Here is a 137,219-nt window from a genome sequence, read left to right as displayed (position 1 = left end):
TTTTTTTTTTTTTTTTTTTCCCTAGGATTTTGCTAGGCCAACTATGTGTGTTCCTTACAGTGGCCCAAACAAAAACTCTAGAGTGATCAAGAATGGTGGCACATGCCTATAATTCCAACACTCTGGAGATGGAGAAAGGACAACCAGGAGGACCATGAGTTCAAGGCTAACTGGGCTTAATAGTAGGAGAGAGAGAGAGAGAGAGAGAGGAGGCTGGAGAGAACAGGTTCTGGCTTGGGTGTATCTGAGGGAGACAGGCTCTAGCGTTATGGTGAGGGTGAGGTGAGTTTCCTCCTTACGTCCTGGTGACGGTTCTGCCAGTTTTCCGACCCCTTCCTTCCCTTTTCTGGTTGCCGACTGTGCTTCTTTGGTGTGGGTATTTTTGGGGACTCTTTGGATTCCAACATGGCAGACACCTGAAATGCAGGTAGACTGATGTCCCTGAGCTAGGAGTGCGCAGGTAGGCCTGCTCTGGAAGCGGATGGAGTAGGTAGGATCCAAGGGATGGTCAAGAGTGGTTGGTATTTCCAGGGACTGGGCCCAAGCCTGCTGCATCTATGTTGCCAGAAAGATTGGCTCTGTTCTGAGCAGCTGAGTCCATCCTATGTATACGCTGCCCTCTGGTGGCATTCGGGAGAATTCTAAGCCTAGGCACATAGGCAAACAGTCCCCCCAACCCACTACCACCACCACCACTCTCCCCCCACCCCACCCCCCTTCTTTCTCTCTCGCACCGGACTTGCTCACAGGAACCATGTCCCAGAAGGCAGAACGGACGCACGGACTTGTTAAGCTTTTAGTCCTGTGCCACTGTGTCCAGGGACGGTGAAGGACCGGCTTGCTTCTCTTTCAGTCCTTGGCATTTTTACAGCCCTGTGCCCAGTTCAGCTCTGTGGCTCCGGGAAGCCAGAGGCATAGGTAATGGTGTAGACTTCCTCGTGCCCCTCACTCTGGTGACCCTCACACCTTGTGGTCCAGAGGTAGAAGTAAATGAGAGTTCCCAATAGTGCCTGATGAAGGCCCTCCCATTCACCAGGGTCCTCAGTCTGCATTCTCCGAGGGCCCATCACCACCCGCCTTCTTGTCTCAGACACATCCCAAACAATTGCCTTTTCTGCTTTCTCCCTTACCCTACTCTTGTCTGCTTCTCGCAGATCTTGGTGCCTTTTGTCTTATCACCCTGTGATGAGCAATCTGATAAGCTAATTAGTCTTTCTGTGTCGCTGGGCAGCCTGTGTTTACTACCCTTCCTAAGTATGACATGTATCTAAACTGCTGAGACTAAGGCCTTTAACCAGAAAACCGTAATGGCCGCCTGGGAACGTAGCTCAGTAGCAGAGCATTAGCCGGGTGTACACAGAGCCCAGGGTCAATCCCCAGCACCACTCAAATGGCTACGTATATATTCGGGGATAAGGAGAACAGCACGGTTATCATGAAATCACATTGTGTAGGTTACTTCCCAGGCTTGAGGTTCACCTTCCCCCCTCTAACATCACCCCTTGAGGCCCCTCCCCTTATTATCTAAAAAAATACCCTCTGTCTGCAAGCAGGTAAATGCAGCATCTACCTGACGCAGGCGGGCACGCTAACTTGCCACAGAGCACCTTCCAAGTGCCGCAACTCTTTCCAACACGGGAACCGCGCAAACATTGTCCATTCTTTGCATTTTTTTTTCTGTCTACACTCCCCTAAATGCAAGATTTAGGGGTTGAATTTTGTTTTGATTTTCAAGCTGGGCACGGTAGCTGGTGCCCATAATCCCAGCACTGAAGGCTAAGACAGGAGGATTGTCTTGAGTTCAAGGGCAGCCTGGGTTACCTAATGAGAGCCTGCTACAAACTTTTTTTTTTTTAAATCAGATGCAACATGACACATTTGGATTTATTTGTTTATTTACTCGGAGACTTAGTCTTCCCTTGAGCTCATAATATTCCTGCCTCAGCTCCCAGAATGTTGGGACTGGGTGTGTTTTAGAATGAAAGTATAATGATACAGGTAGTGGCACATGCCTTTAGTCCCAGCACTCAGGAGGCAGTGGCAAGCAGATCTCCAAATTCGAGGCCAGCCTGATCTACTGAGTGAGTACAAGGATGGCTATGGCTACACAGAGAAACACTGTTTCAAAAAACCATGGGGGGCGCAGCGGGGGGGGGGGGGGCCCGGATGGACAGAAAGAAAAGAAAAAAGGAAGTATAATTACAAGTAATTGTGGCTGTACTGTGGCCTGTTAGTGCACACCTTTAATTCCCACACTTGGGAGGCAAAGGCAGCTGGCTCTCCATGAATCTGAGGCCAGCCTGATCTATTGAAAGAACTCCAGACTAGCCAGGGCTAAACAGAGAGACTCTGTCTCAGAAACAATAACAAACCTTCCAAAACAAAGATATAAAAATTTTGGGTAGAGAGATAGCTCAGAAGTTAAGAACAAAAAAAAACCCTAACCCTCTTTTGAGAATTTCAGACCATTCTGTGATAACCCTGGTAAGAGCTCTGCATACAGGGTCATCTGAGTTAGAACCTGCTACCCAAAGGTTCAGCTGACTTTAAGTCCATTCTTTTTTCAAGCAAGAATTGCTGAACACTTACAGTTGAACACTGTATTAGGCTTTGAAAACCACACAAAAGATCAAGAAACCACATTCTAGAGAAATAACCATTAATGTGTAAATGCATAGGATTAATAAAGCAATGTTATTATCTAGGATGAATCCAACTGGCAGTGTATGCCATGTTGGTGCAGAGAAGGCCTTGTGGGTAGAGGAGGGTTGAAACAGGGTTGTTGACGGGTGAGTAGGTGGGCAAGGCTGGAAAGGATGTCTCAGGCAGGAACTTGGCATCTGGGAGGATGTGTGGCCTTTGACAGTCGAGACACTGGGACTGTGTAGCTTCTGTTGCTGAGGACTCAGTACTCATTGGGCCCAGCTCAAGCATGGTATGTGTATTCTCATTCAATCCTCACAGCGGTACAGTAAATCCACAGGTGAGAAACTCAGGAAAACACGTTTCTCTCCCCCCCACCCCCACCCGCTTCTAAGACACGGGGTTATTCTGTAGCCCAGGCTTAGAGCTCACTGTGTTGCTCAGACCGGCCTCAAACCCCAGGCAGTCCTCCTGCTTAGGCTCCAGCATGCTGGGAGTCCAGGTGTGAGCCAGCCGCCACATCCGGTTCACAGCAGAGCTGTAAGTCGTTATCCTGGGGTGCTCCAGCCAGTGCATGATAGAATGGGAAAGGAGAGTGTTCTGATGGATGGCTGGGATTTGTGGTCTTAAGTTGCTATTCATTTTGCTGGGCCCTCTCATTACAAAGTCCACGTAGCTCCCCTCCCCCACTTCAAAGCAGCGGAGTCATCTTATTTAAAGCAAAGAAGTAGAATACACTGCATGAGAGCATAGGACGCATGACTGAGGAAACTCAAGGGACCATTACAGCTTGAAGAAAAAAAAAAAAAAAACATTTAGGCTGGGCAGTGGTGGAGCACTCTGGAGGCAGAGCCCAGGTGGATCTCTGTGAGTTTGAGGTCAGCCTGGTCTACAGAGTGAGATCCAGGACAGGCACCAAAACTGCATGGAGAAATCCTGTCTCCAAAAACAAAAACAAAAACCCAAAACAAAACAAAAAACAAACAAACAAACAACAACAACAAAAACCAAAACAACAACAACAAAACCCAAAAAGATTTAGTGACTTATTATTTTCTGTGTCTGAGTGTTTGCTGCTTGTGTGTATGTGCACCACATGCATGCCTGGTGCTAATGGAGGCCAGAAGAGGGCATCAGGTCCCCTGGACCTGGAGTTATAGTTATGAGTTACCATGTGTGGGTGCTGGGAACCAAATGAGGGTCCTCTGCAAGAGCAGCGAGTACTCATAACTACTGGGCCATCTCTCCAGCACCCTCTGATAGGTATTTGACAATTATTTCTCATTTTCCTTTTTGAAATCTTCCTGTTTAATTAATTTATTTTTTGAGTGTGTATATGTGTGTGTGTGTGTGTGTGTGTGCATGTGTGGATGTGAGGGGGATGTGTGTGTGTGTATGTGGGTGTGGGTGTAAATATGTGTGTGTGTGTGTATGTGTGTGCATATGCATATGCCAAGGTGAACATGTAGAGGTCAGAGGACAGTCTTTCAGTGCTGGATCTCTCGTTTCACCAAGTGGGTTCTGGGAATCAAGCTCAGACTGTCAGACTTGGTAGCAAGCACCTTTACCCACTGAACCATCCTACCCATTTTTACTTCTTCTTCTACATTAAATGGCTGTCCTCATTAATTAAAACTATATAGCCATCCAGTTAAGAAAATATATATTGTTCAAGTTTCTGGCGAGCTAGTAAACCAGTAAAGACAAGGGTAAGAGGACGGCTTTCAGTGGTAGAAGACTTGCCTAGCATGTGCAAAGCCCTGGGTTTGAGTCCCAGAAGCCACGCCGTTCTTTTGGGACCAAAGAGAAGAGTGAAGTGTAGCCCTGCAATGCACTGATCGTGTGGGACTTCAAGGGACATAATCAAGGTTAAGTGAGATGATGCCGAGGCCCCCGTCGGCAATCAGTGCTCAGGCGGTTGAGGAGAGGAGATTGCCCACTGTCAAGAGCAGTCTGAGTACACAGTGAGCTCCAGGCCACCCTGTTTCAAACAAAAAAAGGTGGCCGGGAGGCAGAGGCAGACAGATCACTGTGAGTTCAAGGTCAGCCTGGTCTACACAGTGAGTTCAAGGCTGACCAGGGCAACATAGTAAGACATGACACCCTGTTTAAAGAAAAAAAGTGTGGTGGCTCATTCATGTAATCTCAGCACTTGGGAGGCAGAGGCAGGAACCCAGGGTCCTCCTTGGAGGCCGTCTGGCCTACATGGCTCCCTGTCTGAAGAAACAAGCATCAAAGCCAAGGGTTAAATGAAGGTATAAGTGTGGGCAGTGTCCTGGTGCTATGGGGCTGGTGCACTTGTGGGAGGAAATGTCAAAACCCCATAGACCCTTGGGTTTGGGTTTGGTTTTTCAAGACGGGGTTTCTCTCTGTAGCTTTGGAGTCTGTCCTGGAACTCGCTCTGTAGCCCAGGCTGTCCTTGAACTCACAGAGATACGCCTGCCTCTGCCTCCCGAGTGCTGGGATTAAAGGCATGTGCCACCGCCACCCAGCTACCCCATATATCTTTTTAAATTATTTTTTTTCATTTATTTCTATTGTATGTGTGTTTCTACTTCACCTGTGTAGCATTTGAGTGTAGTTCTGCTGCAGGCCAGAAGAGGGCATTATTCCCTTTAAACTGAAGTTACAGCAGTTGAGAGCTCCCATTGTGGGTGCTGAGAACCAAAGCCAGGTCCTCTCTGTAAAAGCAGCAAATGCCCTTAGCCACTGACCCATCTCTCCAGCTCCTCCCCACCTCCAGAGGAGGGACCACCGGTGAGAACTTGGGGGAAGGCTTTGTCTCGAACCCTTACTAGAAACTGAATCTGGAAGAACATTGGTGTTGGGCTTCCAAACTCCAGAATTATGACAAATTAATGATTGATTTATTGTTATGACAAGGGAGGGTCTCATTCTGCAGCCCATGCTGGCCTGTTGCTCACTTTGCAAACCAGGCTGGCCTCAGTCTCATGGCAATTGTGCCTCAGTCTCCCGAGTGTTAGGAATACAGATGTGAGCCAGCATGTCCTGCTAACATCTGTGACATTTTATCGTGATAGCCAAAGAATGCAGGCTTCCGGTCTTTAGGAAGAGACCAGTGTCAAAGCAAAGACTTTACTTAATGAAAAGAATCTTCTCTTTTGCTGGTCGTAGCAGCTTACATTATCACCCTGCTCTCCGGAGCAGAAGCAGGAAGATCAGAGCTCTGGGCCAGCTTTGGCTAGTGGAGAGTTTTAAAGCAGCCTGAGATTCTGTCACAAAAAACAAAAGGATCTGGGGAAGCAGCTCAGCCATGAAGAGCACTCACTGTTCTTCCAGAGGACTAGAGTTCAGTTTCCAGGAATCATGTAGGGCCACTCACAACTACTTGTAACTCTAGCTCCCAGGGGTCCACTGCCCTCTTCTGGTCTCTGCAGGGGCTGCACCCATATGCACACACATAATTAAATGCTAAAAGTAAAACCTTTAAACAAAACAAAAAGAGTTGTTGAAAATCATCATCTATCCTTTTTTTATACATAACTTATTTGTATTTTATGTGCACTGGTGTTTGGCCTGCATGCGTGTCTGTGTGACGGTGTCAGATCCCCTGGAACTGCAGTTACAGTTGTGAGCTGTCATGTAGGTGCTGGGAATTGAACTTAGGTCCTCTGAAAGAAAAGCCAGTGCTCTCAACCACTGAGCCAAATCTCCAGCTCCCAAAACTATCATCTCTTAAAAAATAAGACAACAAAAGAGCAACAACAATAAACCAAAAAGGACAAAAGGAGGAAAGAGAAAACGAGCGTTTCTGATTAAGAAGCTTGTGTGGCTCCCTAACTGATTTTGTGGACTGCTTTACTTCTCTAGTAAAACTTCCCTCTCAGGTGGGGAAACTGAGGCAGCTGTCTGTTGAAAAAAGGCCATGAGCCAGCTATGGTGGAAAATTCCTTTAATCCCGACACTAGGGAGGCAGAGGCAGGCAGAGCTCTGAGTTTGAAGTCAGCCTGGTCTACAGAGTGAGTACCAGAACAGCCAGGGATACACAGAGAAACCCTGTCTGGAAAAACCAAAAAGAAAAGAAAAGAAAGGGCCATGAATAGCTTATTTTTTACAGACGATTTTGGGGCCAATTAGCATTTTTGAACCTTTCTCCCCATTTTGTTTTTGTACATGACTTGACATATACATTCTAATAAAGATGAGAGATTATCTTTTATTAAGTTTTGTTTTTTCTGTTTTTCATTTTGTTTTTGCAACAAGCTCTCACATTGTTCAGGCTGGCCTCAAACTCACTATACAGCTAAGCGAGTGTGGGCCATCATGCCAGTTAAACAAAAAATTATGTATTTTCTGTGTGTGTTGCCTGCTTGCATGTCTGTATACAACGTATGTATGGCCCTGGGATCAAGGAGGCCAGAAGAGGAAGTCGGAGTCCCTGGAACTGGAGTTACTGATGGTTGTGAGCTGCCATGTGGGTGCTGGGAATTGAACCTGGGTCCTCTGAAAGAGCAGCCAGTGCTCTTAATGGCTGAGCCTTCTCTCCACCCTACTTCCTTTTTTCTTTTTCCATGACAGGGTTTCTCTGTATAGCCCTGGCTGTCCTGGAACTCGCTGTGGAGACCAGGCTGGCCTCAAACTCAAAGATCTACCTGTCTCTGCCTCCCTAGTGCTGGGATTAAAGTCATGCACCACCATACCCTGCTACCCTCCTTTTTAAATTTAATTTGAAAATATTGTTAGGTGCTGGACGGATGGTTGAGTCGTTAGGAACATTGACTGTTCTTATAGGGCAGCAGAGGACCCACGTGTTGAGGAGGACAAGGGAGCTGGGCCACTTCAGTGGTTCAGTAGAGCTACAGAGAGAAAGCCTTCTGGCCTTAAGGCTTTGAATCTTCCCAGCGCTTGGGAGACTGAGGCAGAAGTACTGCCACAATTTGAGACCAGTCTGGGGTACACATAGAGTCTGAGGTCAGCCTTGGCTATAGTCATGGCTTTCAGAAACAAAAACAAGCCGGGCAGTGGTGGCTCACGCCTTTAATCCCAGCACTCGGGAGGCAGAGCCAGGCGGATCTCGGTGAGTTCAAGGCCAACCTGGTCTACAAAGTGAGTTCCAGGAAAGGCTCCAAAGCTACACAGAGAAACCCTGTTTCGAGAAAAAAAAAAAAAAAGGAAAAAAACAACAACAAACAAACAAAAAACCAAAAAAAAAAAAAAAAAAATTAGAAGCAAAGGATTATCCTGCTGAGGGGAGCGATTAAACTTATATATTTTTCTTTTTCCTTTTATTTTGACGCCAGCTGGTTTTGTTTATTTGCTTGGTTTTTTTTTTTTTTTTTTTTTTTTCCTGAGACAGGGTCTCTCTACGTAGTCCATCCAGACTGTCCTGGAACTCACAAGATCCACCCGCCATCAGCCTCCTAAGTGCTGGAATTAAAGATGTGTGCCACCACACCTGCCTAAATTTGTATTTTAAAAGGGAAATCGAGGGCCGGAGAGATGGCTCAGTGGCTAACACAATCCGTCGCTTTGGTAGAGGACCCAGCTGGGTGCCTCACCGTTGCCTGTTAAGTCCAGTTCCAGGGGATCTGACGTCTTCTGGCCCCCACTTCCACCAGGCATGCAAGTGGCACACAGCAGACATACGGGTGTTTGGCCCAACCCCCGTACAGATACAAGACATAAAATAAAACAGAAACATAAAATAAAACTGGCACTGGGAAGGGCTTTCGGTTAGTCTTGTCTCTAGACGGAGTCTGAGTTTCCTTGCTGCGGCTCCAGCCGAGAGCAGGAAATGCTGGAAATGCTGGCACCCTCACTGTGTGCCATGAGGAGGGACGGTGGGACAGACAGTGCAGGGACCTGAGAGCTGGGTGGGCGAGGAGGACACCGCAGGAGGACACTGCAGGACTCTGTTACCCTCTAGTCTCGGATTTGCGTCTTTGGAAACCCAAGTCCAGACTGTCTCTAAACGTATCTCTGTATCTCCATCGGGCCCTAGAACCCAAGTTCGGCGTCCAAACAGAACTCTTTCTCCGTTGTTCTCTGTTGCTTTCAAGTGGTCCCATGAGGAGAGCCTTGGCTTAGCTTGGAGCTGCTGTCCACAGGCTGAGACAGAGCCGCCCCTCTAACAGCCAGGCCTGGGCTGGACACTGCAGCTGCCCAGGGAACAACTGCTTAAGCCCCAGCAGCTGCAGCAGCTGCCAGTCCTCTCATTCCCACCACGCATGTCCCTTCGTTACCGGAGTCCTTGGCTAGTCTACGTGATCTCACAGACTTTTTCTTTTTAAAGACAGGATCTCACTATGTGGCCCTGGCTGTCCTAGAACTTGCTATATAGACCAGCCAGCCTGGCCTTGAACTCAAAGATATCCTCCTGCCTCTGCTGGAATTAAAAGGGTGCATCACCATGCCCAACTTAAGATTGCCTAAAATCTTTGAGAGTGGGTATTATGAATCTTTTCTTTTTCTTTTAAAAGATTTATTTATTATGTATATAGTGTCCTGCCTGCAAGCCAGAAGAGGGCACCAGATCCCATTATAGATGGTTATGAGCCATCATGTGGTTGCTGGGAATTGAACTCAGGACCTCTGGAAGAGGAGTCAGTGCTCTTAACCTCTGAGCCATCTCTCCAGCCCTCACCCTTTTTTTTCCTTATAAACTAAATGAACCAAGTCTCCTACCTACTTTTCCCTGGCACTGGTGGCCCCAAACCCCTTGGACCTCTCTAGGAAGCATAGTGAGAGTCTAAATCTCACACATAGCCTCCCTTTTCGCTCTCTTTTTATAAACTGATGAGGATGGAGTTTTTGAGTATGTGGAGGAAGAATGGAGTTTGGTTTTGAATGACAAAGTTGTCTAGGGGTGACGGCACATGTCTGGTAGGATGAGAAGGTAGGTAGATTTCTGTTTCTTTCAAAGACTCTATGCTAAGTCCTAGAAATTCTTGCAAGCGTCTTGGAGAGAATGAGTATCATGCCAGAAGCAGCCACTTTTCTTTTCTTTTGTTTTATGAGCACATCTGTCTGTGTGAGGCTGTCAGATCCTCTGGAACTGGAGTTACAGGCAGCTGTGAGCTGCCATGTGGGTCCCGGGAATTGAACTCAGGTCCTTTGGAAGAGCGGCCAGTGCTCTGAACCACTGAGCCGTCTCCTCGGTAGTCACTTTTAAACTGACTGCTTCTCACGGGACAGTGATTCTACACCTAGAAACCAAAGGAGCTTTCTATGTCCTTTCAGGTTTTTATTCATCACTTGTATTCTCAAGGAAATCACTTTGGGGTGTCAGGGACCATGGCGAGGGGCTGGACCGGAGGCTGGAAAACCCGAGGTGCTGTAAGATTTAAACAAGGTGAACTCACACGCGAGAAGAGGTCAGATACGGCGACTGTCGCTGCCGTGACTATTTATCAGGCCCTGCAAATACTGGTAGGCTTTGGACTGTACTAAGGACATCTTTTTTTTTCTGTGTAGCTTTGCCCCTTTCCTGGAGCTCACTTGGTAGCCCAGGCTGGCCCCGAACTCACAGAGATCCTCCTGGCTCTGCCTCCCGAGTGCTGAGATTAAAGGCGTGTGCCACCACCGCCCGGCAGGACATTTTACACCACCTCTCCTTCTGGTAGATGTTGAACTCGAAAGTCTTGCTGCCTTGCCTCGCCAGCCTCGAGCACCTGGCTCCACTTGAGCACCAATGAGACACTCCTGCCTCAACTAACCCAAAGGATGAGGTTATAGGCATCTACCTGTGCACAGGAGACTTTGAAGATGGAGTCATTTGAGCAGAGGAAATGGATCAGACTTGAGCTTTTTTTTTTTTTTAGTGGCTGGAGAGACAGCAGTGGGTGCTGGGAACCGAACTCTTATATTTTTGGTTGTGAGCCTAGCCTTTAACAGCTGAGCCATCTCTCCAGCCCCAGACTTGAGCTTTAAAAGGACTGTTTGTGTCCCAGCGTGATAGCAGGTCTGCTGTCTCTGCTGGTCACACAAAACCTGGTGTAGTCGTTAGTGACCCTGTCCAGGAGGCTGAAGCAGGAGACTTGTGAGTCAGGCCGACTTGGGCCTGTAAGTTCAATGCCAGCCCCAAAATATAAATTTAAAGATTTATTATTTTTATGTTATGTGCATGAGTGCTTTGCCTGCCTGCATGTCTGTGCACCATGTGGGTGCCTGGTGTGAGCAGGGCCTCGAAGAGGGCATCAGATCCCCTGGAACTGGAGTTACAGATGGTTGTGAGCTGCCATGTGGGTGCTGGGAACTGAACCAGAATCCTCAGGAAGACCAGCAAGTTTATTTAACTGCTGGGCCATGTCAGCAGGCCTTTCAAAATATAAATTGAAAAACTAGATAGGGAGGTGGCTCAGCCTCAGCTTGCCTAGAATATATGGGCCCTACGCACAATTCCCAGGACTACCACTACTAATATGTATATAAATATATATGTATATGTTTATGTGTAAGTAAATGAGACCCAAGTACACACTTGTAATCCTAGCTTTTGGGAGGTGGAGGCAACAGGACCCAGAGTTTAAAGCCAGTTCTCAGTTTTACAGCACAGGTCAAGTAACAAGAGACCTGTCTCAAAAAACAAACACACACGGGCTGGAGAGGTGGCTCAGAGGTTAAGAGCACTGACTGCTCTTCCAGAGGTCCTGAGTTCAATTCCCAGCACCCACATGGTGGCTCACAACCATGTGTAATGAGATCTTCTGACCTGTAGTCTTACATGCTGTATACAAAATAAATAAGCAAATAAATCTTTAAAAAAGAAAACACACAAACGAACTAAAACTACAATAAAAAGCCAGGCGGGCGGCGGCGGCGGCGGCGGCGGCGGCGGCACACCTTTAATCTCAGCACTCAGGAGTCGGAGGCAGGTGGATCTCTGTGAGTTCAAGGCCAGCCCAGCCTGGTCTACAAAGAAAGTTCCAGGACAGCCAGGGCTACACAGAGAAACTGTCTTGAAAACAACAAAACAAAAAATTATAGTCTCATTTAAACTTTAGAATATGAAAATGTTGCTTTTAGATATCAATATAAAATATTAGAATTTAGATGTGATGCCTGAAGGTGACCTGATTGTGTGGCCATGATTGTGATGACATCAGAAAAAAGTCAAGAACTGTGCCGGCCCATGTCAATGCCACTTCCCTCAGCTTTGTTATGTGAGGTTTGTTTTAGTGTTGGAACTGTGTTTTCTGTAATTTTTTTTTAATTAAATTATACTAGCAATTAAACCCAGGCTTGTGTTTGCTCGAAGGTACTTTCCCACTGAGCTATGTCCTCAGTCTCAAGTAGGTTCTTACCACTCAAGTAGCTACAATAAACTAGATGACAGCAAGTTCAGGTTGCTGTAGGTTAGATACTCAACTTGGAGGTTTGTTTCCACAGTTGACATAGATGGCCTCGGTGTCTGCTGTGAAGCAGGGTGTCAAGAGTGGGTGGAAGTTGCCGGGCGGTAGTGGCGCACGCCTTTAATCCCAGCACTCAGGAGGCAGAGCCAGGTGGATCTCTGTGAGTTCGAGGCCAGCCTGGTCTACAGAGCGAGTTCCAGGAAAGGCACAAAGCTAAACAGAGAAATCCTGTCTTGAAAAAAAAAAAAAAGAGTGGGTGGAAGGTGATGGACAGACATGGGAAACTGCACACCTGGCTAGGTGGAGAACTTGTTGTAACCAACATAATCTGCTGTAAACTGAAAAACTGCCACAGGGAGTAAGGAGATGGTTCAGGGATTAAGACGCCTGCTGGGAACTGGGTTCACGGCCCAGCACCCACCTAGAGGTTCCTAACTGTCTGTAAACCCGGTTCCAGGGACTGCAATCCCCTCATCTGACCTCCATGGGCATCACACGAGCGTGCACGCACATCCATGCAGGAAAACACACACACACATAAAGTAAGTAGGAAGAAAGGATTACCACAATAGTCCTCCATTCGTATCAAGAAACAGTCTAGCTCACGACTTGAATGGGGGCGGAGGATCTGTACCTTTTTCAAAGTAATAACGCGTGGAAGAAGTCATGTTATGGGATGGACTCCAGGTCGCAAAGCCCAAGAGTCCCTTACCTTCTTATGTACTTCTGCCTCCATGCAGAGAAGTTCAGTTCGGGCTGGATCACTCACTGATGAAAGACACACCGGGGTGGGGGGATGTGGGGGCAGAGACAGAATCTGACTCAGCCAATAGTCAACACCCAGGCCCAGGTACTAAGATCCTTCTGGACTTTCTACTTCCATTGAGACTTCAGCCCCCTTAACAAATACAGGACAAGAAACAAGAGAACGGCTAATTCAACCTGCAGATGATCCCTGAGAAAGAATACCTTGTTTTTCTAGGCCAGCACTTGGAAGGCAGAGGCAAGTAAATCTCTTGGTGTTCAAGGCTAGGGTCTCTGACAAAGAATGTTCTAGGCCAGCCAGGGCTACATAATGAGATGTGAGATGTTGCCTCAAAAAAAAAAAAAAAAAAAAAAGAGCCGGGGGTGATGGTGTACATTTTTATCCCAGCACCTGGGAGGCATAGGCCAGTGGATCTCTGAGTTCAAGGCCAGCCTGGGCTACACAGTGAGTCCCAGGAAAGTCAGAGCTAGGTAGAGAGACCCTGTCTCAAAAACACCAAACTCAATCCAAACAAAAAAATATATATATATATAAAATACAAAAACAAATAAAAATCTCCCCAAACCCCAAATAGTGGTTAAAAAAAAAAAGCCACAGCTACCAAGTATTAATGTTTATTATTATTATTGTTTTTTTGAGACAGGGTTTCTCTGTGTAGCCCTGGCTATCCTGGATCTTACTCTGTAGGCCAGGCGGACCTCAAACTCAGAGCTCCGCCTGCCTGAGTGCTGGCATTAAAGGCCTGCGCCACCACCGCCCAGTGTTGTTTATGATGATAATGATTTGTATTATACATCAGCTAGGCAGTGATCTAGAGTTTTAGAAAACAAAGAAGTCCTATGAAGTACGGCATTAGCCAGAATTTTGTGTCTCTGTGACCAAATACCCAAGAAACACTACTTCAAAGAGGGAGAGGTCTATTTTGGCTCAGAATTCCATAGGGTTGGTCCATAGTCACAAAAAGAGGCATACAGGAAGGGACCAGAGTGAACTAGAGCCTCAGGACCACCCTCCACCAATGGCCTTCTTCCTCTGTTCTCTCTCACCAAGGGATGAATCCATTTATTAATTTGGAGCTCTCATGACATAATTGTCTCTTTTAGTTTATTTATTTATTTTTTTTTTTTTTTTTTTTTTTTTTTTTTTTTTTTTGGTTTTTCGAGACAGGGTTTCTCTGTGTAGCTTTGCGCCTTTCCTGGAGCTCACTTGGTAGCCCAGGCTGGCCTCGAACTCACAGAGATCCGCCTGGCTCTGCCTCCCGAGTGCTGGGATTAAAGGCGTGCGCCACCAACGCCCGGCTATTTATTTATTTTTTAAATTATTATTTCATGTGCACGGATCCCCTGGAACTGGAGTTACAGTTGTGAGCTGCTATGTGGGTCCTGGGAATTGAATCTGGGTCCTCTGGAAGAGCAGTCAGTGCTCTTTAACTGCTGAGCCATCTCTCCAGGTCCCCTCACCCCCACGTGTGTGTGTGTGTGTGTGTGTGTGTGTGTGTGTGTGTGTGTGTGTGTATATGTGTGGGGTGTGTGTGTGTGTTCTGGGGGTTGAACACAAGGCAGGCCTCATATATGCCATGGAGTCACAATTCCAACCTCTGTGAATAAATTTAAATGCCAGGAAAACCAGACTTGGCCCGTCATGTCGATCTCTTCCAGCAAACCTCAGGCAGTGTCTGGTCCAGAGCGCATAGAACATGCTCAACAGACTTTGTTGTTGTTTTGAGACTGGGTTTCTCTGTGTAACAGTCCTGGCTGTCCTGGAACTCACTCTGGAGACTAAACTGGCCTTGAACTCAAGTGCTGGGATTAAAGGTGTGTGCTACCACCACCCAGCTCTCTCTCTCTCTCTTTTTTAAGACAGGGTCTCTTGGGCTCAAACTCACTCTGTGGCTCAAGGCCATAATGAGTTTGAACTCCTGGCCTTCCTGCCTTCACCTCTTAAATCCTATGGGCCTAGGCCACCAAGTCTGTTTTTTTTTTTTTTGACAAGGTCTTACATATGAGTCTTGGGTGGCTTGATAACTGTTTAGCCCAGGCTGGTCTTGAACTCACAGTGTCCTCCTGCCTCAATTCTCGAATTTGAGTTCGGAGATCAAAAAATATTTGTTGAGCCAGGCTGTGGTGGCACACATTAATCCCAGCACTCAGGAGGCAGAGGCAGTTGGATCTCTGTGAGTTTGAAGCCAGCCTGGTCTACGGAAGGAGTTCCAGGATGGCCAGGGCTACACAGTGAAACCTTGTTTCGAAAAACAAACAACAACAACAAAAGTTAACTAAATGAATGCCCTGATTAAGATAAGGAAACATCAGACTGCACAGTCATACACTGAAGCAATTTCCCCCAGACTAAGAACTCCAGTTCTAAGGTTATATCTTAGAAGACTAAAAACTACCAACAAAAGGTCCAGGCTGAATGCTGGGGAAAGCAGGTGATAGACTGGAACTCCTTTCCTAGCCCAGAGACCATGGAAAAACAGAAGCCTAGAATCCGCCCAAAAGACAGGGTTTCTTCATGTAGCTCTGGCTGTTCTGGAACTCACTCTGTAGCCCAGGCTGGCCTCGAACTCACCGAGAGAGCCACCTGTCCCTGCCTCCTGAGTGCTGGGGTTAAAGGCGTGTGTGCGCCCACCACTGCCGCCTTCAGAGGCCCAGAATCTTTTCAACAAAACCTCCATCCTAAAGCTATTTGTAGTGGAAGCCCATTTTAATCTAGCACTGGGGAAGGAGAGGCATGCCAGCATGGTGTACATGGGGAGTTAAAAGGCCAGCCAGGGTTACAAGATCAGACCCTGTCTCAAAAAACATAAAAACCAAAACCCAACACTCCAGCCAACCGCAGCAGGTATTTTCCTTTTCACTTCGTATTTTCACAACGGGTGTTTTTCCATCTACGATTCGAATCGCAGCCTCTTCGGCTAGGCTGCAAGTGGGCAAGTACCTCTAGGACCCCGGGTTCCTTTCTCTTTCTTTATGAATGAACAGGCTCGGGTCTACGCATGTGCAGCTCCCAAAGCTCCCGCTCCACGTGAGGCCCACCCGTTCCTCCTTGTGGGAGACTCCGCCCTCCTTCATTCTAATGGACCAATGGGGAGCAGCCTAGGGGGCGGAGCCGGGAGCCGCCCGGCCGGGTATTCCGCCCCTCCCCCGGCCCCGGCGCCCGGCTCCCTTGCGTAGAGCTGCTGTGTTGTGATCACGTGGCCTGCCTGGGGCGCGCGGCTTGTTTTGGTTTTCCTTCCGCTTGCCCGGCGTAGCTTCGGTGAGCTGCTGCCCTTCCCGGGCTCCACCGCCTCCTGCATCCCGGCTGGTCTTCGGGCTCTCTCGGCCCGCGCTCTTAGGAGCCCCTCGGGGCGGCGTCTTGTCATGCCGCTGGTGCGCTACAGGAAGGTGGCCATCCTCGGGTACCGCTCCGTAGGTGAGTCTCCGCCCTCCCGAGAGCACCAGCGCACCGATGCTTTGTGGCCAGAAGAGGCGCGCTGCCGCGGGAACGTGATGCGCGGAGCCAATGTGGCCTGGGAAGAAGTCGGGTTTACTGCCAGGCGATGGAAGGGTGGAGGGATGCTGGAAGAGGAGCGCTCAAGGGTTAAAGTGGACCGGGCTGTGGTTGCATCAGTGGTCCCCGCGTTACTCTGGGAGCAGGGGAGCGGTCAGCATTTGAAGGGGAGCGGTCAGCATTTGAAGGCACAGTGGAGGTCTACGCGGGGCAGACACTTGCAAGTGTCCTTGGGCTGGTGCACTATATCCTGGGGAGTCCTGGATCTTCCGAAGGGTGAGGTGAGGTGGGGTGGGGCAGGAAGAGGCTTCCTGCGACGCTACTGAATGCATCCCAGTAGCCAAAATGCTGCTGCGGAATCAATGCGTAAGGATGTTGGTAATAATAGGCCAAGGGGAAACATTGCTTGGGGTCTCTCACTGACTGGGAAGCTGATTTGGGGTGCGTTTTGGTACTGGCCACAGTCCGAAAGGACACAAGGAGTGACTATGGATGGATGATTGCATTACAACAATCTCTGGTCCTTAAAGGGAAGACATCTTTGGCACATCAATTTGTGGAAGGCGAGTTCCTGGAAGGCTACGATCCTACAGTGGAGAACAGTGAGTAGTGTTCTTTAGTGTGAAGGGGATGGAACCTAGATAGACTGGCTGCCCTCTCCAACTCCTTAATTTGGGATTTCTTTGTTACCAAGGGGCTGATTTATTTATGTGTTCATCTAATCATTTCTGGGAATCCTGTGAGTGTCTAGAGCAGTGATTCTCAACCTTCCTAATGCTTGTGACCCTTTAATACAGTTCTTCCCCAGGAGATGGTGGCGTACACCTTTAATCCTATCACTTGGGAGGCAGAGCCAGGCGGATCTCTGTGAGTTCGAGGCCAGCCTAGTCTACAGAGTGAGATCCAGGACAGGCATCAGGCATTAAAGCTACACAGAGAAACCCTGTCCAAAAAAAAAACAAAAAACAAAAAAAAAAACAAAAAAACAATTCCTTATGTTGTGGTGACCCCAACCATAAAATTATTTTATGGCTACTTCATAACTGTAATTTTACTACTGCTGTGAATTGTAATGTAAATATCTGATATGCAGGATATATGATATTTGGCCCTCCAAAAAGTTGACTCACAGGTTGAGAATCAATGGTCTAGAGAGTGGAATTTGCAAGGTTCTAGCCCAGGATAGTATAGAATCTATACTACACTCTACTGTAGATAAGGATAGCAAGAACCCTAGCATGTCTCTCCTGGAGAGTTCCCTGTGTCACTCCCAGGGTCAGGGACACGCATCACTGGCCCTTCAAAGTGCCTCACCGGCAGGAAGTTTTCCTCTTTGTTTTTCCAGCTTTCAGCAAGACAGTGACTCTTGGCCAAGATGAGTTTCACCTACATCTAGTGGACACAGCGGGCCAGGTACCGGTTGGGGTAGAGTGTCCAAATGTTGCAATTCAACCCTACATAACGTCTTGTGGTCGGTGTGGTTCGTGTGTGACGCAGCATGAAAAGAAAAGCATTTGATCTGTTAACAGTGTGCAAAGGCTCATTGGAGCTACTTCATAAATACTTTGTTTAATGGGAGCCAGGAATGTCCCAGGGAGGGTCACTTGTATGCGGTCCCACCCGGTCTTTGTGATCTGAATGGCTTGGCTCTAAATACTCTCGTTTCTGTTTCTTGTCAGGATGAGTACAGCATTCTGCCCTATTCCTTTATCATTGGGGTCCATGGTTACGTCCTGGTGTATTCTGTCACCTCTCTGCATAGGTACGTGACTAAGATTTTAAGTGGGGCTTGGAAGGACTCAACAATTACCCTAGAACTAAGATTATAGCTCTATTTCTTATGTTTGAAGCTTCCAAATCGTTAAGAGCCTGTACCAAAAGCTCCATGAAGGCCACGGTAAAACTCGGTAAGTGGCCCTAGGAAGTAGAGTGTGGGCATGAGGGTGTGGAAGAGAGCAAAATTGTGACTTCTTCAAGGAGGCTGGACGTAGATGGTTGTTGGCTTGTTTGGGGAATCACCTAACCTTGCTGTAGTTGGAGGAGTTGGGGTCCATCGAAAATGGGGAAGGGGCTCTTGCAATCACACCGTAGTGACCACTGTTTCCTCACAGGCTGCCGGTGGTGCTTGTGGGGAACAAGGCAGATCTCTCTCCAGACAGGTGTGTACAGTCTCTGCTGCTCTGCGGCAAAGGAAAGTGAGTTGTACTGAGGCTCAGTCAAGCTGTAGTCCTTCCTGGCTCTGTTTGAGACAGGATCTTCACCATGTAGCCCAGGCTATCCTCCTTTAACTCCTTTCTGATTGTGCGAGCTGAGCTTGTAGGGGTGGGTCACCATGCCTAGCCATCGCCCCTTTATCCATCATTACCTTGGGGGTTATTTACGGACAGCCTTATCATACACCCATAATTCATATTTCACGCTTCAGTCTTACATCTGCCCATCCTGCTTTTGTTGACATGTGTTTTCTCTCTCCTCACCTTGCCCTCATCAAACCTTGGGGGAGGGGTGTGAAGCGCCAGAGGAAATCTGAATCTTGAAAGCACTTTCAGAGAGCTTGCAGACGTTATTATCTGCCTTCCATCTTTATGTTCCAAATGTGCTTCCAGAGAGGTGCAGGCAATTGAAGGGAAGAAGCTAGCAGAGTCTTGGGGTGCGACGTTTATGGAGTCATCTGCTCGAGAGAATCAGGTGCGGAGCCCACTTGGTGACAGGTTAACAGTGTCTTTCTTCCTTCGGCACTGCTTGGTGGTGGGGATGGTTAGAGAGTGGTGTGTTTGCCTCAGGGCTGGGTGGTGTTGCCACCGACTTGCCTCTGAATCTGAATCTGCTTATTTCTTGTAGCTAACTCAAGAGATCTTCATCAAAGTCATCCAGGAAATTGCCCGTGTGGAGAATTCTTACGGGCCAGATCGCCGATGCTATCTCATGTGAGCTCTTGACATGGACTAGCTGCCTGGTTTCTGCTGCAGGCATTTTCCAGCCTGCAGTGGGGGGCAGACCCTCGGGACTCAGCTGGCATGGATGCCAACTATGTCCCTGGCCCTCTGGGCACACACAGTGTGGTACCCTCATTTTTGCACACTCATCCCAGGTTCTGGTAACCTGGTGTTAATGTTTACAAAGGGGCAAGATGTCTCATGGACACTGGCTTCTAACTCCTTGTTTTTCTAAATGAACTTTTACAATCTGCACAGTTGGAATATGAGTCTTGGGCTTTGATTATCCAGGACCCACCCTCCTGGGTAGGTTTTGGGTGTGGGTTGGGTGAGGGTGTTGGTTGCTTGGCACCTCCTGGGGTGACAATGTATATTTGCAAATAAACTGAGAAATCTTTTGTTGTTGACTTCTCTGTGTCTGGAGAGAGCTGAGGAGTGATGGTTTCATTATTTAGTATGGAATCTTATCTTACTCCTCACTAAGGACCATTGCCCTAAGATTTAACTACTTATCTTTTTCATCTGTTTTGCTGTGTCTTTCTTTTTTTTTTTCTATACTTCAAGTTCTGTTGGGCTGCCCCACCCATCTGAGTTTGTGGGTTCTGAAGAGCCCCCTTAACTACAGATACAGCGCCCTCTAGTGGCCAGCTGCCCTATGCTGAGTAACTGTTGTCCTGGGACCTTGACCCGGAGGAAGGAAGCCCCTCATTTCTAATGATGTCAAGGAGAGTAGAGGCAGAGACTAGAAGTGTGTGATAACCAAGAAAACTGAGAAAAGCAAGACGTGATGTGCTTGATAGACATTAGTTCTGCCAACCCTCATGTCCCTTGCCCCTTTCAATATAATGTTTTGTTGTTTTTTCTTTTATCCATTTGACTATCTTTTTGTGCCTTGCACACCTTTGGAATTGTGCTATGTATTTTAGGTGTTTCTGCCCCATGTGATTCACTGTTGCAGTAGGGTGGGTATTCAGCTAGTAAGGGGTGGGTCTTTTTATTCTACTTTTAAAATTACAAGTGTGTGGGGGTATACACCTGAGTGCAGGTACCTGCGGCATCGGATTCCTTGGAGCTGTGGTGGGGTGGCGGGGTGGTGTAGCAGGGTAGTGGGATGGTGAGTCACTGAACATGGGTACTGGATACTGTGCATGGGTCCTCTGCATAAGCTGAGCTGTGTCTCCAGCCCCTCCCTCTAGCTTCCTTGACTACTCACCCACCCTCACAAAATCGTCCTCAAAGGGAGTTGTGAGGGGCACCTAAGAGGCACTATAGCATAACAGGACAAAGACCTTCTCTGCTAAGTACCGGAAGCTGAAGTACCCAGGCAGCCTGAGTTTCCCATTTGTGAAGTGTGGTTAAGCTGGCTTCAGGTGTGGTGGTACGCTGTGGATATCGCCTCTGTAATCCTAGCATTTTTGAAGGCTGAGGAAAGGGACCATCTTGGCCTATATATTAAGATTTCACATATAAGCCAAATACTCTGCCAGCCAGCTATAGTTCCAGTCCTTTTTTCTGATTGAAACAGGGTTTCTCTGTGTAGCCCCAGCTGTTTTGGAACTCACTCCGTACACCAGGCTGGCCTTGAACTCAGAGATCTGCCTGTCTCTGTCTCCCAAGTGCTGGGATTAAAGGTGTGCGCCACCGCTGCCCAGCTACTCCTTTTTTTTTTTTTTTTTTTTTAATTGTATTTTAGAAGTATTATGTGTGTGGACGTACCATAACTTTTAAGTGGAAGATAGAAGGCTACTTTCTTTTTTTTTTTTTTTTGGTTTTTCGAGACAGGGTTTCTCTGTGTAGCTTTGCGCCTCTCCTGGGACTCACTTGGTAGCCCAGGCTGGCCTCGAACTCACAGAGATCCGCCTGGCTCTGCCTCCCGAGTGCTGGGATTAAAGGCGTGCGCCACCACCGCCCGGCGAAGGCTACTTTCTAGAGTTGATTCTCTTTTACAATGTGAGTTCTGGGGATTGAACAACTCAGATCTTCAGGTATGGCAGGAAGTGTCTTATTCATTGAGCCATCTAGTCGGCCCTCAAGAGAGTTTTGATTTGCTTTTTTTTTTTTTTTTTTTTTGAGACAGAGTTTCTCTGTGTAGTTTTGGTGCCTATCCTGGATCTCACTCTAGACCAGGCTGGCCTCAAACTCAGAGATCTGCCTGGCTCTGCCTCCCAAGTGCTGGGATTAAAGGCGTGAGCCACCACCACCCGGCTTGATTTTCTTTTTTGTAAGATTTTTAGCTGGGTGGTAGTGGTGCACACCTTTAATCTCAGCACTTGGGAGGCAAAATCAGGCAGATCTCTGAGTTTGAGGCCAGCCTGGTCTACAGAGTAAATTCCAGGACAGCCAGGGCTTCACAGAGAAACCCTGTCTCAAAAAAACAAAACAAAACAAAACAAAAAAACCCAAACAAATAAAAACAATCATCCAAACAATAACAAAAGATTTATTTTTACTGTATGTTTTTGCCTACATGTACATCTGTACACCACTCCTGTATTGTGTCCTCTGAGGCCAGAAGGCATCAGATCTCTTGGAAATGGAGTTACGGATGGTTGTGAGCCACTAAGAAGGTGCTGGGAACCAAACCCAGGTCAGCTGGAAGATGAACCAGTGAGTGCTCTTAACCACTGGACAATCACTCCAGCCTCTGACTAGATTGAAATAGGGTCTTGCTAAGTTGCCTAGGCTTGGCTTGCCTTGGCTCTGCCAATGCTGCTTAATCCTCTCAGTAGCTGGAATTCGATGGGTGCCACCAAGCCTGGTATAAATTTTTTTGGTTCTTTTGATAAGAGAGAGTGCGAGAGCAAGTGTGGAGGTCAGAGGACAACTCTCAGGAATTGATTCCATCCACTTGTCCTGGGGATCAACAGGTGTTGTTAGTTGTTTTTTCCTCTTGTTGAGGGGCCTGCCACCCAGCTCCCAAATAAATCAATCATACACAGAGGCTTATTCTTAATTATAAATGCCTGGCCTTAGCTTGGCTTGTTTCTTGCTAGCTTTTCTTAACCTAAATTATTCTGTCTACCTTTTGCCTCTGGGCTTTTTCTTTTTCTTGCTTCTATATATCTTACTTTCATTCTTACTCCATGGATGGCTGGGTGGCTGGCCCTTTGAGTCCTTCTCTGACTACTTATCTCCCTTCTTTTCCCTTTCTCTCTTTTCCCACTTCTATTTATTCTCTCTGTCTGCCCCACCTATCCTTTCTCCTGCCTTGCTATTGGCTGTTCAGCTCTGTATTAGACCAATCAGGTGTCTTAGGAAGGCACAGTAACACAGCTTCATAGAGTTAAACAAATGCAACATAAAGGAATGCAACACATCGTTGCATCATTCAGGCAAATGTTCCACAGCATAAACAAATACAACACACCTTAAAATAATATTCTACAACAAACAGGCTTGGTAGCAAACTACTTTACCTCCTGAGCCATCTCAGCTCAGAGGATGACTTTGAAGTCCTCATCTTCCTCCTGCCTTCACATTACCACATTACAGGATTGCAGTGCCAAACTCAGGTTAAGACCTTGTATTACAAAACAAGCCTTGGGGCTGGAGAGATGGCTCAGTGGTTAAGACTATGTACTGCTCTTACAGAGGACCTGAGTTCAATTCCCAAGATCAGGCAGCTTACACCTGCTGGTAACTCCAGCTCCACAGAATAGCCCTAACCCTGATATTGCATTCACATATACAGACATACACACATGTACATGCACATATTCAGACGTACACATAAAAAAAAAAAAAAAGGCTTGGAGCTCAGTGGCTAAGAGTGCTTAATGCTTTTGCAGAGGACCTAGGTGTGGTTCCCAGCCCACTTAGTGGATCACAACCACCTGTAACTCCAGTTCTAGGGGCTCTGATGCCCTCCTCTGGCCTTTGGAGGTTCCTGCATCTATGTAGTGCACATAAACTCACAAAGATAGATACAAATACACATATAAATAACATTCTTAAGTTTGTTTCAGAGGACTAAAGTGGGAAATGAGGGGCCAGGTGTGGCACATGCCTTTAATTCCAGCTCCTAGGAGTCAGAAATAAGAGATCTGAGTTAGAGAGTAGCCTTGTCTAGATGGCAGATTCCAGGTGGGTCAGGAATACGTAATAAGACCTTGGGTGATAAAAAGGAAAGCAAGAATTGAGGTAATAGACACAACGTTCAGGGTACCCATCATAGATGAATCAGTCAGCACTAGTGTCTTCTAGTGAGGGTCTGCGTTTCCTTTTTGGGTACAGGCAGCAGGGAGGTGCCTTCCTCTTTTCAACTCCTAGTTAAACTTCTTTAAGAATTTTGCTGGAATAGGTTCCAGTGACCAGACTAGAAAACATGATGCCGATGTATGGCTAGCAGGATGTGTCTATCTCTACTGATCCCTCCTGCGACCATGGCCTGATCGGCACTGTCCGGGGCACTGTCTGACATGGAAGGTCACACATGACTAAGTTTAACACAGTTATAATTAAGTTACTGAGTTGCACCACCTACCAACATTTCAAAGTATTCAGTAGCTACATGTATCTAACGGCTATATTCCTGTGGATACAGCACCTTTCCATCAGAATGAACCCTGCTGTACTTTTCCCACAAAGGTAGCCTCAGATCTACTTTGCCAACTTTCCACTTAAAGTAAAAAAATAAAAAATTACATTTACTTATTTATCATGTGTGTTTGGGTGTGGGCACAATGGGTATGTGGAGGTCAAAGGACAACATGTTAGCAGTTCTCTTTCTACTAGGTGAGCCACAGGGATTGAACCCAGTTCTTCAAGTGCCTTTTACCCTCCAGGCCATCTCATGGCCCTTAAATCTTTTTTTTTTTTTTTTTTTTTTTTAATTTAAATCTAAGGGGAAAATGTTGCCTTTGTTTTGAATTACGGGTTAACTTCTCAGGGTGACTCCTAGGACATTTCCTCTAGTTTAGCCTCGGTCTTTTCGTCTGTAATATGGAGATAATTCCCCAATGCTGGTGAGGAAAAACTAAGACGATATAAAGTATCAAGTACACAGTTAATTTGTCTCAACCTGCTTACTCCATGTATAGTCTGTGCAGAAAAGGTAATTTTTTTTCCCCTCATTCAGACTTGGGGTGAGAGCGCTTAACGAAGTCTTATCCAGATTAACAATATTCCAGCCAACTATTTGGGGGGGGGGAGGGGAGGTTCAGAAGATTTTCGGGAAAAATTAAATACGGGGTGGGATACTCGAGATAGATTAGATAGATGTTTTGGTAGGGAAGTGGCGTTTGGGGATGGCGAGGACACCGACAGTCCTTCCGCACGAAGGGGGTCTTGGAGTGAGAAGACCTGAGACTCGTCCAGCTCTCTTTCGGCCCCCCGAACGTGACGAGAAACCCACCCTTTGCAGCGCCAGGCGCCGTGCCTCACTTTCTCCATTTGCGGACTCCAGTTCCCAGGATGCAGAGCAGCGGCCAATCTCCAGGCTCTTTTTCCATTCCTCCCCCCCCCCCCCAATGGCAAAGATTGTCCCCAGCCAAAGCATGGAGTTTCAAGGGTCAACGACGTTAGGGGACAGAATTAGGAAGTGGCCAGGATCCTAGTTTCACCACCCAGAAGGCAAAGGAAGCAGTGCCTGGGCCGCGGCGAAGAAGAAGGGGGGCTTTATTCCCACGTGTCTGCTTGGCGGCCAGCCTGGCGCAGTAGGGGTTAACCTGCGGCGGAGGGATCCCGGAGCGTGTGCGTAGAACTGCAGAGTCACAGCCTTTCCTCCGAGAGGCTGTGCCCCTCCGCCGCCCCGCTCCAACACAAAATAGGGCCTCCTCTTCTCCTTTCTCCCCTTCGTGAGTGGGGTTCCCCAGGCAAAAGGCCCCCCCTGGATCCCGCGCCGGACGCTCCTCGAGTCTCTGCGGCCGCTGCCCGGCTCTCTGGCGAGGAAAGCGCCTCTTCGCAGGAACCACCCTACCGGCCGAGCAGGAGGCGGAGGGGGGGAGGCGGAGCGGCGCCGCGCTGCACTACTTTCCTCTCCGGTTGCAAATGGCTGCCTCGTTCCCCACTTTCCGCTCAGTTTCCTGACCCCCCGGCGCCGGGAGCCGGGGTTGGACCATGCACCTCTAGACCCCCCGCGATCACAGCCTGCCGGGGGTCTAGGGGGTGCTGCGGACCACAGCCGGCCAGGCCGGGGGCGGGGCAGCTCCCGAGGCCAGAGGGGAAGGGAGGCGAGCGCTGGGCCTGGAGCGGCCGGAGGGGAGCGGGCAGAGGGCTCGCACCGCCCGCCCCTTCCTCTTCCTCGCCCACCAACCCTCCTCCCTTCCCCGGGGGGGAGCAGAAGGTGGGGGGCTCGAAGCCGCCGAGGGGGGGGGACGCTCGGGGTCGCGGAGCCCGGCGCTGGGTGTGTGTCAGGTTCGGCCCCGCCGGCTCCGCGTCGCCGTAGCTCGCGCGGCCCCGGGGCGCCGGCCGGGCGGGGAGAGGGGCTCGGCGCGGCTGCGAGGGGTTCACGTTCCATCCGGGCCCGGCGCGCGGCGCGGCGCGGCGCGGCATTCCTTCCGGGCTGCTGGGGAGGCGCCTCGACGTTCCATCTGGAGAGCCTCGACGTTCCGCCCGAGCCCGGCGCGGGCGGCCGGGGCGCTGGCCGGGCCCTAGGACTGGAAGGCCGCCCGGCGACGCGGATGCGGAGCCTGCTCGCCCAAGATCAAAGCCACCGGTGCTCTCTTTGTGTCCGCTCGGGATTCGCCGCCCTGGGGCTGTCCATGGAAACCTAAACTGCTGGAACCCGAGGCAGCAGAGAACCCTTCTTGGCTTCTTGCTTGCTTGTTTTTTTTTTTTTTTTTTTTTTTTTCTTCTTCTTCGGGGGAAAGGGTGGCCACTCCGACCTGGATTTACCGTTCTTGGCCCCCCTAGGCCCCCCCGAGTGGGGGGCGGCTGTGATCGCTCTGGCGGTTGGAGGTCGGGGAGCGGCCCGGGCTCTGGCCATGTTCTCGGATGAAGATTTCTGGATCGCCCTGTGAAGAGGTGAGTGAAGTCCGCCCGGCCTGGGCCCAGAAAGGGTTGGACTGGGGGCACAGCCAGATGGACTATCTTGGCCGGTGCTGGCCTTTAGGTTGGAGAAGGGGGTGCCAGAGCTGGGGAGGGTTCCTTTGGCAGGGTCTGTCAAGGGAACCTGAGCCAGCCGCCAAGGCAGAACTGAGGCCTGGTTTCTTGGGGTGTGCCTCGTTTAAGATTGGGGGTTCGGGGGAACTACAGGAGTTTGGGAACATGTCCAGATAGCCTCTCTGCCTGTTTATTTTTGTGTTGAGGGAGTTCGACCAAACTAGTACCCAGGCCCCGATGCCAGCACCAATCCCAGGCTGCTGTCCCCCACCCCCCACCCCCCCAGGGTTCCTTGGGACAGAGCAACCTGGGGCGGGGGTGCCACTGCCAGGTCGGGACTTACTGCCCGATTGGACGTTAATGTTGTTCCTACCTAGCCGGGCACCCAAAACAGTCTGGGAAACTCAAGGAGCTCTGGGTCCTTCACTCGGGGAAGGAAGGGTGGGTGGAAACTGGTGTGATGAAGTGGGTGGCTGGGGCAAGGAGGAGGTGAGGTTGGGGCAGCGCTGGCCTTGCTGTCCAACTTTAAACTACCCCTGCCTGGCAAAGTGACCCCAGCCAAGGCCTAGTGGTGTCTTAACCTGCTTGGCCTCCCCTCCCTCCCGGGATGGACATAATCTCCCGGGGATTATAGAGGAGGCCGTTGAGATTTGTTCTCTACGAATGTGGGCTGCAAAAAAAAAAAAAAAAAAAAAAAAAAAAAAAAGGCTTTTGTCTCCTGCTTTCTCTGGGCCTAGTGTAGAGAGTTAGCTGCCCATGAGTCCCCGGCCAATCCTGAAAGCCCCTGCCAGACCTCTACAATGCTTTTCTGGCCCCTGAGTGGTAAATAGTTCTCTGACGCTGTCTCAGCCCTGCAGAATAGGGTGGCTTGCCCCTCTTTGGTGGAGAAATGACTTTATTTGTGCGCTTTTCTGCTGCAAGCCAGTGTTTCCACCCCTGGTAGGAGGTGCAGGGGAGAAGGGGTGTGTATGTGCAGCAGGAAGGGTGCATCATGAACCTCCAGCCTCAGCCTCTGGGCCCTGGGCTGGGACAGCCTCTCACACCTGTCACGTTGCCCAGCAGGGATCTGGCTAGTGCATTTTGCTCCCTCGTTTCACCCCCCTCCAAAATACATTTGCTAGATCTCTTTGCGTCCTGTCTCAGAAAGGGGAGAGTAGGGGTCCTGTCCTTGCAGGATTTCTGGGAGGTGGCACAGGGGTGGTGGAGTAAGAGGAGCCGTCACCTGTGGTCTCTGATTCGGTTGTCTGCTCTCCAGTGACTTCCTCAGGTGGCACTGTACCTTGTTAGCTCTGGCTACCCCCTAGGCTGACCTGTCCCAGGGACAATGTGTTACCATTTGGCTCCTTCCTAGAGGGCTGCCCGAAAATGGGGGTGGGGAGAGGTGTGGTTTGATTCTCTAGCTGGGAACCAGGAAGTCCTGAGTCCCACTGAAGAGCTGTTCACTCAAGGGCCTGCTCCAGCCTTTCACCCCTCCAAGCCTCCATTTCCTCCCTCGCAGAGAAAATGGAGTGAAATCTATTGGTCTAGGGTGAACACAGGAAGGCGAGTGGCGGAGTAAATCTCTGCCTTCTTTCTTGCTGCTTTGGGCCTGTTAGCTGTAAGGCTCAGAGGTGTCAACTCCTAGAACTGAGGAAGCCTGGCCCAGGTACTAGCCTAGTTTCGATCCAGGGAAACCCCCCTTGGGATATATGTGTGTGTCTGTGTTTACTGGCTGTGAATGATGGGCCGGGGGAACCTTTTGCCTTTATTTGTTTAAATGCCTCGAGGGAATTGATTGCTGTGGCATTTGGTATTTCAGTAAAGATGCTGGGCTGCAAGGCTTGAGGAGTCAGGGGCTAAGGTTTCCGGCTTCTTGGAGATGCTCCTGGGTTCTTATGGTGCAGAGAAAGGACAGTTGGCTCTTGGCTGTTCAGTCTTCCATAGCTCCATGAGTGGGACTCTTACTTTGGAGGGCATTGCTACTCTGTTCCTCAAGGCTAGATGAAGAAGGTAGTTTCTGTACCTTCTTGGGCAGCGCTAGCTTTACCAGCCTGAGAAGGCTGTGCTTGGGGGAGGGCAGAGGAATTTGTCCCTCTGGCCTTGTGTGGGGCGGGCCTCCTCCTACCCACTCTATTATCACTGTCGCTTCCCATTTGTCGCTGTTGGTGGCTCCCTCGGCCTCAACTCTGAGAACAAAGTTGGTGGAGGATCCGTAAGGAAAAAAATGGCGAGATGGAAACATGTAGAGAACTTTGAAGTCCTCTTGGACCTTTGGTGTGACCGTGGAGTAGGAAAAGGGGCCTGGCTTGAGTCTTGACCTTCAGTTCCCACTTCCCACAGGTGGCTTGCACGGGCCTCTTGAAGTTCAGAGCACTTTTCTGTGAGCTGGCCAGATAAGCATCTTGCTTTCTTTTAAACGGACTGTTGTGTGTAAGGTTTGGGAAAGAGGTGATTTGGGAATGGAGATCAGGGGTGTCAGGTGAGCCCTTGAGTCCCCTACCCGGGAGGGGCTGAGTGTTAGGAGGAAGGAGAGTAACCCCCTTTACTTTGACACGGCATTCGGAAATGAAATTGTGAACTTAGGAATATCGATAGCGCGTTACCGGGGAATTGATTTCTGATCTGGGGCACTGAGTGTTTCCCTTGTTATTCAGCCCCAAGTGCTTGACTGGGATGTTTGCTGTCCGGTTTTAGAGGACAGGATTATCTGTACCCAGGTTGGTGTCATCACTGGCTGGATGGAGGAGAGGAAAAGATGGGAGATGAACTTCTCAGACTTTCATTATTTTGCAGTTCTTTTTCTGGGATTCTCCACACCTCACCAGCATCTTCTTTAGATGCACTAGACTCTGATTAAGAAAAGGGCCACCCTCTTCCCTAACAGCTGTAGGCACTTAGCCTTTCAACTTTCTTATGCAGGGTTCCTTTCCGAGTCATAATCTTGGTGATTCTTGTCTGTTTAAACATTTTAACTGTGTAGCTCTGACTAGCCTAGAGCTCTCTGTGTAGACCAGGCTGGCCTCTAGCTTGCAATGATCCCTCTGCTTCTGTCTCCCAAGAAATGGCATTGTTGTATATGCCACCAGGCCTGGCACCTCTGTAATTCTTACTCCTGACTCCTTTCAGTCTTTGTATACTACTTACTATACTGTCTTGGAGGGCAAGGAAAATTCACCCATGTTCTGTGGGTCTTAACCTTTTCACATGTAGACTTGTGTATTTCATTGGGTTCTGATATATGCTGGACTCTACGAGAGGGGAGAGAGGGACCGTTAACTCTGTGAGTATTTGGAAACCCTGATTGACTTAAGAGGAAGGAAACTATTCTGCTCTGTTATGTCCTGCCCCATTTAGCCCTCCTCCAAGTGGCAATGTGCTTCCTGAGACTACAACTCCCAGCATGCTTAGCCCCAGGCCTGCTTACACATGCTCAGTAACTCTTAAGGCCCACTTCTGTTAACTACTAGGAGCATCTAAGGAAGAAGGGCAGTTGGCGTTGCTAAGGGCAACAACCTGAGGCCTTCATGCTAGGTGAGACCCAGGGCTCATTTAGGCCTGGGGCCAGTGGTGGTCCTGAGTTTTCATGCCTGGCAATTGAGGGCTCCGTCTGTTGTGTTTGGGATGTCCTTGTTGAAAGCAGTGGAGATCTGTTCATAGCTAGCCTTTAGTTTAGTACTGTGTTGAATCTCTTGCAAGACCCTAGGACTCTGCCTTTTGAGAGAGGGATTTTGGCATGACTGAGACTTCTGGGTCATGATTAACCAGTGGGTTGCTACTTTCAGGACTATAGGGTGGTAGCTGACCAGAGACCCAAGGATAAAGGCCAGGGAGTAGGGCCCAGGAGTTAAGATGAGACAATGGAGTGTACTAAATGTAACTGGATGTATTTTGAGTTTGATTTGATTGCCCTAGGGATTGTTACAGAGGAGGGTGGAAGTGGGGGAGTGGAATAGATACCTTGAGAATCCAGGATGAGAGAAGGAGGTATGTAAACATGAGGTATGGAAAGAACTGGAATAAGACTTAGAATGATTTTATTTGTCATTGCTATAGAGGTTTGTAGACAAGGTTTGTCTCTGATGTCTAAAGGGTTTGATTACCATTAGCTGACTTCTTATAATGGGAAAAAGGCTCATTGGAGAAGTTTTCTGGATATACAAGTGTCTTTTGGCATCAACAGGTCTCCCCGAGAGGGCCCTGCCCAGTCGGAGAGAGGGATGGACAGCCAGAAGCCGCCTGGTGAAGATAAAGATTCAGAACCGGCAGGTGAGTAGGATAAATTCTGAGTTTGCTGACAGTGTTTGGCTCCCCATGGTAGCCCTTTATTTCTGGTCCTGGCACAAGTCCTGGCTAAGTCTATAATAGACAGGTAATTGAAGAACTTTGTTCTTTGAGACAAAAGTGTAAATGCCATCTCTGTGAGATGCTGAGGTTTTAGATAATTTCATGTATCTGATGAGTGAACTTAGTAATCTAAGTCAGGCTGACACATAATCTTCTGTCTGTTTATTCAGCTGATGGACCTGCAGCCTCTGAGGAGCCAGGTGCCACTGAGCCAGACCTTCCTAACCTGTGTGTTGGGGAGGTCTCTGTCCCCAGTTCTGGAAGTCCCAGGCTTCAGAAGCCTCCTCATGACTGCAGGTAACTTGTTTGTGGAAAACAGGACTTTCTGAACACGTAAAGATTTGGTTGGAGTGTCTAGGGCTTTGCAGAAGAGGATGTAGGGGAACGAAACGAGTAGGATGCATGAGTGTGCCAGTCCTGGGGCTCTCAGAGGCTGGCACAGTGCTGATGTTTGTGTGTCCACAGTGGGGGTCCAGCACGGCGTTGCGCTCTCTGTAACTGCGGGGAGCCCAGCCTGCACGGGCAGAGGGAGCTACAGCGCTTTGAATTGCCATTTGACTGGCCCCGGTCCCCAGTGGTGCCCTCTGGGGGGAACCCGGGGCCCTGTGAAGCAGTGCCGCCCAGTGAGGACCTATCACAGATTGGTTTCCCCGAGGGCCTTACACCTGCCCACCTAGGAGAACCTGGAGGTAAGTGAGAGAGGTGGGTTAGGGAGCGGGGTGGAGACGGGGCAGCCTTGAGCTACTGGTCACTGTGTTCATTTGTTCCTGTCTGTTGACCTCTTCCCACCTGTGAAGGGCACTGCTGGGCACATCACTGGTGTGCTGTGTGGTCAGCAGGTGTATGGGGGCAGGATGGCCCGGAACTACGTGGTGTGGACAAGGCCATCTTCTCAGGGATCTCACAGGTAGGGCTGAGGTCAGGATCGCGGAGGTGAAGGCAGGGCTGGTGGGCTTGTGAGAGTCAGGGCAGAGTGGGCCACACTGAGGATGGACGGATGGACGGACGGACGGACGGGCTGGTTCGTGGCTCAGCTTCCTCCCGAGAGAGGCGGCTGGCTCTGAGGCTTCTCTTCACCCCACAGCGCTGCTCGCACTGCACCAGGTTCGGTGCCTCCGTTCCGTGCCGCTCGCCGGGATGTCCACGGCTTTACCACTTTCCCTGTGCGACTGCCAGTGGCTCCTTCTTATCCATGACCACACTGCAGCTGCTCTGCCCGGACCACAGAGAGAGGGCTGCACACTTGGGTGAGAAGTCCTAGGCTGGATAGAGAGCAGACGGAGGGCCAGCGTGCCGTGCATCTGGTTACTCTACCAGGCATTCTTCAAAGTCTGAAATGGCAGAGTCCTGTCCCGGTCAGATAGATGGAGACTTTGTGTGTACAGGGGCTTTGCCTGTAGTTATTAACTCTGCTGTCTGCAGTGCCTAGAACAGTACCTGCGTGTATTCGATCGGCACTTGGTAGCCTCTTTCTCCTGTGTCCATGAAGTGCCTGGTAGCTCTCCACGACTGAGCTCCATCGTGTGAGCATCCCACAGCTGACCTGCACTCTCCCTTCCTCCCTGCTGCAGAGGAGGCTCGCTGTGCAGTGTGTGAGGGGCCGGGGGAGCTGTGCGACCTCTTCTTCTGTACCAGCTGTGGGCATCACTATCATGGAGCCTGTCTGGACACTGCTCTGACTGCCCGCAAGCGTGCCGGCTGGCAGTGCCCTGAATGCAAAGAGTGCCAAGCCTGCAGGTAAGGGTGTGAGGGCTGAAGTGTGGCCACATGCAAAGTGTGAGCAGAAGGCGATGTGAGAAAGGATCCCATAATGTGTCCTGTACCCCTCAGGAAACCTGGGAATGATTCTAAGATGTTGGTCTGTGAGACCTGTGACAAGGGACATCATACTTTCTGCTTAAAGCCACCCATAGAGGAACTGCCTGCTCACTCCTGGAAATGTACGGTGAGTGTCCTCTCTGATGCCACCTCCCTCGGGAGCTCCAGAGTTGCCCGCACCCGGCAGCCGTGTGTACGGTCTCCGCCCTGCACCCTCCGCCCCGCACCGTGCTGTGACTCGTGCCCGTCTCCCCCGCTTGCTTCCCCTAGACATGCCGAGTATGCCGGGGCTGTGGGGCAGGCTCCGCGGAACTGAGTCCGAACTCGGAGTGGTTTGAGAACTATTCGCTCTGTCACCGCTGTCACAAAGCCCAGGGAAGTCCGCCCGTCGTCCCTGTGGCTGAGCAGCGCCCACCTGTCTGCAGCAGGTGAGTGGCCTAGACTGAGGGTGGGGCGGGCTGTCAGAAGGGGCCGTGTGAAAAGGGGACAGTCAGCAGTGCGGTCCCCAGGCTTGTGCCTCGCCCCAGGACGCTCTCTAGGAGTTGTTAGCTGGTGAGAGCCACAGTGCCTGCTCCCTGTACCCTCTGCAGATTTTCACCCCCAGAGCCTGGCGATGCCCCCGCCGATGAGCCCGATGCTCTGTACGTTGCATGCCAAGGGCAGCCAAAGGGTGGGCACGTGACCTCTATGCAACCCAAGGAACTGGGGCCCCTGCAGCGTGAAGCCAAACCACCAGGTGAGTAGGGTTTAAAGGTCCCTGAAATTAATCTTTTGTTCTGTGGCAAGAGACAGTTTCTGCTTTGCCTCAGACCCTGCACTTTTTGTGGAGTCAGATCTGAGCTAGGTAGGAATCGAGTATGTCGTGTCTACAGGGAGAGCAGGGACCCAACTTGAAGCCCAGCTGGAGGCTCCCCTAAAGGAGGAGATGCCACTGCCGCCCCTGCCTGAGGAGTCGCCCCTGTCCCCGCCACCCGAGGAGTCACCTACATCTCCACCGCCCGAGGCCTCACGCCTGTCCCCGCCACCTGAGGAGTCACCTGAATCTATGCTACCTGAGGCATCACGCCTGTCCCCACCGACTGAGGAGTCGCCCCTGTCTCCGCCACCTGAGGAGTCTCCTTTGTCTCCCCCACCTGAGGCCTCACCTTTTTCTCCACTGGAGGAGTCACCCCCATCTCCTGCACTAGAGACGCCCCTGTCCCCACCGCCTGAAGCCTCGCCCCGGTCTCCACCATTTGAGGAATCTCCTCTGTCCCCTCCACCTGAGGAATTGCCCACTTCCCCGCCACCTGAAGCTTCTCGCCTCTCGCCGCCACCTGAAGAGTCACCCATGTCCCCTCCACCCGAAGAGTCACCCATGTCCCCTCCACCTGAGGCATCTCGTCTGTTCCCGCCATTTGAAGAGTCTCCTCTGTCCCCTCCGCCTGAAGAGTCGCCTCTGTCCCCACCTCCGGAGGCATCACGCCTGTCCCCACCCCCTGAGGACTCACCCATGTCTCCCCCACCTGAAGACTCACCGATGTCCCCTCCACCTGAAGTATCACGCTTCTCCCCCCTGCCCGTCTTGTCACACTTATCCCCCCTGCCTGAGGTGTCACGGCTGTCCCCACCACCTGAGGAATCTCCCCTGTCCCCTCCCCCTGAGGACTCGCCCACCTCACCTCCACCTGAGGCTTCACGGCTGTCCCCTCCCCCTGAGGACTCTCCGGCTTCACCACCACCAGAGGACTCCCTCATGTCCCTGCCGCTGGAGGAGTCGCCCATGTCGCCACGGCCTGAGGAACCGCGACTCTGCCCTCAGCCCGAAGAACCATACTTGTCTCCTCAGCCCGAGGAGCCCCAACTCTGTCCCCAGCCCGAGGAGCTGCCCCTGTCTCCACAGTCTGAGGAGCCATGCCTGTCCCCTGTGCTTCAGGAACCACATCTGTCCCCTGTGCTTCAGGAAGCACATCTGTCCCCTCAGCCTGAGGAACCGCACCTGTCCCCCCAGCCTGAGGAACCGCACCTGTCCCCCCAGCCTGAGGAACCGCACCTGTCCCCCCAGCCTGAGGAACCACATCTGTCCCCCCAGCCTGAGGAACCACATCTGTCCCCCCAGCCTGAGGAACCACATCTGTCCCCCCAGCCTGAGGAACCACATCTGTCCCCCCAGCCTGAGGAACCACATCTGTCCCCCCAGCCTGAGGAACCACACCTGTCCCCTCAGCCTGAGGAACCGCACCTGTCTCCTCAGCCTGAGGAACCACACCTGTCCCCTCAGCCTGAGGAGCCTTGCCTGTCTCCCCAATCTGAGGAGCCATGCCTGTCCCCCAAGCCTGAGGAACTGTACCGATCTCCTCGGCCTGAGGAACCTCCTGAGGAGCCAAGCCAGTGCCCTGCTCCTGAGGAGCTGCCCTTGCTTCCCCCAGCTGGGGAGCCATCTTTATCCCCCATGCTTGGAGAGCCAGCCCTGACTGAGCCTGGGGACCAACCTCTGTCCCCACTTCCTGAGGAGCTGCCCTTGTCCCTCTCGGGGGAGCCAGCCTTGTCACCCCAGCTGATGCCACCAGGTAAGGAGCTGTTAATGTCCCCTCTCGGGCCAGTCTTGACCCTTTGTGGCACATCTAATCTAAGAGCCTCTCTTTTTCTCTTGTCCCTCAGATCCTCTTCCTCCTCCGCTCTCACCCATTCTCCCAGCTGCGGCTCCTCCAGCCTTGTCTCCTTTGGGGGAGTTAGAGTACCCCTTTGGTGCCAAAGGGGACAGTGGCCCTGAGTCACCATTGGCTGCCCCCATTCTAGAGACGCCTATCAGCCCTCCACCAGAAGCTAACTGCACTGACCCTGAGCCCGTACCCCCAATGATCCTCCCGCCATCTCCAGGCTCCCCAATGGGACCTGCTTCTCCTCTCCTCATGGAACCCCTCCCTCCACCTTGTTCTCCGATCCTCCAGCCTTCCTTGCCTCCTCCAGCCTCTCCTCCCCGATGTTCACCTCCCGCTCTGCCACTGTCCGTCCCCTCCCCACTGAGTCCTGTGCAGAAGGCAGTGGATGTCTCAGATGACGCTGAGCTGCATGAGATGGAGACTGAGAAAGGTCCAGAACCTGAGTGCCCAGCCCTGGAACCCAGGGCCACCAGCCCTCTGCCATCCCCTATGGGGGACCTTTCTTGCCCTGCCCCCAGCCCCGCCCCTGCCCTGGATGACTTCTCTGGCTTGGAAGAAGACACAGCCCCTCTAGATGGGACCGACGCTAACACTTCACAGTCACAGGCTGGACAGACCCCTGGCAGTTTGGCTAGTGAACTTAAAGGTTCCCCTGTGCTCCTGGACCCTGAGGAGCTGACCGCTGTGACCCCTATGGAGGTCTATGGCCCGGACTGCAAGCAGGCAGGACAGGGCTCACCCTGTGAGGAGCAGGAGGAGCCCGGTGCACCAGTGGCCGCCACGCCACCCGCTCTCATCAAATCGGACATTGTCAATGAGATCTCTAATCTGAGCCAGGGCGATGCCAGTTTCCCCGGTTCAGAGCCCCTGCTGGGCTCTCCTGACCCCGAGGGGGGCGGCTCCTTGTCCATGGAGCTGGGTGTGTCCACAGATGTCAGTCCCGCCCGGGATGAGGGTTCCCTGCGCCTCTGTACGGACTCACTGCCAGAGACTGATGACTCACTGCTGTGTGACGCGGGGACGACCGTCAGTGGGGGCAAAGCGGAGGGCGACAAAGGACGGCGGCGCAGCTCCCCAGCCCGGTCCCGGATCAAGCAGGTAAGAGGCTCCGCAGCCGCTGGACGCCAGTCACAGCCCGAGCTGCCTTTGCACCTGACTTTCTGCAGCCTGGATTCACATGGAGACCTTTTAGTCCAGCTTTGCCTGGCGGACTCCTGTGCGTAGAGGAGGAAATGATTTACCCAGGCCCGCGGTCTCTCAGAGATAAAATTGGGACCCAAAGCTTGGTCCTCTCAAGTTGTCTTGGTTAATGTTTTTGTCCTTATCCCACATTCTCCATTCTTGGAAGCGGGGATTGACTGGTCACTACTTGCTGCTGTTTGGAAACCTGGCTTTTTCCCTGTCCTCTAAGTGGGACCTCTAGCTCTTTTTTTCCCCCTCCTTAAACCTGTTACGCTCTCCTGGTCGTCTTTCTTCCTCCAAGCCTGTGGGCCCAACATGCTTGGCCCTGCGACGTCCTCTTCCCTCACTTAGGGTCGCAGCAGTAGTTTCCCAGGAAGACGCCGGCCTCGTGGAGGAGCACATGGCGGACGAGGGCGAGGACGGGCTCGACTGAAGTCCACCACTTCTTCCGTCGAGACCCTGGTAGTAAGAACAGGCTTTGCAGACTCCCCCCCCCCCCCCCCCCATGGTTCACATGCCGCTTCAGAGTTAAGCACGCTTAAAATCCTGTCTGCCCTTTGCCTACTAGTCCAGGGCTTGACGACTTGGCCCTGAGGGTTCTTGAACTTGCTGTTGGGCCCCAGCTGGGAAATTGGAGTGTCGCTGGTTACTTGACAAGACCTTCATGTTAGCCAGGAGTTCACACCTCTTTCCTGGGTCTGGGGGAGAGGATGGCTGAGCTGGGGGCAGGCCTCTCTTCTTCACTTTCTGCGACTTTCTCCTTATGAAGGTGGCTGATATTGATAGTTCTCCTAGCAAGGAGGAGGAGGAGGAAGATGACGACACCATGCAGAATACGGTGGTTCTCTTCTCCAACACGGACAAGTTTGTTCTGATGCAGGTACCGCCCTGAACCGGGATGGCCCAGCTTTAGTGGGGAGAGTGGGCATGCAGAGCTCACTCTGTGTGTGTGTGGACTTACTTTGCTGAGAGGGTGGATGGGAAAAACCAGGGATCCACTTGGCTTCCTGGGATACCGAGCTAATGAGGACGTGGATGGCGAATGCCCGAATAGTGAAAAGGGCAGGGATGTGGTCCAGGTAGCCATGTCTATGTTGTCTCTTAAATAAATCATCTGGAAACTGCTGTGTCTTTTGTCACATGCAACTCTTACCAGACAGATCTTGACCCTGGCTTGTCTTCCTGTGACTTCTTATATTTACTGATGCTGGACTGTATTTCTGGCTACTTGACCAGGCCAGGAGGGGCATCCTAGGGAGGTGCATCTTTTGTGAGTTGAGTGGGAGATGCAAGGGTCCCCTGGTGACCTAATAAGTGTCTTAATACTGTGACATGGGCTTCTGATTACTTTCCTAGTCTTTGGCTGGGACCTGGGATAGCAAAGAGACTTACTTGCAGGGCTAGAAAGATGACTTAGTAATGCTTGCTCTGCGTTCCAGAGGACCTGAGTTCAAGCCCCAGTATTTATTAAAAGCTGGACATGGCCATACATGCCTGTAACCTCAAGCGTTAATGGGGAGGAGACAGGTGGGTCCCAGGAGCTTGTTGGCCAGCCAGCTTAGTGGGATTGTGAGCTTCAAGTTTGTTGAGAGACCATTTAAAAAAAAAGGCTGTAAAGTAATAGAAGAAACCCTTGACTTCATCCACATTACCCTCACGCCCATACAGAGAGAGACAGAGACGGAGGCAGGGGCAGAGGCATGCTTGGATGTTGGGGTTTCTGTGTTTCCACAGGACATGTGTGTGGTGTGCGGCAGCTTTGGCCGGGGCGCCGAGGGCCACCTCCTGGCCTGTTCCCAGTGTTCCCAGTGCTACCACCCTTACTGTGTCAACAGCAAGGTGAGTTCAGGGCCCAGGATGTACCGGCTGCAGTCAGGGTCAGTCCTGTTACCTGGTCCCCATTCTTGCCACACTGTTTTTACTATTTTATGATATTTATCTGGGGGCGGGCGGGTGAGCGGGCGGGCGGGGAGGGCATGTGTCAGGGTGTAATTGTTGAGGTCAGAGGACAACTTGTGGCATCATCTCTTTCTTCCCACCACGTTGATCCCAGAGATCAAACTGCGGTCATCAGACTTGGTGGCAAGGGCCTGTATCTGCTGAACCACCCCATCAGCCTGACACACCATGTCTTAAGTGGCTGTGGGTCTTGGAAGTCCCTGATTACTTGTCAGTGCTGTCAAACTTGGAGAAAAGTGCCTGGGAATTCAGGGTGAACTTTGTAATTTCTTTGCATAGACAAAGCTTGCTGGTGGAATTCAGCCCATTGTGTAAACGCTGACAACTTTACTGGTAGCATGGTATATGGTGAGGAGCGGTGGCATATGCCTTTAGTCCCAGCCAGAGGCAGGCTGATCTTTTGTGAGTTTCAGATCAGCTTGGTCTATATAGTGAGCTCCAGGACAGCCAGAGCTCTATAGTTGAGACCCTGTTTCAACAAAACCATAGTATAGTCTGGAAGTAGATCATAGAATCAAAAGCGTAACTGCACATCCACAGATAGATAGCAATTCTTTAACCTGAGGCATAATTGATCCTTTGGAGTTTTTCCAAAACTATTACTTTATTAATTAATCCACTGCTAACGTTTACTAGTTTATATTAGTAATAGGTTCTAAAAGGTCAAGAAAAGCTGAGGGAAATGAACCTTGATCTGTCATCGCTTTGGGGGCACTGCTTAGTAAAGGATGTATAATTCATTCTCGGACTGGGGCTGTGACTAGGTGAGGTGGTTCTCTGTTCGGCAGAGATCCTGGGAGCCTCTGGAGACTCACCTTTGGGGGCAAAGAGTGCTCTGTACAAATCTCTCTGCTTAGAGGTCTGGCCTTCAGCCATATAAACCCTGTGCCTCCCCCCGCCCCCAACACACCTGAGGCATCTCTCTCTCTGTACCAGATCACCAAGGTGATGCTGCTCAAAGGCTGGCGTTGTGTGGAGTGTATTGTGTGCGAGGTTTGCGGCCAGGCCTCTGACCCTTCGCGCCTGCTGCTCTGTGATGACTGTGACATTAGCTACCATACCTACTGCCTGGACCCTCCACTGCTCACTGTGCCCAAGGGTGGCTGGAAATGCAAGTGGTAAGGAGCCTGGGTGTCTTTCAAGGGTCTGACAGGAGGTGGTGAATGGGCCTGAGATACAGTTAGAATAGATACAGTGTTGAATGCGTGATAACCCGTGTTCAGGAAACCAGCTTGCTGATTTGGCTCTCAATGGGAGGACCTCCGGGGACCCGGGTGAGGTGCTGAAGGTCCTTCTGCCTCTCGTAGGTGTGTGTCCTGTATGCAGTGTGGGGCCGCCTCCCCTGGCTTCCACTGTGAGTGGCAGAATAGTTACACGCATTGCGGGCCCTGTGCCAGCCTGGTGACTTGTCCTATCTGCCATGCCCCCTATGTGGAGGAAGACCTGCTAATCCAGTGTCGCCACTGTGAACGGTGAGAGCGTCCCTTCCTCCTCAGTCTGCTCCATGTGCTGGTGTCGGCGGGCTTTGCCTGTGCTCATCCCCGTCTCCCTCCTCCCAGGTGGATGCATGCTGGCTGTGAGAGCCTCTTCACGGAGGATGAAGTGGAGCAAGCTGCCGATGAAGGCTTTGACTGTGTTTCCTGTCAGCCCTATGTGGTGAAGCCCGTGGGTGAGTGTCGGCGGGCGTGGAAGAAGCCAAGAGGACGCGTGTCTCTTGCTTTGGGACAGTGTCCTAAGCTGCCTGTGGTTTGTCCTTCTCACAGCGCCAGTTGCCCCACCGGAGTTGGTACCCGTGAAGGTAAAAGAGCCAGGTAAGTCCCAGAGATTCTGAATACCCAAACCAGCTAAGACATCTCCTCTGCTCCATCCTCAGGGTAAATGGCCCACGCCTAAGGCCACTTACCAAGTTAGCGGCCAAGTTATGGTTAGAACCAAAGCTTCCCTATATCTCCAGATGTGGTCATTTTGCCAGGCAAGTCAGCTTCTCTACTGAGAGAATTTCATTCAAGAGAGCACACCTTTCTTCTTACAGGAGGACAGGGTCATCTCTTCTGCCACAATGTGGGCGCCACCCTTGCAGTCTAGGGTGCTGTGTGCTGGCGTTCAGCAAGTAGTCCTTCCTGTCCCCGACAGCTTGAGATTTCATTTGGTGAAGCCGTGGTTAATAGGTTCTGGACACAGCTAGGCTTCTGCACTAACGGACTCATGTCAGGACCCCTCAGTCGCTGTTCCCCAGCCCTTGGAGTCTGACAGGGCCTCTCTGCCACTGCTTATGTCTCAGCTGGGGACAGGGGTTGAAACTTGGCGTTTTGGTTTCCCTGGGCCTCCGTCCAGGGGTCATATGTTCTTCCCTGTTGTCCAGAGCCCCAGTTCTTTCGCTTCGAGGGTGTGTGGCTGACAGAAACGGGCATGGCGGTGCTGCGTAACCTGACCATGTCACCACTACACAAGCGGCGTCAGCGGCGAGGACGGCCAGGCCTCCCAGGCGAGGCAGGGCCGGAGGGCTCTGAGCCCTCAGATGCCCTTGGCCCTGAGGACAAGAAGGATGGGGACCTGGACACTGACGAGCTGCTCAAGGGTGAAGGTTGGGCTGGGGAATCTCAGAGAAGGCAGCTAGTGGGAGACGCCCAGGCCATTGGAGTTGGGATGCTGGGTAGAGGGCTCCACCGCCACCGCTGGCCTCCAGCACTGTTGGTCTGGCCCAGGTGGCACCGTGGCAGGTTGCTGGGTTCCCTCATACAGGATGACAAGGATTCAAGGGCCCTCTCCTCTGACCTGCCCCTGCCTCTTGTGTTCCATGCAGGTGGGGTGGAGCACATGGAGTGTGAGGTTAAACTGGAAGGTCCTGCCAGCCCTGACGTAGAACCTGGCAGAGAGGAGACAGAGGAGAGCAAAAAACGCAAGCGCAAACCCTATCGGCCGGGTAAGGCCCGGGAGTGGGGTTGTGGGCAGCAAGAGGCCGCTCACCAGTCTCCAGTGGCTCCTCCTTCCTAATTGCGCTTTCTCCCAGGCATTGGCGGGTTCATGGTACGACAGCGGAAAACTCACGCACGTGTGAAAAGGGGACCTGCCGCACAGGCGGAGGTGTTGAGTGGGGATGGGCAGCCCGACGAGGGTGAGACGGGTGAGGGCACCGATGGGTCCGGGACGAAGGTGGGCTCACAGCACATGGGGCAGTGCCAGCGAGGCAGGGTGTGGGTTTTCTTCAAGGGAAGAGGGGGTGGAGGGTCTGACTGGCTGGGGAAGGAGTAGGGCGGGAGGCTCTCCCTCCAGAGGTGACTGGCGTGCCTGGTATCCACAGAAAGTCTGAGCCCCTCTCCTTCGTCCGCAGTGATGCCCCCTGAGCTGCCCACCGAGGGCTCTGCGGAGCCCAGCCTTGCCGAGGGGGACGAGAAGAAGAAGCAGCAGCGGAGAGGGCGCCGGAAGAGCAAGCTGGAGGACATGTTCCCTGCTTATTTGCAGGCAGGTTCCAGACTCCCCACGGCAGGCGAGGGGAGGGTCTGCGCCCACAGGGCATCGAGAAACCATTTCTCTCGACTCCTCCCGCCTGCAGGAAGCCTTCTTTGGGAAGGAACTGCTGGACCTGAGCCGGAAGACCCTTTTTGCAGTTGGGGTGGGCCGGCCAAGCTTCGGATTGGGAACTCAGAAGCCCCGGGGGGATGGAGGTCCAGAGAGGAAGGACCTCACTGCCTTGCACAAAGGTCAGTTGATGGAGAGGACACGTTCTGGGGTGTCTGGCCTACCTTTCTGCCGCTTTGTCATTGGCAGAGGTGTCTGGGGCAGGGCTGGTCAACCAAGGGTGGGTCAAGGGCCCATTGTGGGCGTCAGGTGTCACTCCCCTCTGATTGGAGTGGAACTGTTGCTCATAGGAGACGATGGTCCTGATGTTGCAGATGAAGAGTCCCGTGGTCCTGAGGGCATGGCTGATATACCAGGTGAGCCCCTGAACACTGCCCGAGCTGGAGCCTGGGCACTGTTCCATGCCTCTGTGGTTCGTATTGGCCTGTGTGGTACCTCCATACCTCTGTGACTGGTGGTTTTCCTCTGGAAGTTGCAGGGCTTGAGGATGGGGGTGTAAAGGCATCGCCAGTGCCCAGTGACCCTGAGAAGCCGGGTACCCCAGGTGAAGGAATGCTTAGCTCCGACTTAGACAAGATTCCCACAGAAGGTAAGGCTTGTGTACAAGAGTCCTCCGTGGGAAAAGAAGGTCCTGTCTGTGGAACTAACTGCCCTAGACCGCTCTGGTGGCAGAGTCCTGCTTGCCCTCCTTGGCCGTGACCATCTGTAGCTCTGTGGTGTCATATGAACCTCATACTCAGCACTGTGTCCTTTTCCCACAGAACTGCCCAAGATGGAGTCCAAGGACCTGCAGCAGCTCTTTAAGGATGTGCTGGGTTCAGAAAGAGAGCAGCATCTGGGTTGTGGAACTCCTGGCCTCGAAGGCAGCCGCACACCACTGCAGAGGCCCTTTCTCCAAGGTGCTTAGGACAGGGGGCTGGTGCCAAGTCGCCAAGCCAGCCTTGTGCCTGAGTGGGCTGATGCTCGCTCCTTTCCCTCCCTGATCCTGGTGTTGTTGCAGGTGGCCTCCCTTTGGGCAGCCTCCCTTCCAGCAGCCCAATGGACTCCTACCCAGGCCTCTGCCAGTCTCCCTTCTTGGATTCTAGGTTGGTATCTTCGCTGACTGTCACGGGTGGTCCCTATTGGCCTTTCCCGCTGCATGGTCCCTGCCTCGCCTCCTTCTGACTTTGGGCCACTAGAGAGTCACCTCCCTTGCTCTTCCTACTCCTGCTTAGTGGCCTTCCTCAAGAGCAGGGACTTGGGCTCTGGGCGGTTTGTCTGGGGTGGGTCTTGAAATCCTTACCCTCTGTGACTCTCTGCCCCTGCGCCCCAGGGAGCGCGGGGGCTTCTTTAGCCCAGAACCCGGTGAGCCAGACAGCCCTTGGACAGGCTCGGGGGGCACCACCCCCTCCACTCCCACCACCCCTACCACAGAGGGTGAGGGCGACGGACTGTCCTATAACCAGCGGAGTCTCCAGCGTTGGGAAAAAGATGAGGAACTGGGCCAGCTCTCCACCATTTCACCTGTACTCTATGCCAACATTAACTTTCCTAATCTCAAGCAAGATTACCCAGGTACCTCTGGGCGAGGGCCAGAGAAACAGCCTGGCAGGTGGAGGGGTCACCTGCCAAGGCTCCTCTGACTTAGCGTTCTGCTCTCCAGACTGGTCTAGCCGATGTAAACAAATCATGAAGCTCTGGAGAAAGGTTCCAGCCGCTGACAAAGCCCCCTACCTGGTAAGACAGCGTGGGCCAGCCTGAGACCTGACGTGGAAGCATCTGGAGGGTTCCATCTCAGTTCCGTCTCTCCTTCTGTCCCTCTTCTCTTGTCTCCTGTCATCCTAAAAGCAGCTGGGTTAGGAAGGACTGAGTTCTGAGGAGGCAATGTGGCAAGGTTGGGGGCTGGGCTTGAGGCTAAGCACAAAGCGCTCTGTTGTGTCCTTGTCCCTCAGCAAAAGGCCAAAGATAACCGGGCTGCTCACCGCATCAACAAGGTGCAAAAGGTGAGTGGGTGGCTGTCGTCGGGCCGGCGGGCGGGGGCCGCGGTCATTCCTCAGGAAGCAGTCTGACTGCTGGACTTGGTCTCCCTCTGTAGCAGGCTGAGAGCCAGATCAACAAGCAGGCCAAGGTGGGCGACCTAGCCCGTAAGACTGATCGACCGGCCCTCCATCTCCGCATTCCCTCCCAGCCAGGGGCACTGGGCAGCCCGCCCCCTGCCGCGGCCCCCACCATTTTCATCGGCAGTCCCACCACGCCTGCTGGCTTGTCTACCTCTGCGGACGGGTTCCTGAAGCCACCAGCGGGCACAGTGCCCGGCCCTGACTCCCCTGGTGAGCTCTTCCTCAAGCTCCCGCCCCAGGTGCCCGCCCAAGTGCCTTCGCAGGACCCCTTTGGACTGGCCCCTGCCTACGCCCCGGAGCCCCGCTTCTCTGCGGCACCACCCACCTATCCTCCTTACCCAAGCCCCTCTGGAGCCCCCGCCCAGCCCCCGATACTGGGCACCACAACTCGACCTGGGACTGGCCAGCCAGGGGACTTCCACACTACCCCGCCGGGCACCCCCAGACACCAGCCTTCCACGCCTGACCCCTTCCTCAAACCCCGTTGCCCCTCATTGGACAACCTGGCTGTGCCTGAGAGCCCAGGGGTAGCAGGAGGCAAGACGTCCGAGCCTCTTCTCTCACCCCCACCTTTTGGGGAGTCCCGGAAGACCCTAGAGGTGAAGAAGGAAGAGCTTGGGGCATCCTCTCCTGGCTATGGTCCCCCAAACCTGGGCTGTGTTGACTCGCCCTCCTCAGGCCCCCAGCTGGGTGGCCTGGAGTTAAAGGCACCTGATGTCTTCAAAGCCCCCCTCACCCCTCGGGCATCTCAGGTAGAGCCCCAGAGCCCGGGCCTGGGCTTGCGGGCCCAGGAGCCACCCCCCGCCCAGGCTCTGGCCCCTTCTCCTCCCAGCCACCCAGACGTCTTTCGTTCTGGCCCCTACACTGACCCCTATGCCCAGCCCCCATTGACCCCTCGGCCCCAGCCACCACCCCCTGAGAGCTGCTGTGCCCTGCCTCCTCGGTCGCTGCCCTCTGACCCTTTCTCTCGAGTGCCCGCCAGTCCTCAGTCCCAGTCCAGTTCCCAGTCCCCCTTGACTCCACGCCCCCTGTCTGCTGAGGCTTTCTGCCCATCCCCCGTTACCCCTCGCTTCCAGTCCCCTGACCCTTATTCTCGTCCACCCTCACGCCCTCAGTCCCGTGACCCCTTTGCCCCATTGCATAAGCCACCCCGGCCCCAGCCCCCTGAAGTTGCCTTTAAGGCTGGGCCCCTAGCCCACACTCCGCTGGGAGCTGGGGGCTTCCCAGCAGCCCTGCCCTCCGGCCCAGCAGGTGAGCTCCATGCCAAGGTCCCAAGTGGACAGCCTCCCAATTTTGCCCGTTCTCCTGGGACAGGCGCATTTGTGGGCACCCCGTCTCCCATGCGGTTCACTTTCCCACAGGGGGTAGGGGAGCCTTCCCTAAAGCCCCCTGTCCCTCAACCTGGTCTCCCTCCACCCCATGGGATCAACAGCCATTTTGGGCCTGGCCCCCCCACCTTGGGGAAGCCTCAAAGCACAAACTACGCAGGAGCCACGGGGAACTTCCACCCATCAGGCAGCCCCCTGGGACCCTCCGGTGGGCCCACGGCGGAGGGCTATGGGCTGTCCCCACTGCGCCCCGCGTCGGTTCTCCCGCCTCCCACACCCGACGGACCCCTCCCCTACTTGTCCCATGGAGCCTCACAAAGGGCGGGCCTCACCTCGCCAGTGGAAAAGCGTGAAGACCCAGGAGCTGCAGTGGGCGGGGGCTCTTTGGCAGCCCCCGAACTCTCAAGTACCCAGGATGCAGGCATGTCCAGCCTCAGCCAGACGGAGCTGGAGAAGCAGCGGCAGGTGAGTGGAGGTCCAGAACCGTCCCACCGTGCTTCCAGCCCCTCCGCCAGCCCTGTGATGAGAACGGAGCGGACTGACTTTTGTGTGTTCTGGACAGCGCCAGAGACTACGGGAACTGCTGATTCGGCAGCAGATCCAGCGGAACAACCTGCGGCAGGAGAAGGAAACGGCTGCGGCGGCCGCGGCCGCGGCGGGGCCTCCAGGCACCTGGGGTGCTGAACCCGGCAGCCCCGCCTTCGAGCAGCTGAGTCGAGGCCAGACCCCGTTCACCGGGTCCCAGGTAGGTGGATTGGCAAGGGGCGGCGGAGCCAGCCTACCGAGGGTGGCCGCGCCTTCACCTCCTTGTGTCATTCAGGAGAAGAGCAGTATGGTGGGGTTACCCTCAAGCAAGCTAGGCGGTCCCATCCTGGGACCAGGAGCCTTCTCCAGTGATGACCGACTCTCCCGGCCGCTTCCACCAGCCACACCTTCCGCCATGGATATGAACAGCAGGTGAGGTTCAGGGTGTGTGTGTGTGTGGGGGGGGAGAGAATGGGACAGATGTTACCGTCACTGTATTTATTCTCCTCTGATCTTTCTTTGTCCTCTGTTGTTACGCATTCTTCCTCCTTTCCCTCATCATTTCTTTTGTCCTCTGTCACTGTCCTAAGCCTCTGTTCTGGCCGTCCATGCTCATTGCTTCACACTGACTACTGAGTATTTTTCCAGGCAACTTGTCGGAGGCTCCCAGGCCTTCTATCAGCGCACACCATATCCCGGGTCCCTGCCTCTACAGCAGCAGCAGCAGCAACTATGGCAGCAGCAGCAGCAGCAGCAGCAGGCAACAGCAGCATCCTCCATGCGACTTGCTATGTCTGCTCGATTTCCATCAACTCCTGCACCAGAACTTGGCCGTCAAGCACTAGGTTCCCCCTTGGCAGGGCTCCCCACCCGCCTTCCAGGCCCTGCCGAGCCCGTGCCTGGTCCAGCTGGTCCTGCTCAGTTCATTGAGTTACGACACAATGTACAGAAAGGACTTGGACCTGGGGGATCTCCGTTTCCTGGTCAGGGTCCCCCTCCGAGGCCCCGTTTTTATCCGGTAAGTGAGGAACCCCACCGACTGGTTCCTGAAGGTCTTCGGAGCGTGGCTGCTTCAGGCCTTCCCCCACAAAAACCCTCAGCTCCACCAGCGCCTGATTTGAACAACAGCCTCCACCAGACGCCCCATACCAAGGGTCCTGCCCTACCAACTGGCTTGGAGCTGGTCACCCGCCCACCATCCAGCACTGAACTTGGTCGCCCCCCTCTGGCCTTGGAAGCTGGGAAGTTGCCTTGTGAGGATCCTGAGCTAGATGATGACTTTGATGCCCACAAGGCCCTAGAGGATGATGAAGAGCTTGCTCACTTGGGTCTGGGTGTGGATGTGGCCAAGGGTGATGATGAACTGAGCACCCTGGAAAACCTGGAGACTAATGATCCCCACCTGGATGACCTCCTCAATGGAGACGAATTTGACCTGCTGGCGTACACTGACCCAGAGCTGGACACCGGGGACAAGAAGGACATCTTCAATGAGCACCTTAGGCTGGTGGAGTCAGCGAATGAGAAGGCCGAGCGAGAAGCCCTGCTGCGGGGGGTGGAGCCAGTGTCTCTGGGCCCTGAGGAACGCCCTCCCCCTGCCACAGATAACGCTGAGCCTCGGCTAACATCTGTGCACCCTGAGGTGAAGCCCAAAGTGGAGGAGGGAGGGCGCCACCCTTCTCCTTGCCAGTTCACCATTAACACCCCCAAGATGGAGCCAGCACCTTCGGCCGCTCCCCTCAGCCTGGGACTCAAGCCAGGTCAGACTGTGCTGGGCAGCCGGGACCCGCGAGTGGGTACAGGACCATTCCCCAGCAGTGGGCACACAGCTGAGAAGGGCCCCTTTGGGACCACAGGAGGAACACCAGCTCACTTGCTGAACCCCGGCTCACTGAGTGGCCCAGCTGGATCCTCCCTCCTGGAGAAATTTGAGCTAGAGAGTGGGGCTCTGGCCTTGCCCAGCGGACACGCGGCACCTGGAGATGAGCTGGACAAGATGGAGAGCTCCCTCGTCGCCAGCGAGTTGCCCCTGCTCATCGAGGACCTGTTAGAGCACGAGAAGAAGGAGCTGCAGAAGAAGCAGCAGCTTTCAGCCCAGCTGCAGCCTGCCCAGCAGCAGCCGCAGCAGCAGCCGCAGCCACAGCATTCCCTCCTTCCTGCGCCAGGCCCTGCACAGACCCTGCCTTTGCCACATGAAGCTGGGCCCCCACAGCAGCTTGCTCTGGGGCTTGGAAGTACTCGGCAGCCAGGTTTGGGCCAGTCACTGATGCCCACCCAGTCCCCGGCTCACGCCCTCCAGCAGCGCCTGGCTCCGGCTGTGCCTATGGTGGCTAACCAAGGGCATATGCTAAGTGGGCAGCAGGCGGGGCAGACAGGCTTGGTGCCCCAGCAGAGCTCCCAGCCAGTGTTAGCCCAGAAACCCATGAACGCCATGCCAGCTCCCATGTGCATGAAGCCCCAACAGCTGGCAATGCAGCAGCAACAGCTGGCTAACAGCTTCTTCCCTGACACAGGTAACTTCACCGCGGCGTGGTTAAGGGAGATAGGATACCACAAAGTACTGTAGGCAGACGCAGTGGGACTTGGGAGAGGAAAGCTGAGTGAGTGAAGCCTGATGAGCAAAGGCTCTCTGTCTGTGGTGAAGGTTAAATTTAGTCCTCAGAGAAAAGACTGTAAGGATAAGCAAACCAGGTAAGGGAAAGATCAAACGAAGCTATAGGGCAGGACAGCCTGTGGGGAGCAAGGAAAGATATGGCGCAGGGGAGCGGGCACCGGTGTCAGCTATGGCGCAGGGGAGCGGGCACCGGTGTCAGCTATGGCGCAGGGGAGTGGGCACCGCTGTTAGATATGGCGCAGGGGAGCGGGCACCGGTGTCAGCTACGGCGCAGGGGAGCGGGCACCGGTGTCAGCTACGGCGCAGGGGAGCGGGCACCGGTGTCAGCTACGGCGCAGGGGAGCGGGCACCGCTGTCAGCTACGGCGCAGGGGAGCGGGCACCGCTGTCAGCTACGGCGCAGGGGAGCGGGCACCGCTGTCAGCTACGGCGCAGGGGAGCGGGCACCGCTGTCAGCTACGGCGCAGGGGAGCGGGCACCGCTGTCAGCTACGGCGCAGGGGAGCGGGCACCGCTGTCAGCTACGGCGCAGGGGAGCGGGCACCGCTGTCAGCTATGGCGCAGGGGAGCGGGCACCGACCGCTGTTATTTTGGAGAGGGAGGAAGGGGCCACGTTGAGGAACATTTATTGAATAGTTAGTCTTTATTGGACATTGGTTGGTGGATTTCATCATAACAGAGTCGTTAAATGGCTACTGTGGTTGTCTTTGATTCCCAAAGAGTAAGCAGGCACAGAAGCTAAATAACGTGTCTAAGATTGTGCAGCTAGCAGAGCCGGCCCTGAGTTAACAGCCTTGGAATTCGTCTTTATAAAGCTGAGAGTCAGTGTTCTGAGCCCTAGTACTCGAGAGGCAGAGGCAGGAGGATCTCTGAGAGTTGAAGGCTAGCCTGCTCTATATAACTAAGTTCCAGGGTGGCCAGGGCTACTTAGGCCATCTCTCAAATAAATAAACCAATTAATTAATTAATTAATTAAAGCAAATAAATAAAAGCACCCCTAAACAAAATAGAGGATTTTAGGAAGGTTTGAGATTTTTTTTTTGTGTGTGTGTGTGTGTGGTTATTTCTTTATGGTTTATTTATTTAATTTTGAGTAGGGGGATAAAAGTAGAATGGGAGGTGAGTTAGGGTCTCATGTATCCCAGGCTATCCTCAAACTTGCTATGTAACTGAGGATGAAGATGACTTTAAATTTAGGATTCTCCTGTCTCCTCCTTATTAAGTGCTGGAATTACAAGCATATGCCACCATACCTGGTTTATTCTGGATTGTTTTGTTTTTTGAGGGAGGGTCTTAGTACATAGCACAGGCTGGCCTTAAATTCAAAATCTTTGTGTCACAGCCTCTCCCGAGTGCTGGGATTACAGTTGTATACCACTGTGCCTAGTTATTTTTTGTTACTCGACTAGATGGCAGGACAGTGGGTTATTAGGTGATTTTTGTTGTTGTTGTTTTGTTTGTTTGTTTGTTTTTCGAGACAGAGTTTCTCATGTAGTTTTGGTGCCTGTCCTGGATCTCGCTCTGTAGACCAGGCTGGCCTCAAACTCTCAGAGATCCACCTGGCTCTGCCTCCTGAGTGCTGGGATTAAAGGCGTGCGCCACCACCGCCCGGCTTAGGCGATGTTTTTCCATCACAAACAGCTCTGTTGTCTAGGGCTTTGCCACAGAGCCTATACCTTGGGTTCTTGAGCTGGGTTGGTTGTAGACTACCACTTTGAAGAGTACTATCTGGCTCACATAGCATGCCTTTATTCTTGTCATGTGATCCTCTATAGCATCACGAAGTAGGCAGAGTAGCAATCATGGTTTCTCTTCAAATGAGGGAAACTGAGGCTTAAAAAGGTAAAGTGCCACTGCCTGACTCAGTCAGTGTTTTCCTACTCCCTTAAACGAGGGACAAACAGAAGGACTGTGTGTTCTGTGAACATGAGTGCTACAACACTCCTGCTTAGCTGAGTGGACTTGCCACATTGTTCTACAGGTAGAGGTCAGAGTGTTGGGAAAAAACAGCCATCTTGCCATAGAGCCTTGACCCCCAAACCCAGCTTATTAATCTCTTCCCTCTTCAGATCTGGACAAATTTGCTGCCGAGGACATCATTGATCCTATTGCAAAGGCCAAGATGGTAGCTTTGAAAGGCATCAAGAAAGTGATGGCTCAGGGCAGCATTGGGGTGGCCCCCGGGGTGAACAGGTGAGACCCGGGCTGCCGTGAGCTGACTTCCTATCGCACCGCTCTCCGGGCTTCCCTCCCCACTTGTCTCATTGCTTTGTGTTTGAACTGTGCCTTCACTGACGCCGTAACCCCTGTGCTTTATGGACTGTAGGCAGCAAGTCTCCCTGCTGGCGCAGAGGCTCTCGGGGGGCTCTGGCTCTGATCTGCAGAACCATGTGGCACCTGGGAGTGGCCAGGTAAGGAGGAAGTAGGAACCTTTGTACTATTTCACTGGGCTACCTTTCTTAGGGCCTGGCATGGAACAGTGACCTTCTAGAAATCTCTCTTACCACAGGAGCGGAATGCTGGTGACCCTTCTCAGCCTCGTCCCAATCCACCCACTTTTGCCCAGGGAGTGATCAGTGAGTATGGGCAAAGACGTGGTTAGGAGTCTGGAAGGGGGTCATGGTTTTGCAGATCCTAACATGCAGGTTCTATTCCCAGATGACACTGACCAGCGACAGTATGAAGAGTGGCTGTTCCACACCCAGCAGCTCCTCCAGATGCAGCTGAAGGTGCTGGAGGAGCAGATCGGTGTGCACCGCAAGTCTCGGAAGGCTCTGTGTGCCAAGCAGCGCACTGCCAAAAAGGCAGGCCGTGAGTTCCCGGAAGCTGACGCTGAGAAGCTCAAGCTGGTTACAGAGCAGCAAAGCAAGATCCAGAAACAACTGGATCAGGTAGGAAGAGCAAAGTTCAGCCAAGTGCCCAGAAACCAGGGATGAGACACGGCAGGGGTGGGCGGCCTCCGTCTGACCTCTCCAACCCTCCAATGTTAGGTCCGGAAACAGCAGAAGGAGCACACGAATCTCATGGCAGAATATCGCAACAAGCAACAGCAGCAACAGCAGCAGCAGCAGCAGCAACAGCAACAGCAGCACTCAGCTGTACTGGCTCTCAGCCCTTCTCAGAGTTCTCGGGTACTCACCAAGCTGCCTGGCCAGCTGCTCCCTGGCCATGGATTACAGCCACCACAGGCACCTCCAGGTGGCCAAGCTGGAGGTCTTCGCCTGCCTCCAGGAGGTATGGTACTCCCTGGACAGCCCGGTGGTCCGTTCCTCAATACTGCCTTGGCCCAGCAGCAGCAACAGCAGCAGCAGCAGCAGCAGCATCCTGGTGTGGCTGGATCCTTGACTGGCCCCTCAGGAAGCTTCTTCCCTGGCAATCTTGCTCTCCGAAGCCTTGGGCCTGACTCAAGGCTTTTTCAGGAAAGGCAACTACAGCTGCAGCAGCAACGAATGCAGCTGGCCCAGAAATTGCAGCAGCAGCAGCAGCAACAGCAGCAGCAACAGCAGCAGCAGCAGCAACACCTCTTAGGGCAGGTGGCAGTCCAACAGCAGCAGGGTCCCCCCGGAGTACAGAACCAGACTCTGGGTCCCAAGCCTCAGGGCCTTCTGCCTCCCAGCAACCACCAGGGCCTCCTGGTGCAGCAGTTGTCCCCCCAGCAATCACAGGGCTCCCAGGGCATGCTGGGTCCTGGCCAGGTTGCAGTGCTGCAGCAGCAGCAGCAGCAGCAGCAGCAGCACTCTGGAGCTTTGGGTCCTCAGGGCCCTCACAGACAGGTGCTTATGACTCAGTCCAGGGTGCTGAGTTCCCCTCAGCTGTCGCAGCAGGGTCACAGCCTGATGGGACACCGGCTGCTCACAGCCCAGCAGCAACAGCAGCAGCACCAACAACAGGGCTCTATGGCAGGCCTCTCCCATCTTCAGCAAGGAATGATGTCACAGGCTGGACAGCCCAAAATGAGTGCTCAGACGTTGGGCTCCTTGCAGCAACAGCAACAGCAGCAGCAGCAGCTGCAGCAGCAGCAGCAACAACAGCAGCAGCTGCAGCAGCAACAGCTGCACCTTCAGCAGCTGCACCAGCAACAACAGCTCCAGCAACAACAGCAACATCTTCAGCAGCAGCAACAACTCCAGCAGCAGCAGCAACAGCAGCAACATCTGCAGCAGCAACAGCTCCAGCAGCAGCAGCAACAACAGCAACATCTTCAGCAGCAGCAGCAGCAACAGATGGGCCTCTTGAATCAGAATCGAACTTTACTATCTCCTCAACAACAGCAACAGCAGCAGCAGCAGCAGCAGCAGCAGCAGCAGCAGCAGCAGCAGCAGCAGGTGACACTTGGCCCTGGCATGCCAGCCAAACCTCTTCAACACTTTTCTAGCCCTGGAGCCCTAGGCCCAACCCTCCTCCTGACAGGCAAGGAACAAAACATTGCCGAGACGTCACTCCCTTCGGAGGTCACTGAGGGGCCCGCCACACATCCAGGAGGGCCCCTAGCAGTGAGGACTACACCTGAGTCAGTGTCTGCTGAACCAGGGGAGGGAAAGCCTGCCATTGCCGGAGACTCACAACTCCTACTTGTCCAATCCCAGGCCCAGTCTCAGGCCGCCTCAATGCAGCTGCAGCCACCACTAAGGCTCCCAGGACAACCCCAACAGCAAGTTAACTTGCTCCACACAGCGGGTGGAGGAAGCCACGGGCAGCAGCTAGGGAGTGGGTCCTCTTCCGAGGCCCCGTCTGTACCCCACCTGCTGACCCAGCCCTCTGTTTCCTTAGGGGAGCAGCCTGGGCCTATGGCCCAGAACCTTCTGGGCTCCCAGCAGTCCCTTGGGCTAGAGCGGCCCATTCAGAACACTACAGGGCCACAGCCTCCCAAATCGGGCCCTGTCCCTCAGTCTGCACAGGGCCTTCCTGGGGTTGGAGTCATGCCTACGGTGGGTCAACTTCGAGCACAGCTCCAAGGAGTCCTGGCCAAAAACCCACAGCTGCGGCACTTGAGCCCGCAGCAGCAGCAGCAGCTGCAGGCCCTCCTCATGCAGCGGCAGTTGCAGCAGCAGCAGCAGCAACAGCAGCAGAGCCAGGCAGTACGCCAGACTCCACCCATCCAGGAGCCTGGGACCCAGCCCTCTCCTCTCCAGGGCCTCTTGGGCTGCCAACCTCAACCTGGGAGTTTTTCTGGATCTCAGACTGGACCCCTCCAGGAGCTAGGGGCAGGGCCTAGACCTCAGGGCCCACCCCGGCTCCCTGTCCCACAAGGAGCCTTATCTACAGGACCAGTGCTTGGCCCTGTCCATCCCACACCTCCACCATCCAGTCCCCAAGAGCCAAAGAGACCTTCACAATTACCTTCCCCCAGTGCCCAGCCAACCCCTACCCATCCAGGGACTCCAAAGCCCCCAGGGCCAACCTTGGAGCTGCCTCCTGGGAGGGTCTCCCCTGCTGCTGCCCAGCTTGCAGATACATTCTTTGGCAAGGGGCTGGGACCTTGGGACCCCTCAGACAACCTAACCGAAGCCCAGAAGCCAGAGCAGAGCAGCCTGGTATCTGGGCATCTGGAGCAGGTGAACGGACAGGTGGTACACGAGCCACCCCAACTCAGCATCAAGCAGGAGCCTCGGGAAGAGCCATGTGCCCTGGGTGCCCAGGCAGTGAAAAGGGAGGCCAATGGGGAGCCAGTAGGGACACCGGGCACCAGCAACCACCTTCTGCTAGCAGGCCCCCGCTCAGAGGCCGGGCATCTGCTCTTGCAGAAGCTTCTACGGGCAAAGAATGTGCAACTTGGTACTGGGCGGGGGCCTGAGGGACCTCGGTCTGAGATCAACGGACACATCGACAGCAAGCTGTCGGGGCTGGAGCAGAAACTCCAGGGTCCTCCCAGCAACAGAGAGGTGAGTGCTGTGGTAGCGTGCTGTGACAGTGAGATGTGGTGTAGTTGTGGAGGTCAGACGGGCAGGGCAGCACCCTTCACAGGGCGTCTCTGGTTTAGGACGCAGCCACGAGAAAGCCTTTGCCAGTGAAGCCCAAGCGGGCACAGAAGGCAAGCGACAGGTTGGTGAGCTCCCGAAAGAAGCTGCGGAAAGAAGACGGGGTCCGGGCCAACGAGGCCTTACTGAAACAGCTGAAACAGGTGACCCCCGAGGAGCCGGTCCAGTGGCCCCTGGCCGCCTGGGGGATGGGGAGCCTGCGGTGGGAAGGGATGGCTGTGACTGCCGCAGCTTCCCAGCTTCGTCCTCTTGTCCCTCCTAGGAACTGTCCCAGCTGCCCCTGACGGAGCCTACCATCACCGCCAATTTTAGCCTCTTTGCTCCCTTTGGCAGCGGCTGCCTAGTCAGTGGGCAGAGCCAGCTCAGGGGGGCCTTTGGAAGTGGGGCTCTACACACCGGCCCCGACTACTGTTCCCAGCTGCTCACCAAGGTCAGAAAAATGGCAATACTTTTTGGGAATAATAACAATCTTGGGGTTGGAGGTAGGGATGAAAGACTGGAGGAGAAGGCTGATGTAATGTGGGGCCAGGAGATTGTACCAGTCTCCCTATGCCATCTTGCACACAACACCCACCCCACCCCCCAGAATAACCTGAGTAACCCGCCGACACCACCCTCGTCGCTGCCCCCCACCCCACCCCCATCGGTGCAGCAGAAGATGGTGAACGGTGTCACTCCCTCTGACGAGCTGGGGGAGCACCCCAGGGATGCGGCCTCTGCCCAGGACACGGAAGGAACGTTGAGGGGTGAGTGAGGGAGTCGGTGGATGAGTGGCAGGCATGAGTGGTCTCCTGGTAGCCACTCGGTATCAGCAATGAACGGCTGGCATGCACCGCCCTGTGCCCTTACACAGTAGACGTTGGGTGGGCAGGGCCCAGTGGTGGTGATTTGGTTCGGGACAAAGGATGGGCTTCAAGAGTGTTGCAAAGGCAACAGGGGAGGTAGGTACGAGGTGAATCTGAGTGAAGGTCTGTGAGAGGAAACAGTCCAGCATTCGTGGATGGGCAGCCACAGTCTAACCCACACTTGAACTCCAGCACATGAGTGTATTTAGCTGTGTTACTTAGACCAAGTAGCTTGACTTGTGTGAACCTTGATTTCCTCTCTATAAACTGGATACTGTAAAGTTCACCTTCATAGTTGTTAAAAAGACTTAGTGTTACGATGACTTACGATCCCAGCCCAAACTGGAGAAGAACAACCACAGGGCTTAAGAGTTTGAAGTCAGCTAGCCTGTGCTACGTAAATGAGACCCTGTCTTTAAATCAGTGTGGTGCACAAGAAGGCCCAATGTCTATATAGAGTGTTCCTGCCCCAGGCTGTTAGTGAGTGGATAGTTGATTGCAGTCGCTAGCTGGACCTGGAATGCTGGGGACAGACAGCATCACTGACTCGCCACTCACCTTGACCTCTACCCCTCCGCCCTCAGATGCTGCAGAGGTGAAGAGTTTAGACCTGCTGGCCGCTCTGCCCACACCCCCTCACAATCAGACCGAAGACGTCAGGTGGGGCATAGGGCGGGGGCAGGTGGGGCAGGTTTCAGCTACTCCGCCCGCCCGCCCCATCTCTGCTGTTGAGAGGGAGGATCCGTGTGGCTGTACCAACGTCTGCTTGCGTTTGGCCTTCAGGATGGAGAGTGACGAGGACAGTGACTCTCCTGACAGCATCGTGCCCGCCTCGTCCCCTGAGAGCATCCTTGGGGAAGAGGCCCCACGTTTTCCACAGCTGGGCTCTGGCCGGTGGGAGCGGGACAGCAGGTCTCTCTCTCCCGTCATCCCTATCATCCCCCGTGCCAGCATCCCCGGTAAGCGCTGCGCGTGGCCTGGGTCGTCAGAAGTGAGGGGCTAGGGTTGTGGCAGAGAGTGACGTTCACTTTCTCTCTCTCGTCCAGTCTTCCCAGATACAAAACCTTATGGGGCCCTTGACCTGGAGGTCCCTGGAAAGCTGCCTGCTGCAGCTTGGGAAAAAGGCAAAGGAAGTGAGGTGTCAGTCATGCTGACAGTCTCTGCCGCCGCCGCCAAGGTATGTCCTAGGGGTGCCTTGAGGCCAAGGGGGACTTGGGTCAGAGGACAGTCCTCAGAGCTTGTCTGGATTTAAGAAGAAAAAAAATTCACCTGTCCAAATACTTGTCCCGAGCACCTGCTCTGTTTGAAAGGCTGGCCAGGGACTGTGGGCTGAGCAAGGAAAGCCCGTGCTAGGGCTCGTCATCCGTGGATAGAGACAGACAGACAGCACACTGACAAACGCTACCAGACCTCTCTCCTCCAGTTGCACTTGGGGGACCCCCGCTGCAGGGTTCTCTGGTCAAAGAAAGTTGGGAAGCAGTTCAAACGGCAGACATCTGCGGTGCCGGGCCCTCTGGAACTCCCGTGTCCCTGTCACAGTCCAGGCACGGCGGTGTGCGGAGGGCGGGAGTGAATGGGGAGCACTGAGCGGCCCGTGCAGTAGGGCAGGCTCACCGAAGATGCTGCTGTTCCTCCACCCTTTCTTCTGCCCCAGCAGAATCTGAATGGTGTGATGGTAGCCGTGGCCGAGTTACTAAGCATGAAGATACCCAACTCCTACGAGGTGCTGTTCCCAGACAGCCCTGCCCGAGCTGGCCTTGAGCCTAAGAAGGTGGAAGCGGAGGGGCCTGGTGAGTAGAGCACGAGACCATTTTCCGATCCGAGAAGAGTTCTGGTGGGAGACTGACCCTTTCCTTTCTGTAGGTGGGAAAGAAAAAGGGTTGAGTGGCAGGGGCCCGGACGCTGGACCTGATTGGCTGAGGCAGTTTGATGCCGTGTTGCCTGGCTACACCCTCAAGAGCCAGTTAGACATCTTGAGCCTCCTGAAACAGGTGGGTCTGGGGGAGAAGGGTCAGTGTTAGGAAGAAGGCGCTCCCAGAGCGAAGAAGATGATGGCTTTCGAGGGAGTGGAGTCTGGTCAGGAGGAGGGAGGGCGAGCGGGCTGAAGAACTGGCACTGACACCAGGGTGCCCTCTCGTAGGAGAGTTGTGCCCCAGAGCCATCCACCCAGCACAGCTACACCTACAATGTCTCCAACCTGGACGTGAGGCAGCTCTCCGCCCCGCCTCCCGAGGAACCGTCCCCACCTCCATCCCCTTTGGCGCCTTCTCCTGCCAGCCCCCCTGCCGAGCCCCTGGTTGAACTTCAGGCTGAACCCCCCGCTGAGGCACCAACCCCTTCGCCTCTACCCCTGGCGTCCTCCCCTGAATCTGCCCGGCCCAAACCCCGAGCCCGGCCCCCTGAAGACAGCGAAGATTCCCGTCCCCCGCGCCTCAAAAAGTGGAAAGGGGTACGCTGGAAGCGGCTGCGCCTGCTGCTTACCATCCAGAAGGGCAGCGGGCGGCAAGAGGACGAACGGGAAGTGGCAGAGTTTATGGAGCAGCTCGGGACAGCCTTGAGACCAAACAAGGTGCCTCGAGACATGCGACGGTGCTGCTTCTGTCATGAAGAGGGAGATGGTGCCACTGATGGGCCTGCCCGCCTCCTCAACCTTGACCTGGACCTCTGGGTACACCTCAACTGTGCCCTGTGGTCCACGGAGGTGTATGAAACCCAGGGTGGGGCGCTGATGAACGTGGAGGTGGCCCTGCACCGAGGGCTGCTGACCAAGTGCTCCCTGTGCCAGCGAACTGGCGCCACGAGCAGCTGCAACCGCATGCGCTGCCCCAGTGTCTACCACTTTGCCTGTGCCATCCGTGCTAAGTGCATGTTCTTCAAGGACAAGACCATGCTGTGTCCCATGCACAAGATCAAGGGGCCTTGTGAGCAGGAACTGAGCTCCTTTGCTGTCTTCCGGAGGGTCTACATCGAACGGGACGAGGTGAAGCAGATCGCCAGCATCATCCAGCGGGGTGAGCGGCTACACATGTTCCGAGTAGGAGGTCTTGTGTTCCATGCCATCGGACAGCTGCTCCCACACCAGATGGCTGACTTCCACAGTGCCACGGCCCTCTACCCTGTGGGCTACGAGGCTACTCGGATCTACTGGAGTCTTCGGACCAACAATCGCCGCTGCTGCTACCGCTGCTCCATCAGCGAGAATAACGGCCGGCCGGAGTTTGTGGTCAAAGTCATTGAGCAGGGTTTAGAAGACCTGGTCTTCACTGATGCCTCTCCCCAAGGTGAGCACTAGAATGGGATTGGGCAGGTTTTTCTCAGGAGTCCGTTTACAGTGTCAAGAAGCTGCACAGCTTTTATGTAGCCCCTACCTCAAGTGGCATGGTGTTTTGAAAACCTGAAAATACTGGGATTCAGCCTTACTCAGACACTTTAAGTACCTTGCAATTGAAAATATTTTCTTAGCCAAGCGTGGTCCTCACCACTGTAATACCAGTACTTGGAAGATTAAGGCAGGAAGATCCTGAGTTCAAGGTCACATCCTTAGCTGTGTAGCAAACTGGAAGCCAGCCTGGGCTGCAGGAGACCTTTTCTCAAAAGAAAAGGTTTTGTGGTTGGCTTTTTCCCCTAACCTCGGTAGATTAAATGATGGAGTTTTCATGTGTATGTTTTTTGCTTGTTTGTTTTTTGAGACTGTGTGTGTAGCCCTGGCTGTCCTGAAACTTGTTCTGTAGACCAGGCTGGCCTCAAACTCAGAGGGTTGACTGTCTCTGCCTTCCAAGTGCTGGCATTAAAGTCATGTGCCACCACCGCCCAGTTAAACAGTGATGTTTTGAAATCCTGTTGTCTGTTACACAGTTCCAAATTCCCTCTTTTTGCCACATGTAAAATCCCTTTTAGAGTTTTGTTTTTGTGGTACTGGGGATAAAACCCAGGACTCGGGATGTGCTGGGCAAACTTACATCATTGAGCTGCAGCTCTACCCTACCCCCTTAAAGTGTTCTTTAAATTTTAATTTTTGTGAGTATGGGTGTTCTGCCTGCATGTATGCCTGTGGATCTCATGCATGCAGTGACCGTGGAGGCCAGACGAGGGCCTCTTGGGTTCCCTGAGACTAGAGTTGAAAATGGTTGTGAGTAGGCTTGAACCTGGGTGCCGGGGACTGAACCTGGGTGCCGGGGACGGAACCTGGGTGCTGGGAACTGAACCTGGGTGCTGGGGACTGAACCTGGGTGCTGGGGACTGAACCTGGGTGCTGGGGACTGAACCTGGGTCCTTTGGAAGAGCAGCCATTGATCTTAATTGCTGAGGCCATTCCTTTTTATCTTTGTTTCTATGTTGATGATAAATAAAGCCGCAGGAAGTATATTTTGTTGAGCATGTCCTACGAGTCACAATTCCGTTAGTAGGGTGATCATTCAGGGGGTTTTGTCCAGGTGGCCCTAGAAGGTGAGCACTGTCATTATTATGCAGTGTAGACATACAGTGACCAAGTCTTGTGAGGAGACTTGGGTATTTGGCTTAAGTCCCGTAGCCAGTACTCAGACTTGAACGTAATCTTCTCAACTCCAAAGCATGTATATTCATTCAGTAGGAATGTGGCTCCTGCTGGGTCTCTGGGACCTGTGCTTGTCTTCCCCTCCAAAATTGAAGCTTTGGGGACTAGGAAACCGGGAGTGGATCCTGAAGGGTCACAGGGAGGGGACAGTCAGACGGCGGAAAGTCGAGCTCAGGAATGGGGTTCTGGGCTGGCGGTCAGTAAGCAGTGTTATTCCCGAGTGCGGTCTGTCTCCCTCACCTCTAGCTGTATGGAACCGCATCATCGAACCTGTGGCGGCCATGAGAAAAGAAGCAGACATGCTGAGGCTCTTCCCCGAGTACCTGAAAGGCGAGGAGCTCTTTGGGCTGACAGTGCACGCTGTGCTTCGCATAGCGGAGTCGGTAAGAAGGCAGCGTGGGGCTGCGGCGGCGGCGAGGTGGGCACTGGGAGCCTTGGTCCTGCTGCAGAGCAGCTAAGGCAAGCTCCCTGTGCCCACAGCTACCTGGGGTGGAGAGCTGTCAGAACTATTTATTCCGCTATGGGCGCCACCCCCTGATGGAACTGCCACTCATGATCAACCCCACCGGCTGTGCCAGATCAGAACCTAAGATCCTCACACACTACAAACGGTGAGCTTGTGCGGCCGGGCCACGGGCTGTGGCTGTGGCTGTGGGCAGGACCGTCGGGCCACACTGGGGGTTTGAGGTGCAGTTCAGAGTCTTCTCCAAGGAGCTGGGCAATCACCCATAGACCTGGTTAGAGGCACACAAACATCACTGGGGTATCCCTTTCCTCTTCCCTAGTCAGCTCAGGTGTGCTGGGTTGACCAGGGATCCAGGACAGAGCCCTCTTGGGTACCCTGGGAATGGCTGCTGGGGAGGGTCTTGGTAGACAATGAGGAGAGATGTACGGGAGCTGGTCACTTCTTTCTTCTTTGGTCTTGCTTCCAGAGGGGCCAGTGATACTCCCAAACCTCAGACACCCCATGAATGCTAGGGTCACCATCCCTTTCCAAAGCTGAGTTGATTTAGAAATAATTAGTATTATAGAAAAATAATACAACCTTACGTTTGTATAGCACTTTATACTTTTTTTTTCAAAGCGTTTTCACATCCATTATCTCATTTGATCCTCACAACAACCTTATGAGGTAGGTAGGGCAGGTGGTATGACCCCATTTTATAGCTGAGAAAACTGAGGCCCAGAAAGACTGCGTGACTAGATAAAGGTCACACAGCTGGGACTAGACCCTCCTCTCATTGTGGGTTGCTGGTCTTTCTGTGTGCCACAGGAGCCTAACCTTGGTCCTTGGGTAGAGGGAGGCAGAATCCATCGGTAGCCGGGCTCTCCACGCAGGCCGTTGGTGGCTCGAAGGCTGTCATAGAACGTTGAACACTCGACCTTTAGTTAGCCTAGTTCTTGCTGCTCTACAACAGTGGTTTTCAAACTCTTAAGCCCATGTGTCCCCAGAGCCCCAGACCACAGAAACCAGTGAGCAGACTTGCCCTGCTCTGTCTGACTTCACCTTCCTCAGATTGGATTTAGCCAGAGGAATTCCAATTTTACCTATGGATTGGCGTTGCAATCAACGTTTTGCTGAAGAGAAGAAATTGTACTACATAAAACAGAAAAGCACCTCAAAGCGTTTGAAAACCACTGCTCTGAGCGAGACTTTGGCTGGTGCCCCAGGGTGGTGAAGGCCGCCGCTCAGGCAGCAGCCCTTGCCCTGCAGCGAGCCGTCTGCCCAGCCCAGTGCTGTGCTGCAGAGCAGGACGGTCTGAAGCAAGGCCAGGATACCATCAGGCTATGAATTCACAGCCACCTAAACTCAGATCCAGCCCCTGTAGTACAGGTGGCCCCCTTTGTCAGGGTCCACAGCCTGTGCAGGAGGTAGGACTCAGATGACGGAACAAACCATCAGCTTAAATTCTGGGGAAGACCACCAAGGTCTTGTGTGGCCTTGAGCATGGTTGCGGGGGCGGGAGGGGGGGTGCTAGCCAGTATGAGACGGGACAGCAGACTCGGTGTAGGGGAGCTGGTACTTCTTCCCTCTCTACCTACTCCTTATCCTGGGAGGTCTCTGCTACCCAGGGTGTCCAGAAGGGTCCCAGTGGCTAGTTACTTCCTCCTCCAAGCTAATGGGGCTTGCACTCCATTCTCAAGGCAGCAAGCCCTTGTAGTCCGTGCCCCAGGGAGGAGGCAGGCGATGAATGCTTGGTCTGTCTTGTCATGGACTCTGTCACCTCCCAGGCCCCATACCTTGAACAGCACCAGCATGTCTAAGGCGTACCAGAGCACCTTCACAGGCGAGACCAACACCCCCTACAGCAAGCAGTTTGTGCACTCCAAGTCATCTCAGTATCGGCGCCTGCGCACCGAGTGGAAGAACAATGTTTACCTGGCTCGCTCCCGTATCCAGGGCCTAGGGCTCTATGCAGCCAAGGACCTAGAAAAGCACACGATGGTCATCGAGTACATTGGCACCATCATCCGCAACGAGGTGGCCAATCGGCGGGAGAAAATCTACGAGGAGCAGGTACTTTGGGGTGGCTGGGGAGTGGTGTGGCCGAGTCCACCCTCTGCCAGGGGGCATGGGGCAGGTTTGGGCCCAGGAGACAGCTGGAGAGAGGGAGAAGGCAGGAGGAATTGGGTCATGTCAGATATGCCGATTCTTGTTCCTACAACAACTTCTGCCTGTCTAGAACCGAGGCATCTACATGTTCCGGATAAACAATGAACACGTGATTGACGCTACGTTGACTGGAGGCCCTGCCAGGTGAGCAAGGAAGGCCTGAGTGTCTCCAGTGGCCACCTGCTGGGTGCGGCCAAGCACCACTGACGCTGACTCTCCTGCCATCCAGGTACATTAACCACTCCTGTGCCCCTAACTGTGTAGCAGAGGTCGTAACATTTGACAAGGAGGACAAAATCATCATCATCTCCAGCCGGCGGATCCCCAAAGGAGAGGAGGTGAGAGGAGCTTCCTGGACTGGTGACAGAGCAATCCTCTTCTCCTCTGCCATCGCCTAGGAGTTGGATTCCAAGGCTCCTGCCCTCAGCATCTTGGCCCCTCCCCTTTTCCCCACCTTGATTCTGTCCTCTTTTCTTTCCAGCTGACCTATGACTATCAGTTTGATTTCGAGGACGATCAGCACAAGATCCCCTGTCACTGTGGAGCCTGGAACTGTCGGAAATGGATGAACTAAGAAGCTTTGAGGCTACCAGGCAGGGGAACGCCCCACCCCCCGCCTCTTCCCTGAAAGGGATGACGGGGAAGAGCGGTAGCAGCCAGAGCTAGGACCCAGGGCTGGGGCTGCCGGCCGACCAGAGCCCCTGGAGCAGGAGGCTGGGGCGGAGGGCCCTAGGCCAAGCCCACCCTGGGCACCAGGGACAACCATCTACCCTGCCACCGGCCCTCAGGCTGGCATCTCTGCCCCCAGCTCCAGGAGGGGACAGACAGAAGCAGCCACTGGGCATCTCAGGTTTGAGGGGGATATGGGCCGGGAACTACCCAGAAGTGTCTGGGAGGCAGCAGGGAGGGAGGAGGAGGATGTGTGGCCGGGCCTCACAGCCCTGCTGCCTCCACCGGCCTCTCTGGCCCAACTCAAGGCTGCAAAGAGACTTGACTAAAAGCTTGACAATCCCAAAGGCCGGGTCCCACACCTGGCCCTGCCTGCCGGGTCCTGCCCCTGCCCTCACCCCCATCCCTTCCTCTCTTCTGTCTCTGTCTCCCTCTTTCCTCTGTGTTTCTGTCTCTCTATGGGTTGTGTTTCCTTGTTTTCCACTCTGACAAATGCAACATGATGGGAAAGAGGCATCCAGATGCCCAGGAGGGCAAGCTGGGCAAGCCGGGCAAGGAGACCCCGCACCCACACCTACCTCATTTAAGTGTTGGATTTTTTGCTGTTTTGAAATGTGAGACCCTCTCCAAGCCCCTACTGCCCCAGCCCTCTCCCCCACCTCACTGCCCTCTTCTAGTGGGTGGAAGGGGGGGTAGGAGGAGGAAGCAACAACAATAACAACAACAAAAATCCATCTTTGTTTTTAATGATGGGCGTGGGATGGTGGCTGAGGCAAATGGTGATGAAGATTGGGGGTGACTGGTCCCTAGTTGCTCTAGAACTTCCTTCTCCATCTGGACATGGAGGCAGGAGGGGGTGTGCTAAACCTAGGACCAGGATCTCTCTCTCCTGTTTTCCCAGCCTCATCCTTAGCCCATTTGCCCTCCAGCCCCTGGATGGGGTGTGGGGGGTAGGGTGAGGGCTATCCCTGTGTGGCATGCCCATACCCAGTGAGGCAGGGTGTGGCCCAGAGCTCTCACTTTCCCTCAGTCACCAAACTGCTGCTGGTCTGGTGGGAATGGGTGGTGATGTGGGGGTGGGGAGCTTAGTGTCAGCGCGGGGAGGGTGGGGGGTATTTATCTATTTATACATGGGGTTGTATATAGTCTTGTGGGGCATGGGGGAGCCGGCTGGAGGTGAGAACCCTCCCCTCTCCCCCAACCCCCGGGGAGAGCAAATGTAAAACTACTAATTTTTGTGCTTTATATATTCTATATAAATATATCTATTTTCTTTTTACAAAACCAGTTTATAAATGGTAGGGGGGTGTGGGGCGGACACATGGAGCTCCCCTTGTGGGGGGGCCCCCTCCACTACCCAACCTACCGCCCTTTCCTCACCCCCCCTTCACCACCCCCTGGCTGTGACTGCTGTAAGGTGGGGGTATAGAGAGAAGCTGGGTGAAGCTCACCCCAGTTGTATAGTTGGACTACGATATAACGCACAAAAGTAAGCTGGCCCCAGGGGGAGCCAGAGGGTGATGGGTTCCCTGATCTTCCTTTCCTTCCTCTTCTGCCCAAGCTTGTGCTGCAGTTAAACCTCTTCCTGGGGGGGTGTAGGGTGAGGGTGTGCGAGGCCTCAGACTGCTCTCGGTCGGGAGCCGTGGGGATGAAGATGAAGCTTATGTGCAGTTCTCTCCTGGGGGCTGTGGGCAAAGGGCATTTTGTAATTAATATTTCCAAGAATCAGATATCTGGACTGTAGAGATGGGCTTGATGGTGGCACATGAGCAGGCCTGCTGAGGGGTAGCACGATTGCTGTTGTGATTTTAGGTTTTTGTTTTGTTTTAAATTGGGGGGATTGTGGATTGATGGGGGGTAGGGAGATTTTTTTTTTTTCCTGGCCTTTTTTTTTTCTTTTCTTTTTTCTTTTTTTTTGAAGCTGCTTCCTCAACTGTTTCAAGCTGCAAATGTTTAAGAGAATGACAGCTCCCCCACCCGCTCCCACAGAAACCATTGTAATTAGATCAGACAGTGGAAGACTGGGCCGCTGGCCCCAACGCCACGGAGCTGAAAGGTCTAGGCACTAGGTGGGGGAGATTTGTCTCCTGTGGGTCAGGCGCTGGTTGGGGCTTGGGCCCCAGACCCGGGAACGGAGAAGGGGCAGACTTTGTAAGCATATGCTAGGTATCCGATAGTCCTGTAGAATTTAGTGAAGAAACCTTATACAGTTTTTAATTTTTATATAAACTATAACTCAGACCCACGCTACAAGGTTGGAATTTTGGTTGTTGGTTTTTGTTTTGTTCTGTTTTTTTAAGTACCCCGCCTGTATAATCGCATCAAAATCCCACCCCCGTGTTTGTATTTTGGGTTGGTTTACACTTGCACATACTCAATTTTCAGTTTCCCCCTTTGACCGTCTACCCTCACCTCCAGGACCCTCCCCCTTTTTAAAAAATAAATCGCTGACAAGTGTGAATCCCGTGAAGAACTTTATTTTGTGTTGTGTGTATCCTGTACAGCAAGGTTGGTCCTTCGTAACAACGGATGAAATGGTTCCCTTTTTTAAAGCGCTCTCTCTTCCTCCACCCCAGCGCCCCCCGTCCTTGGCATGTTTTGTATCAGCGATCATTCTGAACTGTACATAATTTATGTTGCGAGAGGCAAAGGGCAAGTTTTGGATTTTGCTTCTTCAAAGTTTGTTTTTAAACGACAAATAAAAAAAGGACATTTTAAATACAAGCGCCTCCGTCCCATGACCCTCGTCGTTAGCCAGATCTTAAGGTCCTAGAGGACCTGGGGGAGGGAGGGAGGTTTTCCACACCAGGCTCAGCCACTGCCGGAAGGGTGGGTTCCCCGCCTTCCGCCCTGGGGCTGAGATGGTCTGACGTAGGCGGAAGTGACGCGGACACCGGAAGTGGGGCGGGGTCTGCTGAAAGGGAGCTTTCTAAGCTCAGGAACTGGCGGGCGATTGCGATGGAGTCGGTGAGTGGCGCAGGAGGGCGGCGGGGGGCGCTGTGGAGCCGGAGACCCCCCGCTAGGAGCCGGGAAGGGCCGGGCTTGGTGATGGAGTCCCGGACTCCCTCCTCCGTTTCGGGGGTCGCCTCGACGGGGCCGCACCCGTCCCTGCCTGGCGTCCGCGGTACCCTGGGAGACCGGGCTGTGAGTCTGGAGCCCACGAACGCCGCCGTGATCTTGGCCTCCTGGCCGTGAGTGCCTCGAGCCCTTTCAGAAGTTTGCATGAGAGCGGGGTTGTGAGCCCCGCTTGCAGGGAGCTCCGGGACCCCGTTTGTGCAGCTGTTTACTGCACTTCTTGGCACGGACGTCTGAAAGACTATACTGCATCCAGCCAGGCTACATTCCTTTATAAGTTCTAGAATTGCGGTTTCCGAAAGGAAGGAATCCAAGAGGCCACTGTGTCCCTTGAACAAGTTCAGGTCGTGTCCTGATCAGTGACGCTATGCATGCGTGTTGACACAGCTCGTTCTTGGCGAGCAGCGTTGACCAATGGTGGGAAGTCCCTGTCACCTCTTACAGATGCTGCAGGTTATCTGCTACTTGCTTGACCTCCCTCCTTCTCGGGAGCCTTTCTTTAGCACTCTGAAAACCCTCCCATCGACTTCCTGCTCCAGAGTTTTAACTGTGTATCCTCTGCAGGCAGCTTTGGGTTATCTCTCCTCTCTCTCTCTCTCTCTCTTTCTCTCTCTCTCTCTCTCTCTCTCTCTCTCTCTCTCTCTCTCTCTCTCTCTCCTCTCTCTCTCTCTCTCTCTCTCTCTCTCTCTCTCTCTCACACACACACACACACACACACACACACACACACACAACCGCTGTGTAGCCGAGTAACACCTGCAGGTTCGCTCTTCCTATTTTTTTCTCCTCTTGAGTCAGATACTTGCCCAGAGTAATTTTTGCGCCACGCCTTTGCCTGCAGAGTAGTAATAAATAACTTACAAAGAAGAAAACAGATACAATAGGAAAGTGGTATGCAATTGGTCATACATGCAAGGATTCCGTTTTCTACAGACAGAGCATTTTAAGTAAAAGTAGTCTAATTACATTAAAATTAAAACAGTGCTGTTATTTTTTACTTGTAAATGTATTATGCTATAATGTTTTTAAACTATATTATTATAGTTTTTATGTATATTTCCGAATTTAGCCCTTATGCTTTCTATATACACCGGTTGCAGAGAGAGTGAGACAGAGAGGCAGAAGGAGAGAGATGTTAGTTAAGGTAGACAGACTGTATACTAAGTACTATCAAGATACAAAAAGCTGCCGGCAGTGGTGGCATACCCCTTTAATCTCTCAGCACTAGGGGAGGTAAAAGCAGGTGGATCTCTGTGAGTTTGAGGCTAGCCTGGTCTACAGAGCAAGATCCAGGACAGGCACCAAAACTACACACAGAAACCCTGTCTTGAAAAACCGCGGGGGGGGGGGGGGGGGGGGGGGGGGAAGAAAAGTCAGCCAAGACCAAGTTGGATGTATTGTATGTTGTGCGAAGTTACACACTGTGGGAGCCCATTCTCGGGTTCCTCGTAGCTTTACCCAGCAGGTCCGAATAGAGGGCCTGAGTGCAGGTGTCTGAGATGGTCTGCACTTGGCTGTGCTGGGGGAGGAGGTCTTTTGCTCCACCCCTTGCGTCTCTATAAAAACCCTGGGGCAGAGACAGTCAGGGCCCGTTGGAATAGGTTCCAGGCCCTCTCGAGGCTATCCTTTATTTTCTATCTGTTTATCTCTGCAAGATTCTCTGCAATAAATCCTTCTATCTAATATTTCCTGCTGATCACACTCAAGAAAACTCTGGGGAACTGTGGGGGTGGTGGGTAAACGCCCCACAACACACACATAATTTTTTTTTTGAGACAGGCTCTCAGTAGGTAGCTCAAATCTTCTGCCTCAGTATAAATACCATTCCCAGCTCTGACTTTTGAAATAAGAGGGCCTGTGGAAGATTAATGAGCAAGGCAGTGAGTGTACTTTTGAGAATATTCTTAACAGCTTTCTGTGAATAGACTGAGCCACTTAGAAAGTAAGTTTTTAAGTTTTGAATTTGTGTGTGTGTGTGTGTGTGTGTGTGTGTGTAAGAGAAAAGAAAGATGGGGGTGCACAGGTGGCATGGAATAAATGTGGAGGCCGAGGACAGCTTTCTGGAATTAGTTTTCTCCTTCTGCCATGACAGTGAGTTTGGGGACCAAACTCAGGTCATCCGGCTTATCAGGTTAGCTCTTTTACTCTTCCAGCCGTCTTGCAAGCCTTGGAAAGTATTTTTACGTGGCTAAAGATGGAAATATCTTTAGATCTTTAGATCTTTAGAGCGACTTTGGTTAGGGAACTGAGGAGGCAGTAGATGTGGGGCAAGGAGACGAGAATGCTGTGCAGCTCGGGGGGTGGGGTGGGGGTGGCTTAGTGCCCCCTACAACTGTGGGTTCCGTGCTCCAGCACCATCCAGTGAAGGTTTATGAAAGCTTGGAGGCAGTGCAGGGGTGAGAAGCGGAAGCCTAAGTGAGGGCTGTGAAAATGAACCGAGAGGGATTTGAGGCATTTCAACACCAGTTTAACATCGCGAGCCCTTACATGCTAAGGAGAACGGAAGGACTACAGTCCCAGACACTAGGAAGATAGCAGAATTGCACTGAAAAGGAAAAACTGTCACAGGCTAGCAACAGGAGTGAAGGACAATATTCTGTATTAAAGTAAGTATTATGAACAGTCTCTGGACCATGTGATGGGCACACAACAGGAAACGTAGATGGGGAGTTTGGAAAGCAATTCTGTCTTAGTATCAGACCTAGCCTCTCTGTAGTAATACGTTATACCTGTGTATAAATATAAGTGATATAGTCTTGGTTCCCTAAAACGTTTTGTTTTGGGTGTTTTTGTTGTTATTGTTTTGAGCCGGAGTCTAATGTAGCACAGGCTAACCTTGAATTCACTCTGTAGCGGAGGCTGGTCATGAACTCCTTATCCTTCCAACTCCACCTCCTGAACACTGGGAATGGAGTTGTAACGGGGCCCTCTGTCCCCCGTCTTAGTGAAGGAAGAGGTGAGTGGACATAATTTGCCCACTTGTGGAGAAACAGGATAAAAAGCATGTTTGACTGTGTCTGTGACGACTAGCTTTGTCAACTTGATACAACCTGGAATTGCCTGGGAAGAGAGTCTCAGTGAGGGTTTGCCTGTCACATTGGGTTGGCCTGTGGGCGTGTCTGCGGAGTTTTGTCTCAGTTAATCGATGTGGGAAGACCTAGCCCACCGTGGGCAGTGCCATTCTCTAGGAGGAAGGTCCTAACCCGTGTAAGAGCGGACAGATGAGAACACAGCAGGCGAAGGGGCGTGTATCCACTCCTTCCTCTCTGCCCTTGACTGGATGCCGTGCAGTCTGCTGTCTGAAGTTCCTGCTGCTGTGGCCTCCCCACAAGGATGGGCTGTAGCCTGGAGTTGTCAGCCCAAAATAAGCCCCTTCTCCCCTAAATTGCAAAGTGCTATCAGGTTGTTTTACCACACAACAGAAGAGAAACTACAACATCTCTAACTTTTTTTGATATCCATATCTCTACCTGTATATCTTGTGCATCTCTCGGTCTTAGGTTTACATCATTATTTATAAAATTTCTTTAAACTATAAATTCTGTAAAGTGCCCCTGCTGGGGCAGTCAAACACAAGGTATAAGGTAGTTGAGGCTTCTGGGAATTTATAATCTGTTTCTGTAGATAACGCCCTACATGACTGTAGCACAGTGTGATGTGGGTTGAGAGGAGGGTGCCGTCACTTTCGGAGTAGCTGCTTCTGCCTGTGCCTTTGTGTAGATCATGAGACGGATGCATGCATCTTTACTGGGGAAGCACCCGCTCCGGTTTTAAGCAATGAGACTGTTGTTTGGCAATGAGTCTTGCCAGAAAAGCCGGACCAGGCTGCTGGTTTTATCAAGCTCAGAGAAGAGAGGAGGATTAGTTGTTCACCTCAGTGCACTTGCTCGTCTCAGTGTCCTGGAGGGAGATTTGGGGTCGTCCTGCCCACTTCACCCAAGGCCTTTCACTTCGTACCACTGCGTAAGCTATGAAAGGGAAATGATTCTGTGTGTAGGGGACATCACCAGAGCAGATGGAGCCAAAGTATGGATGACAGGAGATACACATTTTCATGATCCCTCCTGGGTTCCTAGATAGCAATACAATTTCCAATGTTCCAGTGAGAGCTCTGTGAATGATCTTCTGTGTAAGATCTCTCTCTCTCTCTCTCTCTCTCTCTCTCTCTCTCTCTCTCTCTCTCTCTCTCTCTCTCTCACTCACTCACTGGGGTTTCTCTGTGAAGCTCTGGTCATCCTGGAACTTGCTCTATAGACCAGGCTGGCCTTGAACTCCGAGATCCACCTGCCTCTGCCTCCAGTGCTGGAATTAAAGGCATGCACCACCACACCCAGCCCAGGATTTTTAGTGTTAACTCCTGTTTTGTTTGGAGATTTTGGGGACAGATTCTTACTGTGTAGCCCTGGCTAGTCTGGAGTTCACTATGAAAACCGGGCTGGTCTCACACTCGCTATGATCCCACTGTCTCTGCCTCCTAAGTGCTGATATTACAAACATGCTCTACCACAGCTGTTTTTAGACTTAATGTTTTTTTCTTTTTAAGGTTTATTTATTTATTATGTATGCAGTGTTCTGTCTGCATGTATGCCCACAGGCCAGGAGAGGGCACCAGCTCTCATTGTAGATGGTTGTGAGCCACCATGTGGTTGCTGGGAATTGAACCCGGGTCCTCTGGAAGAACAGCCAGGGCTCTTAACCTCTGAGCCATCTCTCCAGCCCTTGTTTTGTTTTGTTTTGTTTTTTCTTGTTTTTTTTTGAGACAGGGTTCCCAGTTTGGAGCCTGTCCTGGATCTCACTCTGTAGACCAAGCTGGCCTTGAACTCACAGAGATCCGCATGGCTCTGCCTCCCGAGTGCTGGGATTAAAGGTGTGTGCCACCACCGCCCCAGCTTAGACTTAATGTTTTGTTTTGCATTGTAATATATACTTGTAATCCTGACACTAGGAAGGCTAAGGCAGGAGGATTTCAAGTTTAATCTCAGCTTTGTTAGTCTACACATTGAAATATTACCTTAAATAACCAGCCAACCAACCAACAAATAAAGACCTAATATTTCATCAGAAGTGTGTTCTATAAGAATGTAAGCTCTGCTGGGTGGTGGTGACGCCCTCCCTTAGTCCCAGGAGGCAGAGGCAGGTGGATCTCTGTGAGGTCCAGGACAGCCAGGGATATACAAAGAAAGTCTGTCTTGAAAAACCAAAACCAAAGAAAGACACATGAGCTTTGGAGTTCCTGCTCGACCCTTTAGCGGCCCTGTGAGCTTGGGCAGGAGGTTCCGTACGGACTCTTGACTCTCTTTTCTGCTGTTAATAAGGGTTTGCCTCAGGGTTGTTAGAAAGACTAGCTGAGGTATTATTTCTTTCTGTCTTTTGAGGGGACGTTGAGACCGAGTCTCGTGTAGCCCAGGCTAACCTCAAATCTGTTGTGTAGCCAAGGCTCCTCTGGAGCTCCTGATTCTCCCTTCTTCACCTCCCACGTGGTAGGCGCCACCACACTCAACTGAAGTGATATTTCTTGAAGAGCCTTGCCCTGCTGTACTTTTTTTTTTTTAAACAATGCTGGGAATTGAACTTAGGGCCTCACACATATTCTACCACTGATCTGTATCCCTAGCCATACCAGCTTTTTTTGTGTGTGTCTTTTTGAGACAGAGTTTTGCTTATATAGTAGCCCAGGCTGGCCTGGCTTCAAGTTCATGATGCTGTTCCCACATTAGCCTTCCGAGTAGCCTTTTTCTAATGTGAGGCCAAGAGAGTGTGGAGTCTCAGTTAAGGTAACTGTGCTTTTCTTGTCTTCCAGGTCGCTTTAGAGAGCTCCCCAGCTCCGGAGAATGAGCACTCTCAAGGTACGTGTATCACGAAGTCAGCTGAGGAAAGGAGTCCACATGTGAGAGCCGTAGCCTGACCTTGTCTTCGGCGATCCTTTTGAATGTCTAGGGAAAGAGGCAGGATGTCTGGGGATGTGGCTCAGTGGCAGAGCACTTGCCTAGCATGTGGGCAGCCATAGGTTCAAGCCCCAGCCACACAAATGAATGAAAGAATCAATTTGCCACTTCTCTGGGAAAGGATTTGCCTGGAAGCACTCTTATTTTTCCTAAGAATTTTACCTTTATTGCGTTAGACACACATTTTCCCAAAAGATTAAAATACAGACTGAGTATAAATTTCAAGAGATCATGTAGTGGGGCTGGAGAAATGACTCGGTTCCGTGTTTTAAGAGCATGTCCTATGCAATCCTGAGGACTGGAGTTCAGATCCCATAGCCTTAGGTGTTCCACGTAGCCTGTAGCCCAAACTCCAGGGGAGTTCGAGACAGAAGGATCATGGGGACTTGCTGGTTGTACCTTGACAGTGAAAACGAGTTCCAGCTTCAGGGAGAAACCCTGCCTCCGAGGAATAGGTGGAGGATGATAGAGAATGACACCCGATACCTTCTTCTAGACCCCACAAAGGAACAGCACTTGATTATACTCTCTATGTCAACAATTTTCGGTTTCTGTGAGTCTTACTATTTAGATCTTGGCCCTCCTACACAGAACCTTTCAGATACTTAGGATATACACACACACACACACACACACACACACACACACACACACACACACACACACACGTATATATCTATTTTAGATAACAGGGTCTTGTGTAGCCCAGGCTGAGCTTAAATTTGATTTGTAGCTGTGCTGGACAGTTTTATGTCAACCTGACTCAAGCTAGAGTCATCTCAGAGGAGGGAACCTCAACTGAGAAAATGACTCCGTAAGATCGGGCTGCAGGCAAGCCTGTAGGGCATTTAATTAGTGATTCATGTGGGAGGGACCAGCCCATGGTGGGTGGTGCCATCCCTGGGGTCCTGAGTGATCTAAGAAAGCCATGTTGAGCAGGCCAGTAAGCAGCTCCCCTCCATGGCCTCTGCATCAGCTCTTGGCTCTAAGTTCCCTCCTGGTTTGAGTTCCTGCCTTGGTTTCCCCCAGTGGGCTGTCGGTCACAGTGTGTCACCACAGTGACAGAAACCCTAAGACAGTAGTTGAAGATGGCTTTGAACCTCTGATCATCTTGTCTTCCACCCCCTAAGCACAACGATGCCAATTTTCAGGGCTGGAATTGAACCCAGGGCTTTGTGCACACTAGGCAGGTGTTCTGACAACTGAGGTACACCCCAGCCTGGAATCCCTTTATAGATTTTAAAAGATGTTTTGTTTGTTTATGTCTATGTGAGGTTTTTTGTCTGCATGTATGTCTGTGTACCACATGTGTGCCTAGTCCCTGTAGAGGCCAGAAGAGGGTGTTGGATCCTGAGACAGAGTTAACAGGCAGTTGTGAGCTACCATGTAGGTGCAGAGAAATGGCCCTGAGTCCTCTGGAAGAGCAGCCAGTGTCTTCTGAGTCATCTCTGCAGCCCCCCCCCCAAGCCCTCCCTTTTTAAAAATGTCTTTTACCTGTTTGCTGATGAAATGTTCTTTTACCTGAGTATATTATATTGTTATCGAGGTTTTGTTCTGTGTACAGGTTCCCTGTACTTTTACCTGAGTATATTATATTGTTATCGAGGTTTTGTTTTGTGTACAGGTTCCCTGTACCTTCCTCCAGTCATCCATTTGTTTGTTTCCTTGTACTATGTTTGGTGTGGGGGACAATGTGGGTCACTATTTTACACTAAAAAATTATTTTACGTGTATGAGTGTTTTTTGCCTGCCTGCATTGTCTGTGTATCGTGTATGTGCTGATGCCTGTGGAGGTCAGGAGAGGGTGTTGGATCCTCTAGAACTGGAGTTACAGATGCTTATGAGCCACCATGTGTGGATGCTGAGAACTGAACTCCGGTCCTCTGTGAGAACAAGAAGCCATCTCTCCACCCCTACACCTTTTTAGATGCTTGTGAATCCTTGGTTTAAACAAAATTCAGTGGGAAAGCTCTTGCTTTTGAAGTGTGAGGACTGGAGTTTGGATTTCCAGAACTCAGGTAAACGCTGAGCAGGTATGGCCTGTAATCCCAGCACTCAGGAGTCAAAGATGGCTCCCCAGAGCAAACTGTTGTCCAGACTCGTAAAGACTACGGAGACTGCTCAGTAAATGAAGTAGAAGGAGAGTGATTGATCAAGGAACACACCTAACATCAAGCTTGAGTTTCCACACACACATGCATATGCACAGACATTCACATGCATACGTGGGAAAAACAGGGTTCCAGCAACACACTCAGATGTACAGAAACACAACATTTTAAAAAAGAGGTCGTCAGCTGGGCAGTAGTGGTGCATGCCTTGAAGGGAGGCAGAGGCAGGTAGATCTCTGTGAGTTGGAGGCCAGCCTGGTCTACAGATGAATTCCAGGACAAACAAGGCTACACAGAGAAACCCTGTTTCAAACAGCAAAAAAAAAAAAAAAAAAAAAAAAGCCCAGTATCCAAGAAAATCCAAGGACATATTAATAAGACTTCTGTGAGTTTTTGACAAGAATTTTAAGTTGTTCTGTTTTATTGGATTAAAAAAAATCAGCTGGGTAGTGGTCTTGCATGCCTTTAATCTTAGCACTCAGGAGGCAGAGGCAAACTCTGAGTTTGAGACCGGTCTGGTCTACAGAGTGAGTTCTAGGAGAGCCAGGGTGACAGAGAAACCCTTTGTCTTAGTTAGGATGTCTATTGCTGTGGAAAGACACCATGACCACGGCAACTCTTTTTTTTTTTTTTTTTGGTAATTAATTAATTAATTTATTTTTATATTATCAGCTTGATACAGTACAAATTCTTATCCTAATAGTGAAATGTTTCATCGAGGCTTGCCCAGTGATTGAGTAAAACCAAAACTTATTATAAGCCACAGTCATCCTAGGGTCCCCCCTGCTATGTAGCCTCCCTGGTTCTGTGGGTTGCAGTCTGATTGTTCTTTGCTTTATATCTAGAATCCACTTATGAGTGAGTACATACCATATTTGTCCTTCTGGGTTTGGGTTACCTCACTCACGATGATATTTTCTAGTTCCATCCATTTGCCTGCAAATTTCATGCTGTCATTGTTTTTCTCTGCTGAGTAGTACTCCATTGTATATATGTACCACATTTTCTTAATCCACGGGCATCTAGGTTGTTTCCAGGTTCTGGCTATTACGAATAATGCTGCTATGAACATAGTTGAGCATGTGTCCTTGTGGTGTGATTGAGCATTCCTTGGGTATATGCCCAAGAGTGGTATGGCTGGGTCTTGAGGTAGATCGATTCCCAATTTTCGACCACAGCAACTCTTATAAAGGAAAACATTTAATTGGGCCTGGTTTACAAGTCAGAAGTGTAGTCCATTGTCATCATGGCAGGAAGCATGGTGGCATGCAGGCAGACGTGGTGCTGGAGAAGGAGCTGACAGTTCTACATCCTGATCCAAAGGCAGCAGAAAGAAAGAGAGCCACTGGGCCTGGCTTGGAGTTTTGAAACCGCAAAGCCTACCCGCAGAGAGACACGTCCTCCAACAAGGCTACCCCTGCTCCAACAAGGCCACATCTTCTAATGCCACTCCTTAAGCATTCAGCTTGATTCTATGGGGGCCATTCTTATTCAAACCACCACACCCTCCCTGTCTTGAAAAACAAAAAACAAATCAGTGTCATTGTAGGCTACATCATCTAGATGACTTTTCATCATTGAATACTGCACATGATATCAATGCCTGTTGTGTGTTTCTGAGTACATCTGTGGTAGCTCCAAGGCAGGCAGCAGAAACTCAGTTTATGTGGATGAAGCAGATGAGGTGGACTAAATATGACAAGCAACAACTTATAAATCTTGTGTCCCACTTAAAAGGAGACAGCAACTATCTATATCTGCTCAATTAAGACCTATTTTTGCCAGATCTCATTTTTGTAAAGAAACTGAGAATTTGGATTTTTATGTAAATTTGTAGAGTTTTTAAATTTGGAAAGTGATTTAAATTATTTTTAAAACTGGGAAATCCAAATTCAATACGCGTGTGGGCTTCTGACTTATAATGATAGCATCTAACTCTGTGTAGTATATCTTCGGCTGGTGTCTAAGGCTGTCTTGGTATCTGTGAGTTGGGTTTTCATGTTTGAGAAACAATGGAAGTCTTCCAGTTACCATGGTAGGTTGAGTGCCTACATCCACCTTCAGTCCTCCTTTGAGAAACAGAGCAAAGGGCTCAGAGATAGCTCAGCCATTAAGAACGCACTCTCCTAGAGGACCTGGTTTCCTACCTCCAATGGCAGCTCACAAGGTCTTGTCTGTAATTCCGGTTCCCGGGGATCTGATGCCCTCTTCTGGCCGCCACAGGGACTGCATGAACATAAAATCAAAATCAAAATCCTGGGCTGATGAGGCTCAGCAGGTAAAGCTGCTTGCCGTTCGGGCCTGGCAACCCGAGTTTGATACCCAAACCCTCAAAAGGTGGGAGGGGAGAACCAGCTGCACAAGGCGGTCCTCACACGCCTTGGCATGTGCACATGTATGCATGCACACACAACTACCCTAGAGGACTTTTTCTTTTTTAGTACAAACCTACAAAAATAAGAACAGGGGAGAGAACTGTAGAAATGGGTTGTGGAGCCGGGCGGTGGTGGCGCACGCCTTTAATCCCAGCACTCGGGAGGCAGAGGCAGGCGGATCTCTGTGAGTTCGAGGCCAGCCTGGTCTACCAAGTGAGTTCCAGGAAAGGCTCAAAGCTACACAAGAGAAACCCTGTCTCAAAAAACCAAAAAAAAAAAAAAAAAAAAAAAAAAAGAAAAGAAAAGAAAAAAAAAAAGAAAAAAGAAGAAGAAAGGAAAGAAAAGAAAGAAAGAAAAGAAATGGGTTGTGGAAGCTGGAAAGTGTGTGGGAGATAATTAAATGACTTAGCTGACCCGAGGATGGTGCATTGTAGTTAACAGTAAAGAAAGTTTGAAAGTATAAGGAACAGACATCCCAAGACCGACTGTCTCGTGGCGTACTGCTGCGCTGCGGGTCCTCCCACCCAGGTTCCTCCCACCCAGGCCGAGACTCCGGGTGTGGAGAGCAGCTCACACACTGTACTGAAAACCAGAACCTGAAGTAAACTATGCTGGATGCTGAGCCTCCCCCATTCAGCCTCCAGAAGACTAACCAGAAAAGACTTCAGTCTTCCAGGCTCAGGGTTAAAGGATCATCTGTAGACTCTCTTTGACAGGAAATCCTACAAACACAAGTACTGGATGTTCTCTAAATGGCTCACAATCAACAGCCTCGTTTATGCATTTAGAGCCTCCAGTTGGCATTCAAGTGTTCCCACTTAAGATACGATTTAGATAAAATGTGCGGAAATAGAATTGGAAGCCTGTTTCTGGTGTGCCACGGGCACATGTGGAGGCTTGTGCTTGATATCAGGTGACTTCTGTCAGTCACTCTTCCCCACTCTTGACTGAGGTGGGGTCTCCCTAAACCACAACTCGACAGTCGTGACTGTCTGCCGTCAGTTTACCCTGGGTTCCTCTGTCTGTGCTTCCCAGGCTTTCACACAGGTTCTGACACTTGGGGTAAGCCCCTTTTCACTGAACCATGGCCCAGCTCCTGATCCTGTTTTAAACCAAGATTAGCAGACATCTAAAGAGAGTACTTAAAAGGTGGTCCAACTGTTTCCTGTTCCACAAAGAAACAGACAGAAAAGGTCAACTGGAGGGAAAACCAGTGTACAGGGAGCAGAACTTTGATAATAATGTAATATGTTCAAGTAAAAAACCATATTTTGCCCAGCGTGGTGGTATGTGTCTTTAATCCCAGCACTTGGGAGGCAGAGGCAGGTGAATCTCTGTGAGTTTGAGGTCAGTCTGGTCATTATAGCAAGTTCCAGGACAGCCAGGGAGAGACCCTGTCTCAAAAAGAAAAAAAGGAATTACAACAGATTTGAGAGGATCCGTGTAGAAAGTCTAGTGTCTAAATCACAAGAGTCACAGAAAGAGAAAAGGGCACAGTCAAGATAAACACTTGACAGTCCCAGAACTGAAAAACACTGCCACTCCTACCGAAAGAAAACCCACTGAATATTCAGTACAACAGATGAGCCCGATCCACCCAAAGAGAGCAGGAGATTTCAAAGAGAAGAGCCCATGAGTTTGCAGAGAGGAAAAAATAACTCATGGAAGGTTCAGGAACGACTAGGAAAGCAGTGTTAGCGGATAACAGGCGATGGTGTGATGCCTTCCACATGCTGTGGGAAATGAGTTCTAACCCAGCACTCCAGCCAAGCACGTGATAAATCCGAGAAGGATGAGGGTAGAATAGCGACATCTGCAGGCTCCCAGGTCTCAAATGTCCTCCATACCCGTTCCTTCCTCAGAAAGCTGCTGGAAGATAGGCCCTGTGAAAACAAGGGGCAACAATAAAGTGTGTAAACAAGGGATACAAGAAACAAGAGTCCAGACAGAGGAAGGTATGGAAGTGGCCTCCTGGACAGTGGGAAGGAAAGACCAAGGTGGCAGGGCAGAAGTCTTCAAGGAGACATCTTTTGATATTCCAAAGTGATAGAATAATGCTTCTGAATTTCCCGAGATTCGACTAATTGGTAGGCTTGGGTTTGAATCAGTTGTGAGTACTGCATATATAGAAAATTTGAACACACAAAAGAATAAGGCCAGTGTTAACTCCAGGGGTGATAGAAAGTACCAAAGAAAGAAAATGGCTTTTATTTACTTATTATTGTTTTCAGTTGTGTGTGTGTGTGTGTGTGTGTGTGTGTGTGTGTGTGTGTGTGTGCGCGCGCGCACATCCGAGTGCAGGTGACTGACCACACAGAGGCCACAGGTGTCTGATGTCCCTGGAGCTGGAGTTACAGGTGTTGTGGGCCGTCTGATGTGGCACTGGGAAGAAGAGCAATGTCGCCTTAGCCACTGAGCCATCTCCCCAGCTCCAAGAAAAAGGTTCTTATTTAACTTAGCTCTGACAAAGACTATTTGGTCAAAATGGTTTAAATACTGATGTCACCAGCATTAGGATTTAACTCCCGGAAGGATGGGGGCTGCAAAATGAAGGCACTTGATGTCAGTTTGGAAAGAGAGCTCACAGTTCTTGTCTTTTTAGGAAGGTAATGATGGAAAGTGAAATGAAGTCAGAGAGCGAGCGGCAGTGTGAGCATGCACAGGAACAAGAGCAGTCTGGGTGCGGGGGTGCACACTTGGGACCCCAGTACTCAGGCCAGGCAAGGTGTGAGACCGGCTTTGTAGTGTGTTTGCTCCACCCATGACCTTGGGCTATAGGGCGGGAAGGAGGTGGTGCTTCCCGCCTTCCCAGTGACCTGTCAAAAGACAGGCAAGGTGGCTCAGCTGGTAAGAGCACCGACTTCCATTCCAAAGGACCCAGGTTCAATTCTCAGCACCCACACGAATGCATCTAGCCTCAGTGTGCTATCACGCCCAGGAGCCACATGGCCCTTCTCTCCTCTCCTTTAAAGAGGTCACGACATAGCTTGAGCTATATAGTAAGACCCTGGCTTTAAAAAAAAAAGCACTGGCTGGAGAGATTGTTCAGTGGCAAAGAGCACTGGCTGCTCTTTCAGAGGACCTGGGTTCAATTCCCAGCACCCATATGGTGGTTCACAACTATCTGTTGGCCTCCAAGGATACCAGGCATGCAGGCAAAACACCCGTACACATAAATAAAAATGAAAAGCTAAAAAAAAAAAGCACTGTCAAGGCCCCTCAAGAGATATTCCCTCAGTGGGTGTATTATTTCATACCTGTAAGAGCTAGAGGCAGGAAGATCAGCTCAAGGTCATTCTTGGCTACATAGGGAGTTTGAATCTTGCTGTGTTACTTGAGAACCTGCCTCAAAAATAAAAATGAAACTGATAGGAGCCACGTGTGGTAGTGTTTGTCTATAATCCCATCACTGGAGAGACACACGGGGATCTGGGCTTCATTCTGCTTTCAGAACTAGCCCGTCCCAAAGCCTGTCCCGAGATATTGAGGGCTGGGAATGCAGTGTAGTGGTGTGATGCTTGCCCGACGTTACCTAGGTTTGCTCCCTAGCACTGGGAGAAAAAAACTACTAGATTTCTTTCTTTCTTTCTTTCTTTCTTTTTTTTTTTTTTTGAGGCAGCATTGCTATAGCACTGGCTGTAGACCAGGCTGGTCTCCAATTCAGACATCCCCCTGCCTCTGCCTCCTAGGTGCTGGGATTAAAGGCGTGCAAGACCACCACCACCTGGTTTTTTGCTTTTTTGAGACAGGGTTGCTCTGTGTAGCTTTGGTGCCTGTCCTGGAACTCACTCTGTAGACCAGGCTGGCCTGGAACTCACAGAGATCCGCCTGCCTCTGCCTCACTAGTGATGGGATTAAAGGCGTGTGCCACCACTGCCCGGCTTAGAAATAATTTTTTAAAAACCAGCTGGGGTGCTGGGAGTCTAGTACAGAATTAGGCAGGGCTCAGCGTATTTCTTGCCACTCACTCAGTGATATGACCTTGAACAGTTCATTTAACTGGTCTGCATGTGTTTTCTCACCTAAAACCCAAGGATAATACTTAATAGAACAATAAGCATTCAGAGATGCAGGTTGTTGTTGTTGTTGGTGGTGGTGGTGGTGGTAGCACTCAACTTTAATCCCAGCACTCAGGAGGCAGAGGTAGGAAGATCTGAGTTTGAGGCCAGCCTGGGCTACAGTGAGTTCCAGGACAGCCAGGGCTACACAGAGACACCCTGTCTTGAAAAAAGGGGGGAAAGGGGTGGGATGTTAAATGATGCAGCACTTTTAAGTATATATTATAGTACATAGAACATCCAGAGTATTGTTTTACAGGGTTGCCTTTCCAGTTTAGAGCAAGCAGTTAAAAAACATGGGCTGCCAGGCATGGCGTTGCATGCCTGAAATCCCAGCACTTGGAGAACTAAGGCAGGAAGATTACTACAGGCTTGAGGCGAGCCAGGACTACATAGCAAGACTCTATCTCAAGAAAATGAAGGGGCTGCAGAGTTGGGTCAGCAGAAGAACACTGGCTTTTCTTCCAGAGGACTCAAGTTCAATTCCCAGCACCCACATGACAGCTCACAACCGTCAGTACCTCTCAGGGGCTCCAACTCCCTCTTGGCCTCATCAGGCACCAGGCACACATGGCGCACAGATATACAAGTAAACACCATACACACAAGAAAAAAATTATTTAAAAATCAAAACCAAAGACCTTACAGTTATTTAAGAAGCAAGAAAAGAAATGTGTAAACCAGAAGAATGGAGGTGAATGTAGCCAGGCCCTCCCTGAGGGTTTCTGACTCACACCGTGGTGCTGAGCGTTCTGGCCAAGGAGAGTGAGCACTTGGCATTGTTAGAGATGTCCTTGCCGAACCAGGAGTTTCCCACCTGCAGGTCGTCAACAAATGTAAAGAAGTTTGCTTGATATCTCATCTTCGTTAAGAAAAGATAAATGAAAAATGTTAAGTAGGAAGAAAAACTCTAATGAAAAGATGAGAAACAATACAAACCAAAACTCCCTTCCTTCGGAGTTGAGAAACTGGAACTCTTTTTTTTTTTTATTTCTATCTCTTGTGATTGTGAGTTCTTGCATAAAAGAAAGACACCACCTTTCCGCCTTTTCCCCTGTGCAGAGACCCTGGAATCGAACAACGGCGTGTACACTTCCTTCATGAAGTCTCACCGCTGCTACGACCTGATCCCCACAAGTTCCAAGTTGGTTGTGTTCGATACTTCCCTGCAGGTGGGTCAGGTCCCTTTTCCCCGTTCCCCAGAGCCGCTGGTTCCATGCCCCGTCGTCACACTTGGTGCTTCCACGCGCCAGCCCTGCTTTCTTACCACACGCCAGCCCTGCTTTCTTACCACACGCCGACCCTGCTTTCTTACCACGCGCCAGCCCTGCTTTCTTAGCGCCTTAGGATCTTACTCTCTTGGCTATAGGTGAAGAAGGCCTTCTTTGCCCTGGTGACTAACGGTGTTCGAGCTGCCCCCCTGTGGGATAGTAAGAAGCAGAGTTTTGTGGGTAAGCAGAAGTTTCTGGAACACGCCCGTTGGCATCTTTTGCCGGTCAAGAAGATGCCTTGAGCTGTGCTGAGAGCTCTTGTCTTGGCTTCTAGGAATGCTGACCATCACTGACTTCATCAATATCCTGCACCGATACTATAAGTCAGCCTTGGTAAGGCAGTGAGCCTCCAGAGCAAACCACACCCTACCTCTGGTCCTCACCTGGTGCCCATCATGCCTGGTTTTCCCTCCAAGCAAAGCCCCTGGGTTAATGAAAAGGGAGAGCAAGTCTCTGATCTGCTGCTTCTGCTTCTAGGTACAGATCTATGAGCTGGAAGAACACAAGATAGAAACTTGGAGAGGTACGTAAGGAATAGAGGTGGTGAGGGATGGAGGGCTTCCTGGGAGCCACTTTACGGGGCAGTGTTTTATGAACCACCCCTTTCCCTCCAGAGGTGTACCTCCAGGACTCCTTCAAGCCACTCGTCTGCATTTCTCCAAATGCCAGGTCAGTTCCGGCTGTGTGTCCATCCCTCAACCCCTGGAGGCCGGAGCAGGGAGAGGGAGGACTTCTTCCAGTGTGCACAGCCGTGCCTCATCTTCCCCATAGCCAAGCCTGGCCTTGATCGTAATCTTACTGCAGAGCTCAGGCTGGCCCGAGTTACGATTCTCCCGCTTGTCCCTCACGCTGGCGGGACACACACCACACACCCAGCCACATCACTCCACGTTAAGTCTGGTCGAGCACTGCCCTTTCCTCGGACCACGAGTTTCCCTGTCCGTAAACACACTGTAAGGAGCGGTACAGTTTAACGCCGTGGAACCTAACCTTGACCTTCTACCTTTTCGTAGCTTGTTTGACGCTGTGTCTTCATTAATTCGAAATAAGATCCACAGACTTCCGGTTATTGACCCAGAGTCAGGCAACACCCTGTACATCCTTACTCACAAGCGCATCCTCAAGTTCCTCAAGTTGTTTGTAAGTGCACTTAACGCAGCTCACATGTCTTATATGCTGGATTGGAGGCACACACTCAGCAAATTGGGGGGCCTTAAAAGTCAAGCCGAGTCAGTGTTTGGGTTCTGAGGATTGAACCCAGCACTTCGTGCTCTACCACAGAGCCCCCTGAAAGCCGATGATTCTTCCCTCAGATCACTGAGTTCCCCAAGCCCGAGTTCATGTCTAAGTCTCTGGAAGAGCTACAGATCGGCACCTATGCCAACATCGCTATGGTGCGCACGACCACGCCCGTCTACGTGGCGCTGGGCATCTTCGTTCAACACCGAGTCTCCGCCTTGCCTGTGGTGGATGAGAAAGGTGAGTGACTGGGAAAGAAGGGGGGGGGGGGTTCCCAGCTCTGGGAAAACCTGCTTCCTCTCAGCTCGGCTGGAGGGCGAGCCTGTGGGTGGAAAGAGCTTTGGCTACCAGATATTTTTCTTTTCTTTTTTTTTTTCTGAGCTGCCTCTGTTTCCCTAGGGCGTGTTGTGGACATCTACTCCAAGTTTGATGTGATTGTGAGTGACAGTGGAGGGGCGGGGAGGGAGGGGCGGGGAGCAGCAGGGGGTCTTCCTCTACGTCAGCCGTCAGCCGCTTCTGTGCTCCGAATCCTGTCTGGACAGTAGCTGAACAGACTGGTTCTGGCTTGTGGGCAGAGCTGAGGCGTGCCTCAGTCTCTCTAGTGAGACTGGGTTGGTCCAGGGTTCGGGAACGGGCCCCGTTTCAAGTGCACCCCCACCTCCAGAATCTGGCAGCAGAAAAGACCTACAACAACCTAGACGTGTCCGTGACAAAAGCCCTCCAACATCGGTCCCACTACTTTGAGGGTGTTCTCAAGTGCTACCTACACGAGACCCTGGAAACCATCATTAACAGGCTGGTGGAAGCGGAGGTAGGAGGCCAGCCCCCCTCAAGCAGCTAGTGGGGAGCGGCCTGGAGAATGGTGTTTTCAAAGAGGGCCGGGACTGAGGCGCTCACCCTAACTGAAGTTGGCACTAACACTGCTTCTCGTGGCTCTGTGCCAGGTTCACCGTCTGGTGGTGGTGGATGAGAATGATGTGGTCAAGGGCATTGTGTCGCTGTCGGACATCCTGCAGGCTCTGGTGCTCACAGGGGGAGAGAAGAAACCCTGAGCACGACCCCTCGCTGCCTCCCGGGAGCTCTGGGAATCAGATGAAATCCTGGGAGAACCGAGTCTGTTCCCTCGGGAGCTCCATGCCCACTGTCTGGAACTAGAGGAGACGGGGATGAGGAGAAAGGACTTTTAGCTTCCCTTACCATCATGTGTACATTTGAGACAACGCTGAGCCCAGCCAATCCTAGTCCTGTGCCCTTAGACATAGCCCTTCTCGGGGAACCATGGGCTTGGTGCTCCTCAGGCAGATTCTGATCTCTACGAGATCCCTACACCTCACCGTGCCCCAGCTCCGCCTCCGCCCTTACTCCACCAAAGATAATGGCTCCACAAAATCTTCTTAAAAATATTTTTATTCATCCTGCTTCATTTGTGTGGAGGAGGCTGAGTCCATTTAATGTCACTTCTTCCCATAAATCTTGGGAGGTGCGTGTCTGGGTTCCTGTGCTCTGTGCATGTGGAGGCAGATGGCTGTGTGGAGGAGGGCAATGGGTAGGTAGCCAAGATTAATGCTTTTTGTAGCAAATCTAATTAAATGACAAGGTTTTCATCATGGTATTGCAGTGTTTGATTTCTGCATTTGATAGACACTGTTTCAACAACCTTCCTACCTTATAAAGCTACTTCACCTCATCAATAACAACAGTAATGATACTACACACAAAAGCACATGTTCTCAATGGTTTAACTGTACAGGTTGTATGGGACTCTTAAGTGTTTAGGACTTGGGAGAATTTATTTATTTATTTATTTATTTTGGTTTTTCGAGACAGGGTTTCTTCATGTAGTTTTGGTGCCAGTCCTGGATCTCGCTCTGTAGATAAGGCTGGCCTCGAACTCAGAGAGATCTGCCTGGCTCTGCCTCCCAAGTGCTGAGATCAGAGGCGTGCGCCGCCTGGCAATTTTTTTTTTTTTTTTTTTTTGAGACAGGATTTTGTACTATAGGTAGATCAGGCTGGCCTCAGATTTGTAGCAATCCTCCTGCCTCCAACTCTTAAGTACTGGGATTATAGGCACATGCTGCTGCATTCAGGGTCTGACTTTAAAAAAAAAAATCTTTGTGAGCCAGGCATGGTAGCACAAGCCTTTAATCCCAGCACTCAGGAGGCAGAGGCAGGTGGATCTCGAGTTCCAGGCCAGTCTGGTCTACAGAGTGAGTTCCAGGACAGCCAGGGCTACACAGAGAAACCCTATCTAGAAAAAAACAAAAACAAGAACAAAAAACCTTTGTGTGTGCCTGTGTGTAGGCAAGTGGTAGCTGAAGGACAGCCTTGGGTGACAGTCCTCACCTTCTACCTTAGGTGACAGTCTTTGTTTTTGAGACACTGTCTTTCATTGGCTTGGGATTTCATGATGTAGGCAAGAGTAGGTGGCCGGCAGACTCCAGGACCCATGGGATTAAAAGCACATGCCACCACATGTGGCTTTTTATGTAGGTTCTGGGGATCTGAACTCGGTGCCTCAGCCTTTTGAGATGAAGATTCTACAGATTGAGCCGTCTCAGCACCTTCTCCAGTTCTATTTGGTTGGTTGGTTGTTTATTTGGTTGGTTTGGTTTTTCAAGACAGGGTTTCTCTGTGTAGTCCTGGCTGTCCTGGAACTCACTGTGCAGATCTGCCTGCCTCTGCTCCTCAGATACTGTGATTAAAGTCCTCCGCTGCCTCTGCCGCCGCCGCTGCCACTCAGCAACCTTTTCCAGTTTTAAGAGAATTTAAAACTGAGGCACATACTTAAAAGTTGGCCCAGAGCCACACACCTGGTAAAAAGCAAAGCTAACAGGTAAAGGTACTCGCCATGCAAGCTTAGCCTCTGAGTTTAGTTGCCAGAACCCATTTAAAGGTAGAAAGGGAACAGGCTCCACAAAATTGTCCCGACCTCCACATCACAACATGCCATGTGCACCCACACACAACATTGTGCATATACATAAATACATTTTTTAAAAGCAAAGCTGGTAGGCATATGTCTTTAGTTCCAGCACTAGTGAGGCAGAGGCAGACAAATCTCTTTGAGTTTGAGGCTAGCCTGATCTACATAACAAGTTCCAGGTGCTTACATAGTGAGATCATGTCTCAAAAAAAAAAAAAAAAAAAAAAAAAAAAAAAAAAAAAAAGCTAATATTTAAACTGTCTGGTTCCAGGTTTTATGTTTTCTTATCTCTACACTAATTTTCCTCTCTAATTCCCTCAGGACTGTTCCCGGCTTATTTCCTGTAGTTTCTCTTATCTTACTTTCTCCTCTGCCTGGACCATAGTAGGGCCCAGGGTAAATTTACTAATGTTAAGTCTCCAGAAACTGGAGAACTGATTAGGGTCTTTGGACAGAGAGGTCTGCAAACTTCATCAGGGTTTCTGGAGGAAGGTTGAGTGGTTTGGATTTGGCTGGACTGATATTCTGAACCCACAGATCTTTTTTTCTTTTTCTTTTTCTCTCATTTTCCAAGACAGGGTTTCTCTGTGTAGATTTGGTGCCTGTCCTGGATCTTACTCTATAGATCAGGCTGGCCTCGAACTCACAGAGATCCGCCTGGCTCTGCCTCCCGAGTGCTGGGATTAAAGGCGTGTGCCGCCACTGCCGGCCCTTGCCTTTCTTCTAAGGTAGAGTAAATCATGGAGGAAAAGAGAGCTGCGGTCAGCCCACCAGACCCACTGTGCTGAAACTACCCAGACTGAACGTGGCCGCCAACACCGTGAGGACTGCCAGACTGCGCTCCTCTCCACCACTGCTTTGCTGATAGGACAGTTTGCATCCAAGCCAGGAGTAGGTTCTGAATAATTCCTTGGCTCTCCCTCCTCTGCCTATGCCTTCCGAGGAACCTCTGCCATACTATCCTTGTTCTTCCAAAGCAGGCTTCCCGATGGCACACGGGGAAAACATCCACACTTGTCAGAGGTCAGCTCTCAAGGATGCACCCATGCACCCCAGTGGAGCCCTGCATCTGCTGCATTCACCGCTCTCAGCACATTCCCGAGCTTGGGGGAGGGAGGCTTCTAAATTATTAGAATTAGAACATGTTTATGTGTGTGTGTGTGTGTGTGTGTGTGTAGGGGGTGCGTGGTGGGAAGGACAAATGTCTCCTTGTGTCGCATTCCTTCATCACGGATTGTCTAGGGAGGAGGCAGGGCTTTAAAAGCCGAGGACCGCTGGTAGGACCTAGTGGAAAGGAGCACCTGGAAGCATCTTCAGTGCGGCGGGTAGGTGCAAGGAATCACCGGGGGGAGTGGATGGGACAGCAGAGCCGGCGGGTCTGCCTCTTCCTCAGTGAGTCCTGTCTCTGCCCTGTAACAACCCTTTCGGTCCCCGTCCCCTTAAAAAGAAGTCTCTGTACCCAAATGTTCCCTGTACTTTTCTGAAACACAAACGGGGGATCTCTTGTTTCTCCCATTTACCCCCTAACACCCCCACCAAGTCTCCAGCTGAGGACGGCGGCGCTGAAGACACACGGGAGACAATGTGGAAGCTCACAGGCTTCTGTCCTTAAAAGTCAGGAGGGGCAAAGGGTCCCTTCTTCCTCAGGAGCCGTTGCCACCCTCTTCCCCCCTCCCTGCCCCCCTCCCCTCCACCGAGCTGCTGCCATGGTTGCCAGGCATGGTTGCTAAGTCTCTGCATGGAAGGGTTGGCGTGGGCTGTGCTGCCACTAACATTACCATGGTGAATCAGGGGACACCTGGTACAGGCCTGGGGGGAGGAATCCTGAGGATGCAACAACTCCCCCCCCCCAGAACAGAGTGAGTCCAAAAGGTGAGCCGCACTGGGCCAAGTGAACTGGGCGACGAGTCAGTCGTGAGTGGGAGCCCCATTCTAGGAAAGAGAGGCCACTTTTATCCTTTCTGTTGCTAGGGGATTTGTCTGTACCACAGAAGCACACCATTCTTCCTCCGCCCCCCTCTGTTAGGGCACAAGTGTATATAAGCACTCTATCTGCACCCCACATAAGGCTTGGTGGAGCTGTGTGGGCACAGAACTGTGTAATCCCAGAATCCTGGCTTCTGGGTTAGGGGAGCTAGTATGCCCAAGGAAGGGCACCCATATCTACAGTAAGAGTTGTCCTGTTGCTTAGGTGGCCAGGACAGACTGAGCTCTGCCTTACACACCAGAAAAGGAGGCGAGGAGTAAAGGATGCAGGTGCCACCTTTGGGGGGGGGGCAGGGGAGCGGCTGTCCCCCAGAGTCGCACAAAAGCTTCCTGAAAGCGACCGCCTCTTCTCTCCACTGCTTGAACTGGTTACTCATCTCATCCTTACCCGAATGCCACGGACGCTAAAAATAGCCCGCCCCCCCCAGCTGTGGGCCAGCCTCTCCTGCACCCCAACCCCATGGAAACCAGCAGAGAGTGGCAGGCAGAGACCTTGAGTTCTATTCTCACCACTCCCTGTCGGAGAAAGGAGTCCAGGCAGGCAGACAGGCAGGCATAGACCACGGGTGGTCAGGCAACCTGACAAGCAGGAAAGCAAAGGGTTAAAACTTCGGGAAGGGTGCAGAAATAGGGACTGGAGGAGGGGGCACTGTAAGCTTGGTAAGAATCAGCTGTCTCTTCCCCCCCCCGCCCCCCCGCCGCGCGCGCCCATTCGCGGGTCCCATTAGGTTTGGGGGACCTGAGTAGTGGGAAGGGGCGTCCAATCCCAGGCCCCAGGGGGCGGCCGTGTACATGGGGGAGGTAGCAGCGCGGAGCGGTCCACGGCGGCGTGTCACATGCGCGCGCGCCCGCGCGCGAGCACACACACACACACACACACAGGCAGGCACACACGTGTGCCCGGGTATATATAGTTGCCAGTCCCTGGGCCTGCCGCTCTGCAGTGGGCGCCGGCTCCCTGGGTTGGGAGGGGGCTCACGGGGCGGGTGGGAGGGTGGGGGGCCGGGGTGGGGTGGGGCAGGATGCTGGATGGCCCGTTATTCTCCGAGGGGCCCGACAGCCCCCGGGATCTCCAGGATGAGGAGTCGGGCAGCTGCCTCTGGGTGCAGAAGTCCAAGCTGTTGGTGATTGAAGTCAAGACTATTTCCTGTCATTATAGCCGTCGCGCTCCTTCTCGACAGTCCATGGACATCCAGGCCAGCTACTGGGCCCGTGGGCCCCAGAGCCGCACGTGAGTGAAGGAGGGGGTGAGGGGCAGCAAGTGGTGGGGCGGGAAGTGGGGTCCAGACCTCCTTGCTGGCACCAGCGGTCCCTGCTGGCCCCTTCTCCTTCCCGCGCCTCCCTCCCCCCACTCGTCGAGGACAGGGGCCTGCCTCGTTCCGCGCTGCCTAGGGGGCCAGAAGAGGTAGTGAGGAAGGGCAGGAGGTGACATGGGGCAGTCGCTGTTAAAGTGTGCATGGAGAGATGGCGAGGAGTCTCGTTTCGACTTCAGCCCTAACATGTACGCACGTGCACTCGCACACGCGCTCGCGCGTACCCTCCCACATGGCTGCCCCAAGTGGTCTCCAGTACTCCCAGCTCCCCGGACCTCGGCTCCCTTTCCCCACAAACTGCTCACCTGGGTTCCTGCTCATTGTCCCAGGTGTAGGCTGCGCCCGGGATCCCCGGAGCCGCCACCCCGCCGACCCTGGGCCACCAGGGTGCTGCAGGAGGCGACCAACTGGCGGGCGGGGCCCCTCGCCGAGGTCCGAGCCCGGGAACAAGAGAAAAGGAAGGCGGCGTCGCAGGAGCGGGAGGCCAAGGAGACCGAGAGAAAAAGGCGCAAGGCTGGCGGGGCCCGACGGAGTCCCCTAGGTCAGCCCCGCCCAGAGCCCCGGAACGCCCTTCGGGCGGCCCAACCAACCGGGTTCCCAGTTTTCTCCAGACCTGAGCGCTTCGGGCCGGTGGGGCGAGCGCCCCGTCCATCCGCGCTCCCGCAGAGTGACCCAGGGGTGGCGTGGGCGGGGCCATGGGGAGGTAGGAGACCAGGGCCCCCTAGCTACGAGGCTCACCTGCTGCTGAGAGGCGCTGCAGGCACAACCCCAAGACGCCGCTGGGACCGGCCGCCACCCTATGTGGCTCCACCTTCTTACGAAGGCCCCCATAGGACCCTGGGGACTAAGCGAGGCCCGGAGCTCTCCCGGGCGCCCACTTCGTCAGCCCCAGTTCCAGCCACCACCAGGACAGAGGCAGGGCGCACGAAGAAGAGGCTGGATCCTCGAATCTACCGGGATGTTCTAGGGGCTTGGGGTCTCAGACAGGGACGGGGACTCTTAGGAGGAGCTCCAGGCTGTGCAGCGGCCAGAGCCAGGCCAGAGTCCTGCTCAGGGCCGATAGAGAAAAGCTCGGGCCTAGCTGCTGCTGGCCTGAACAGTGGTGGCAACGACGGCCATCCCCAAGCCAAAGCTACTGGCAGTTCAGGCACCGAGGCAGCTCCCGCTGGGTCTACGATCCGCACTCCCCCATGTCCGGCTCCCAGGTCCAGGCAGCACCTCAAGGGCTCAAGGGAAGGGAAAGAAAGAAGTGAATATATTTGGCTTCCCAAGTCTTGGCTTTCCTCCCCTAAAAAGCCTCCAGTTAGACACAGCCAGACTCTCCCCAGACCCTGGGCTCCTGGAGGCACCGGGTGGAGAGAGTCCCTGGGTCAAAGAGAGGGGACAGAGCATGAACCCCTGGACGTCTGGAAGGCGACCCGCCGCGCCCACACCCTGCCCCGCAGTTCCCGAGGCCCCTCTCGTAGAGAAGGCATCTTTGTCATTGACGCCACGTGCGTGGTGATCAAGTCCCAGTATGTTCCGACCCCTCGCACCCAGCAGGTGCAGCTCTTGCCCTCTGGGGAGCCGTGCATTGTGAGCGACAGCCCCAGGCGACAACCCCAGCCCTGCCACGAGGAGGGTGAGGGGGTCACGGCCAATCCCTCAGCTTGCCAGAAGCTGCCGGTGAGCAGTCGTATCTTAAACCAGCCGGGCGGGGGGCGCGAGTGCGAGGCTGAGGGAGGAGAGCAGGGGGATTCTTCCCTGGAGGACCGCGCCTCCCGCGTTTTAGGGTTCCCTGGCGGCGGCGAAGCGAACCTACGAGACGCCCCCACGCAGCCAGGTAGCCCTGAGCACCCGGCCTTAGGCCCAGCGGCTCCGGGCTGCGCGGGCAGCGGGAAGAGCTCGGAAGCGGCTGGGGTCCTGCGGCGCACGGGCGGGGGCTGGCCGCGGACTCCAGGACCCTACGCCGGGGCGTTGCGGGAAGCCGTGTCCCGCATCCGCCGCCACACCGCCCCGGATTCGGACTCGGACGAAGCCGAGGAGCTCAGCGTCCATAGTGGCTCCTCTGATGGAAGCGACACGGACGCCCCAGGCGCCTCCTGGCGGAATGAGAGGACCCTGCCTGCGGGTGGAAACACCCGGCCCGGGGAAGGCGGGAAGACCGCCGCCGAGCGGAGCGACCGTATCCGGGAGACTCCAGATGTCATCGGTCACACCGAGGAAGGCCTCTTCGGAGGGGACACCAGGAAAACGCCGCCCCAGGGAAAGCGAGAGCGAGAGTGAGCAGCGATGCCCCTTTGTGTGCTCGCGTGGCTCGGCCCATCCATCCTTGGGCTCTCCGTCCTCCCTTGCTCTCCACAGGCTTCGTTTGCTCCCCGTTTCTCCTTTCCCCACCTGTACCTGTTCCCACACTTGAAACAGAGGAGAGGAAAGAGAGGCGAGGCAGCCATCGCCAATCCAAGGGTTATAGCTTCAGGGGAGGTGAGGGTAGGACTCAACACCTGCTACATTCAGGCGCTGCTGGCACCCACCACCGAGCGGAGAGACAAGCCCAAGGGCAGGGACGGTGGCGGGCATGAGGAAGCAATGGTCAGGTCAGGGTCCCTAGCAGGAGAGAGAAAAAGTCATGGAGAGGCCTTGAGCCTAGTGACTGAGTGATCAGGTGTCGGGGAGCTTTTGGCAGAGGAGGAATGGATGGATGCAACACAACCAGCAAACCGGGGGCGGGCGGGAGGGCTGTCTTGGATGCTCCGACTCTGCCGCTGACTTGCTGCTGGTGGACCTTAGGCTAGCCGCCTTTGCACCCGAGCACCCCCGGATTCCTGTAAATGTCAAGTGAGCGGTGTCTGCCGCCCCACTCTTCCGTCCCCGGGATTTGGGGACTAAGCGGATAGAATTTGAGGGCTCTTACCCAGGTCACCCCTTCCTCAGCGCGGAAGACACGGTCAAGGTTTTCCAGATGTAAATGGACCAAGGGCTTCTATCACCCCAACTTCCCAAGTTTAGGTGAGTGCTCCCCAAGGCAGAGCAGGATCCCGGGGCCGGTCCTCTCACTGCCTCTGGCCAGTGGTGGCCCCAGCTGGAGAGGGAAGGCAGCCAATGAATCAGCTTGGGACACTTTCAGGCCTCGCCACCCCCCCTTTCCTCCATCTCCGTGTCCTTCGGGATGCTCTGAAGTGTCCCCGGGATTTCGCACGCCGCCGACAGGGTCGCCCCCACCTGACCTGACCCCCACCCACCCACCCCCCGACGGCTTCTGCCCCTCGCCCAGACCACAACAGCCAGGCCGAGGGGAAAAGAGGGGCCCGATCCTCCGCGGTCGGCGCGGGGTGTGATACTCGCTGGAGCCACTACGGGGCGCGCGCAGGTCGCGGATTCCCCCCGGTTGCTGGTGCTCGAGTGCCGCCCCGACACCAGCCGCGCGGCCAGTTTTCGGGGTCCCCTAGCCTCCCCCCCCCCCCTCCGCCGGCGCCGGTTTCCAGCCTGGACACCTCGGAGCCGCCGCGCGCGCGCGGGGCCGGGAGCAGGCCTCCGGTCTCCCAGACCTTCTTCGTATTGATCTACGCCGCCGCCGCCGCCGCCAGGCTTAAGACTGACGTTTAAGTCTTTTTTTCCCCCCCTCTTTCCAACCTTGGGCACTTCCCCCGTGTCTGCCATTTACTAGCCATGTGACCTTTGGCCAAATCACTTCACCTCCCTGAGCCTCAGTCTCCTCATCTGTCAAATGGGGGTTTATAAACACCTACCTCGCAGGGTTGTTGTGAGGATTTAATGCGGTAATGTACATAAATAAGGCGCCGGGCACAGAGTCGGCGCCCAATAAATCTACTCCTCCCCTTTATGAAGCTCTGGCGTTCCTTTCGCTGACCCAGGCCTCCACCTGTCCCTCCCTCGGGGCTTCCCGCTCGCCGTCGGGGGAGGGGGAGGACTGGTCTCTGCTGGAAACTTGTGGCCCATCCTGTCTCCTTGGCTGGGACGCTCCCTTCCTTGCCCCCCGCCCCACCCCTGCCCGCTCTTCCCTCGGCCCCGGGGCACTCCCCCCGCCCCCCATTCCGGGCAAAGGCTGAGTCAGCCTAGGTAAATTTAGCCGCCGGCTGGGCGGGAGCGGGGGCTTCGCCCAGACTGGGTCGCCAGGTCGAACCCGTCCCCCGGGGCCCCGCCTCTGTCCCTGCTCGCATCGGATCCCGCCAGCCCCGACTCCCGCAACTCTTTAGACCGCTCTGCAACCACCCAGGCTTTTCGTCTCCCATTAGCTGGACATCACACCCGGGGAGACTCAAAGGCAGGACGCAGCGGGGAGGGGGAAGGGCTCCCCAGTCCACAGCCCGCCGCGGGCCTTGATTCATCCATCGGAGGAGGGTCGCCCATTCGGGTTTCCCAAGTCCAGGGGCGGCGTTCACTGGTCGGAGCTCCCCAGGAATACTGACTTGTCATCCTGTCTGTAACCTACACATTTCCTGTGGCTCTTAGTGGAGGAGGCCAAGGAGGCCAGGTCACCTTGGGCGAAGAAGATCAAAGGTACCAAAGGTCTTAACCTCTTTCTACTGCAGTTCTGACTGCGGCCAAGTCTGACCCAGCGTTGACTGAGCACTCCCTGGGATCGAGTCCCTGGGCTGAGCTCAAAGAGTGGTCCTGGCAAGGCTTGCCTGACAGTGTGATAAAGATGAAACCATGAAGTACTGGGTTCTTGTGTTAAGTTCTGGGAGGAGTCAATCAAGGGAGATCCTATGAGATCCAGGGAGAGTCCATGGAGGAGGTGACATTTAGATAAAAATTAGAAAGGACCCCAGATGGTGGCGCACACCTTAAATCCCAGCACTCAGGAGGCAGAGGCAGGTGGATCTCTGGGTGTTCTACAGAGTGAGTTCCGGGCCATCCAGGCAAAAATAAATATATATTTTAAAAAGAGGAAAAAGATGCCAGGCATGGTGGCACTTTCCTCTAAATTGGAGGTAGAGGTAGGAGGATCTTGCAAGTTTAAGCCCAGCCTGGCTTACATAGCAAATTCCAGCCCAGCTCAGCCCATCAAAATTCTGTCTCTAAAAAAGAAGAGGCCAAGGAGCACAATCCATCCCTGGGAGAGCGGGAGGGCGGCTCAGAGGTAGTATCCTGGCCTAGAACATACAAAGTCCCGAGTTTGGTTGCCAACATTGAAAAAGACAAGTCCTAGGTTAGATAACAACCACCCCTTTCGTCCAGGGAACACTTGGGCATTTAAGGTGTCAGGGTAACTAACACACGCCTTCTAGCAGAGCTTGCCAAGGATGAAGTCAGGACCATTTGCCAAAGTTCTGGGCGAGAAGGAGAGAGAGAAAGAGAGAGAGAGAGAGAGAGAGAGAGAGAGAGAGAGAGAGAGAGGAGGAGAGACTACAGGTTTCAGGGCCAGACCCTGGTAAGTAGTATCTTAGGCTGGCCACCCTGTGGGTGGCAGGTTGGAGACTCCCTGCTGTGAAAATGACTTCTAAATCTAGCTGTGTCTGCCAGCCACCCAGCCTCCTGAAGGAGGCCACAGCCACCTCCCCCCCTGGAACTTCTTCCCTGATTAGGAGAAAAGACTACAGGTGCAGGAGGATTGCTCGATTGGGGGCACCAGGTCTTAGGTTAACAGGGGACCCCCAAACAGGGGGCATTTTCCGCCCCACAGTTCTGTCATACTTGATAAGGTATTGGGGGAGCCAGGACCCCGTCCTTTTCAGACCTGGGAGAACTCTGAGGTATCCTGAGGCCAGCTACAAATGGGTGAGAAAACCCAGACACAGGCTGCAACTGCAACACCACAGAGGTCAGCGGCGTGGATGTGTTCTTGAGAGAGGAGAGGCAGACAAGAGAAGCCGCTGGACACAGGGAGAGACTTGGGACATGTGCAAAGTGTGTCCATGGAGGACAGGAGGGAGCCCTGTCCGTAACTACTCACTCGCCCGTTGACCATGTGTGCCAGGGATGAGAGGAGACTCAGGCATGCTCTCTGCCTTCAGGGAACTCAGGCATGCGCATGCGCTAACACTGGGGCGATGGAGAGAGGAGACTAACACGGTGCCTATGCGAGGGTGACTGACAGTCACATTGGTGAGCCCTCCCCGAGTTTAAAAAAGAAGAAGGGGGAGGATAGGAAAGAGGGACGAGTCCTTGACTTGGACTTATGGGGAATGAGAATACATCCACGAAGGCCTCTGGGAGACAAGTTTCCAAGGGGCCACATATTAGTGAGGAAGTATGAAGCTAGGTGCTGTCCCTGCCTCTGCATGGCATGGCATGGGGTAGGCTCTTTTTTTTTTTTAATCTCCTTGTATTAACTAGGATTTGTGAGCCATTTTGTGGATGGATGCTCTATCCATGTATCCGTGCATCCCAACTATCCATTTACCGACCTGTCCACCAAGTCGTCTGTCATTTATCTGAGCACCTCTCCATATCCAGCTATCCACACATCTATTTCCTTATCCACGAACCTGCCTATTCATCATTTCATGAGGGCATATGGTGCCCCCATCTCAGTGCTGGAGAGGATGGCAAGACAAAGACGGCACGGAGCCTGTGTCCCCAGGCAGGTGGAAGCCTAGTGGATCACATACACACAAGGATGGCCAGTGGGTGTCCTGAAGGGAAGCCCCACCAGCAAAGCACTCCGAGAGAGCTCAGACAAGCAAGGACACTCTGCTGAAGCAAATGGAAGGGTCTCCTGGGGGGTGAGGATGTTTGAGGCAGTTCTCACCGAGATGGGGGAAGAGGTATATTCAGAATATGGGAAGACATAAGACTTCCACAGAGAACCAGGCCCCGGGGAGAAAGAGGTCTAGATCACAAAGAATTTAAGAGAAGGTGAGAGCAAAACATTTGACACTAGGGGCAGTCACTAGGGGCAGTAACATGTTCCTGTAGTCTCAGGGCTGAGATTGGGGATCCCTTGAAGCCAGAATTCCAGGCCAACATGGGAAAAGCATTAAGACCCTGCCTCTGGCCAAAGACACACAGGAACTTTCGGGAGAGGATTTGAAAGGGAGATGACACATAGTTTTGAGCTGGAAATATCTTACTGTATTTCAGTGCCTAACATTTTCCTGATTCTTAAACATGACCTTTGCTATGTTTTCTCTTTTTGGTTTGTTTTGGTTTTGTGGTGGTGGTGGTGGTGGTGATGGTACTGTATTTGAGACAGGGTCTCACTATGTAGTCCTGGCTTACCTGGAACTTTCTATTTAGATCAAACTGGCCCTGAACTCCCAGAGATCCACCTGCCTGGCCTCCCAAATCCTGGGAGTAAAGGCCTGTGCCGCCACGCCTGGCACCTTTGTTGGCTTTTAAAAATAACTTATTTATTTTTTATTTTATGTGCATTGGTGTTTGGCCTGCATATATGCCTGTGCGAGGGTGTCAGATCCCCTGGAACTGGAGTTACAGACGGCTGTGAACTGCCATGTGGATGCTGGGAATTGAACCCGGGTCCTTTGGAAGAGCAGTCAGTGCTCTTAACCACTGAGCCTTCTCTCCAGCTCCACCTTTTTTGATTTTATTACCATTTGAATTTTGCTGCTGTATGAGTTACTTGAGGATTATGTTTGACTCTGTAGCCCCTAAAGCTGGACATGGAACACATCCTCCAAAAAGGCCGGTGTAAGGATTAAGCCTGGGGGTGTAACTCTGTTGATAGAGTACTTGTCTACCATGCACAAAGCCCTGCATTTGGTCCCCAGAACTCTATAAACTGAGTGCATCTGCCCAACAAATCCTAGCACTGAGGGGTGCAGGCAAAAGAATCAGGTATACACCTTTATCCTCAGTGCCTAAGAAACTTGAGGCCAGCCTCAGGTGCATGGTCCACTACTTCCCAAAAACATGGAGGGATGATTTAAAATAAAAACTGTGACAGCCACACCGCCCTGACCACATAGCATCAAGGAGAACGGCTGTCCCAGCCCCCCAAACCCGCCTGCAGCTTCGCGTTCTCAGCTAGTGTTCCCGGAAGCTCTCCCAACATTCACCACGAGGTGGCGCTGCTCGAGCTTTAGCTCTGAGATCTACCAGGATCCTTCGCGTTTCAGCGGGTCAGCTGCCCATCCAGGACCTGCCCAGGAATGATCTAGACACCTCTTTCTACCAAGTACTAGATGAGTGAAGAGCCTGAGGACAGCTGTTTAGGAGAAGATCCGACAGACCTCAACTTCTACGCAACTACTATCCGGATCCATCCCGTCATTCTAGGTATATTAGGATCTTGTTTAAAAAAAAAAAAAAAAAGTGACCAAAACGTAATTTTTGCCCTCAAGGATCTTACAATCTAGTCTCATCCAAGTCTTCCCTTTTTTATTATCTCTTAAACACACACATCACACAAGCACACATGTGTGTACACATCATACACATGCACCCACGCATGCACACACCACACACACACACACACACACACACACACACACACCTGCTCCCCAGGACCAATCCCCTTGGCCCAGAAAGCCATCTTCATATGGCATCTACTCTTTGGGACTACTCACGTATCTAAATGAGTTTATTCTTGAGGTTGCTACTTGGCCCTAATTAACTGTCGCATTGGTGCGGACCTGGGAGATGTTCTGACTCTGGATTGCTTCTTCTCAGGATGGCTCTTCACCCTGCCCTTCGGCTCCCTGACACACCCTTCCTGTTCTCTCTGACCTTTTCCAACATGCCCACAGCCACTCTGTCAGCTCTGGTAGCTTCCAGGACCTCTTCAGAGTACACCTAGTAGGGAAGAGCATGCTTCCTGACCCTCCGGAGTCCTGTAGGCTGCAGGGCCAGCTTGGTGCCATCTACCCACAAATGAGGAGTGCCAGCCTGGCTGTGGCTTTGAAGCCTCTGCCTCACAAACCTGTCTGCTCTCTTTTCTCATCTACTTTAGGAGACTCAGGTTTCTCCTCAACACATCTTCAGAGTGGTGGTGGCTTCGGGAGACACTGCTTGAAGGTGGAACACTGTGGAATGGTGTCCACTTTCCCAACATGCTCCAGGGCCCATCTTAGGCCTTGGCGCGTTTTTTGGAGAGGAAGGGAGGGAGTGTTAGTGAGGAGAGTGGGAGCCAGGCCCATCGAGGTCCCAGGAGTGAATGCAGCATTGTTGGCCAGGCCAGAGTCACAGATAATTACCTCAATTAGTGACAATGGGAGAGTAATAAATACAGGCTTAGTGTCTCCTACCCCACCAGGGCTCCGAAGATTAATCCAGGCTGACGGGCGGGCCCTGAAAGGCGTGATGGACAATTCATTAAACTCCCCAAATGCCGCACAACCTGGGCGTGAAGGCTGGGTTAGCCCCCTGGGGGCTGCGCCTTTGTCCCGATTGTGTGTCTCCGCCACAGCAGAGCCGGGCAGCCCCCAGAGAGCCGGGAGGTGAGTGGGGCTCCCTGAGCCCGGCCAGGCGGAGGGGGGATTAGGCCTCGGTCTGGCCCTGGTTGCCCTGGCACACTGGCCCGGCCTGACAGGAATGTCCGTCGGGGGGAGCGGGCCGAGCGGAGGGGCGGGGCCGACAAGGTAGAGGAAGGGGGGGCACACAAAACCAGGGGCAGGAGGAGTTAATTAGACGCCAGCCCAAGAGGGCGAGGGGCCACAATAGGGCTGAAGGGCCGCCAAGGACGGCCCCTTCACTTCCGAGGATTAATAGGGAGGAGGGAGGAGGGAGGGCTCAGCCCTGGAAGAGCAGGGCAGCCCCTCTTGCCTAGATGGGCACCTACTTAGCCAGTGTCTGGGAGGCAGGAGGCTCTCCTGAGTCGGTACCCTCAGCATCCCACAGAATGGCTCTCCCTTCCCGCGTGCTGGCACACTGCAGTCACGGTGAGGGTAAAGGGGAAGGACAAGAGACCTTATCTACCAGGAAAAGTAAAGGAGGCAACACATTGAGGGGATCTTACTCTAGGCCCCCTTTCTGCAGCCCCTCATAGGACTCGGAGACAGGGCTGATGCCAGATAGCCAACCTCACCCCGCCCCACCCCAGGAGGCTGCCAGGTTAAAGGCAGGGGAACCCTGCATGCAGGAGGGGCTGGACTGATGTGAACACAGGAATAGAGTGTGCAATAGAGTGTGCGTGCGCGCGCGCACACTCGTGACAGCAGTTGTATGTGCACACCTCGGGGAATACCTGCTCACTGAGTGAATGGATGAATGAGTGAATGAGCTATTTTCTTAAGGGTGTAAGGAAAAGAAGCCGTCCGGGGTTGCACCTTGACACTGAGTGCCGGGCTGAGCCCTTTCATGCTGGACTGGGGCCATAACACCAGGGAGGGTGGGGAACCCCGTGTGTGAGATAAACAAAAGTCCAAATGTATGTGTAAGAGCGGGGGTCATTCACCTGGGAAAGGTATAAATAAATAAATATTGCAGTAGCTGGTTGGAAGTCCCACTTCCTCCGGGGCCTCGGGGAAGAGGGCAGCCCTGGCTCCTCCCTAGGTGCCACCCCACCCCACCCCCTCCCAGGGGATGACAGGGGAGCGAGTTGGCGGCAGTTCCCGGGGCATATTTATAACCTGCCGCTCTCTCACCAACCCAGTGTGTCCGCTTTTAGCCCAGACGGGGGAGGGGGCAAGGGGGTGGTCTGTCTCATGCTGGGCCCTGGCTGGGTGTGGAAAAAATGAGTGAAGGTGCGTGGTGGGCAGCTCTGCACGGATATTCCTGCTCACACCACAGCCAAACAGCTTATTTTCTCCTCATTTTGTTATTTTTCTCCCTCTGGCCTGGAGGAGAGGACTGAGCCTGCCTGGGGCCGTAGGGAAGGGGGGCTGCACCCTAGGGTATTTGCAGCCCCACTGACTGGGTTTTTCCAAGGTGCAAGCGGCGGCGGGGGTTTCATGGAGTCGGCTTGCTGACCCCCCCCCCCCCAGGGACTGTGCAGCCTGCCATCTCTGTCCTCCCAGCTTTTCCGCCACCCCTGGGATATTTCAGGACTAGTCCCTGCAGCACTGACTGAGGTCAGCTTTGTGTCCAGGGTCCTTGCCAACCCCAGGTCCCCCTGGTGTGTATTTGTGTGGCACCTGAAGATCAGAAGTGGGTGGAAGTTGCAGGAAGCTTCCTCAGGCACATTCCTGAAGACGTCATCTTACCTTTTTTCTTTTTTTTTTTTTTTTAGTTTTTCAAGACATGGTTTCTTTGTGTAACAACCCTCCCTGTCCTGGAACTCGCTCTGTAGACCAGGCTGGCCTCGAACTCACAGAGATCTGCCTGCCTCTGCCTCCCGAATTGCTGGGATTAAAGGCATGCACCACCACCGACTGCCTATTTTACGGCCATCACCTGGTGTTTCGAGCCCTGGGACTCTTTCTAGGTATAGCCCTCACCCGACACCAACACCAGATCTGCTGATCTACTGACTCCAGTTCCGAGTGAGATCAGCACAGATAACACAGGTTAATACTCAGCTCCTGGACTGTGCTTGTAGACCCCAGAGTTCCTTCACCTCAACTCCACCAAGTGCTGGGGATCAAACCCAGGTCCTTACACATGCTCTACCATCGAGTCACACTTCCAGCCCTTCGCCTTGAAGCTTTATTTTATTTATGCATCCTGTTAGGACCTAGCCTTATTCTGTGTTTTACTATGGCAGCCTTCTTCCAAACTCCAGCCCCTGGAAGAGAAGGGTGTTTGCCATGCTGAAGGCTAGGGTACTGGACTTTGTCCTCGAATTTCCTGTGCACACAGAGGGCCTTTCCCTGTACACCCCCCACCCACCCCCCAGTTATGCTGACAGGGTTTATTGGCATGGTTGATCCCCTGGCTGGGTCTCCGGCTCGCACATCACTGTACTGCCAACATTTGACACATGGCTGGTCCAGAAAAGGTATCAGTCGTTGTTCACATGACCCAAGCTGTCACAAACACTGTCTCACTTAAACCTTATCACCTGCTTAAAGGGCAATGATGGCTATTCCCAATTAACCAGCAAGGCGCTGGAGACTGAGAAAGCAAGAGATATGCTGAACACCTATTTAGGAACAGAGAGAGATAGACAGAGACAGAGATAGTCAGAGAGAGCCAGAGAGCCAGAGAGAGCCAGAGCGAGAGACACACAGAGAAAGAGAGAGAGAGAGAGAGAGAGAGAGAGAGAGAGAGAGAGAGAGAGAGAGAGATCTTCTTCCAACTCCTGTAAGTGAGCTCAGCTCAGGACCCCAGTTTCCACAAGCTCCAATTCCTGGAGTTAGGAGTTAGGTGAGTGTGGTTGGAGACAGCCTGGTTGACCCACCTTGTTTCTTCCCCCTAACACTGGGCATTGCCTAGCAGTGCCCCAAAACTCACACACACACACACACACACACACACACACACACACACACACACACACACACACAGACAGCCCACTAACTTCTCTGCTGGATGACCTTCACTGGAAACCCAGGGCCTTTTGGGGAGCCTGTTCTGGATCTCGCTCTGTAGACCAGGCTGGCCTTGAACTCACAGAGATCCACCTGCCACTGCCTCCTGCGTGCTGGGATTAAAGGCGTGTGCCGCCACCTCTGCTGGCCAATCCAGGGCCTTTGAGATGCCTGCTATTCGAAGTTGGGTCCGCTCATGAGAACTGAGAGGGTGCTAGCGGGTGCTAGTTTTCCCAATGGAAAGAAAGAGAAAGAAATGTCACTGCAGGATTGAGCAGGCCCTGAATCTACTTTCCTCCCCATACACAGAGCTCAGAACCAACAGAGGTCATAGTTCACGTGCTCCAGGGAGTAGTGGTAGTCAGCAAAGGCAGCAAAGGACCCTGGGAACAGGAAGAAACTCTCAAGTTGGCTGAGATCAGTGATTGCTCTTACAAAGGTAGATGTTCTGGTCACTTCCGTTCCTGTCTTTCTGGTCATCTCTTGTACGGAAGGGGCTATGGTGAAGGACAAGCCATAGAGTTAGCCAAGGAAAGATTCATCAGGGCTAAGGGTATGGTTTGACAAGGAAGGCAGGAAGAAAGAACTGGAGTCAGGTTTAGTAGTGTGAGCAGGATTCTTATCCTACTGATGGTGACTGTTGACTGTGAGCAGAGGTGTCCTGCAGGTACTGTTAACGGAGAATCCCTCTTTCTGGTTCTCCGTGGGAGTTGCTAGCTTGGTGATTTGGTTGTGGACCAACCACTCTTGGGTTTCTTTGGGGTTCTGCTACTTCAAGGCCCACTCCTGTTCGGGTGCTGAAGCCTCCGCTCATCTCTTCCTCCCGGCCAGTGTCTGTAACAAGGGCCCATGACTTGTTACCTGGATCTCCCTTACCCCAAGGCTAGAGTTGGGGTGCTCATAAGGTATTTCCAAGTCCTGAACAAGCGTGTGCCTTTCCACTGCCCAAAGCCTAGACCCCAGGAAAAGAGGACCTGTACCTCAGGGACAAGGCCACCCTTTCAGCTTGGGCTTTTCTTTCTGTTTTTCAGGACATGGTCACAGCTGCCATTCCATTGTAGCCATTTTCCCACCTCCTTCAGGTAGGAGAAGGAGACTGCTGGTCTGTTTGATCCCCATCAAGTTGACATATTTGTCCTTGTCACACAAATAGCTGCGGCTAGGAAGGAGAGCCCCGCATGGGCTCCTGGGCAGGCGAGTCTCTCAGGAGCCCTGGATCCCTAGTGGCCCCAGTTAGGGTCACCCAAGGGTCAGAATTTCAGGGTCCTTTTTCAGGACCAGGAAAAGAGTTCTTTAACAATATATCTCTTCTATATGATTAAGAAAAGTAAGCATCCTGGGGGAGGGGGGGTACTGTAAACCATGTTGTGTTCTGGATTCAAGGAACAGAGTCATTGATAAAAATAGCGATTTTATTCTTCAGAGAAAGATACATCGATGGGGGCGAAGAGCCACTAATAGCTACAGTGGAAGGAGATACTGATCCGGTGGGCAAGGGCATCTTTGAGAAACCGAGTAAAAGAAAAAAAAAAGTTGGATAACAACAAGGTTAAAGGCAGAACAGAGGAGTGGGGTGAAGGTGGTCTCTGCAAGCCAGGCTGGAACCCGGCACAATAAATAGTTTTATTTACATAACCAAACTCGTGGCTTTGTATCCACGTTTCAGTGCAAATTATTTACACACTGATGAGGAGGCAGGGCAGGAAGCGGTGGGAGGAGGCTGAAGGAGGCATGCTTCACAGCTGTTCGGTGGCTCCGCACAGAGACTAGGGGAATGGAGGGTTTTCTGCTGGGTTTTCCGGCCTTATTTCCCACGTCATCACAGCCGCCCGTTAACCCTGGAACCTCTGACTTCAGCTACAGGAGGGAAGGGGAAAGACCCGCCGTCCAGGTGTGTTGGCTAGACAATGGATGGAAGGGGCCTGTAGGGACGCTGGGAGAGCGGAAGAAGAGGAGGAATGAGATAGGGAGGTCACTGGCACAATCCAGCTGGGACTGCAACACCTCATAGCGGACCCCCCTCCCCCAGGAGAAGAGGAGCCCTCCTATCCCCCCCTGGCCAAGTAGGGGGCCCGTGCAACAGGGGGTCTCCCACCAAGAGGGAGGGAGGTAGGTTGAGGCAGGGCCCTCAGGATGGCAAAAGGGTTCGTACTGCCTCAGGCAAGTGGTTTAAGGAGCCCCCAGGTAGGAGGGGGGAGAGATGGGTCACTGTGAACCTCGGGAACGTGACTGGAGGTGCTAGGGTGGGTGAATAGGGTGGGTCTCGAGCGCCAGAGAGTTGGTCAGGGGAAGCGTTCCCGGAGGCGCAGCGCCTCACAGACACTCGTGCAGCACGCGCGTGTGCGTGCAGTTGCGGCAGCTGACGTGGCAGCACCAGTGGAAGGTGCAGTTGCAACGCTCCGTGACGCGCTGCGTGCGCGTGCGGTGGCCCCGGCCGCAGCACAGCAGCTCGCAGCCGTCCAGAGCGGGAGACGAGCTGTTGCAAGCACGCCCGGCTGTGCCGGCTGTGCCCAGGCGTCCGCTGTAGGTGCAGAAGTTGGGCGACTTCTCGAAGTAGACGAGGTCGTGGGGGGAGGGCGGCTTGTGGGCCGGGTCTTCGGGCTCCAGGCGCAGCAGCTCCGCCCGCGAAGCGCGGTTGTTGCCCCGGTTGCCGTAGAGGACGCGGGAGGCGCCGTCGAAGCGGTCGCGCAGCACGTCGCCCACGGCGCGCAGCGTGGGCAGCCGCATCCAACACGTGCGCACCGTGCAGGAGCCAGACATCCCGTGGCATTTGCACTCCTGGCGCATCTCGGAGAACACGGTCTGGGGGAGGAGGGAAGGAGGGAAGGAAAAAATGTCGCAGGGTCAAAGGCAACATCCTACACACCACCACCCATTCCAACCCCACCCCTCACCCCGTCGTGTGGATGCTGTGGAAAGCTCAACCAAGGTCCAGGTGTAACTAAGTCCAGGGGAGGGGGAGTGCGAAATGGCCTGCTGAAGAAATGTGGCCAGACAGCGCCACACCAGCCAGTCAGTTTTATTTTGCAAAAGTGTGCAACGGAACCATCGCAATACATCCTACGTGTTGCATTGACTGTTAACCTAACCTAGTCTGTCATCAGATCAGGGATCCCTTTGCCCTCGGCCACCACCTCTTCTCTGTCTTCCCTCCTGGACTCCCACTCCCTCAGGAAGCCCTCTCCGTGTGCCTCTGTCCTTATCCTGGACCGTTAGCCCTCTCCACCTCCGCTCCTGCCACTGGCTCCAGCGTACAGCCGGATATACCCACATACCGTGCGCCCTGCCTCGTTGTTGTGAAGGTTCATGAGGAAGCGCAGGTCCCGCCCCTTCTCCCCAGAGTCCACGAATTCTCGCCCGAAGAGGCGGCCGAAATCGATGTTGTCGCTGCAGCCCCCCCAGTGCCAGTCGGGGCCCCCAGGGCCGCGCCGCCGGTAGTCACAGGTGCAAGACTCAATGGAACCCTCGGAGCAGGAGCGCGCCACCGAATGTGTGACCCCGGCGGAGGTGATTGCGAAGATAAATGCTGTTTCCCGGCAGCCTGTGGGTGAAGCGACCCCGCATCAGTTGAGAGAACTCGTGGAGCTGGGTCAGCACCCTCTTTGAAAGGCTTGGTACCCTACAGTCCAACACCTGGACTCGGCCCTTGGAGGCCTGGCAACCCACAACCGATAGGCCGAAGTGCTGCCAAGCTGGTCTCCAGGTCTCATAGAGAAAGCAGGTGCGCGTGCGTGAATCGTGAAGCCATGAATACACCTCTCACCACGCTTTAATGAGACTCGAGTCTAGAGCGTAAGTGGGACAGCTCCAAAGAGGATATCCCAAGTAGATCAACTGCATAGCCAAGAACTTTGCTGAGTGCGAAGCACAACCCGGGCCCCCAGCGAGCAGTTTCCTAAGGCGCCTTTGAGGGAGGCTGGGAAAGGGTAACCGTCGCCCAGCGCCCACGATCCGGAATTCCCTTTCTGTGGGTCAGTGGCTCAGAAAAGTTAAAGATCATGCTCAAAATGCATGGCTGCAAAGAACCTGGAGCCTAAGTCTGACCCCTGAGCGTGAGCGCAGGGCATCAGGCCATCCGCTGGTCGATCGCGGAACCCTGGGACATCTGAGACATCTTCCCTGCATTCGCCCGCCCATGCCCTGGAGCTGACCCCGCTTTTCCCCTAATCCCGGAAACGTCGCTTTCCTGGGCACCCACCTCGGTTGACGATCTTGCCGAAGAGGTGGGGCCCGGGAGCCGTGGGGCAGTTCCAGCGGCGGTTCCGGAACTGCCACTTGCACTCCCGCACTGCGCTCTGCAGCCCTCCACTCACGCTGTGCAGGATCCCCGGGTTCTGGCGGATCAGTCGCCGCTGCTTGCGGCTCAGTAGCTGCAGACTGGGCTCTAGCACCAGCTGCAGACTCTTGGAATCCGTCAGCAGGTTGGTGGAGGAGGCTATGTTCACGATGCCCCTGGTGGGATGGATGCATAAAGGCTCAGTCTGGGGAAGGGGGCCTGCACACGAACCAACCCTGAACCAATCCTGTCCTTGCCTGGGCCTATGTACCCAGAGAAAGCAATAGAGGATCAGTAATAGCTCCCTGGGTTCTTGAGTTTGGTACAACTGAGCCCCTAGATGTGGTGAGTGGACAGAGAAGGCACTATGAGTCCATGCATGGCTAATGTAGCGCTTTCATCTTCCTTCAAGTCAACCCGGGAGAGGAATCCCAGCCTGCAGCCTTGCCCACCTTGAAATGTTTAGGAATCCCATCCTTTTCTCACCCTTTTCCAAGCTAATAGCCGGTTCTTCGGTTCGAGACCCGAGGGACGCCTAAGTACCCACCACAGTGAGGCCCAACCTGGTGCTCAGTGGGAAGGAGTTTTATTAGATGGGATGGGCTCTGAGCCTGATGTATCTGGGCTTCTGCCTGAGGATGATTCGCCCCACTTCAGCAGAGCTGGTCCTTGGGTTAGTTTTAGGTGAGAGCACCCTGGATGTGGTGAAGTCATAGTGCAGGAGGGAGTCTGTGGGTTGGTGATCCCCACAGCGTGGGAGCTGGGTAGGGCCAGTTCCTGGCTCTGTGCCCCAGGACAAGTGGCGACCCCGTACTAGCTCACTTACCACCATCGGCCACTGCTGTTGGCGGCCAGGGCTGCGGGCAGGGCGGTCAGTGCCAGTAGCAACGTAGCAGAAACCCAGCTGGGCAGCAGCGCCCAGAGCCCCATGGCCTGCCTGGCCTTGCCGGTTCTGGGCTGCAGTTCTGGCGGCTTTGGTGGCTGCCCGCGACGGTGGGACTGGACGCGGCGCTGAGGGCAGTTGTGAGAGTCCGCAGGCTGGCTCTAGTAACTCTGGAGGCGGGCCGCAGGCAGCATGGTTTGCTGCCCTGCCTGTTGGGCTGAAGCGGCCACTGCGGGAGGCACCGCCTCTTATAGTTGCGGCTCTGACTGCAATGACGAGAAGAGGCTGCCCCTCCGGGCCGCACTATGGCACCAGGGCGCACCGGTCAGGGCCACAGACAATGAGGAGCGAGCGGGGCTGTGGCGCTAGCCGGTCTGAGCAAAGAGCTGACGGACTAGCTAGCCATCGGGGCTCACCCCCGCCCCCTGCCTGGTGGCCCCCGCCTCCAGGTCTGCACTGGCCGCCGACCCCTCCCCTTGGGATGGCCTCCCACGCGCGCCGGCCTCACTCTTCTTCGCGTCCGGAGCCCGTCGGGGACCAGCATCCGCCAGGGGGCGCGGAGACCAAGTCTTTCGAGGCAACCTGTCTGCAGCCTGAATTGCCTCCCCACGCGCGGTGGGGCTGTCCCCTCGATGTCGCCCTGTCTTCCCCCGCCTCCCGCTGTGGTCTCTTCTCTTCCTTATCCTGAATGGCGGGGCGAAAGCTGTGGTTCTGGCCAGCGACTCCGCGGAGATGCCTCCTCGCCTAGGAACCCCGACGGCGGGACAGAGAAGGAAAAGAGAGAGACAGAGCATGGGTGGAGATGTGGTTAGGGATTCCCGGGCGTGGGGTGTCGGGTAGGCTGACCAAACCGAGCTCGCGGTAGAGAGAAAATCATAAACATGCAGCCGTTTGCGTTATGTGGGCTAGGAGAGTGCGAGTATCTGTGTGTCACAACGTGAGGCCAAGTGGAAATACACATGTGTTCTGAAGGTGCATGCTCCTGGGTATTGGTGTATCCAGAAACTTCTAAAGAAGGGCGTTTTGAGCCCTTTCCAAATCATTTTGTAATTTGGCTCAGGACAGGGAGATCATGAAGTCATTTTTGCTACAGTCACCGTTTTAAGCCGTGGGTCAGGAAGGAGGTGGGAGATAGGACAGGAGCGTCCAGCTGCCTGACTCAAGAATGGAGTGTCTGGGACTGTGTTTGCAGGTGGGTGGATGAGTGAGTGTGTGTGGGGGCGGGGGAGATTAACTATGTGCATGCATGTGTCATTCTGTTTGTCGCTCTGGGTACCTTGTGTCATCCTTGTGTCTCTTGTGTCTCTCTGCGGCGGCGGCGTGTGTCAACCTGTGCGTGTCATGAGTGGAGAGAGTCATGAAGATGAGCCAGGTTTCTCTGGCAACTAGGCTCAGAAAGGATGGCAGAGTGGAGCGATTATCAGGTGATGAGGAGGACTGGGAAGAGAGAAAAGGACCTGCAACAGCAGGTTTGTTTTGTTTTCGTGGTTGCTTCTGGTTTTGTGACAGGATCTTGCTGTGTGACTCTACCTAACATCGAATTTTAATGTGTAGATCCCCATGATGGTCACCTGACTGCCAGGATTCCAGGCCTGTGCCCCCATGCCGGCCTAGCTCAAGATGAAGGAATGTGTGGGGGGGGGGGTCTGGAGAGATGGGTCAGTGCTTTAGAACACTGGCTGCTCTTGCAGAGGCTCCAGGTTCTGTTCTCGGCACCCACGTGGTGGCTCTCGGGGACCTGTAACTCTAGTTCCAGAGTCAGGCGCTGTCTGAACCCCAATAGCGCCAAGCACACACAGGGCACATACATACACGCAGGCAAAACACTCACACATACGTAAAATCTCTTTTTAAAAGGTTAACAAATTTGTGCCTCCCGCGTGTTTTCTGCTTTTCATTGGATTTTTCTCCCAGATTTCTGCAGCGCCCCAAAGCTCTGTTGTTTCCCTCATCCTCAACCCAGCAACTGTAACCCTGTGACTCTCTCTTCCTTAGCAACTCTTCCTTTCCTGAGACCCCAATTATCTTAGGATTTCCAGGCTGCTGTTCCCGATCTGAGATACAGGGGGCACTGCCAGCTTGATTATCATGCCCCATTCCCACACAGAGAAGCCCCCACTCCTGGAGGATTCTAATATTTTTCCTCTCTTCCATTTTACAGAGGAAACAATTGATGAGGCAGCGGTTCCAGGTTCAAGGTCCCAGCCAATAAATGAATCAATGTAAAGCTATGTCCCCAGGGACTGGGGTAGAGCGTTTGCTTAGCATGTATAAAGCCCTGGGTTAGATCTTCAGACTACAGAAAAAACAGGAATGGCAGCGGCACATGGCTGTAACCCCAGCACTCAGGAGGCAGGAAGAGCCAAAGTTCAAGGTTATCTGCTACCTCCAGGCATATAGGAGACACTCTCAAAACACAAAAACAGGACCAGGCATGGGGGCACACACCTATAATCCCTGCACTCGGGAGGCAGAGGCAGGCTGAGTTCAAGGTCAGCCTGGTTTACATATTGGGTTTCAGGACAGAGAGGGAGAGAGAACGTGCTGTTCTTCCAGAGGACCTGCGTTGTTTCCCAGCGCCCAGGTCAGGCAGTTTATAACTACCTCTAACTCCGCCTCTAACTTCCTCTCTGCACTCCAGCAGCATTCACATGTGAGTGTGCACACATGTACAAGCGCATACACATCGTGTACGTAAATTAAAAGCAGGAGAAAGTGTTTGCTGGTAAGCCAGATGACCCCAGTTCAATCCCCGGGACCCACAGGATGAAAGGAGAGCTGGGTCTAAAACCTTTTGATCTCTGCACGTGTACATACACACTCGAAACAGATAAATGTAAGCAATTTAATGAACAAACAAACAAAAACCGACCAGCCGGGCGTGGTGGAGCATGCATGCCTGTGACCCCAGCACTTGGAAAGTCTGATATAAGAAGTTGGCTCCGAATTTGAGACAACCCTGAGATAGGTAGCAACAGATTAATAATTAATGAAAAATAGAGTGAATAAATCTCAGACCAATTCTGCATGGTGGTACTTGCCTGCCAATTCCAGAACTTGGAAGGCCGAGGCAGGAGGATTAAAAAGTCTTGGAGGGACCAGGAGTGGTGGTACATGCCTTCAATCCAGCACTTGGGAGTTAGAGGCAGGTGGGGTTATCCCTGTGAGTCTGAGGCCAGCCTGGTCTACACAGTGAGATCTAGCACAGCCAGCCTGGGGTACATAGTAAAATCCTATCTCAAAATCAAAAGCAAACCCAGTGGTTAGTCTTTTTTTCTCTTTTAGTTTTCTGGGGGAAGGGGAGGGCCTTTTTTGTTTAATTTTTTTAAGTGTATGAATATTTTGCCCGCATGTTGCGAATGTACCATGTGTGTGCAGTGCCCACAGTGGCCAGAGGAGGGAGTCAGATTCTCTGGAACTGGTGTTACAGATGGTTGTCAACCACGGAGTGGGTGCTGGGAATCAAATCTTGGTCCTCTGCAAGTGCTCTTAAATGCTGAGCCATCTTTCTAGCCTTTTTTTTGTTTTGTTGTTCATTTGTTGAGATAAGGTCTTCGAGTAGCCTAGGCTGGCCTCAAATGCAAGATATAGTCTAAACTAGCCTTGAACTTCTGATCTCCCAGCCTCCACCTCTGGAGTGGAGATTAGAGGGATGCAGCTTCAGGCCCGACACCCCAGAGATTTGAACTCAAAGCCTATGCAGACTCTACCTTGTCAGTGGCTCAGTGGTTTGCCAGTCTGCAGCAGAGCAGGCTGTGGTCCCTTTTCAGAATCAACGCAGAAAGAAAATGACTTTTAGGTCTTTGGGGACCTCTTGTTTCCATCTCTCCTGTTTTTTTTTTTTTTTTTTTTTTTTGTTTGTTTTTTGTTGTTGTTGTTTTTTTTTTTTTTTTTTTTTGGTATGGTGTCTGATTAGATCACCCAGGTCTGATCCCAAAGAGCTCGACTCCCAGAATTGATCAGGCTTTCCCACTGAGGTGCAAATCACTCTAAGGACGAAATGGCTGATATATTTAGTTACTGTTCCTGGGGCACTTGTGTTCAATTAAAAATTTTAAACCACATTTATTGTGTGTGTGCCTGTGTGTGTGTGTGTGTGTGTGTGTGTGTGTGTGTGAGAGAGAGAGAGAGAGAGAGAGAGAGAGAGAGAGAGAGAGAGAGAATGCAATAGCATGCATAATCAAAGAACAACTTGTAAGAGTTGGTTCTCTCCTTCCATTATGTGGGTCCCAGGGACAGAACTCAGGTCATTAAACTTGGTGGCAAGTTCCTTTGCTCACTGAGGCATCTCACTAGGTGTGGATGTTTTAAAATGAGATCTGTATGAACCCAAATGTCCCTTAGTGGAGTGTTTGTTTGTTTGTTTGTTTGTTTTTAAGGGAAATGTCCTCCTCAGGCCTGATCTTAGCCTAGCATACTTGCTTCCTCCAAAGATTCATTCCTGAGGGATAATGTGGAATGGTCCAGCATCCTGCACAGGTCTAAAAGTCAGGAGTTTCTGCAAATAGAGCCCCACATAAATGGCTTAAGGGAATGAACAATATACATAGGTAAACTGACTCTGTTCTCAAGGAATTTTTCACCACGGAGGCCTGGGTCACATACACCTTTTTTTTTTTTTTTTTTTTCCCTTCCGGGACAGGGTTTTCTCTCTGTAGCTCTGGCTGTTCTGGATCTCACAGAGATCCACCTGCCTCTGCCTAGTGAGTGCTGGGATTAAAGGTGTGTGCCACCACTGCCTGGTGTCATACATTTTTTTTGGATCAGGTATATTGGTATAATTCTATGGGGATGGGAAACAGGCTGAAAAACAGGAAACTGGTGCCAAAGTGGGAAGAAGAAAGAAAGAACTGACTTCACAAAACTGTCCTTGACATCCAGGTGCTCACCATGATGCACACTCAGCCCCCTCACACTGATAATAAACAAAGTAAAAATGAGAAAGAAGATGAAAAATTAAAAATAAAAAAATTAGGCAGAAAGTAATAGAGGAGGATGTCTCACCTTGACCTCTGGCCTCTGTGTGTGCACACATTTGTATGTGTATAACACACACACACACAGAGAGAGAGAGAGAGAGAGAGAGAGAGAGAGAGAGAGAGAGAGAGAGAGAGAGAGAGATGACCTTACCTAGCATATGTGATGTTTTAAGCTGGACCATGGATATGGTAAAAATAAAGAAAAGATAAGGCCAGGTATGCAGCCACCCACCTGTAATCCTACCATTTGAGAAGCAAAGGTCATACTTATACTTAGCTACATATAGAGTTTGTAGCTAGCCTGGGCTACATGTGACTCAACCAAAAAAAAAGAAGGAAGGAAGCAAGAATGCTAACTGATGCACCCCCAGTGAGAGCTGGTCTTCTTGGCCTGTTCACTCACCTAGTAAACTCTCTGACTCCAAGCTTCCTATTTTCCTGTTCTATATATTTAATGTGTCTGGGTATGGTCTGTGTACCACTGGTGTTCCTGGTGCCCCTGGAGTCCAGAAGTCATTAGATACCCGGGGAGTGGAGTTACAGATGGTTATAAGTACCATGTGAGTGCTGGGAAGGAGCTGAACCCAGGTCCTTTGGAAGAGCAGCCAGTGCTCTTAACCACTGAGCCGTCTCTCCAGCCCCCATGTTTCCTAATTTGTAACTGGCTATGAATTCTAGATGTATCCCTAACACTTAAGTAAGCGCCTTGAAGTTCACATGTCCAACACCACTTAATTCTTAATCCCTCCATTGCTTAATTTCCTCTTTCTTCAGCCATTCTCAGTAAATGACAGCCCTGGCCTTCATCCCCAGGGCAAAAATCTTGGAACCAGGGCTAGCCTCTGCAGGCAGGAGGCACACATGTAGTTTACAGACATACAGGTAAAGAACCCACACGCAGCCTGGCGGTAGCAGTGGCACACGCCTTTAATCCTAGCAAAGAAAGAATGCACACACATAGAATAAAATTACATGTATATGTATATGTATATGTATATGTATATGTATATATGTATGTATGTATGTTTCTGAGACAGGGTTTCTCTGTACAGCCCTGGCTGCCCTGGACCTCCTCACTCTGTAGACCAGGCTGTCCTCGAACTCAGAGATCTGCCTGCCTCTGCTTCCCGAGTGCTGGGATTAAAGGTGTAGCCACCACTATCTGGATATATATATATATCTTTTAATTTTAAATTTTGGAATTAACCTTTGGTTTATGGGGTTTACACTTCATGTTATGCTGTCAGCAAACCCTGACCCTCAATCTGTAAAGTTCACACAGAAGCTGGCCCCTTTTCACTCCCCAGCTGCTGTGTGGTGGTTAAAGCCACGGCTACCTCTTCCTATCAAGTCTTCATGCTTTTCCCAACAGTAGTCAAGACCATCCTTTCTAAAAATGAAGTTGTGGCTGGAGAGATGGCTCAGTGGTTAAGAGCATACACTGTTCTTGCCGAGGACCTGAGTTCAATTCCCGGCACGCACTTCAGGCAGCTCACAAGTGCCTTGTAACTCCAGCACCTCTGGCCTCCCAGGACACACCTACAAACACACACAATTTAAAAAGTAAACAAGCCGGGCGGTAGTGGCACATGCCTTTAGTCCCAGCACTCAGGAGGCAGAGGCAGGCAGATATCTGTGAGTTCGAGGCCAGCCTGGTCTACAGAGAGAGTTCCAGGATAGGCTCCAAAGCTACACAGAGAAACCCTGTCTTGAAAAACAAAACAAAAAAAAAAAAAAAAAAAATCCTTTACAGTAGCTTACAAGGCATCATCGGATCGGATCTGACCCCATTCCTTCCTGGTTCTTCAATTTCACAGCCAACCAATTTCCCGCTTGAGAATTACTCCCCACATTGACCTCTGGTCCTTTGAACATACCAAGTGTGGTCCTTTCTCAAGGTCTGGGTACCTTTCTGTCTTTGGGAATCTCCTCCTTAGATCTCTTGAGGTATTATTGTTGTTGTTGTAAGGCAGGCTCTCACTATGAAGCCCTGGCTAGCCTGGAATTCACCATGTATACCAGGCTAGCCTCGAACTCACTGAGATCCACTTGCCTTGGCCTCTCCCGTGTTCAAACTAAAGGCATGGCTCATGAGCTGCCACTCCTAGCTCTGGCCTTGAATCCTCTCTTGTTTCAAAATTTATTAGATTTATTTATTTTTCTTTGTAGTATGAATGTTTTGCCTGCGTGCATGTATGTGCACATCACCCATGCCTGTTGGATCCCATGGAACTAGGATTATGAATGGTTGTGAGCCACCACGTGGGTGCTGGGGACTGGACCTGGGGCTTCTTCAAGGGCAGCAAGTGCTCATCACTGCTGATCTCTCCAGTCCCCTGGCCTCGGATCCTCAATCTTCCTGCCTCAGCTTCCTTATTACAGGCGCATGTGACCCGGCGCTCTCTATACCTTTTGGCTACAGTTAACTGCAAAGGATTGATGTAGAATCGCAGTAGCAAAACAGGGCCCTCGGAATAGCTGCAGGAGAGAGGTGGTGGGGTGGGGGAAGGGACCTTCGCTTAGACCTTGGGATCTAGACAGAGCTCTGGATCAAGGATCAGAGTTCTTGGGCATGCCTTTGAAGCACAGGCAGGCAGCAGGCACTACCCTTCGGGCTGGCAATGGGCAGCCCATCCAAGGGCCTCTAGTAGACGAGGGGGTAAAATTGCCTAGGGTGGTCCACAAGCTTTGTTGGGGCTAACTGCTGAACGTGGGGGTTTCCTTGGAGTCCAGTAGGTGTGTCTGCAACATCTCTGGCGCCTCTGGGTGGTGGCCTTCGGCACTGCAGTGGAAGACCGGCGAGGTGGAGGGAGGCATCATGGCTGAGCTCACCGCCACAGGCGCATCCATCCCTCCCGGGCCTATAATTTGGGTTCCCTGGGCTGGCCGCCCCTATCAGCGGCTTAGCAACAGATGAGTCACCCAAGACCCCAGCCAAGGCAAACATCAGGGGAGGGGGAGGAGGAGGAGATTCCCGAGTGTAGGCACCGCCTCAGTCTCTTGATCCCCCCCATCTCCAGAGGCCCCCACTCTCTTCTTTGAGACTCCTCCGCCCTTCAGGGCCTCGATGTTCTTCCCACGGAGTTTTGCCACACTCTCCGTCCTCACGGGGGGGAAGAGTAACCTACTTTTCTCACGGAAAGGAAGGTGGACCAGGTTGCTCCCATGTCCTCCCTGGAGCCATGGCCACCCCCTTTTGTCCCCCCTCTTGTCTTTTGGTCCCAACCCTTGTCAAGGTCTCTCTGGTCCCTGCCCCTCCCCTTTCTTGGAGCTGGCTGCGTGCTTGGGGTATTAGGCAATGGGTGTGCCCCCACAGCCCTCTCCAGGCCCCGCCTGTCCCACCGCCCTCTAGCTGCCTGTGGGTCAGTGCTCAGGCCCACTGCTCTCTATCAGAGAGCTAGACTCCAGCCCGGAGAGAACCGCCGGGGCGGGCGCGAGCTCTTAGGACTGGGATAGCCCAACTTGGGGAGCCCCCAGGCCACTGAGAAGTTGAGCCTCCGGCTGCTGATCTTCCTTAGCCCCTCCATTATTCTTGTTATTGGTTTTATTTATTTATTTATTTATTTATTTATTTATTTATTTATTTATTTATTTATTTATTTATTTATTTGAGACAGGGTCTCACTACGTAGTCCTGGCTGTCCTGGAACTCACTATGCAGACCAGGCTGGCCTTGAACTCACAGGGATCCACCTGCCTCTGCCTCCCGAGTGTTGGGATTAAGAGTGTGGGCCACCACTCTCCAAGCTTGCCTTACTTAGCCCTTTCATTACATCTGACAAAATGCTGGAGCCAGTCAGGGGTAGCATCGGAGAGGAGACAAATAGGAACAAGACACAATAAAACTGAAAGTGGGAACGGGACCACAGCCACGTGGAGAAACATAAATGTCCGTAAGGTACTGATGGAGAAAAGGTCTGTGGGATACCCTTCCAGGGGCCTGGGTGAGTCCCAGACTGACAGGCAGGAAAGAGGAGAGGGTACTGGGAGAGGATCCTGGATTCTGGAGTAATGGATGGAAGCTACTGAAATTGTATTTGTCCACCTCAGAAGTCGTACATGGTTTGGCCCTCTTCCCCTAAATGAGAAGGAGGTTCCGGAGGTCTTGGACCGCCTGTCCCTACTCCAGAGGTGGTGGAATCAATCAGAAAGAGAACCCTACTGTGGTCCCGGCTGTCTAGCACACTGGCTCTAGCATCTCTCCTCCCCAGCACTCAGTGAGCAGCCCCACAGACCTGACCTCCCCTGTACTGTTTAGACACCTAGCCAGCGGTGTCCCTTCAGGCCGAGGAGGCAGACCGGGGCCGGCTGCCCAGCCTTGCTGCTTGCTGCCACCGATGGTGGTTGTGGCTGTGGGTACCAGCCCTGTGCTCCTGTGTCCTGGGGGGTCGTCCCTGAGTCCATGGGCCTCGGGTGCGCAGGGCCAGCCGTGGTGCTGTGCTTGGGGCTGCGGTCTGGCAGGGGCTGGGGGTGGTTGGGAAGCCTGAGGCCCCTCTCTGGCAAAAATAGTCCGCAGTGGTTAGAGCTGGGAGGGTGAGTCAGGCGGGAGTGCGGCGGCGCCTAACCCCTTCGCTGCCGCCCGAGGTAAGGCGTTCATGCCTCCGCCTGCGCGCACCCAGGCCAGGTTCTTTTCTGGCTGCCCTGGAGTTAGTTGGGCTCCATTTGGAATTCCCGAGGCCTCCCCTCAACCCTTATAAAAAAAGCAAATGTGGGAGCATGAAGCATGAACTTGGGCCACCTCAAGTGTTCATTCAGGAATTCCGAATAGGAGACCCTGGAGAGGAAGCCTACAAGAAAAGGGAATAATCATAGGGGCAGACTGGAGATCTTCGGAGCTGCCCGAGCTTTTGACGGAGGCCAAATTCTCAGGCCAAAGCTGACCCCTCCCAAGGGGCAGGCGTGTGGCTCCGAGGTGGGCGGGAGCCAAGCCGCACAGTGGCTCCTCACTCGCAGGCTCCCAGTGCCCCGGTGCGCATAGCCTCTTGGGCTCTACAAGAGATTGTCAGAAACTCGAAGGTCGTCCAGCTCCGCCGTCAGCGTGTTAAAGGGGCGCTCCAGCCGCCCACTCTCGGTGGGCAAACGGGGCCAAAGAAAAAACGATGAAAGATATTGCCACTGGGACCAGTTCCTGGCTCCTTAGTCAGGGCCACTGCACCCTCTCAGACCCCAGAGCAGGTGAGAGGAGCTCCGGCCACTTTCCCCTGGAGTGGGGCTAATCGTGATCACGGGCGTCGGGGGAGAGGGTGTGTGTGTGTGTGTGTGTGTGTGTGTGTGTGTGTGTGTGTGTGTACGCTTTTGGGGGGGAGCGGCTGCGTTCCCCTGGTCAAGGCAGGGGGTGGGGTGCGGGTGGGGTGGGGATGCCCCGGGCTCTGGGAGGGGCCGCAGCTCCGTCAGCTCCAGCAGAACCACCCGTGCGTTAGGTCGAGCCGAGCCAAAGCCCCCGGTGCTTTGTCGCGGGTTCGCTCGCTCGCTCGCTGTCTCGATCGCTCCCTCCCTTCCACCCTCCCTTCCTCCCGGCGGCGGCGGCGGCGGCGGCCGCGGCGACGCTGGAGAAGCGGCGGCGAAGAGGAGTGGCCCGGCGCTGGAAGAATGCTGCTCTGCCGAGGGGGCCGAACCCGACCCAGTCTCCCCACCGTCTAAGCCGCACGAGCCGAGCCCGAGTGACCCAACCGCGAGTGTTGTGGATCCTGCACCTGAACCGCTGGAGGTAATGGGGCGGTCGGTAGAGGACAGGGCGGGCAGAGACTAGACAGGCACTGCGGGCAGACGGACAGACAGACAAGCGTCCACCCTCAAGAGCACCGACAGAAAGCCGGAGATATACCTACAGAATAAAGGAGTGCCTTCGGACTTAGAGGGCAATGGACGCCAGCAAAGGGGTGGGGATGGGGGTGGGACCCGTGGGGACCAGACGGGTGGCACTCTGCAGTGGGAATGTGTAGTTAGTTGGGGGGGGGGTGGATGGGGAAGTGGACTCAGCTGGAGCCACCCGCGTTTGCGGAGGGTACCTGGTTTCCCCCGTCGCCTTTGGGGCACCTGGCCCTTTTTCCCTGTTGGGCGTGGAGGTCAGAGAGTGGGTCAGAGCGTCTGGCCTCGGACTCTTCTAACCTAGCTTGCCTGGTATTGCCAGCACCGAGGAGGCGACACCCCTCCAGGTGGTGGGGAACCCCCTTCTGATCCCTCCCTCTAACCCTGTAAGGGCGGGTACATCAGTGGTGGGGCCCTCAGAGAGGGAACAGTTGCTGAGGAGGGATCGAGGGTCCGCATGGGAGTGTCTCAGGACCCTCTGTTGCGTCTTGACGGGGTTGGGCTCCAGGGGCGCTCCCGAGGGCCCCCGAGCTGCTTAGATCCTTCCTCTTTGAAGGGTTCCAGAACCCAGGCGCTGGAAGTCGAGGGGTGACTCTTATTGTGTAGTGTGGGGGAGAGATGAGAAAAGTCAGTGGGGCCACAGTGATGGCTTAGGGGACCGGAATAGAGAACCCTCCGTTCCAGGGAGCTATTCTCTTCTTGATCAGATATCCCTGTCCCCGCAGGCGCTGATTGATTCGCCCACCGGAGCCTCCGGGCTTCGACATGCTGGAGGAGCCCGGGTCTCGGCCTTCGCCCTTGGGCCTCGCGGGTCTCCTGTTGTTGGCTTTGTTGAGTCGGTGAGCATTTTTCCAGTTTGGGGGGCGAAAAGCACCGACCTGGGCTAGGGGGGGGTCGTTGGAGGGCGTGTGACTAGACCCCAGACCCCCCAGACGCCTTGTCCCTTGTTCTCAGGGCTCTAAGCAATGAGATTCTGGGCCTAAAACTTCCCGGTGAGCCGCCGCTGACGGCCAACACGGTGTGCTTGACCCTGTCCGGCCTGAGTAAGCGGCAGCTGGGCCTGTGCCTGCGCAGCCCCGACGTGACGGCGTCCGCGCTCCAAGGGCTGCACATCGCCGTCCACGAGTGTCAGCATCAGCTGCGCGACCAGCGCTGGAACTGCTCGGCCCTGGAGGGCGGCGGCCGGCTGCCGCACCACAGCGCCATCCTCAAGCGCGGTGAGCCCTGCCTGCCGGGGCTGCCTGGCTGCCTGGCTGGCTGTGCTGCCGCCCAGGGGTTGGGGGCAGGCCGAGGCGCGCGGAGGCGGGAAGGGACCGGTTCGTGGCTGCGGGAGGGGCCTCTCCGGGAATTTCCCCGGGAGCCGCGCTCAGCTGGGGCCGCTCACCCGTCTGCGCCTCCCTCTGCCCGCCTTCCACCTGCGTCGCTGGCAAGGCAGCTGGGTCCCTGCTCCCCTACCCTAGGGCCTCGCTTTTCTGCCTCCACCCAGCTCGATCCCGGGATGCACCTGTGAACGGGAGGTGCCCCCCAACCCAAGAAGCTTCAAACACCCCCTCTACCCCCTGTTTTCGCTCCCCTCCCTCTCCACCCAGACAAGCCCAGGCTGGTGTCCCCAGAGTCTCAGCGGGGGTGGGGTGACGCCCCCAACCGTTTAAGGGTTAAACCTGCTCCCCTAATTGCTGGGGTTCCCAGGAGCCAAAGCTGGGAACAAAGACCCTGACTGGCTTTGAAGCTGGGGAGCAGCCCCCTCCTCTGTGCTGTGGGGGCCCCAGGTGTCCCTCACCTGAACAGGTGAGGGATGGCTGGAGGGGCAGAGAACAGGTCACTGCTGGCCTGGTCTAGAAGGAAAGGTCTGGGAGGCTCCACTGTCTCTCCGCATGCTCAACTGGAGGTTACTCCCTGAGGAGCCAAGATCCACGGGGCTCAGTCCAGGGTAGGGTAGTGCTTTGGGGACTATGGGGTTAATAGGCAGCTGCCATCTGCAGGGGAATTCCCAAGACGTGTGCAAACAGCTTCACCCTTGGATGGTTGGGGGATCTTGAGGCTGGCCCTGGAGCCCTAGATTCCCTGGTAAGAGACGCCTGGTCTCCAACTGTCTTTCATCTTCTCAGCACTCCAAAGGGCCCTTGCTTAAAACGGAGTGAGGGACTCCTCCTTCTCTGCAGGGCCTGGTGTAGTGGAAGGTTTTGACGCTCAAAGGGTGAGGATGTCTCTCTAAGCCTGGGAAAGACTTGTCATCCCAAGCCTCCTCCTTGGTGACCCCCAAAACATAAGAAAGAGGCCAACTTTTTAAAAGGGCCTTGGGGAAAATCCCTCCGGCCTTTCTCCTCCTCCCAATGTTTTATAAGGTAATAGCAGGTTAGAATAAACATAGAGGGCAATCTTGAAGGGCAAATATAAAAACTAGAACCTGGGAAGGGGGTGGGCAGTTCCAGTGTGTTAGGATTGTTACCGTGGCAGTACATGGTAGCTTGCTTAAAAGACTCATTTAATAAAGTATGTGTGTGTGTGTGGGGGGGGGGAAGAACCCTCAAACCAAAGGTTCCCCCTCCACCCCCCACCTCCTGCTAAACTCCCCGCAGGGTTGGGGAATTTCTAAGTCTTTTAAGTGTAGCACTCCTGGAACACACCTTCAAAACTCCTCGGGACTCCCTCTGACTCATGGGAAACTCAGAGGGCTCCCTAGGCCAGTGGTTCTCAACCCCCTGGCCCGTGGGTCATGAACCCCACAGGGGGATGAATGACTCTTTCACAGGGATCACATAACGGGTATCCTGCATATCAGATATTCACATTGTGATTCATAACAGTAGCAAAATTGCAGATATGAAGTAGCAATAAGATAGTTTTATGGTACGGGTCACCGCAGCATAAGGAACTGTATGAAAGGGTCCCAGCACTAGGAAGGTTGAGAACCCTGCCCTAGGCTCTCTCTTACATTCACACCCCCAAATGACAGATTTACAGAGGTTTGGCTTTAGCCATATCTTGACCCCATGGGTCTCTTATTATAGCGGAGGGAACTGAGACCTGGTGCTATTCCTTGTCTCAGGACATCGTCCCAAGTCACTCAGCTGGTAAATGATGGAGTCGGGATTCAGTTAGAAATTTTGGACATTGGCTGGCTGGGCAAGGTGGTGGCTTACACCTGTAATCCTAGCACTTGGGAGGCTGAGGCAGGGGGCTTGTCAAGTGTTCAAGGCCAGCCTGGACTACATGGCAAGACCCTATCTCAGTATATATATTGACATTGGAGCTTGGCTGGTTCCTCCCCCACTCCCCCACCTGCCTTCCCCCCTCAGCTGCCTGTACACCTTACCTCAATGCTCACACCCATTTTTCTCCCCAGGTTTCCGGGAGAGCGCTTTCTCCTTCTCCATGCTGGCTGCTGGGGTCATGCATGCTGTTGCTACAGCCTGCAGCCTGGGCAAGCTGGTGAGCTGTGGCTGCGGCTGGAAGGGCAGTGGTGAGCAGGACCGGCTCCGGGCCAAGCTGCTGCAGCTTCAGGCACTGTCTCGAGGCAAGAGTTTTCCACACTCTCAGCCCAGCCCTATCCCTGGCCCAGGCCCCAGCCCTGGCCCCCAGGACACGTGGGAATGGGGTGGCTGTAACCACGACATGGACTTTGGAGAGAAGTTCTCTCGGGACTTCTTGGACTCCAGAGAAGCTCCCCGGGACATACAGGCGAGAATGAGAATCCACAACAACAGGGTGGGACGCCAGGTATGTGTGCTCACCTCGGCATCCTGGGTCTCAGGGTCTCGCTATGTGGTACAGGCTAGCCTCAAGTTCAGAATCCTCCTTAGTCTGAGTGCTGGACTGTGGGTGTGGCCACCAAACCCAACTTTTCTCAGTCTCTCTCTCTCTGTGTCCCTCCCTCCTGAGAGGCCCCACAGAGTAACAGGATGAGGTATGATGATCACCACTTGTCACTAGTAGGTCACCCAAAACACAGGAGAATCTACAGGAAACTGCCTGATGGGGCTTACCGGATACTAAGGTGGAGCTAGCATATAGTATTTTTTTTTTTTTCTTTTTTTGAGACAGGGTTTCTCTGTGCAGCTTTGCACCTTTCCTGGGACTCACTTGGTAGCCCAGGCTGGCCTCGAACTCACAGAGATCTGCCTGGCTCTGCCTCCCGAGTGCTGGGATTAAAGGCGTGCGCCACCACTGCCCAGCGTATTTTTTTTTAATTAATTTTTTTATTTGGTTTTTTGAGACAGGGTTTCTCTGTTGTAGTTTGGAAGCCTGTCCTGAAACTCTCTCTGTAGACCAGGCTGGCCTCGAACTCACAGAGATCCGCCTGCCTCTGCCTCCCCAGTGCTGGGATTAAAGGTGTGTGCCACCACCGCCCGCCTTAGTTTTTTTTTTTTTTAATTTAATATGTATGGTTGTTTTGCCTGTATGTATATAGGTCTGTGCACCACTTGTGTCCCTAGAGAGGGCATTGGATTCTCTGGCACTGGAGTTACAGTTGTGACTCACGAATCACCATGTGAGGGCTAGGAGTTGAACCCAGGTCCTCTGGAAGAGCAGCCAGTGCTCTTGACTACGGAGTCACATCTCCAGCCCGCACATACTGTATTCTGTATGTGCCCAGCACTTGGCTCATTGCATAGAAACCGTCCCAACAGCTGCCTTCCCCACAGACTTTAGGGACACTCTTGCCGTCACTCCCACCGTATCAGTGTTTACTCTGGACAGAGCACTGGACTGGGATTTAGGTGACTGCGAGTTATCGCCTTGCTCTGCCTTCATAAAATGAGGCCGTGGCGCTGGTGGCTAACTTCCCCGACAGTCTACTTGCCCCTTCTTAAGTTCGGGTCCCTTCCTTCTTCTGTGTCCCAGGCTCCATTCATTCACGCCCACCCCGCCCCTCATCCCTCCTCTTCTTGCCGCTCTGATGTTCTAGGTGGTAACTGAGAACCTGAAGCGGAAGTGCAAGTGCCATGGCACATCAGGCAGCTGCCAATTCAAGACTTGTTGGAGGGCAGCTCCAGAGTTCCGGGCCATCGGGGCAGCGCTGAGGGAGCGGTTGGGCAGAGCCATCTTCATCGATACCCACAACCGCAATTCTGGAGCCTTCCAGCCCCGCTTACGTCCCCGGCGCCTCTCGGGAGAGCTGGTCTACTTCGAGAAGTCTCCTGACTTCTGTGAGCGAGACCCGACTGTGGGCTCACCAGGCACCAGAGGCCGGGCTTGCAACAAGACCAGCCGCCTGCTGGATGGCTGCGGCAGCCTGTGCTGTGGCCGTGGGCACAATGTGCTCCGGCAGACACGAGTGGAGCGCTGCCACTGCCGTTTCCACTGGTGCTGCTACGTGCTGTGTGAGGAATGCAAGGTCACAGAGTGGGTCAACGTGTGTAAGTGACGTGAGCCGCACCTTGGGACTAAGGAAGAACGCTGTGTGATGGGTACGCCTTTTCAACCCTTTGCTCTGATTTCTGTCCAGGGTTAATCATGGCCCCTGGAAGCTCAAAGCACCTACCTGGAAACAGCTTTGGCGGGGAGTAGGGTCAGGTGAAATCTGTGATGAACAGCCTTTGGTGGGGAAAGAGGTCACCATATTCTGTTCTTAAACACGCGAATGGACTGAGATGCAGTGCACTGTATTGTTCCCCTCTTCTGAACCTCTGGGGTCTCTTGGGCCCAGATTTATACTCCTTTAGATAGGGAGGCTATCATCTGACCACTTGTCTTCCTTGAAGAATAACAGCAGGCATCGTGTGGAGTCATTAAGACCTGGGTAGAAGGAGATCACCTCTTCCTATTTGTGGTTCTCAAACTCCTCCACTACAAACCAGAACCTCCTTAAGGAGATGTTTTCGGTTGGAAAAGGACAGAAGACTGCAGGGAACTCTCAGCTGTCTGTTCAGGCTCTTAGGGAATCCTTCTCCTTCCAGTGGTTGAAAGGGTCCCTCCAAAGGAAAGAAAGGTCTTCGCTGTGACCCGTAGAGGCTTTTCCCTTCTTCAGCAGAAAGGGTGGGGATGGATAATTTATTGTACTGAGACATGTTCTTGGTTCCTGTTTGAAACTAAAATAAATTAAGTTGCTGGACTGGCTGCTGGCGGATGCAGATGGCGGTGTGTCTAGCCACACTTGGGGTAGCAGCCTGTGGTTTTGTGTTTGTTTTGTTTCCCATGTGAAGCCTGGACTCCTGTACTCAGTGACTTTCTATGTGTATCCTGCTGACTTCCACGAAGGAGTTGGAAAGATGCTCTGTGACCGAGTTCAGATTCTCAGTCTGTAAGACCAAGGTGGGCTTCTGGGTGGGAGGACTCACAGATCCAAGTGTACACAGAGCCTACTCACCCTGAGCCCTCAGCTCTGGGCATCTCCTCCGTCGTTACTTAGAACAAAGGTGGGCAACCCTCTTTAGCCTGCAAAGGGCTGGATGGCAGATACCCGAGGCTATTTATACTGTGGTCTTTATGCCATCTGCTCACCTCTACCATAATTACTCAATTCTGATGTTATAGACCCAAAATAGTTATGGGCAGGGGGATGGACAAAAGCAGACACAGACCGCACTTGATGGATGGGTGTAGCTGTGCTCAGCACAGTCACAAACTGGTCTGCAGGCCCGGCATGCTCCTCTGGCTGTCACTCATTGACCCCTCCCCTCTGCAAGGTCACATCTGCTCTGGGAGTTTCAAGTCTTAAATGTTGTGTGACGATGTGCGTGAACTTAGAAGAGCAGGTACTGTTGTCTCTGAGTCCGAGCCAGACTTGGGGAGGGTGGCGGTACATGCAAGGCCCATGGGAAAATAACGAAAGGCATGCCTATCTCAAAATGCAAATTATATCCATAGGCTGCCCTCATTCTCCTGAGTACTGGGGTTGATCATGGGTGGGCCCTACCAGGCCCAACTAAAATGAGATTTTTTTTTCTAGCAAAACTAGCATTCTCTGCCATTGAATTATCTGCATATATGTTTTGTTCTTTATTCATTGTTCTTTTGTATTTAACCCAAGTAAAGGAATTCCTTTATCTTTTCAATTTTTCTACATTTATTTGTGGATGTGTGCATACACATGCGTGGGAGTGCACATGGGAGTGGATGCAGGCGTGCCATGGCGCTCATGTGGAGGTCACAGGGCGACTTGCAGAAGCCAGCTCTCACACGGGTTCCAGGGACTGAACTTAGGTCTTCCAGCTCGGTGGCAACCCCCCCCTTCCCCCGCCATCTTACTGGCCCCTCCCTTATCTTTTCAGATATAAGTAGAGAGAACAGAATTTCTTCTCCAACATATCCAACTCCTAGCCAAATATCTTAATATCTTTGAAAAGAAACATTTGTTTGTTTGTTTGGTTTGTTTTTCCCGAGACAGGGTTTCTTTGTGTAGCCCTGGCTGTCCTGGAACTCAATCTGTAGACCAGGCTGGCCTTAAACTCACAGAGATCTGTCTGCCTTCTGCCTCCAAAGTGTTTAGATTAAAGGTGTGTACCACCCCCACCTGGCTGAAAAGAAACGTCTTTAAGGGTGGGGGTGGCCGGAGAGATGGGTCAACAGTTAAGAGCATTGTCTGCTCTTCCAGAGAACAAGGGTTCAATTCCCAGCACCCACATGGCAGCTCACAACTGTCTGTAACTCCAGTTCCAGGGCTTCCGACACACTCACACGGACATATATGCAGATAAGACACCAATGCATATAAAATAAGATTAAGTAAATCTCAGCCAGGTGGTGATGGTGCATGCTTTTAATTTCAGCACCCAGGAGGCAGAAGCATGCAGATTTCTGTGAGTTTGAGGCCAGCCTGGTCTACAGAGTGAGATCTAGGACATCCAGGGCTACACAGAGAAACTCTGTCTCAAAAAATCAAACCAAACAACATCAAGAAAGAATAAAATAATTTAGTGTGGACAGAGGATTTGCAGCACACTTTCAGAACACCCACATATTTAGGGGGCCATAAGATGCTCCCAGGGATGGGGCTGGAGAGATGGCTCAGAGGTTAAGAGCACCGACTGCTCTTCCAGAGGTCCTGAGTTCAATTCCCAGCACTCACATGGTGGCTCACAGTCATCTATAATGAGATCTGGTGTCCTCTTCTGGCATGCAAGGATACATGGAGGCAGAATGTTGTATACATAATAAATAAATAAATCTTTAAAAAAAAAAAAAAAAGATGCTCCCAGGGAGATTAGAGACACCACCTGCTGCTCTTGCAGGGGACATGGATTCGGTTCCCAACACCCACAGCCATCTGTAACTCCAGTTCAGAGGATCTGGGGCCCTTGTCTGGCCTCTGCAGGCTCCTGCACATGCATGGCAGGTATCCATGCATGCAAAAACACTCATATAGAAAATCAAAAGAAATATTAAAAATAACACCAACAAGATGATGCCATGGAATGCAGAAATAATTTTCTATTCCTCTCCAGGCAAGAGATGTATCTGCTGCCCATGTTTCTCTTAAGTCGGGTGGCACAGCTGGAGTGGGGGGAACCAGAAGAGGTTGAGAAGTGTTGGGTCAGGGTAGTGCTCCACGGTGACATTACAACTTTTTCTTTTGGGAGGCCAGGTGTGATGGTGCATCCTTTTAATCCCAGTACTCAGGAGGCAGAGGCAGACAGATCTCTGTGAGTTCAAGGCCAGTCTGGTCTACACAGTGAGTTCCAGAACAGCCAGGGCTCTGTAGAGATACCCTGTCTCAAAAACAAAACAACAAAATTGGGGGGGGGGTTGGGAGAGATAGATCCATGATTATGAGTACTTGTTGCTTTTGTAGAGGACCTGGGTTTGATTCCCAGCTACCACATGGAAGTTCTCAACTGTCTGGAACTCCAGTTCTAAGGGATCCAACACCCTATTCTGACCTCCACAGGCACTAGGCGTACACATCGTACACAGACATACATGCAGGCAAAACACTCATATACATAAATAAGTCTAAAAATTTTTAAAAATATGTGTATACGTACATGTATGAGTATCCAAAACAGAGTCTTGAATTGGCTGGAATGGAAGTTTTAGGGTGTTGTGAGCTGCCTGGCATGGGCCCTCTGTGAGCCATCTTCTCAGTTCCATGGCAACAGTTTATCAGATGTCGGACACTTGCTCACTTGGATGAGGAGAGGAGGAAAGGAAAGGGGACTGAACTAAGAACGGGCTTGGGTAGACCAAGACTAACGGGGAGAATCCGGCATGGGGACGCCTTACATTCGGGAAGACGTGCTCTCCAGTGGCGCTGTGGCCGGAGCATTTTAGCTTTTCCTGTTTCCATGCTCCTAGTGCCTCTGGCTCCCTTCCTTTCCTGGCATCCCCTTCTCTTTCATCACACACTCTGTGGCAAACTTCAGCCCCAAACCACAACCTTGACAAATTCCAATTGGATTTTGTCAGCAAGGCCAACACCCCCTCCCGGCACAGGCCCTGGGCTCAGGCCCAGGTCTGGGGTCAGTGACAGGGTGGGAGTGTGCAACTCACAGAGCTGGTGGCTACAATTTCAGCTTTTACTGGGCTCCAGTGGCAGCCCGAGGGAGGGGAGAGATTGATGAACTCTAAGTCAGGCTGCTGGGCTCCTTCAACTCTGAATGAGCAGTTTCTGCTCCTCTCTCCATCAAGTGGCTAGTAGGGTGGAGAGTGGCAGTGAGCAGCTAGCTGTCAGCAAGGTATCTGCTATCTCTGCTCCTGCGTGGGCCACAGCCAACCCCCTCTGATGCTACAACTGACACTCTCTTCTCCATACTCCAGAAGGGTGAAGGGCAGACAAGGACAGATCTGATTCTCCAGTCCTGTCCATCATCCCCAAAGTATAAATAGCAATTCCTCCTAGCCATATGATGCTGTCAAACCATTTTTTATCTTTTTTTGTTTTGTTTTGTTTTTTTTTTTTTGGTTTGAGTGTTCTGCCTGCATGTATGCCTGCGTTCCAGAAGAGGGCATGAGAACCCATTACAGATGGTTGTGAGCCACCACGTGGGTGCTGGGAATTGACCCAGGTCCTCTGGAAGAGCAGCCAGTGCTCTCAACTTCTGAGCCATCTCTCCAGCCCCTATTTTTATCTTTCTCTCACTCTGGCATACAACCATGAGAGAATCTAAAGTCTTCATTCATTTCCCTGTGTTTGTTCCAATTCCCTGTGGGGGTCCACAAGGCATGCTGGTGTGGCTGGGGCACTAGGGAGCGGGTGAGTGGTTGTAAAGCATAGTTTTGGTGGTGAGTGTGTGTGGGGGGTGTATAGCCTGGTGGAGTGTGGTTGAAAGTTTTAGGAAAGAAATGGAAAGGGTAATAATCACATAGAAGGTATGTCACAGGGTCTACTATATGACTGTGTAACTGTCTTAGGGTTTCTATTGCTGTGATAAACACCACGACCAAAAGCAACCAGAGCAGGAAAGGGTTTATTACACAGCACAGATTCTACAGTCCATCACCGAGGGAAGTCAGAGCAGGCGCTCAGCGGAGGAACTTAGAGGCGGGAACTGAAGCAGAGGCCATGGAGGAGCGCTTAGTGGCTTGTTCCCCATGACTTCCCCGGCCTGCTTTTATTTATTTTTTTAATTAAAAATACTTTTTTTTTTGGTTTTTCGAGACAGGGTTTCTCTGTGTAGCTTTGCGCCTTTCCTGGAACTCACTTGGTAGCCCAGGCTGGCCTCGAATTCACAGAGATCTGCCTGCCTCTGCCTCCCGAGTGCTGGGGTTAAAGGCGTGCGCCACCACCGCCTGGCAATTAAAAATACTTTTGAGAAGTAATTTATTTTATTTATTTTTTTATTTTTTTTTTATTTTTTTATTTTATTTTATTTTTTTTTTTGAGACAGGGTTTCTCTGTGTAGTTTTGGTGCCTGTCCTGGATCTCACTCTGTAGACCAGGCTGGCCTCGAGCTCACAGAGATCCACCTGCCTCTGCCTCCCAAGTGCTGGGATTAAAGGCTTGTGCCACCGCTTCCCGGCTTCTTTCTTTCTTCTTCTTTTTTTTTTTTTTTTTAATGTGCATTAGTATGAGGGTGTCAGTTCCCCTATAACTGGATTTACAGACAGTTGTGAGCTCCTGTGTGGTTGCTGGGAATTGAACCTGGGTCCTCTGGAGGAACAGCTAGTGCTCTTAACTACTGAGCCATCTCTCTAGCCCCTCAGCCTGATTTCTTTTCTTTTCTTTCTTTTTTGAGACAGGGTCTCTTCTATGGAGTCCTGGCTGTCCTAGAACTTGCTATGTAGATCAGGCTGGCCTCAAACTCAAATAGATCCACCTGCCTCTGCTTCCTAAGTACAGGGATCAGAGGCGTGTGCCACCATGGGTAGCTCACCTGCTTTCTTAATTTTAACCTATTTTTACGTGTATGAGTATTGAGTGTTTTGCCTACATGTCATTTTCTCTCGCTACCACTCCCAGTGGAGGACCAAACTCAGGGCCCTGCACTTGATAGGCAGGCACTCCACCACTGAGTTAAACACCTATGTCTCTGTACACATGCTTACAAGTGACCACAGAGGCCAGAAGAGGGCATAGGGTTCCCTGGGACTGCAGTTACAGATGGTCGTGAGCCACCATGTGGGTGCTGGGAAACGAACGGAGGTCCTCGGGATGAGCATCTCTCTAGTCCTTATGTACTTTCTTATAAATTCAGAGGGGCACTGCCCACAGTGACCTGGGCCCTCCCACATCCATGATCAATCAAGAAAAGTGTCCCACAGGCTTGCCCACAGGCCAGTCTCGTGGGGCATTTTCTCAATCGTGGTTCCCTCTTCCCAAATGACTGTAGCTTGTATGAAGTTGACATCAAACTAGCCGTACAACTGGCCCCTTGTCAATTTGACACATAAATACGTCATTCGGGCTGGAGAGATGGCATAGCGGTTAAGAGCACTAGCTGCTCTTCCAGAGGTCCTGAGTTCAAGTCCCAGCATCCACATGGTGGCTCACAACCATCTGTAATGAGATCTGGTGCCCTCTTCTGGCCTGCAGACGGAACACTGTATACATAATAAATAAATAAATCTTTAAAAAAAAAAGAACAATAAATACGTCATTCAACTAGAACCTTTCCTTTCTCAGTTGCACCCAATATGGCATGTTAATATTAGTATAAAAAGATAAAAACATTCCAATGTTTAGATTTTCCACAGTTGTTAAAAAATCAAAACCATAAAAAATTCAGTATTGCCGGGCGGTGGTGGCGCACGCCTTTAACCCCAGCACTCGGGAGGCAGAGGCGGGCAGATCTCTGTGAGTTCGAGGCCAGCCTGGGCTACCAAGTGAGTTCCAGGAAAGGCACAAAGCTACACAGGGAAACCCTGTCTCGAAAAACCAAAAAAAAAAAAAAAAATAAAAATAAAATAAAAATAAAATAAAATAAAAAAAAATAAAATAAATTCAGTATCTTATTTATTTATTTATTTATTTATTTTTGAGACTGGGTTTCTCTTTGTAGTTTTGGTGCCTGTCCTGGATCTCACTCTGTAGACCAGGCTGGCCTCGAACTCACAGAGCTCCACCTGCCTCTGCCTTCTGAGTGCTGGGATTAAAGGGAGTGCACCATTGCTGCCCAGCAAATTCAGTATCTTTAAGAGCATTCAAACTCTCTTTTAAAGTTAAAAGTTTCTTTAAAATATCCAAATATCTCTGTAAAATTCCAAAGTGGAGTCCTGTAAAATGGAAAATAAATTACTTACTTTTGTATACTTCGAAAAGGGAAAACCAAGGCAATTACAAACAGATCAATGCAAAACCAAAGTCCAACACTGTAAAAAGTTCAGTGCTGATGGCTGGGACCCCCCAATGTTTCTCTGGGACCCCCATGATTCTCTGGGACTCCCTCATGATTCTCTGGGACCCCCTCATGATTCTCTGGGACCCCCATGATTCTCTGGGACCCCCATGATTCTCTGGGACTCCCCCATGATTCTCTGGGACCCCCTCATGATTCTCTGGGACGCCCCATGATTCTCTGGGACCCCCATGATTCTCTGGGACCCCCTCATGATTCTCTGGGCCCCAAAGGGCTCCATCTCCCCACCTCTGCCAGCTTGTCTCTCTCCTGGCTCAGGCCAGCTCCACTCCATAGTGTTACTGTCGTTGGCAATTGTCCCATGCTACCTCCAAAACCCCGAGGTCTCTGCTGCAACAGGGCCGCACCTTCGCCCACGGCTTTTCTTGGGCTCTTTTCAGGGACTCTAACCCTGCCACATGGTGCCAAGTCTCCTTCAGTGAGTCCTTCAGTCCCGGGGCTTCTGCTGCAATAAAGGCTGCACCTTCAGCAATGGCCTCTCCCAGTGCCAATCCTTAGCTGCTCTCCATGACCCCTTCATACCTTCAAGACCAGTACCGACCAGGAGACTCTTACACATTACCAAATCCAGCTAACAAGGCGAGGTACCGTCTTGGTCCCCTGGACCACAGATTCTTACAGACCCTGCGGAAACACTAGGAGATTTCACCTTAGTGATGATATTCTCCTCCTCCTCCTCTTCTTTTTAAGACAGGGTCTCACTGTGTAACTCTGGCTGTTCTGGAACTCACTCTGTAGACCAGGCTGGCCTCAAACTCAGAGATCCACCTGCCTCTGCCTCCTGAGTGCTGGGATTTAAGGCAGGTGCACTACTGGCTACTTCAGGGGTTCTTAATTAAAACTATCGGAATCTTGAAGGGACTCTCAAATTTCTCCCGGTAACGTCACAAGCCGGGCCTCCTTTGTCCGCACTGCTCTCAGTGTTATCTTCTAGTTCTCACGACAGCCCACTGAGCTCTCAGTGGGCCACGGCGTTTCCAGCCCAGAGTTCAGATGCCACCATAATCCTCCCTCAAAACACACGGTCAGGCCTGTGACAGCAATGATCCCACTCCTGGGGCAGAAAGGGTTTATTTCATTTCACAGATTGCAGATTCCGTCACTGAGTTGGAAGTCAGTGCAGAAACTCAGGGCAGGAACCTGGAGGCAGGAACTGAAGCAGAGGCCATGGAGGGAGCTGCGTATAGGCTTGCTCCCCATGGCTTGCTCAGCCTGATTTCTTTTTTCTTTTTTTGAGACAGGGTGTCTCGGTGTAGCTTTGCGCCTTTCCTGGAACTCACTCTGTAGACCAGGCTGGCCTTGAACTCACAGAGATCCACCTGGCTCTGCCTCCTGAGTGCTGGGATTTAAGGCAGGTGCACTACTGGCTACTTCAGGGGTTCTTAATTAAAACTATCGGAATCTTGAAGGGACTCTCAAATTTCTCCCGGTAACGTCACAAGCCGGGCCTCCTTTGTCCGCACTGCTCTCAGTGTTATCTTCTAGTTCTCACGACAGCCCACTGAGCTCTCAGTGGGCCACGGCGTTTCCAGCCCAGAGTTCAGATGCCACCATAATCCTCCCTCAAAACACACGGTCAGGCCTGTGACAGCAATGATCCCACTCCTGGGGCAGAAAGGGTTTATTTCATTTCACAGATTGCAGATTCCGTCACTGAGTTGGAAGTCAGTGCAGAAACTCAGGGCAGGAACCTGGAGGCAGGAACTGAAGCAGAGGCCATGGAGGGAGCTGCGTATAGGCTTGCTCCCCATGGCTTGCTCAGCCTGATTTCTTTTTTCTTTTTTTGAGACAGGGTGTCTCGGTGTAGCTTTGCGCCTTTCCTGGAACTCACTCTGTAGACCAGGCTGGCCTTGAACTCACAGAGATCCACCTGGCTCTGCCTCCTGAGTGCTGGGGTTAAAGGCGTGCGCCACCACCACCTGGCTCCACAGCAAGATTTCTTCTACACCTGGGAATCACCTGCTCAGGGGTGGTACCTCTCACAGTGAGCACAGCCCTCTCACATCAACAATTATCAAAGGAAATATCCCACAGGCAATCTGATGGAGTCATTTTCTCAATGGAGGTTCCCGACTCTCTAGCTTATGTCCAGGACACAAGATTAGCCAGCACAGTGACTATATTTGGGGGGATCTTTTGCCTTTAAAAACCAGAGTTTGGGCTGGGTTTTGGAGATAGTTCAGGCATTGAAAGTACTAGCAAGACAAGCCTGATGACCTGACCCTGGAACCTGTGTAAAAAGCTGCAGAGTTTTACTGCTCTTGTCTCTAAAGGACCAGGTTCCCAGTACCCACGTGGGACAGATCACAATTGCTTGTAAATCTATTTCCAGGGAATCTTATAGTCTTCTCCCTGCAGCAGTAGATACACACACACACACACACACACACACACACATCTGTGCATGCACATAATTAAAAATAAATCCTTTTTGCTGGGTGTGGTGCACACCTTTAATCTCGGTGCTCGGGAGGAGGCAGAGGCAGGCAGATTCTCTGTGAACTCAATGCCAGCCTGGTCTATAAAGTGAGTGCCAGGCCAAGGTGGGGCTACATAGGGAGCCTGTCTCAACCAAAGCCAGAACCAAACAAAGTAACACACAACAACAAATATTGTTTAAAAAGCTGGAAGCCTGTGATGCATCTGTAACTGCAACATTCCTACAGCAAGATGGGGTGCGGAGTCAGGAGAATTGAAGAGCACTATCCTGGAGCGGTGCACCACAGCGGCAGACACTGGAGATCCTGCACCAACAACGTAAGAGGCAAGAACCCACTCCTGAAAGATCTCCTCTGCCCTCCACTCCTTGCTATGGCACGAGTGCACCCACAATCTCTCATACAAGCACACACACATTAAGACAATAAATGATAAAAAGCAAACAACAAAACCATCCCAGAGCTTACTACAGAAAAGGCCTCAGCAGCAGTGAGTCAGGACAAGCTCCTTGTTGTACATCTCATCTCTCACCTTCTCAGATTAAGGTCCTCTTGGTTTCATAGTCTACAGTCATGTTATTCTTTATTGTTGGTTTGTTTTAGACAGGGGTTCTCTGGCTGTCCCGGAAAGGAACTGGCCCTGTAGACCACGCTAACCTCAAACTCGGGGATCCACCTGCCTCTGCCTCCTGAGTGCAGGGAGCCCGGCCAGCCTTATTATTCTTAAGGTAAACATGCCAGAGAAGACAAACTGGTGTAAGAGGATCTGGTGAGTGCATAAACCAGAGATGGTCAGGACAAGGGATAGAAAGGGTGGCCGCTTTCCAGCCTGTTTCTTGGAAGAAGATAAGCGTCAAGCTCTAGGGAAGAGCTATGTGTTCTCTTATATTGCATGCATTTAAAGAACGTGGTGTTCAGTGTCACTAGTGAAGAGTGCTTCTAGCGAAGCTTCTAATATAACTTATCACTAGTCTCAGGCAACGTCTCCATCACGCTAAAAAAAAAAAAAAAAAAAAAAAAAAAGAGTGTAAGGAAGGAGGGAACGTGGGTGCTCTTTCCTTGGGGTGCCAAAATCCATACTCATCTAGAGAGACTTCATCAGACCCGCCTCTGAGTAATTCCGTTTCTGTCCTTTGTCTTTCGACTCCCTAAAACGACCCAGATTCCAGGTGTTTCCTTTAGTATCTTAAAGGCATCGCTCTCTCTCCGCTTCCTTTACGGAGAACCGATCTTTTGAACCGGACCTCATAGAAACTATCCTCAGGAATCAGTTGAGCGGCACTGCAAGCTGGGTGCGTGTGGAGCGCTGGTGACTAGAAATAAGGATTGAGAGGTAGCAAAGGTTTTCGCCATCCACGCTCCAGGGCTGGCTCCGCCTGAGAAACCCCAGAGATTGATTCCCTTGCCCAGTGCAGCCGGAGTGTGGCCCTCGGCCCTCGGTTCCAGGCCAGGCCGTGCAGCTCGGGAGCCTCACACCTCCGTCCCCACAGCCTCCTCTCCACAACTCTGCCTCCGGATCTTCCAGCATCCCCCACCACCACACAGGCCCCCGCCCAGCCTCAGCTTCAGCACCAGGGCCGCTTCTGCTGCAGCCGCTGCCATGGCGACCGGGTCTCGCGAGAGCCGCCGCTCGCCGCCGCGCACTTCTCGCGCGATCGTGGAGGTGGGAAGTATCCCGGGCTTGGGGGTGGGGGTTCGCCGCCGCACAGCTCCTGTCGCCGTCGCGGCTTCCGGTGCTAGGTGGAGGGAAGGAAGGAGGGAGCGGAGGAGCGGGCCCGCGGACCAGCTTCGCGGCGGTCGGCTCGGGGAGCGCGGAGGCAGCGGCCCGGGAGCCAGGCGGAACCTGCGGGGGCGGAGGTGGCGCTGGCAGCGGCAGCAGCGGCAGCCGCGGCGCCCGGAGCAGGAACAGGTTCGGAGCTGGAGAGGGAGGAAGGCGGGTCCGGGCCGGGAAGAGGCCGGCTGGCTCAGGGTGGGAGCCGAGGAGCCCGGGTCCCCCCCCCCCCCCTTGCCGTGGTCCGGCCCCGCACGGCCCTGGCGAGGTGCGCGGGGGACGCTGCCCGCCGGGCTGGAGGGCGGGGGTGTCCCCAGCCCCGCTCCTGCCCCCGCAGCTGAAGGACGCCGAGCTGGGGTGGGGGCGGGGGGCGCACGCGGGTTTGTCCTCCGCCTCGCCCGACGGGGCGACCCCCGGGCTGCAGAGGTGGAGCTTTCGAGGGCTGGGGGAGGGGGCCGGGGGGGGGGAGGCAAGCTGACCAGGGGGAGGTGATGCGGGGGCGGTGTGGCTGTTTGGATCTTTTCCTTCTCTTTAAAGGCTATGAGGAATGCTGCCTTTTTTTTCTCCCCCCTCTCTCTCCCTCGCCTAAGCTGTGTGTGTATGGGGGGGAGGCGGGCAGGGGGGGGGGACCAAAGAAAAGCCTCGCTATGGTTATTCTTCCTCACCCATCGTGAGGCACGGGGATTGGGGTTTTAGCTTCAGGGCCTACTGGTGAGGCACCGCTGCGCACTGTTCTCATGTTCTGCTTTGGGGGTGCTAGGAAGGGCAGGTTGGGAAGAGGGCAGCAGGTGGGGAGAGGGTGGAGAGGAGGCTGGAGAAGGGGGAGGGGGCCCTGAGCTCGCTAGGAGGAGAGAGGTGGGGCCTTCCTCCCCCAGGCGTAGCGGGGGCGGTCTCACCGGAGGAGGGAGCATCTTGTCACTGGCCCTGAGTTTGTGTCTTCCAATCCGCTTTCTTTCTCTAGGAAGTCCCAGGATTCCCGGAACAGAAAATGAAGCCATTGCTTACGCCAATCCTTTGAAAGAAGGGGGGAGGTGGGGAGGTAAAGTTCCCTGTTAAAAACGGGCCACTTGATTAGTTAAGTGGTAACTCTCTTTGGGAGAGTCTTGTTCCTTTTTGGGGTTCTATTACTGCTGGTCTCTGGGCCAGGAAGAATGTGGTGGAGGAGTGTGTGGTCTGGAGAGAGAAGGAAATAGTGAGGTCATTAGGGTGAAGAGAAAGGTAATGTAAAACCTATTTCTGCTGCCGTTGGATTGGTTCACCCTTGGTCTGTGGCATGAAAGTTTTATTGGGAGATCTGCTGCAGGAGTCTGATCGCTTGACTCATGGCGACAGGATAGAATCCAGTCTCTGCATACCTCCAGTCAGGTAGATGGAAACTGTCTTGGCTGCCATTTTGCCTTAGGCCTGTTTGGGGGTAGTGTCTCCACTTGTCGGGACAGGCAGTGGCCAGAGGATGGGTCTTTTGCGTATTGGTCCTGAGTTTGAATAAATTGTTAAAGCCCATTTTAAGAAAGGCTCATCCGCGTAGGTTCGTCTTTGCACAGAATGAATCACTGACCTTGCAGGCAGCTGGGAAAGGAAGGCTCCATGTGGCACACACTCACCTCCTGCCAACTTGCACGGTTCTCCTTCCCTTCTCTCTCTTTCCCTTCCCCTCCCTTGCTTGGTTTTTTTTCCTCCTTTTCCTTTTTTGAGACAGATCTCTCTGGGTAGTCCCCTTGCTCCCCAGCAGCTGCCCGCCTCTGTCTCGAGTGCTAAGGTTAAAGTGTGAGCCCCCACAGCAGATCCTCACTTCCTTTTTGGAGACATGGTAGGTTTGATGTCAAGGATCTTGCTTTTAGAAGGTGAACACAGGGTAGGCGTGTGTGTAGAAATCTGCAAGGTTTCTAGCTGTGGTTCACGGAAAAGAGCAGGAAGGCCAGGTCTGGCGACGGGGACTGTAACCTTAGCACTAGGAAGAGGCGGCGGTGGCGGGGGATGGAGAGTTAGGCCAGGCTGGGTTACATAGCAAGACTATCACTAACAAAATAAAGTAAATACAAACGAAAAACCTGACATATTTGGAGGATATCAAGCAGTTGAGAAGTCTTGTCGGGTCTTAGGGTGATGCTGTGGAGTGTGTTCATCTTCTCCCTTTCCAGTATTTACGATGAGGGGAAATGGCCTTCAAGGACAGCGGCCATCTCTGTTCATTAGAAGGAGAAACTTCTTCAAAACCGGGTTTGTTAAAGCTGGGGTAACAGTGAATCTGCTTCCTCAGAACTGGAAACAGATCCTAAGAGACGCCCACACCAGGGGGTTTGGCTCCTTTCACCATTTGGTTAAAAGTGTTTTTAGAGACAGTAATTAAAGGTGGGCTCTAGGATCAGACAAAATGGGGGGGGGGTTCATCTGTTTATTGTGGACATTTGGTAAAATTTCTTGTTCCCAGTTTCATTGTCCTTGTGTGCAGAGGGTGATGGGGGCAGCTGCCTAACAGGGCTGTCATGAGAACTAACTGAGACAACATACTGAGTATTGTGCAAGACACGCACCAACACGTGTTTACTGCTATTAATAACCCGTCATCGTCGTAATAGCGATGACTGCGGACGCTTAGGACTGCCTCAAAAGAGAGGAAGTTCCCAAAGAGCTGCTTGGTGTCCGTGAGGAGGGGCAGTGGTTACAGGGACTTTATACAGTGTCTCACAGTGGTGACATCTCTCTCCCAGTGTCAGGTTAGAGAGCGCTTCTTGCTGCTTCAGCAGGAGGTGAAGGTGGAGCAGGCCAGGGCCCAGAACCGTCATCTTGGATGTGGAGACAT

General features: G+C 52.6%; 7 protein-coding genes across 23 annotated transcripts in view; 6 read left to right on the top strand and 1 right to left on the bottom strand.

The window, feature by feature from the left end:
• Nucleotides 1-15,871: 15,871 nt before the first annotated feature.
• On the top strand, nucleotides 15,872-19,546 carry Rhebl1 (RHEB like 1). The gene is made up of 8 exons (XM_006974386.3): nucleotides 15,872-16,134; nucleotides 16,743-16,814; nucleotides 17,558-17,625; nucleotides 17,892-17,974; nucleotides 18,063-18,119; nucleotides 18,324-18,371; nucleotides 18,819-18,900; nucleotides 19,054-19,546. The coding sequence occupies exons 1-8, from the start codon at nucleotides 16,083-16,085 to the stop codon at nucleotides 19,141-19,143; spliced, it is 552 nt and encodes a 183-aa protein (XP_006974448.1). The 5' UTR covers nucleotides 15,872-16,082; the 3' UTR covers nucleotides 19,144-19,546.
• Nucleotides 19,547-25,971: 6,425 nt separating this feature from the next.
• On the top strand, nucleotides 25,972-65,641 carry Kmt2d (lysine methyltransferase 2D). 16 transcript variants are annotated; one of them, XM_076556765.1, is made up of 56 exons: nucleotides 25,972-26,111; nucleotides 30,349-30,434; nucleotides 30,683-30,809; nucleotides 30,978-31,201; nucleotides 31,310-31,419; nucleotides 31,597-31,759; nucleotides 32,084-32,249; nucleotides 32,343-32,457; nucleotides 32,601-32,758; nucleotides 32,921-33,066; nucleotides 33,203-34,879; nucleotides 34,971-36,070; nucleotides 36,506-36,616; nucleotides 36,924-37,034; nucleotides 37,889-37,993; nucleotides 39,050-39,231; nucleotides 39,421-39,585; nucleotides 39,673-39,782; nucleotides 39,877-39,924; nucleotides 40,476-40,697; nucleotides 40,917-41,036; nucleotides 41,124-41,228; nucleotides 41,445-41,579; nucleotides 41,671-41,814; nucleotides 41,983-42,048; nucleotides 42,165-42,281; nucleotides 42,454-42,591; nucleotides 42,693-42,777; nucleotides 43,005-43,246; nucleotides 43,335-43,408; nucleotides 43,624-43,674; nucleotides 43,767-45,584; nucleotides 45,682-45,864; nucleotides 45,940-46,076; nucleotides 46,293-48,157; nucleotides 50,326-50,449; nucleotides 50,583-50,667; nucleotides 50,766-50,832; nucleotides 50,915-51,147; nucleotides 51,247-54,138; nucleotides 54,237-54,377; nucleotides 54,497-54,664; nucleotides 54,821-54,980; nucleotides 55,664-55,739; nucleotides 55,863-56,038; nucleotides 56,126-56,256; nucleotides 56,737-56,869; nucleotides 56,943-57,070; nucleotides 57,220-58,360; nucleotides 59,881-60,017; nucleotides 60,115-60,245; nucleotides 60,719-60,766; nucleotides 61,867-62,152; nucleotides 62,319-62,392; nucleotides 62,478-62,586; nucleotides 62,730-65,641. In XM_076556765.1, the coding sequence occupies exons 2-56, from the start codon at nucleotides 30,386-30,388 to the stop codon at nucleotides 62,820-62,822; spliced, it is 16,902 nt and encodes a 5,633-aa protein (XP_076412880.1). In that variant the 5' UTR covers nucleotides 25,972-26,111; nucleotides 30,349-30,385; the 3' UTR covers nucleotides 62,823-65,641. The 16 variants fall into 16 exon arrangements, with proteins under 16 accessions (XP_076412880.1, XP_076412876.1, XP_076412877.1 ...); XM_076556761.1 differs by having other exon boundaries at nucleotides 41,124-41,237; XM_076556762.1 differs by having other exon boundaries at nucleotides 36,506-36,619; nucleotides 40,476-40,691; nucleotides 41,124-41,237.
• Nucleotides 65,642-65,774: 133 nt separating this feature from the next.
• On the top strand, nucleotides 65,775-84,603 carry Prkag1 (protein kinase AMP-activated non-catalytic subunit gamma 1). Its single transcript, XM_006974384.4, has 12 exons — nucleotides 65,775-65,884; nucleotides 71,793-71,838; nucleotides 81,544-81,653; nucleotides 81,851-81,932; nucleotides 82,027-82,085; nucleotides 82,230-82,275; nucleotides 82,367-82,421; nucleotides 82,766-82,892; nucleotides 83,066-83,231; nucleotides 83,391-83,428; nucleotides 83,656-83,802; nucleotides 83,936-84,603. The coding sequence occupies exons 1-12, from the start codon at nucleotides 65,876-65,878 to the stop codon at nucleotides 84,041-84,043; spliced, it is 993 nt and encodes a 330-aa protein (XP_006974446.1). The 5' UTR covers nucleotides 65,775-65,875; the 3' UTR covers nucleotides 84,044-84,603.
• Nucleotides 84,604-88,921: 4,318 nt separating this feature from the next.
• On the top strand, nucleotides 88,922-93,174 carry Ddn (dendrin). Its single transcript, XM_006974383.4, has 2 exons — nucleotides 88,922-89,131; nucleotides 89,543-93,174. The coding sequence occupies exons 1-2, from the start codon at nucleotides 88,923-88,925 to the stop codon at nucleotides 91,476-91,478; spliced, it is 2,145 nt and encodes a 714-aa protein (XP_006974445.1). The 5' UTR covers nucleotide 88,922; the 3' UTR covers nucleotides 91,479-93,174.
• Nucleotides 93,175-103,837: 10,663 nt separating this feature from the next.
• Nucleotides 103,838-106,730, bottom strand: Wnt1 (Wnt family member 1). The gene is made up of 4 exons (XM_006974382.3): nucleotides 106,627-106,730; nucleotides 105,723-105,976; nucleotides 104,800-105,065; nucleotides 103,838-104,326 (listed from the first exon to the last, which is right to left on the bottom strand). Exons 1-4 carry the CDS (start codon nucleotides 106,728-106,730, stop codon nucleotides 103,838-103,840), a joined length of 1,113 nt encoding a protein of 370 aa, XP_006974444.1.
• A 10,512-nt stretch (nucleotides 106,731-117,242) lies between these two features.
• On the top strand, nucleotides 117,243-124,468 carry Wnt10b (Wnt family member 10B). 2 transcript variants are annotated; one of them, XM_006974381.3, is made up of 5 exons: nucleotides 117,243-117,369; nucleotides 118,196-118,309; nucleotides 118,425-118,687; nucleotides 120,817-121,190; nucleotides 122,380-124,468. In XM_006974381.3, exons 2-5 carry the CDS (start codon nucleotides 118,236-118,238, stop codon nucleotides 122,836-122,838), a joined length of 1,170 nt encoding a protein of 389 aa, XP_006974443.1. In that variant the 5' UTR covers nucleotides 117,243-117,369; nucleotides 118,196-118,235; the 3' UTR covers nucleotides 122,839-124,468. The 2 variants fall into 2 exon arrangements, with proteins under 2 accessions (XP_006974443.1, XP_042121025.1); XM_042265091.2 differs by lacking the exon at nucleotides 117,243-117,369 and having other exon boundaries at nucleotides 118,057-118,309; nucleotides 122,380-123,578.
• A 9,946-nt stretch (nucleotides 124,469-134,414) lies between these two features.
• Nucleotides 134,415-137,219, top strand: part of Arf3 (ARF GTPase 3) — a 26,073-nt gene continuing 23,268 nt past the window's right edge. Inside the window, exon 1 of the mRNA XM_006974380.4 lies at nucleotides 134,415-134,554. The gene's annotated coding sequence lies outside the window, so the exon portion shown is untranslated. The remainder of the gene's footprint in view (nucleotides 134,555-137,219) is intronic.

Source organism: Peromyscus maniculatus, chromosome 20 (assembly GCF_049852395.1).
Source record: "Peromyscus maniculatus bairdii isolate BWxNUB_F1_BW_parent chromosome 20, HU_Pman_BW_mat_3.1, whole genome shotgun sequence".
NCBI lineage: Eukaryota > Metazoa > Chordata > Mammalia > Rodentia > Cricetidae > Peromyscus > Peromyscus maniculatus.
This window is presented reverse-complemented; position numbering and strand designations above follow the sequence as displayed.

Bases quoted from the DNA above. Each gene is read 5' to 3' on its own strand.
- Prkag1 (XM_006974384.4), top strand. The intron at 82,276-82,366 runs GTACGTAAGGAA...CTTTCCCTCCAG, and splicing joins CAAGATAGAAACTTGGAGAG to AGGTGTACCTCCAGGACTCC. The intron at 83,803-83,935 runs GTAGGAGGCCAG...GCTCTGTGCCAG, and splicing joins ACAGGCTGGTGGAAGCGGAG to GTTCACCGTCTGGTGGTGGT.
- Rhebl1 (XM_006974386.3), top strand. From the start codon at position 16,083: ATGCCGCTGGTGCGCTACAGGAAGGTGGCCATCCTCGGGTACCGCTCC. The intron at 17,626-17,891 runs GTACCGGTTGGG...GTTTCTTGTCAG, and splicing joins TAGTGGACACAGCGGGCCAG to GATGAGTACAGCATTCTGCC. The intron at 18,120-18,323 runs GTAAGTGGCCCT...GTTTCCTCACAG, and splicing joins GAAGGCCACGGTAAAACTCG to GCTGCCGGTGGTGCTTGTGG.
- Kmt2d (XM_076556760.1), top strand. From the start codon at position 30,386: ATGGACAGCCAGAAGCCGCCTGGTGAAGATAAAGATTCAGAACCGGCA. The intron at 45,585-45,681 runs GTGAGTGGAGGT...TGTTCTGGACAG, and splicing joins AGCTGGAGAAGCAGCGGCAG to CGCCAGAGACTACGGGAACT. The intron at 56,039-56,125 runs GTAAGCGCTGCG...TCTCTCGTCCAG, and splicing joins CCCCCGTGCCAGCATCCCCG to TCTTCCCAGATACAAAACCT.
- Ddn (XM_006974383.4), top strand. From the start codon at position 88,923: ATGCTGGATGGCCCGTTATTCTCCGAGGGGCCCGACAGCCCCCGGGAT. The intron at 89,132-89,542 runs GTGAGTGAAGGA...TCATTGTCCCAG, and splicing joins CGTGGGCCCCAGAGCCGCAC to GTGTAGGCTGCGCCCGGGAT.
- Wnt10b (XM_006974381.3), top strand. From the start codon at position 118,236: ATGCTGGAGGAGCCCGGGTCTCGGCCTTCGCCCTTGGGCCTCGCGGGT. The intron at 118,310-118,424 runs GTGAGCATTTTT...CCTTGTTCTCAG, and splicing joins TTGTTGGCTTTGTTGAGTCG to GGCTCTAAGCAATGAGATTC. The intron at 121,191-122,379 runs GTATGTGTGCTC...CTGATGTTCTAG, and splicing joins ACAACAGGGTGGGACGCCAG to GTGGTAACTGAGAACCTGAA.
- Wnt1 (XM_006974382.3), bottom strand. From the start codon at position 106,730: ATGGGGCTCTGGGCGCTGCTGCCCAGCTGGGTTTCTGCTACGTTGCTA. The intron at 105,977-106,626 runs GTAAGTGAGCTA...CCATCCCACCAG, and splicing joins AACAGCAGTGGCCGATGGTG to GGGCATCGTGAACATAGCCT. The intron at 104,327-104,799 runs GTATGTGGGTAT...CTCCTCCCCCAG, and splicing joins ACAACGAGGCAGGGCGCACG to ACCGTGTTCTCCGAGATGCG.